Source organism: Homo sapiens, chromosome 20 (genome assembly GCF_000001405.40).
Source record: "Homo sapiens chromosome 20, GRCh38.p14 Primary Assembly".
NCBI classification, from domain to species: Eukaryota; Metazoa; Chordata; class Mammalia; order Primates; family Hominidae; genus Homo; species Homo sapiens.
The window spans coordinates 5526007-5638286 of NC_000020.11; the positions used below are offsets into that span (position 1 = coordinate 5526007).

General features: G+C 41.7%; 1 protein-coding gene and 2 pseudogenes across 1 annotated transcript, besides 9 other annotated features; 2 read left to right on the forward strand and 1 right to left on the reverse strand.

The window, feature by feature from the left end:
• Positions 2854-3395: an enhancer, noted in NCBI's record as "NANOG hESC enhancer chr20:5509506-5510047 (GRCh37/hg19 assembly coordinates)". NCBI's record gives its function as "activates a minimal SCP1, AML or CMV promoter by ChIP-STARR-seq in naive H9 embryonic stem cells {active_cell/tissue: H9 hESC(naive)}" and the evidence as "EXISTENCE:reporter gene assay evidence [ECO:0000049][PMID:30033119]".
• Positions 4035-4104: an enhancer, noted in NCBI's record as "active region_17519". NCBI's record gives its function as "activates an Ori minimal core promoter by ATAC-STARR-seq in GM12878 lymphoblastoid cells {active_cell/tissue: GM12878}" and the evidence as "EXISTENCE:reporter gene assay evidence [ECO:0000049][PMID:35858748]".
• RPS18P1 (ribosomal protein S18 pseudogene 1) lies at positions 6872-7329 on the forward strand (annotated as a pseudogene).
• Positions 15089-15358: an enhancer, noted in NCBI's record as "active region_17520". NCBI's record gives its function as "activates an Ori minimal core promoter by ATAC-STARR-seq in GM12878 lymphoblastoid cells {active_cell/tissue: GM12878}" and the evidence as "EXISTENCE:reporter gene assay evidence [ECO:0000049][PMID:35858748]".
• On the reverse strand, positions 18433-85000 carry GPCPD1 (glycerophosphocholine phosphodiesterase 1). The gene is made up of 20 exons (NM_019593.5): positions 84836-85000; positions 78358-78434; positions 72719-72815; positions 67321-67405; positions 60188-60263; positions 58275-58316; positions 54002-54125; positions 52374-52605; positions 49810-49972; positions 49407-49539; positions 47909-47963; positions 44141-44233; positions 41477-41554; positions 40727-40766; positions 39011-39072; positions 35459-35524; positions 33934-34070; positions 32678-32813; positions 31939-32099; positions 18433-21844 (listed from the first exon to the last, which is right to left on the reverse strand). Exons 2-20 carry the CDS (start codon positions 78404-78406, stop codon positions 21655-21657), a joined length of 2019 nt encoding a protein of 672 aa, NP_062539.1. The 5' UTR covers positions 78407-78434; positions 84836-85000; the 3' UTR covers positions 18433-21654.
• EIF4EP1 (eukaryotic translation initiation factor 4E pseudogene 1) lies at positions 22846-23639 on the forward strand (annotated as a pseudogene).
• Positions 27118-27847: an enhancer, noted in NCBI's record as "OCT4-NANOG hESC enhancer chr20:5533770-5534499 (GRCh37/hg19 assembly coordinates)". NCBI's record gives its function as "activates a minimal SCP1, AML or CMV promoter by ChIP-STARR-seq in naive H9 embryonic stem cells {active_cell/tissue: H9 hESC(naive)}" and the evidence as "EXISTENCE:reporter gene assay evidence [ECO:0000049][PMID:30033119]".
• Positions 67217-67511: a silencer, noted in NCBI's record as "tiled region #4324; K562 Repressive DNase matched - State 5:Enh". NCBI's record gives its function as "represses a minimal TATA promoter and a strong SV40 promoter by Sharpr-MPRA in K562 cells {active_cell/tissue: K562}" and the evidence as "EXISTENCE:reporter gene assay evidence [ECO:0000049][PMID:27701403]".
• Positions 80678-80727: a silencer, noted in NCBI's record as "silent region_12656". NCBI's record gives its function as "represses an Ori minimal core promoter by ATAC-STARR-seq in GM12878 lymphoblastoid cells {active_cell/tissue: GM12878}" and the evidence as "EXISTENCE:reporter gene assay evidence [ECO:0000049][PMID:35858748]".
• Positions 83834-84706: an enhancer, noted in NCBI's record as "H3K27ac hESC enhancer chr20:5590486-5591358 (GRCh37/hg19 assembly coordinates)". NCBI's record gives its function as "activates a minimal SCP1, AML or CMV promoter by ChIP-STARR-seq in primed H9 embryonic stem cells {active_cell/tissue: H9 hESC(primed)}" and the evidence as "EXISTENCE:reporter gene assay evidence [ECO:0000049][PMID:30033119]".
• Positions 84689-85308: a silencer, noted in NCBI's record as "silent region_12657". NCBI's record gives its function as "represses an Ori minimal core promoter by ATAC-STARR-seq in GM12878 lymphoblastoid cells {active_cell/tissue: GM12878}" and the evidence as "EXISTENCE:reporter gene assay evidence [ECO:0000049][PMID:35858748]".
• Positions 99509-100010: an enhancer, noted in NCBI's record as "H3K4me1 hESC enhancer chr20:5606161-5606662 (GRCh37/hg19 assembly coordinates)". NCBI's record gives its function as "activates a minimal SCP1, AML or CMV promoter by ChIP-STARR-seq in primed H9 embryonic stem cells {active_cell/tissue: H9 hESC(primed)}" and the evidence as "EXISTENCE:reporter gene assay evidence [ECO:0000049][PMID:30033119]".

The following is a 112280-nucleotide window of genomic DNA, read 5'->3' on the forward strand; positions in this document are numbered from 1 at the left end:
ACCTCTTAGAAGTTGACTGTTCAATTCATGCAAAATCTGAATAAGATATCAAAATGATAGAAAGGAACCTCTTTCCTGATCATCACCCAATGCCTGTCACACAGCACCCGGTACTGAGAGACGCTCCTCCCCCTTGTCCTGCTCCCTTCTAGGACACCCCACCAGCACAAAGTTTTCCATTGTCAAGGCCCATGTGTGTCTTCCTGGGGCTGATCCTAGTGTTAGAATCAAGGATACAGGAACGTTCTCAGCCCCCTTAGCCATGACTCCACCTGCTGTCCTCCCAGTGTCCTATATTCCTCAGGCTCAGAGCCCCAGGCCCCAGCACCTCACCTTTCTTTGTTGAAGTCCCCAAGGCCTGACCATTCACCTGGGGACTCTGCTCTCTCTGTTCCTGCTCATCACATCTGGGCTGTCAACCTGTGGCCGTGTTACCCAATCTGAGCCTCAGGTTTGTCTCTTGTGCAAACTTAGGACAGGGAATAGAATAGGCTCATGATGGACAGGCGGAGGTGAGATGGGGTGAGAGAAACGCAAGAGCCAAAAGGAGGAAAAAACTCAACGAAGGGGTTCCTCTGAGACTGAGAGGTAGGCAAAGGCAGGTTGAGAGTCAGTTCCCGGACTCAAGTACCTGAGGGAAGGGCAGTGAAGTCATGAAGATCCCTTTGTGACACCAACATACCAGGAGGTAAAGCCAGAGACTGGCCAGGCAGGCTCAGAAAGGAATAAAAGGCCAGTTGCTTGGCAACCAAACTAGAACAGCAACAGAAAGATCGGAGGAAAATCTCCAAAGCACTTAGAAACTAGCCAATGTATGCTAAATAATCCATGGATCAAAGAGGAAGTCTCAAAGGAAATTTTTAAAATAGAATAAAACGAATGAAACTGAAAACACAACATACCAAAATTTGTGAGAACAGTTAAAGCAAGGCTAAGAGGAAAATTTGTAGCACTAAATGCATACCTCAGAAAAGAGGAAAAGTCTCAAATGAAAAACTTAAACTCTCCTTCAAGAACTTAGAAAAACGACCAAATACAGTGGCTCATGCCTGTAATCCCAGAACTTTGGAAGGCTGAGGCAGGAGAATCACTTGAGCCCAGGAGTTTAAGACCAGCCTGGGCAACACAGTGAGATCTCATCAATATTTATGTTATTTAAAAAAAAGAAGAACTTAAAAAAAGAGAGCAAAATAAGCCTAAAACCAGCACAAGAAAGGAAATAATAAAGAGCAGAAATCAATGAAATGAAAAACAGAATAACATTAGAAAAAGTTGGTGGAGTCAAGAGTGTGTTCTTTGAAAAGATCTGTAAAACTGACCAAGCTCTGACAAGACTGACGAAGAAAAAAATTACTAATATCGCTTATAGATTTTAGAAATTATAGTACACAGTTACCAATATCAGGAGTGAAACAGAGGAAATCACTACAGACGCTGCGGACATCAAAAGGATAACGAAATGCTACAAACAACTCTGCATACATAAATTTGATAACTTAGATTAAATGGACCAATTCCTTGTAAAGTACAAACTACCGCAACTCACCTAATTGAAATAGGTAATTTGGATAGCTGCATAACTATTAGAAAATTGAATTTTTAGTTAACTTCCTGAAAAAGAAATCTCCAACCCAGATTGTTTCACTGGAGAATTCTATTAAAGATTTAAAGGGGAGTTAAGACCAACTCTACAGAAAATAGAAGGAAAAGGAACCCTTCCCAACTCATTCCAGAAAGCAGGTATTACCCTCATACCAAAGCCAGACAAAAACAGTGTAAAAAGACCGGGCACAGTGGCTCACGCCTGTAATCCCAGTACTTTGGGAGGCTGAGGCGGGTGGATCACCTGAGGTCAGGAGTTGGTGACCAGCTTTGCCAACATGGTGAAACCCTGTCTCTACTAAAAAGACAAAATTAGCTGGGCATGGTGGCACCTGCCTGTAATCCCATCTACTTGGGAGGCTGAGGCAGGAGAATCGCTTGAACTTGGGAGGAGGAGGTTGCAGTGAACTGAGCCGAGATTGTGCCACTGCTCTCCAGCCTGGGTGACAGAGCAAGACTCCATCTCAAAACAACAACAACAAAATTAAACATGCAGCCGAGCACAGTGGCTCATGCCTGTAATCCCAGCACTTTCGGAGGCCAAGGTGGGAGTATTGTTTAAGCCCAGGAGTTTGAGACCAGCCTGGGTAACATTGGGAGACCCCCTATCTCTACAAAAACTTTTAAAAATAAGCCAGGTGTGGTGGCCTCCCAGCTGCTCTGGAGGCTGAGGAAGGAGGATTACTTGAGCCCACGAATTAGAGACAACCGTGAGCTATGATCATGTCACTGCACTCCAGCCTGGGCAACAAAGCAAGAACCCATCTCAGAAAGAAAAAAAAAAAAATAAAAGCTAAACATGCAACTACCATATGACCTAATACTTAACTGTTCTCGGAATTAGCCAACAGAAATGAGAACTTAGTTCACACGAAAGCCCGTAGACAAGTGTTTATAGCTGATTTATGCATAATAGTCCCAAACTGGACACAACCCCAATGCCCTTCAGTGTGTGAATGTCCAGAGCAGCCTGGGGACTGACACTGCCACGCTCTTACTTGGAATGTGTGTAGCTTTCCAGAGAATGAGTTAAGGTGTGTGTTGAGGGGCTGGGAGCGAGCAGTGCTGGCACACCAGCAGAACTGAGGAGTTCAGTCTAGAGTTGGTACATCTTGAGCTGAATCTCTAAGGCCTTCAGTTTCCTAGATCTGCTTCCCTCGGAAGCACTTAGGAAACAGGGCCTCCCTCCACAGGACAGCCCCCCGGGTCTGCAAAGGGGCATGTGTTTCCTCCTTAGGCACGGATGTGCCTTGTCCTCTCTTCTCCCACACTTAGAGTAACCTGTGAATAATTTGATGGGTGAAATAACCCACTGTCTGGGACACCATTTTTGGTGTGGCTTTATGGGTGCCTATGTACCGTGTATATGTATGTAACATGTAACCCTGCTCAAAAAGGTTAGAACTCACCCAGTCAGCTAGCGACTCCAGAATAATCAGATACATGTTCCCCCAAGGTACCACAAGATGGCAGCACATGCACACAGCATTTCAAGCTCCTGCACACTGAGATGACAGCAATTAATCTGCCCTCTAATAATGCCTCTGCCATCCTGGAAAGCCCTACACTTAAACGGTCATGATGCCTGTTTCTATGATGATGTGTTGCAAACACACGCAGCATTTCTGAGGTAGATGAAGAGATTCAAAGGGTAACAGGAGATTATGTAGTTCAGAATTCTTCACCTTTTTTTAAAAAAAATATTTATTTATTTATTTATTTATTTTTAATAGAGACAGGGTCTCACTATGTTGCCCAGGCTAGTCTTGAATTCCTGGGCTCAAGCGATCCTCCCGCCTCGGCCTCCCAAAGGGCCGGGATCACAGGCGTGAGCCACTGAGTGTGGCCAGAATTCTTCACCTTTTGGTGCAGAGTGTGTATGTCGCACCTGAAGCCAGAAGTCAACGATACTCGATGAAAGGGTTTGTTCAGCGCAGATGACCTACTTGGGTTCATGGCTTGCATGTGTTATAATTGCTGCTGTTTATTTCCTGAAAACTTAGACGATTTGGGGCACATTATCGATGCCTTACAGGCATGGTCGCATTAAACTTTACTGCAGCCATCTGTCATAGTGATTATTATCCTCATTTTACAGATGGGGAAAGAAAGAATTAGACCTTCAGGCACCTTGGTAATGGCACGCACAGCGAGTAGAGGCAGAGAGAACCTGCTTCCCTGACGGCCCACACTCCCCCGGCACACAAGGCTCCCTCTAGGTGGCGCGCGCGTCTCAGCTTCTACTGCGGAAGTCTCGGTTATGTGATTATGTATACGCTCAATCCTACACCAATTGAGAATGGCCCTTAGCTTGGAATTAGTAAGAACAGTAATTAGCAATTTATTGTCAGAAAAAAGTTCATAAGATTATCGGCCGCAGTCTCTTTGCTGCACATCTTTCTCATCTTGACAGGACAGCCACAGGGAATCCAGGTCTTCTCCACCACCCCAGGCTCAGCAGTTCATGCTTACCCACCCAGCTCAGGCACAGATGCGACATTCAGCTTAGCAACATTCAGCTTAGGATCGGGTAAACAGGCAGAGCTTTCTCTCTCTCTTTTTTTTTTTTTTTTGAGGCAGAGTCTCTCTCTTATTGCCCAGGCTGGAGTGTAATGGTGCGATCTCGGCTCACCACAACCTCCATCTCCCGCGTTCAAGCGATTCTCCTGTCTCAGCCTCCCGAGTAGCTGGGATTACAGTTATGCACCACCACACCTGGCTAATTTTGTATTTTTAGTGGAGATGGGGTTTCTCCATGGTCAGGCTGGTCTCGAACTCCAGACCTCAGGTGATCCACCGGCCTCGGCCTCCCAAAGTGCTGGGATTACAAGCATGAGCCACTGCGCCTGGCCTTTTTTTCTTTCTTTCTTTTTAATGTGGAAAATTCCAAATCCTATCAGAGCATATTTGGCATGTGATTTTTTTTTTTTTTTTTTTTTTTTTTGAGACAGGGACTCACTCTGTCGCCCAGGCTGGAGTGCAGTGGCACAATCACGGATCACTGGAGCATCAAACTCCTGGGCTCAAGCGATCCTTCCACCTCAGCCTCCTGATTACCTAAGACTATAGGCAAGCACCACCACAGCCCCTAGTTTTTATTTTTATTTTTTATTTATTTATTTTTTTGTAGAGACAGAGTCTCGCTTTGTTGCCCAGACTGGTCTTGAACTTCTGGCCTCAGGTGACCCTCTGGGCCTCCCAAAGCACTGGGTTTACAAGCATGAGCCACCATGCCAGGCCTAACATCTCTAATTTTTTAAAATTGTTTTTAACATAATGAGACCGAGCTTCACCATGTTGTCTAGACTGTTCTCAAACTCCTGGGCTCAAATGATCCACCCACCTTGGCCTCCCAAAGTGCTAGGGTTACAGGTGTGAGCCACCGTGCCCAGCCAGCATCTCTAATTTTTGACAAGCAGACTTTTGATATGTGATTTACCTAAGTTGTGTAAAGTTATATTCAACGTTATCTGCCTTTTACAAATCAGGAAAACAGGGTATCATTAACTTTCCTAAGTGATATATTCAGGGGGAAAATGAATTTAGCAAAGTGGAGGTCTTTTGTGTCCTTTTACAGATAGTAAAATAGCATCTAGGAGAATGGGAGGTTGAAGGGAACTGTCATAGATTTGGGGTCAACTGAGGCCAGTTAGTGGCCATGACCATGAGGGACCTTAGGTGCTGCTTGCTTTCCCCAGCCAGGTTCAGCTGTGTGGGTGCAGATTCAGACTTGGAGGTGAGATGAAAATAATAAGAGGGATGTGATGGAGCAAGACAGGGCAAGGGCCTTGAGCACACACAAGGAAGAGATTCCAGCAGCTGACAGTCTCATTACAGCTGGCAGGGCAGTCAGTGAGAGCATGAGATTAGGTGGATCATGAGCAGAGAAGCTGGGATGGATGCACTGGTGGCCTCAGCACAGGGAGGGTGCCAGGGGGAGTGAACAGTGGAGGGGAATGGGACTCATGTCATTTCCGTTATGGAAAGGGTGTCGCTATTTGATAGGAGAGCTCTGGGATATGACCATGGGAATGAAAGGCTGGGGAGATGACAGGATCACTGGCAGGAAACTGAGAGGCCAGTATTTTGGAAATATTATTTACAAAGCTACTGATATCACCAAGGACAGGAAAGTGTTAGAGAAAGTGGCAATGATTCAGAAAGTGAAATCTCCAAGGAAGAATGTTTGTACCCAGGCTTTGGTAGATGAAGGTAACCACAGGGTGTGGGAGAAACAGTTTGTTATGGGAAGGAGGAAGAATGTTCCAGGAAAGCAGCAATGACTGGCAGAAAAGACACTCACCCCACCCACCCCACCCTCAAGCCCACAGATACTCAAAAAGCACAGGGAAGAAAACATTCCCGTTTTGAGAGAGCAGTAGGGGAAGTGTGGTTTCACACAGAGCTGCAAAGTCCATTGTGGCAGCCACCAACCACATGTGGCTACCAAGCTCTTGAAATGCGGCTCCTGTGATCAGGGACTGAATTTTTAATTGAATTTAATTCAAATTAACTAGAAACTGAGGCAGTAGAAAATATTTTTCTGTTAATCACAGCTTTATTGGTTTGGTAGGACTTCATTTCACTTTAACCATTGAAAAGCCAAACTGGCCAGGTGCAGTGGCTCACGCCTGTAATCCCAACACTTTGGGAAGCCAAGGCAGGAGGATCACTTGAGGCCAGGAGTTCAAGACCAGCCTGGACAACATAGCAAGATCCCATATCTTAAAAAAAAAAAATTAGGCCCGGTGCGGTGGCTCACACTTGTAATGTCAGCACTTTGGGAGGCCAAGTCAGGCGGATCAGAGTTCAAGACCAGCCTGGCCAACATGGTGAAACCCCATCTCTACTAAAAATACAAAAATTAGCCAGATGCAGTGGCACGTGCCTATAATCCCAGCTACCCGGGAGGCAGAGGTTGTGGTGAGCCAGCATGGCGCCACTGCACTCCAGACTGGGCTACATAGTGAGACCCCATCTCAAAAATAAATAAATAAATAAATAAAATAAAACTAATAATAATAAATAAATAATTAGTTGGGCATGGTGGCATGCTTCTGTAGTCCCAGCTACTCAGGAGGCCGAGGCAGAAGGATCCCTTGAGCCCAGTAGATCGAGGCTACAGTGAGCTATGACCATGCTACTGCACTCTTGCCTTGGTGACAGAGCAGACTCTGTCTCTAAAAAAAAAAAAAAAAAAAAGAAGGGGTCTTTTCCATTCTGTCTTCCTTCCACCAGAGACCTACACACCACCATTTGTGCTGCCACCATGTCTCTAGTGATCCCTGAGAAGTCCCAGCATATTTTGTGAGTACTCAACACCAACATTGATGGGCATCGGAAAATAGCTTTTGCCATCATTGCCATCAAGGGCGTGTGTTGAAGATACGCTCCTGTGGTGTTGAGGAAAGCTGACATTGACCTCACTGAGAGGCCAGGAGAACTCACTGAGCATAAGGTGGATGTGTGATCACCACTATGCAGAATCCATGCCAGCCCAAGATCCCAGACTGGTTCTCAAACAGACAGAAAGATATAAAGGACGGAAAATATAGCCAGGACCTGGCCAATGGTCTGGATAACAACCTCTGTGAGAACCTGGAGCAACTGAAGAAGATTTGAGCCCAGAGAGGGCTATGCCACTTCTGGGGCCTTCATGTCCCAGGCCAGCACAGCAAGACCACTGGCCGCTGTGGCCATACCATGGGTGTATCTAAGAAGAAATAAGTTTGTAGGCCTTGTTTGTTAATAGTTTATATACCTAAACAAAATAAAATAAAAATTTAAAAATTAAAAAAAAGTCAAACTATCATGTGCTCTACACATAAAATACACACCAGATTTTAAAGACAGTATGGAAGAAAAAAGATGTAAAATACCTTTTAACATTTCTATATTTTCTGCATGTTGCAGTGTTTTGGGTTATATAAAATATGTTTTTTTGTGTTGGATTTATTGGGCTACATAAAATATATAGTTGAAATTAATTTCACCTGGTTCTTTTTACTTATTTTAATAGGGCTACTAGAAAATTTAGCTGGGTGAGGTGGTTCACACCTGTAATCCCAGCACTTTGGGAGGCCAAGGTGAGTGGATTGTTTGAGCTCAGGAATTCGAGAGTACCGTGGGCAACATGGTGAGATCTTATTTCTACAAAAAAATACAAAATTAGCTGGGCATGATGGCAAGTACCTGTAGTCCCAGCTACTCAGGAGGCTGAAGTGGGAGAATCACCTGAGCCTGGGAAGTTGGGGCTACAGTGAGCTGTGATCGTGTCACTGCCACAAAACAAACAAACAAAAAGAAAAGTTAGAATACATCTAGGGTTGCATTATGTTTCTATTGGGCAGTGCTAGCCTAGAGAAAGAAGATGAAGGGAATGTGTAGAGAGGAGAGGTGGATGAGGACATTTAGCTGATAATTCACCAAGCAGCACAGAGGAAAAGCTGCAGGGGATGGTGAGAGCTGGAAGAAGGGCTCAGAGAGGCAGAAGCACAATTGTATGGGACAAGTGTCTCAGGGCTGAGGGATCTCCAGGGAGTCCTGGGGTTTTCGTGGTGCCTGGAATAAGCAGAGATCAGAGTTATAAAGAAGTTAAGTCCTGATTTTCTCCGTGGTGACCAAGTAGTGACCAGAAGCAGGGAGGAGGTCCAGTTCTGGCCAGAGATTCCAATTCATGCTGGAGAAAAGAAATATTTTGAAAGAAGCACCCTACAGGATTTGCTAATGAATCGGAGGTTGGGAATTAAAGTAAAAGAATCAAGGGTGGGCCGGGTGCAGTGGCTCATGCCTGTAATCCCAGCACTTTGGGAGGACGAGGCATGCAGATCACTTGAGGTCAGGAGTTCGAGGCCAGCCTGGCCAACATGACGAAACCCTGTCTTTACTAAATATACACAAATTAGCCAGGCGTGGTGGCACTCGCCTGTAATCCCAGCTACTCGGGAGGCTGAGGCAGGAGAATCGCTTGAATCCAGGAGGCGGAGGTTGCAGTGAGCCAAGATCGTGCCACTGCACTCCAGACTGGGTGACAGAGCAAGACTCTGTCTCAAAAAAAAAAAAAAAAAAAAAAAGAAGCAAAGGTGACTAAAGATTTGACCTGAGAAACTGGAAGGATGGAGCGCCTGTTATGTGGAAGACCGCAAGTAAAATGTTTGAGAAGAAGGGGTTGCACATGAGTTCATACTGGGATATGTTAAGTTTGAGAGACCTGCTAGACCACCTGCTAGATTCTGAGTAGGCAGTTGTCTAATAGGGATCTGCAGTTCACAGGAGAGATGAGGCTGCAGGTATAAATCTGAGGGTCTATACCACATAGATGGTATTTAAAGCTATGCAACTTGACTTCTGAAATTAAAAGAATTATAGATCAATCCACAGTCATCTCCCTGTCGCTTGCTGAATAACAAAGGCATAACTAACAGCTAATTGATTCTTAAGGGTGCATTTTTTTGCAGATGTATATTTCTATAGACATTTGGCTCAATCTAATATTACAGTCAATGTGTATGCCCTAGACAAATACCAGCTGACAGAGTATAAGAATTCAGAAGCCAGACTGGGGTTTCTACATTCCATAATGTGGAAATCCTATAGCAGCTACTCATCAAAAGCTTTCTACCCTCTGCTCACAAGTTGTTCTTGCCTCATTGCAGACATTTCCCTACATACCTAGAATTTTGTTTACGATGAACAGAATGTTGGGTAAGAGTCTCTTGAGCTGAAACAGTTACACCCCCGCAGCTGGGAAAAGCTATTCCCTCTGCATTAGGCCAACGGGTGAGTAAGCAATTCTCTCATCTAGACCCACAGCATAGAGAACCCTGTACAGAAATTACCCAACAACATACACTGAAAAAATAAAAAGGTAGTGGGGGGAAATTGTGTCAAATGAATCCTTCTTCTCCTTTGTAGCTCCTTGGTTAGCTAAGAAAACACGAATAAACTCTTCATTACCACTGTTTAACCCTGGACTGGTTCTGCTTTCCACTTCCCTCAGGAAGCCCACACCTCCTGATACAACCCATACCACGGTTGCCTTCCCCTCCTGGATGTCACAGAGAAGGATTTAAAAATGACTCCCGGCCAGCATGGTGTCTCATGCTCAGCACATTGGGAGGCCTAGACGGGAAGATTGCTTGAGGGCAGCAGTTCAAGGCAAGCCTGGGCAACATAGGGAGACCCTGTCCCTATTATTTTTTTTTTTGATGTTAAAAAAAATTTAATTTAATTAAATAAAAATGGTTCCCAAGTCAAAGAGAATAAAGAACCACAGAAGTTAGGTGTTAGATGGTCATCACTGAATTACTGATTTTACTGACAAGGAAATTGAAACCCAGAGAATTGAACTAACTTGCTCAAGCTCAAAACTGGTTAGGAGCAGATTCAGAACCAGTGCCCTGGCGCTCCCCTACTTTTTTTTTTTTTTTTTTTTGCTTTCTCTTTTAACTTTTTGTTAGGGAAAATTTTAAACACATGCAAAGGTAGGCAGAATAGATACTCATCACTCAGCTACAATTATAACAATTACCAACAAGTTGCCAGAATCCTTTTATCTATCCTCTCTTTTTTGTACCGGATTGTTTTAAAGCAAATCCAAGATACTTGAACTTCTATTAAATGGGATGGAAACAAATAAAAGGCAAACACTTTTTAAAATCCAAGATACTACATCATTTCTCTTGTAAATACTTTAGCATGCTTCTCTAACTGATAAGAATATTTTAAAAACACATGCCATCAAATACCCAATAAAGCTAACACCCAATAAAGCTAACAACAATCCCTTTAATATCACCTACTATCTGTCCATATATATATATTTTTTTTCTTTTTTGAGACGGAGTCTCGCTCTGTCGCCGAGGCTGGAGTGCCATGGTGCGATCTTAGCTAACTGCAACCTCTGCCTCCCGGGTTCAAGAGATTCTCCTGCCTCAGCCTCCTGGGTTCAAGCAATTCTCCTGCCTCAGCCTCCCAAGTAGCTGGAACTACAGGTGCATACCACCATGCCTGGCTAATTTTTTGTACTTTGAGTAGAGATGGGGTTTCACCGTGTTAGCCAGGATGCATATTTATTTATCTGATTATCTCAGGGTATCTTTTTACAATTGGCTTGTTTGAATCAGGATTAGAAAGGTCCGTAGGTTGCATTTGGTTATTGTATCTCTTAAGTCTCTTTTATTCCATAGCAGTCTTACATCTCTTTTTGTTTCAATGCCATTGCTTTTTTGGAGAGGATGAATCAATTACCTTCTAGAATATTCCGTGTTCTGAGTTTGGCTTTTTGCTCCCTATGGTGTCATCTGCATCCTATAGTACTCTGTCCCCTGTATTCCCTGTACATTGGAAAGTCAGATCTAAAGCCTTGTTCAGATTCAGCTTTCTAGGGAAGAAGAATTGATAAGAGATATTGTGCTTTTGCTATGGCTACCCATCTGGATGGCTCATTGCTATGTTTGGTGATGCTAGGGCCAAATGCTCAGCAGGTTCAGGTGTGGTGAGCCTGATCTCTTCATCATAAAGTTCCCTGTAAACCTTTCACATCGTGGTTCTAGCATCTCCTGATGATCATTATTTACATTCATTGTTTCATTCATGCCTGCAAGATGATTTTTTTTAAAAATTCTATCATTCCTTTTGCTTCTATTATAGAATTCTTCTATAAAGGAAAACTTTTCCTTATCACCGACTTGGTGTTTTTGAAATACAGCTGATGCGGGGCACAGTGGCTCATGCCTGTAATCCCAGTACTTTGGGAGGTCAAGGTGGGTGGATCGCTTTGAGTCCAGGAGTTCGAGATCAGCCTGGGCAATATGTCAAAACCCCATCTCTACAAAAAAATTACAAAAGGTAGCCAGGCCTGGTGGTGCATGCCTGTAATCCCAGTTAGTCAGGAGGCTGCGGTGGGAGGATCACCTGAGCCTGTGAAGTCAAGGCTGCAGTGAGCCATGATTGCACCACTGCACTCCAGGTTGGTCAACAGAATGCGTCCCTGAAGAAAGGAAAGAAAGAGAAGAAAGATGAAAGAAGGGAAGGGAAGGGGGAAGGAAGGAAGGAAAAAAGGGAAGGAAGGGAGAGAGAGGGAGGAAAGAAGCAAGGGAGCTAATATAGAAAGGTAGGATAAATGCTTGATTCTGTCCCTTTATTTCTCAATTGTCAAAGAACTGACCTATTCCCTGGAAAATTCTAGTGGTGACAAATGCGGGGGGTCTTGCTGTTGCTTCATTTTGTAATTTTGTCATTATGATATGTTTCAGTCTATTGTAAACATCTGTTTTGGTGCTAAAACTTGTCCCATCATAGGTGAGTCGGTTCTGGGTTCCTTTGACTTCATCCTATTAGTGTTTGATACCTTCCTTGCTTTCGACATGATAAGCGGTCCAGTGCTCACCTCATTCATGCCCTGCCCTAGACCTGTGAAAATCTATTTTCCTGCTGGTCCAGAGTGACTCATGTGCCATTCCACAGCCTCCCTGTTCGTTGGACTTATTTGGGTCACCGTTGCTGGCAAAGAGCTGTGGTCATTAGAAGTTGGTTTTATTAGGCCGGGCACAGTGGCTCACACCTGTAATCCCAGCACTTTGGGAGGCTGAGGCAGGTGGATCACAAGGTCAGGAGTTCAAGATCAGCCTGGCCAACATGATGAAACCCTGTCTCTACCAAAAAATACAAAAATTAGCCGGGTGTGGTGGCATGCGTCTATGATCCCAGCTACTCGGGAGGCTGAGGCAGGAGAACTGCTTGAACCCCAGAGGTGGAGGTTGCAGTGAGCTGAGATCGCGCCATTGCACTCCAACCTGGGGAACAAGAGCAAGAGCAAGACTCCATTTGAAAAAAAAAAAAAACTTGGTTTTATTGGCCATGCATGGTGACTCACGCCTGTAATCCCAGCACTTTGGGAGGCTGAGGCAGGAGGATCGCTTGAGCCCAGGAGTTCCAGACCAGACTGGGTAATATGGCAAAACTCCATCGCTACAAAAATTTTTCTAAAATCAGCTGGGCATGGTGGCATGCACCTGCAGTTGCAGCTACTTAGGAGGCTGAGGCAGGAGGATGGCTTGAGCCCCCGGCACCAAGGCTGCAGTGAACCGTGATCATGCCACTGCAGTCCAGCCTGGGTGACTGAGTGAGATCCTGTCTGAGAGAGAGAGAGAGATTGAGAGACTGATGCTCAAACAGAGATTCACACAGGTGGAGGCAGGATTCCAATGCATTGCATGTTGCGGCTGTTGAGCTTCATGAGGGGGTAACCACGTGCTCACCACTGAGCCTCCAGTGCCTAGCCATGACTTGGTGAAATTCTGTCTAGTAGGTATCTCTGCGTTATGTAAAATCATGAGCAATTCCTGTACCCCAAATAGTGCCCCACAGGGAAACTGGGAACTAAACAATACAAGCTATAGCACTTCCCTGCCCATACTTGAGCTAGTCCAGTACAGGATTCACTGCCAGAGTCACAGCAAAGGAGTCATAGCGTCTGCATTTTTGCCATCAATAGTCATTGGCTTCCTTATTTCCTAATGTTTCCCAAACTTAAAAATGATTAGTTACAAGAGGTATAAACATTTTGGGGACTCCTCTTTGAGCCAAAGTCATCTCACTAAGACTCTACCAATGTGCTAGTGGAGTTGTTGGTCCAGACTCCACACACTTTGGTGACAACCATGAAATGCTTTCAGAGGGGAAGGTGGGTGGCACGCACCTGTAGTCCCAGCTAGGCATGGTGGCATGCGCCGTAGTCCCAGCTACTTGCGGGGCTGAGGTGGGAGGACTGTCCAACACATGGACATTGGGGAATCTTCCAAGACGCACCTACAAATTCCCAGAAGGGACCAGCTGGGAATTTATGTGCCATGTGCATCTCTGGGATATTTCCTAAAAGAAGAGAGGCTGAGGCATGGTGCACAAATTCTGTATCTCTGGCAGAGTCCTCCACATGAAACTGCCTTTGCAAAATTAGACAGAGAAATCTAACATAGCTGACTTCATCCTTCCTCTAACCTCCAAGCTGTTCTTGGTCATTTCTGGGCATAAGCCAGACTAACTTTGGGAGACATTTAGTTTATAGTTTAACCTTAGACTACCATAGCCCTTCCCAAAACTAAATCACCTTTGTAAAACTAATGAAAGGCCGCAAGGTTAGGAGAATGAGAAGGGCCCGAATTCTGCTAGGATGGAGGCGTAAAGGAAAAACAGCCATTGTTCCGGAGGTCACAAGATTTGCAACTTCCCCAATCTCTCTTGTAGATAACATCACTATTGTAGAACCTAAGATTGGTCTTTTGAGGTGTCTATTCAGACTTCTGCACTTCTGACAATTGGCTAACTCCACCCAGACTCATGACTCATGACTAAGCAGTCCTCTGGGACCCCCACTCAGAGGCAAACCATTTTCCATGCCCCTGTGATAGCATCCCCAACCAATTAGTAGCATTCCCTAGTCCCCTGCCCACCAAACTATACTTGAAAACCGCTAAACTCAAAGCCTTCACAGGGATCAGTTTGAGTAATAACTCCATCTCCTGTGTGGTGGTGGGTCTTGCATCAATTAAACTCTTCACTGTAATGCCATGGTCTCAGTGAATTGATTTTGTCTGTGCAATGGGGAGGACAAGCCCATCAGGCAATTACAGAAACATGCTGGGAGCCTAGGCACCTCTGCGTCTGCTATCCACATGGCCACTTCCTTCTAACACCAAGCCTGGGATATCTTCATCACACTCATTCCCCAAACCTTGGCCCTTTTCTCATGGAACAACCTTGCTGAAAGTCAGTGGAGACAGACTCTCACTACTATCTCAACTAGAGACACTAGTTGACACAAGAAACTGTGCTTCTAAAGATCACTTATAAAGTTGGTTTCTAGGAACTTGGAGACCATTTACCCATTGGGTATGTTTTTTTTTTTTTTTTTTTTTTTTTTCCTGAGATGGAGTCTCACTGTATTGCTCAGGCTGGAGTGCAGTGGCATGATCTTGGCTCACTACAACATCTGCCTCCCAGGTTCAAGAGGTTCTCCTGTCTCAGCTTCCCGAGTAGCTGGGATTACAGGCATGTGCCACCACGCCTGGCTAATTTTGTATTTTAGTAGAGATGTTGACCAGACTGGTCTCAAACTCCTGACCTCAAGTCATCCACCCACCTTGGCTTCCCAAAGTGCTGAGATTACGGGTGTGAGCCACCAGGCCTGGCCTTCATCATGACTTTAATTTGCATTTCCTTAATGGCTAATGATGTTAAATGTCTTATCATGTGTTTGATATTCTTATATCATCTTTAATATGACATATCCTCATATCTTTTGCTCATTTTTAAACTGAATTTTCATTTTTTTTTCTTGGTTGTTGTTTTATGACAAGGTCTTGCTCTGTCACCCAGGCTGAAGTGCAGTGGCACAATCACAGCTCACTACAGCCTTGAACTCCTGGGCTCAAGTGATCCTCCCACTCAGCAGTAGTTGGAACTACAGGCATCACTGCACCTGGCTATTAACGTTGAATTTTCAGAGTTCGTTGTCAGAGATTTGTTTTGCAAATTTATCTCTCACTTTGTAAACTTGTCTTTTTATTCTTTTTTTTTTGAGACGGTGTTGCTCTGTTGCCCAGACTGGAGTGCATGGGCACAATCTCGGCTCATTGTAGCCTCAACCTTCAGGGCTGAAGTGATCCTCCCACCTCAGCCTCCTGAGTAGATGGGACTACAGGCATGTGCCATCACACCTAGCTAATTTTTGTATTTTTTGTAGAGATGAGGTTTCACCCTGTTGTGCAGGCTGGTCTTGAACTCCTGGACTCAAGCAATCTGCCCACCTCAGCCTCCCAAAGTGCTGGGATTACAGGCGTGAGCTACTATGCCTGGCCCTTTTTGTCCTTTTAATGGGTCTTTCATGGAGCAACAGTTTTACATTTTTACAAAGTCCAGTTTATTGATTTTTAAATTTTATGAATGGTACTTTTGGTGTCATGTCTGAGAGTTCTTTACCAAGCCCTAGGTCCTGAAGATTTTCTCCTACATTATCTTTTTTTTTTGGAGACAGGGTCTTGCTCTGTTACCCAGGCTGGAATGCAGTGGCACAATCATGGCTCACTGCAGCCTTAACCACCTGGGTTCAAGCAATCCTTCTGCCTCAGCCTCCGGAGTAGATGGGACCACAGGTGCATGCTACCATGCTGGGCTAATATTCTAAATTTTTGTAGCAATGAGATCTTGCTGTGTTGCTCAGACTAGTCTTCATCTCAAAGGTCTGGGATTACAAGTGTGAACCACCACACCCAGCCTGTTATCTGCTAAAAGATTTGGGGTTTTATATTTTAATCTATGATTCTGAGTTACTTCTTGTATAGGTGTAACGTTCACTCTCGTGGCATTGGATGTCCCATTGCTCCAGCATTTTTTTCTTTTTTTTTTTGAGACAGGGTCTCACTCTGTTGCCCAGGCTGGAGTACAATGGCACAATCTTGGCTCACTGCAACCTCCGCCTTCCAGGTTCAAGCGATTCTCATGCCTTAGCCTCCTAAGTAGCTGGGATTACAGACGCATGCCACCACTAATTTTTGTATTTTTAGTAGAGATGGGATTTTGCCATGTTGGCCAGGCTGGTCTCGAACCCCTGACCTCAAGTGATCCACCCACCTCGGCCTCCCAAAGTGCTGGGATTACAGGCGTGAGCCACCACGCCTGGCCGCTCCAGCATCATTTCTTAAAAAGACCATCCTTCTTTCAATCCTTCATTGAATTGCCTTTGCATGTTTGTCAAAAAGCATTTGGCTGTGCTTGTGTGGATTTTTCTATTCTAGGCCACTGATCTATGTATCTATCCTTCCGCCGGTACCAGTTTTGATTCCTGTAGTTACGTAAGTTTTAAAATCAGGTAGAGTGATTCCTCCCACTTGCTTCTTGCTCAAAATTGTTTTTAGCTATTCTAGTTCCTTTGCCTCTCCAAACAAATTTTAGTTTTTTCACCCAGGCTGGAGTGCAGTGACGTGATCTCGGCTCACTGCAACCTCCACCTTCCAGGATCAAGTGATTCTCCTGCCTCAGCCTCTCGAATAGCTGGGATTACAGGCTCCCGCCACCATGCCCGGCCAATTTTATATTTTTAGTAGAGATGGGGTTTGACCATGTTGGCCAGGCTGGTCTCGAACTCCTGACCTCAGGTGATCAGCCTCCCAAAGTGCTGGGATTACAGGCAGGAGCCACTGCGCCCGGCCCCTGCTATATTCTTAATGTAGCAAATTAGTCCAACACTGATCAGACTCTCAAGCGAACTCTTCTGGCATTTGATAAAGTATCAAGTTATTTTAAAATATTTAAAAGTTATTTTAAAAGTTATTTAAAAATATTGAGCAACTACCCTAACACACATAACATAAAGCTATACTAATCGCATGGATGACTCCCAGGTACCACACACTGAGACAGAACTTGGGAGGAGGTGGAATGGGAGCAGGTTTGGTAGAAGGAAGGAGGAAGGAAGAGCTCTGTTGAGGTATGTTAAGTGCGAGATGCTTATTAGACCTTAAAGTGGAGATGGGGACACAGTTGGATGTATGAATCTAGAACTTATTTGAGAGGTCTGGTCTGCAGAGAGATACATTTAAAACTGTGAGATGCCACCGAACTTTTGCTGAGCTTTTATAGCTTTCTTCCTGTTAAATTAAGTAGTTTGGCTTTGCAAGTAAGCTTCAGAAGTTCACCCATCCTACCCACATTTCTATTTTCATGTTTAAGTAAATTTAGTAGAGGACTAGATAAATTATAGTATCCCTCTTATTATTCCTATACTAATATTACTTTCCTCATTACTTTTAAACACTTGACTTTCATGTCATTTCCCTTCTTAACAGTCATTAACTTTTATCTCCTATACCATGCTAAGCTTCTCTCTGGCATTCACAATATATTCTCCATTGTCAAAATGGCTCCTTCATTCCTCCTGAACACACCACGAATATGACCCTGGCCTCTGACTTTATGCAGACTGCCACCCAAACTGGTTTCACAACTCCCTTGACCTGTACCTCTATCTGTAAGAGCTTGAGAACTCTATGAAGTCTCCACCTGTTCCAGCCTATCATCTCCCCTCCTCATCTCCACATACATTTGCATGGTAGTCTTCATCATATGGTCTCTTGCATTTTAAAAACCTCAAACCTACTTCTCAAGTTGTACAAGCTCACTAACAGGTCATGTTGGAATGAGTTTCCAATCATGAGTGCCAAAATCATGCAGTATTTCCAATACAAATACTTTGCTTTCTACCCCAAAAATACATGATCCAAAACTAAAATGCAAAGGAATAAATCAACTGTATCCAAATCTCAATTAATAGGACTCCATTATCAGCCTAGAGTACCAAGCCAGTAATAATGTGAGAGGCAGAATTTAGTCAGAGGCATAGAGAGCGAGCCTAGGCAGAAAGGGCAATGAGTGTCCACCAGGACTAATGAGGCGACCTGCCCCAGGCCACACAATTCCTATCCAAGGCAGCGCCCTTTTCACTACCAGTCCACCAACTGCGGGACTTAGGTGTGCTGTCCCAGGAAGAGGCAACCAGGCCTGGGGGAAAAACTGTACCTTCTTCTTCCACTTAAATGGAATAACTATCCCTGTATTTCTCCTCAGTCTGCATGGAGCAAAAAATTGGTTTTAGCATAATCCATCAAATACATGACTCCAAGCAACCAGGACAGAGAACTCCATTGGTAAACATACAAACCCATGCAAACACACACACGCATATGTGAGCACACACATACTCCAGACATTATGGCCAAGCATGCCATACAAAACTGTGTTTATCGTGAAACAATCTGAGTTAGGAAACTAGGATTGTTGCCACCACCATTTATTTATCTAGTTCATAACTAAGGATAGAACACTATAGCAGTGCTAGAGATGCAAAGACGTCCCTGCCCTTAAGGGGCTTACAATCTTACTGGAGAATATAACAGGCACATAAGAAGCTGGACTACAAGGAAGCATGAGCTAACAAATGCCAGACTTCGGAAGGCAGCGTAGTTTGAGAACATGGGATTCAGAGTCACAAAACCCACATCCTAGTCCCAACCCAGTATATCAGTTAACCTCTCTGGGTTTTTTCCCAGCTACAACATTAAATAGTAAGACTGAGAGGCTGTCTGCATGTTTCCATCATCATTCAGATCAAAAGCTGAGATGAGCTTTAGGGAGGAGGCTGCACCTGAGCGGGACACTGAAGGAAGGCAAAGGAGGTGTTTCAGACAAGCAAAGCAGTACTGAGGTAGCTGTAAGCTTGGAGTTTGGATGGGAGACGACAGACAAGTGTCACAAGGAGCAACGGCAGAGAGGTGGGTGGGTGGCAGGAAGCGCCACAACACTTTCCACACAGGGGTGGGTGGTGTGCCTCACATTTACAGCCGATCATTTACAGCACATAATTCCAGAGAGTAGAAAATACCAGAGGATAATGGCGGCATTTTTTCAAACATTTCACTTGATTTCCATAAAGTATAAAATAATTTAACATTATACCTCTACATTTCAAAATTCACATCAATAAACCATCCTAATTGTTAAAATGCAAACCAATTCAAAGTTTACATTCTTAGTAAACATAACTAAATCTCTTAATTCAAAAGGACATTTGATACAAATTATATTACTCCAATAATTCCAACATTCATTTTCCACCATGTTCCAAGCACTGTGAAAATAAAAATGACTATGACAAGGTCCCTGCCCTTGAAGAGCCTGCAGCCTGGCAGATGAGACAAAGATCAACTCTGCCTACCTAGAACAGAATTACTGTGATGCACAGCCTGATCAAGGTACGAGCCGTGGAGCACAAAGACGGATTCATCCTTCCTGAAGTTTCCACAAGGGCTCAGGAGAGAGGTCTTGGGCACAAGAAGAAATGAGTTTGGCAGAGAGAAAGTGACTATGGGAGGAGAGGGCTCCCAGGCAGAGGACACACGGGCACAGAGAGGAAGTCCAGGGCCAATGACAGGGACAGGGTGGCTGAAGCAGGGTGTAAAAGGCAACAGCTAGTGATACGAAGGCCCGGACTTAGTCCTGTGAAAATAAGGAGCCATTGCTTGTCATGTTTTAATCATCTACTAACACTGGTTCATAAGGTCAGGAAGAGATAGGACAGAAAGTGAGCAGGAAGGTTCTGTCTGTATTGTAGGCAGTGACTGTCTGCTCTCCCCAGCAACTAAACTGCTCAGAAGCCACACTCCCCATGACCTCCTTCCTTCATCCTTTCTTCTGTCTCCTTTTTCTCTTTATGATCTGCTTCCCCTCTGTCCTTGAGTCTTCAAAATGGAGCCAGCACTGGGAAGGCATAGGAGAGGAGCAAAGGAGCAGGACTAGAAACAAACATATATGGCTAATCGAGTTACTATAAAGAAATGGTAACCGTATTGGACAAAGGTCTGCAGATGAAGGAAACTAATTCTTTTTCAGGAGTTTTCCAAAAGTGCCCAATTCACACCAAAATTTTGGAAAATCTCATACAATGTGGGAAAAGTATACAGAACCCTTGCAGAAGACTCCATTTCCTAAACTATTTTGCATTAATATCAACGTTACAAACGCAATACCATAGGATTTCAGAGCCTATCTTCACACAAATAAGATCTGACCAAAATTGCATTGCTTAGCTTAAAAAATACTACACAATGTATAATTTCAAGTCTTAGGTTCTCAGCTACTACCAAAATATGTCAATATATGAATAAACTGCCTTGTGAAAAACATGCAGTAAAAGGTAGATGCAAATAAGCCATCCCTTTAGGGTAGACACTATATTAAAATTTCTTGTCATATTATAAAACCATTCTACAAAAGTAACACCTTCTTGAAATTTCATTTTGTAATGAAGAAAATAAATCTGTATCATTTTATTTAACATTCATTCTTTAAGTTACAGTTAACACAATCTGCTTCTAATCCAAGAAATCCTAGTATAATCTGAAATACATGCATATACATTTAGTAAGACCTACATTTCTAAATAAATTACATGCATGATATACAATAAAGAATACTAATATGAAAATTCAGGACATTTATTTTTCTGCATGGAAATTTAACTACTGTATAACACACGCACATACAAAACAAACCCACAAAGCAACAGTGTGTAATAGGTAGTGAGAGACACACAAAATAAGCATATTTAAAACGCCTACAAACAGCCTTTTTTTTTTAGGCAACAAAATACGTCCAGTCCTTGACATCTTCTCATACTCACCTAGCACCACAGATGCAAGGACCTAACAGTAAACATGTACAATCTCATGCTTAACACCTAAAGCATGCACTGAATTGAATTTGTATGTTGTGATCTATTCTACTAAGTATGCAATACATACTTTTTCTTACTAATATTTTATACATTAAATTACCCTGCAGCATTTTGAAATTTTAACATTGATGTAAAACAACTTTTGAAAGATTTATGAAACAAGTTTCGAGGTTCACCTTCAGGCTGGTTTGGTTAAGTGGAAAAATGGCAGCAGCCTCAAGGTTCATACTGAATGAAAATGGTGTTGTGTGCATGTCAACCCATGTAAAAAATACCTATATACAAGATGGCACAAAGATTTGTGCAGTTGGAATCACCAGTGCAAATGCATGCATTTGAGGTACTTATTTTTTTCATGGTCAGGTATAATTATGCATAGTCATTTTCCTTAAGTGCTAAAGATTTCAGACCTGATCAAATGAAAAGCTGTAAGTGTAAATATGAGCTATTTATATAGTTAATTTCAAAGTGCTATGCTTTTAATGAACATATGTTTAACATTATAGATTTATATATTTAGTTTAAAATATTTATATTACTAACCAATAAATTTTCTCACTATAAAGAGACTGACTGGCAATTATACCTGGCCAAGTAATTTAAATAGCATACTTGCAAGAACTGTAGTGAAAGAGTTAAATACTTCATTATTGCTTCATTGAACTGAGAAGCCCAAAAGGCATAGATCAACAATGCTCAGTGATGAAAAATGAATACCCAGAACAGCGGTGCACGCCCCCAAAATGACCTCTGTGCAATAAAAACTAAGCATTCTCCACGTTATCAATGCCGTTGGCATCCACATGGATATCAGACTCCCCACACAAAGATGAGGGAACAAAGCGGCTAACAGTGGGACACAAACAGCTCTTAAGCTCTGGCAATTCCTGCTTCAGGCGTTCCAATTGCTCCACTTGGAATATATTTGGTTGTTCAGGCATCCAATCATATATCCTATGATGAAACAAATACAAAACACATAAAATACTGTAATTTTATGGTTTACCTAAGACCTGCCTGACTCAACCTTTTCATAAGAATTCATTTACAGAATGCCTGGAACATCCACATCAGAGTTTTTGTTTTGTTTTAAAGATGAAAGTATCCATTCTCTTTTTTAAAATTTCTCTTCTTCCCAGTCTTTCCAATAATCCAGAATAGCAGCATTGCCCTTTTGTACCCCCGATGCAATGGAGCTCAACATAAAGCAGCTGAATCAGAAAATGAAATGTCTAGTTTACTTGTGATCTAGCTTAAAGTATTTGCCCTCCAACTTGCCTTTTTTTAACAAATGGAAATCTATAAAAAACTGACTGCTCTGACTTCAAAGTCACTAAAGATCGAGATAAGAAGACTGCTTACCAGCGTGGGAACTACTCTAAAGCTGCTCAATAACGTCAGACACGTCCAGAGTGGAGAACTCTGAAAGAGCCTCTGGTGACCTGACACTGGCACTACCCATCAGCAGAGAAAAGATGGCCTCCTGTGCCTGAATGTGACAGCCAGGCAACTATGTAAGGCAGTATCAGAGAATCTTTATGACATCACAGTAGGAAAGAATTTTTTCAACACGATAAAAAATATGGTGACTCTAATAAATATCTGACTGTATTAAAACAAAGAGTTTCTATTAATTATTAAAGACATATCTAAGAGAATGAAAAATGACCTCTGGGTCAAGGTATCAAGACAGAACAGAAGCATCTAACTTCGTTCTCTCCCTATATTCCATTAAAAATAAAACAAAGATTCTTTTCAATAAAATCCGTAAGTAAGAGAAAAACCCAAGAGACAAAGCTACAACATTTTGAAAGCTGGAAAACAGATGGATAAATAAGAACTGAAAGTTTGTCAGTGAGAGAACTGAAAAGGCTGGCTCCCAGGCCAGTGGTAGGAAACAAGAGCAGAGTTAAAAGCAGGAGCAGATCGATGTAAGACGGCGGACTGTCAAACCAGAAACCACCCCTACTCCTAATCCCCCTGTGAAGAGGAGAAAACAGAATCTAATCAGGAGGTTGCTAACCCAGAACACTATATTAAACATCCTCTACAGAACAGATGGGCACTCTGGTTTTTTTAAAAAAGATAAAAGCAAAACTTGACAAGCAAACCTGCCGCTGATCTCTAAGTTTGATCCTGTTGACTTTTGGGCTCTGTACAACCATATCCAGTTGTCTAGTAATTTAATGTCTGGCTGTGACTACTCACTTTTTAAGGATGGTGTTGAGCCCATGTGGGAAGATGAGAAAAACAAACAGGGAGGATGATGGCTAATTTACATTGAACAAACAGCAGAGATGAAGGGACCTCAATCACTTTTGGCTAGAGACTCTACTGTGTCTTATTGGAGAATCTTTTGATGACTCAGTGATGATATATGTGCAGCTGTTCTTAATGTTAGAGCTAAAGGTGATAAGATAGCAGTATGGACTACTGAATGTGAAAACAGAGAAGCTGTTACACATATAGAGAGGGTATACAAGGAAAGGTTAGGACTTCCTCCAAACATCGTGATTGGTTATCAGTCCCATGCAGACACAGCTACTAAAAACAGCTCCACCACTAAAAATAGGTTTGTTGTTTAAGAAGACACCTTCTGAGTATTCTTCTGAGTATTCTCATAAGAGACCAAGTCAAGCAATCGAGATTTTGGAGCTGAATCAAAGCCTCTTCAAAAACTACTAGAGTGGACTGGATTTAAATTTAATTTCCATCCAAATGTTGCTAAGATGTAAGAGAAGTCTCATTCACTGAGGTGGGAGGACTGGAACTCAGGAGGTCAAGGGAGCAGTGAGCTGAGATTGTGCCACTGCACTCCAACCTGGGCAGCAGAGTGAGAGAGAACCTGCCTCAAAAAAAAAAAAAAAAAAAAAAATCCTTAATGACTTCAGGGAAATAGCATGTTCATTAAATGAGAATAGGATGCTAAATATATGGAAAAAAATGCATTCAGAGAAAAAAAGATAGTTCTTGGAAATTAAAGACACAATAGCAGACATGAAAAACTCAACAGAGGCCAGGCACGGTGGCTCACACCAGTAATCCCAGCACTTTGGGAGGACAAGAAAGGCAAATTGCCTGAGCTCAGGAGTTCAAGACCAGCCTGGGCAACATGGCGAAACCCTGTCTCTACTAAAATACAAAAAATTAGCCAGGCATGGTGGCGTGCGCCTGTAGGCCCAGCTACTTGGGAGACTGAGGCATGAGAATTTGCTTGAACCCAGTAGACAGAGGTTGCAGTGAGCCCAGATCGCACCACTGAACCCCAGCCTGGATGATAGAGTGAGACTATCTCAAAAAAAAAACAAACAAAGCAAACAAACAAAAAACATAAAAGCTCAACAGAATGAGTAGAAAGTAAGATTGAGAAAACCTTTCAAATGAAGCAAAAAAAAAAAAAAAAAGACAAAATAGGAGGAAAAAAAAATCAAAAATCTGGTCCAAGAGCTATTTGATTCAAACAAAAAGACTTCTATAAAGAAAAAAATCAAGAAAATTGAAAGGGTCAAAAATCAAAAGAATTATTTTTGAAAAAATTTTCCTGTGTTTAAGAACATGTATTGACAGACTAAAAGGGTTACCAAGTGTCCAGCAAAGTGGGCAAAGCCAGACCCACAAGAAAACACATCTCTATAGAATTCCCAAACTCTGGTAATAAAAGGAAGACCCTCAAAGCTTCCAAACAGGAAACACAGATTACATGTGTGAGAACATAATCAAGGTGGCTTCACACTGAGCAACAACACTGGAATGGTAAAGATGATGGAGAATGTTTCTAAAATTCTAAAGTATTTCTAACATAGAGTTCTATACACAGCCATGATATTTCTGGACATATAAAACCTCAAAAACATTTACCTCCTGTGTCCACCTTTCTTAAGAAGATGCTGAAAGACATGTCCCATAAAACTCATTGAACCAAGAGAGGAAAAGATATGAGCTACAGGAAACAGGAGATCTAACACAGAGAATGGCAGGGCACAGGATGACAGCTGTGCACAATCAACCAATCAGTACTGGAGCAGCCCGGTGGAGAGGCAGACGTATTGAGGGCTATTACTCCGAGAGAGACACTGTCACTCTAGCAGCTATGTTAACCTAAGAACAGAGTGCCCTCATGAGCCTGAACTGGCATATTACTTAAATATGGTCTAACCATGTGCTGATTAAGTTTCCACATTACCTGCAGGATTATAATGCTTTGGCCTACTCCTGAGAACTGGTAACAGGCTACAGTGAGTGTAGAACCAGGAAATACAGGACAGCCCACTCCTGCTATACCTCCTATGCCTGACCCACAGGCAGATGTGCTGAGCTAGAGACCTAGCGGGTCACACAAACAGTTCGGAAAGTTAAGACTAGCATTTAAGCGCACACACACAAAGAAGTACACGCATGAACAGGAAGTATCTAAAGGACACTTGGAATTGTTTCAGGTGCATACTTGTAAATATACCTTATCTGTGTACTGGGTTGCCGCATAAAATAAGCTGGGTGCAAAAAGGTTTGAAAGTCATTGTACTATCAATAATGTTCACAGCAACACTATAAAATAGCAATTACTTGGCAGCAACCTAAATGTTCCTAAATAGCAGTCTAAGTTGTGGTAAAGACAACAATGGAATATTAACAAGACCACGAAAAGGAGTAAGGTATAGCTACATGCAACAATATGTTAATTTTAAGAACATAATTACAAGTTTTATGAAGTATATTTAAAGCTTGAAACTATACAAAACTACAGCTGGGGCAGGAGAATCACTTGAACCCAGGAGCTGGAGGGTAAGGCAGGAGAATCACTTGAACCCAGGTTGCAGTGAGCCGAGACAGTGCCACTGCACTCCAGCCTGGGTGACAAAGACTCTGTCTCAAAAAAATAAAAAGAACGGCCTCTTACTCATCATCCTAAGTGCAAATTTTCCAAACAAAATACCAGAAAATGATATGTAGCAGTTGAGTGTTTGATAATTGAAAACACACTCACACACTCTCACCACACCTCTCTCCAATCCAAAATGCCTCAAAGGCTCCAAGTCACTAATCATTCAAAACCTTCTATGTGATATCTAAATTTGATAATGGAAAAAATAGCATAAGCAGATTATTTAGAAATAGAGGTAACTGCCAGAAGAGCCAAATAAAGATTTGAGGGGACACGGTCTCAGCCAGAGACAATGGAAGAAATAGGTACAAGAAATTATTGGTATTTTATTATAAGACTTATCAAACTATTTGAATTTTAAAACTATATACACATGCTTTTTTGAATAAAATTAAAAAAAAATGTTGAGGGTAAAAACCAACTCAACATAACCCACCTTTCCCCTCCTCAGACCCTATTAGGAATCCAGTGCCTGGCCACCTCCCTGAAACCCTCAACAGTCATGCCCTGATTTACACTCTTGCCTCTGCCTAGAACACAAATCTTGTCAAAGTAAACATAACCACTCCCCAAATTCCAACTCAATTCTTCCTCTTTAAAGCTCCAAGCCAGGAAGAACTTTCTTGAGCACCTGTTATATCATGTATCTTCCTGTTCTCCATTAAATGTCAACATTTGATTTCAACCAAGTAAAGCCCTTGAGATGAAGAATCTGCCTGAAATTTGTATACTCTACAAAACCATAAATGATATAATCTCATAATATACTTCCTTGTCAGAAAATATTTGTAATCATTCCTTGTAACAAAAATACACATATAACCATATACATTCAAAAATTTGCTAAAGCCAGTACTTGTTCCAAATTATTTAAAATTTTAATTAAATTAGTTGGAAATGCTGAAGAGCGCTATGCGTCACTCATGCTATTTCATGCAAAATTAACCAAATAGTTTAAAAGGCAGGTAGGTAGGATTTACTTGGACTACAATTTTAAAACCAAACTAATTGAGACAAAATACTGGAAGGAAAACAAGCTTTATTCAGAAAGTAATATAACTTTATGGGAAGAATAGTAATATGAGCCAAATCCAAGGAATGTATTGTTTAAAGCAGGCCTAGTGAGATTTTATCACTTACTCTTTGTGTAACACTTCTCAAGCACAGGCAATCTTCGTCTTACTGCACTTCGTCTTTTTTTAAATTTCTTATAATTTAATTTTATTTTATATGAGATGGGGTCTTCTCCCAAAGTGCTGGGATTACAGGCATGAACCACCATGCCCCACCTGCGCTTTTCAGATACTGTGTTTCTTACAAATTGAAGCTTTGTGACCACCCTGCATCCAGCAAGTCTGTTGGTGCCATTTTCCCAACAGCATCTGCTCACTTCATATCTGCGTCACATTTTGATAATTCCCACAATATTTCAAAGTTCATTATGATTCTATCTGATATGGTGATCTATGATTAGTGATCTTTGATGTCACTATTGTAATTGTTTTGAGGTGCCACGAATCATACCCATAAATCAGTGTGTTCTGACTGCTCCACTGACCAGCCTCTCCCCTCCCTAACTTTCTACCTCTCCTCTGGCCTCCCTATTCTCAGAGACACATCCATACTGAAATCAGGCCAATTAACCTTACAATGGCCCCTAAGTGCTCAGGTGAAAGAAGAGTCTTAAATCTCTCAATTTAAATAAAAAACTAGAAATGATTAAGATTAGTGAGGAAGGCATGTTAAAAACTAAGATAGGCTGAAAGCTGGGCCTCTTGAACCAAACTGTTAACCAAGTTATGAATGCAAAGTCCTTGAAGGAAATTGAAAGTGCTACTACAGTGAACACAACAATGAAAAGAAAGCAAAGCAGCCTTATTGCTGATAAGGAGAAAGTTTTAATGGCCTGGATAGAAGATCAAACCAGCCAAAACATTTCCTTAAGCCAAAACCTAATTCAAAGGGCTTAACTCTCTTCAGTTCTATCAAGGCTGAGAGAGGTAAAGAAGCTGCAGAAGAAAAGTTGGAACCCAACAGAAGTTGGTTCATGAAGTTTAAGGAAAAAGAAGCTGTCTCCATAACGTAAAAGTGCAAAGTTAAGTATCAAGTGCTGATGGAGAAGCTGCAGTTAAGGTATCCAGAAGGTCTTGCTAAGATCACTTAACAAAGTGGCTACATTGAACAACAGATTTTCTTTTCTTTTTTTTTAAGACAGAGTCTCGCTCTGTCACCCAGGCTGCAGTGCAGTGGTGTGATCTCTGCTCACTGCAAGCTCCGACTCCTCGGTTCAGGCCATTCTCCTGCCTCAGCCTCCCGAGTAGCTGGGACTACAGGCGCCCGCCACCACGCCCGGCTAATTATTATTATTATTATTATTTTGTATTTTTAGTAGAGACGGGTTTTCACCGTGTTAGCCAGGATGGTCTCCATCTCCTGACCTTGTGATCCGCTCACCTCGGCCTCCCAGAGTGCTGGGATTACAGGCGTGAGCCATCAGGCCCGGCCGAACAACAGATTTTCAATGTAGACAAAACAGCCTTCTATTGGAAGATGCCCATCTAGACCTTTCACAGCTTGAGAGATGTCAATGCCTGGCTTCAAAGCTTCAAATAACAGGCTGCTTCTCTTGTTAGGGGCTAATACAACTGATGATGAGTTTAAGTTGAAGCCAATACTCATTTAACACTCTGGAAATTGTAGGGCCCTTCAGAATTACGCTAAATCTACTTTGTCTGTGCTCCAGAAATGCAACAAAGTCTGGATGACAACACATCTGTACACAGCATGGTTTACTGAATATTTTAAGCCCATAGTTGAGACGTACGGCTCAGGAAGAAAAAATATTACTGATCATTGACAATGCACCTGGTCACCCAAGAACTCTAACAGAGATTGCTGCTTTCATACCTGTTAACACAAAATCCATTCTGCAGCCCATGGATCAAGGAGTCACTTTGACTTTCAAGTCTTATTACCTTAGAAATACATTTCAAAGACTGTAGCTGCCACAGACAGTGATTCCTCTGAAGGATCTTGGCAAGGTAAACTGAAAACTTTTTATCATTCCAGATACCATTAAGAACATTTCTGATTCATGGGACAAGATCAAAATATCAACATTAACAGGCATTTGGAAGAAGCTGATATCAATCCTCATAGATGCCAGAGGGGTTCAAACCTTCAGTGGAAGAAGTCACTGCAGATGTGGTGGAAATAGAAAGAGACCTAGAAATAGAAGTGGAACCTAAAGATGTGACTGAATTGCTGCAATCTCATGATAAAACTTTAACAGACGAGGAGTTGCTTCTTATGGATGAGGAAAGAAAATGGTTTTTTGAGACAAATCCACCCAACAAAGATGCTCTGAACATTGTTTAAATGACAACAAGAGATTCAGAATATTACATAAACTTAGTGAATAAAGCAGCAGCAGGGTTTGAGAAGATGGACTCCAATTTAAAGATGTACTTACTACTGTGGGGCAGGGAGTGGTGGCCACCTGTAATCCCAGCACTTTGGGAGGTAAAGGCAGGCAGATCACCTGAGGTCAGCAATTCAAGAACAGCCTAGGCCAATATGGTGAAACCCTGTCTCTACCAAAAATACAAAAATTAGCTGGATGTGGTTGTGCATGCCTGCAGTCCCAGCTACTCGGGAGGCTGAGGCAGGAGAATCACTTGAACCTGGGAGGCGGAGGTTGCAGTGAGCCGAGATTGTGCCATTGCACTGCAGCCTGGGCGACAGAGCGAGACTCAATCTCAAAAAAATAATAATAAAATAAAAATAAAGATGTTTTGGCAGGGCGCGGTGGCTCACACCTGTAATCCCACAGCACTTTGGGAGGCCAAGGCGGGTGGATCACTTGGGGTCGGGAGTTCAAGAACCTGGCCAACATGGCAAAACCTCTTCTCTAGTAAAAATACAAAAATTAGCCAGGCATGGTGGCAGGCGTGCGCCTGTAATCCCAGCTACCCAGGAGGCAGAAGAATCGCTTGAACCCAGGAGATGGAGGTTGCAGTGAGCCAAGATCATGCCATTGCACTCCAGCCAGGGTATTAAGAGTGAGACTCTGTCTCAAAAAGCAAAAACAAATAAAAAAGATGTTTTACTGTGGGTGAAAAATGCTCTTAAACACCATCATGTGCAACAGAGAAATATTGTGTAAAAGGAAGAGTCCACGGGTACAGCAGACTTCATTTGTGTCTTATTTTAAGAAACTGCCACAGCCACCTCAACCTTCAGCAACCACCACCCTAATCAGTCAGCAGCCATCAACATCAAAGCAAGACCCTCCAGCAGCAAAATGATTATGATTTGCTGAAGGTAGATTGTTAGCATTTCCTAGTAATAACGTATTTTAAAATTAAGATATATACTGTGTTTTCTCAGACACAACGCTACTGTACACTTGGTAAACTACAATGTAGTATAAACATAACTTTTTTTTTAGACAGAGTCTCACTCTGTCACCCAGACTGGAGTGCAGTGGCGCGATCTCGGCTCACTGCAACCTCTGCCTCCTGGGTTCAAGTGATTCTCCTGCCTCAGCCCCGAGCAGCTAGGATTACAGGCATGTGCCACCACACCCGGCTAATTTTTGTATTTTTAGTAGAGACAGGGTTTCACCATGTTGGTCAGGCTGGTCTCAAACTCCTGATCTCATGATCTGCCCGCCTCAGCCTCCCAAGGTGCTGGGATTACAGGCGTGAGCCACTGCGCCCGGCCTAAACATAACATTTATATGCACTCGGAACCAAAAGATTTAGGACTTGCTTTGCTGTGGTGGTCTGGATCCCAGCCTTCACTATCGCTGAGGTACACCTGTATGAGCAAGTCTGCTAATCCCTCAGCAGAGTAAATGACATCCCTTCTAACCCCAAATATCTTTATACTAAAGAAACCTTTTTGACTCTCAGATTAGTGGCTGCCAAAGAAGCTGATGGAAAAAAAAATATTTGTTCAATAAATTATTTGACTCCCTACTGGATGCCCCACATTGTTCTAACCTCAATAGCAATGAACAAATCAGGCAAACAGCCTTGCCCTCCTCATGGAGCCTATATTCTCATTTGCATGTGTGCATTAGTGCCCAGGAGGATGGAGGAAAGGGGCTAGGGAGAAAAACAAGTAAAATGTAACACAGAATATGTGGTGTGTCAGATGATGATAAATGATATGGAGACAAGTCAGGGAGTGCACTGTGAATAGAAGTTGTTATTTGAAATCAGTTATTCAAGAAAGTCCTCACTGAGGTGACATTTAAATTGTTACGGAAGTCTTTCTCCAAAGAATGGGAAACAGCAGATGGGGGAATTTTGTGGAAGGTCAGAGAGGGAAAGAGGGTTGAAGGTGGTGGGGTGGCAGATTGGCTCATATAGGGCCCTCAGGCTTCAGCTTTTCCTTTAGGTGACACAGAAAACTGTGGGAGAGTTTTAAGTAGCAACATGATCAGACATAGGTCTTAAAAGCTTCCCTCTCACTACTGTACTAAGAATAAACAGCCTGACCGTTAAGGGTAGAGGCAGTCACCAGGGGGCAGGCTACCTCAACAATCCACACCAAAGATGAGCTGCTTTACTTGAGTGACAACAGTTAACTTGGTGAGTAGTCTGATTCAGGATATATTTTGAAGACAGAACAAAAAGATTTTCTATCTGACTGGATTTGGGGTATGAGATAAAGAACAGAGTCATGGAAGACTAAGAATATGGTCTGAATTGTCACTTATACTGAAATCAGGAAGACTGTAAGAGGAACAGGTGTCAGTACCTGGAAATAAAAGTCTACAGAGGTCTAGGGAAGGGTCTGAGTTGGAGATACGTAAGTGTGAGAACACAGAAAGTTATGAAAAGCCACAGAATTGGACAAGAGGAATGAAAAAGTTGGTATAGACAGAGAAGAGGTCTAAGGGCTGGCAGTCACCCTCACCCCCAGGGTGATTTAGTATATATATCTGAGTTAAGGCCCAGTCATTTGAATCCTTAACAAGCTTCCCAAGTGATTCTGCTATCCTTCAAACTTTGAAAACACCCACAGGCAAATGTCAAGATAACCTCAGGCTGAACTGCAGAATTTTAACTTAACTAAGTTTAATTTTATTTATAATTTCGTAAGATGAAATCTATACTTCTAAATTCCATGAAAATTTTTCATGAAAAACAAATACCTATCATAAATTAGACCATTAACTCCAAGTTCCTTCAATTTCCTTCTGTTTTCAGGATCATTGGTATCATCACCCCAGCAGAATATGACTAGTCCCTTAGCTTTTGCCTCTTGAATATAGGATGGGTTTCTGAGCAAGTCTTCAGTATGTACATTTATCCCCTAGAAGAAGAAAAATTAGTTGTGCATGAAAAAGAAACATTAACTGCAAAGCTAAATGCTCACACTCTAAATCAGTGCTCTCCAAAGTACAGCAGGCGGGAAAAGAAAATGGTAGATTTTTTTCTTCCAATTACTTTAACTTATTCTTTTTAATGGACACTTCATACATAAATATATTCACAATATATTAATATATACATAATGTATAAGCATACATATTGAATGTGCAGTCAAAAAATGTACTAATGGAATGCTCTACCAAAACAAGTTCACGTTCATCTGTAAAATGGGAATAATATTTTTAAAAGGCATACAGTCTGAACATTTTTAGATTATTCATAAAATCTATTCAGAAAGTTAAACTAAAAAATTTAACGTATGCCTATAACAAATTTTGTACTTAATGTAATTGTTTTTCATCCTGAGATCTAATATCCTCGTTTTTAAGTAGAGCCACTTGTTTGCTACAGTTTAGTCAAAACGTTAACATTAGATGGGTAAAGTAATATGAAATCTTTACTACTACTCCAAAATAGAAAACAGAACATTAAAAAGATAAAAATTCAAACATAACTTACCAGTAGATTTTCAAACTGTGCAAAGCTCATTGCAATGGGGGTTGTCCGAGATCTGAGGTCCATGAGTTCAGGATAAATCTCAGATTTTCCTTGAGTTAAAAATAGTATCGGATATTTGTTCTGCTTTTGCCGAACCCTGAAAAGAAACAATTTTAAAAATACCTTTCAATGGGGGGTAACTGTAATATTCCTTTTTGGAATTTTAGAAAACACTGAAAGTATAAAGAAAACAAACGAGGCCGGGCATGGTGGCTCACACCTGTAATCCCAACACTTTGGGAGGCCAAGGCGGGCAGAGCACTTGCGGTCATGAGTTCAAGACCAGCCTGGACAACATGGCGAAATCCCATCTCTACTAAAAATACAAAAATTAGCCGAGTATCATGCACAGGCTTGTAATCCCAGCTACCGAGGAGGCTGGGGCACCAGATCACTTGAAACCTGAAGGCAGAGGTTGCAGTGAGCCGAGATCACACCACTGCACTCCAGCCTGGGCAACAGAACAAGACTCTGTCTCAAATAAATAAATAGATTTAAAAAAAAAAGAAAGAAAGAAAACAAAGAAACATATTCCCATTTCTCAGCTAAAACCACCATTAACATGCGTTGCCTTTTCAGGCCAGGTACAGTGCAGTGGCTCATGCCTGTAATCCACACTTTGGAAAGCCAAGGCAGGAAGCTCACTTGAGCCTAAGAGTTTGACACCAGCCTGTGAAAGAGGAGGAGACCTCATTTCTACAAAAAATACAAAATTAGCCAGTCTTAATGGCACACACGTGCAGTCCCAGCTACTCAAGAGGCCAAGGCAGGAGGACTGCTTGTGCCCGAGAGGTCAGGGCTGCAGTGTCATCATCACACCACTGCAGCCTGGGTGACAGAGTGAGATCCTGTCTCAAAAACAATTTTTTTTAATAAAAGATAAATACAAATTTAAAATTTTTTCTATACAAGAGCTAAAATATTCTCAGATATCGGCAGTGATAAATCCCTAGGGAGCTTACAATATGGTAAGGAGTATATGACCTGCCTGTAAAATAAAGGGTGTAAGGCTCTAGGACCTAGTAGGTGTGGACTTCACAGGAGTAGCAGGCACCCTAGCAAACAGTCAAGAAAGGGCATGAGGAAACACACAACCTGACATGATTTCAGAGGACAGATCATGGGGGAAAGCTGGACAACTACCCCACCTCCAGACTGCTGCCTTAAGTCCTAGACACATTCTAAGAGTATAGGAAAAAATACAGAGTATTACTCACATTGTGCAAATATCTGCATCAAATGAAGAAAACACTATTCTCCTCTTCCCAGAATTTTCTAAAACAGTTTTTAAAATTATATCCAAAAACAGATTCATGTCAAAATATGTTGATAAGTTACCATCCCACATTCCATCCTAGTGAAAGAGAAAGCAAAATAAAAGTCACTGCACATCCTAAAATCAGTGCTAGCAACTCTGTTTTTATTCTGGCAAGCTATGATGAAAAAACCCCTGACAGTATCTAGTCCAACTACTATTTTATAGATGATGAAACCTGAAAAGATTAAGTGATCTGCCCAAGATCACAAAGCTATTTAGTGATGACACAGGTCATAATTCAGACATAGAGACTCTCATACAAAAAGCAAGTAACTATTAACTATATCATCAATACACTTTTGCATTAATAAAGTTAAAATAAAAGCTAAAACTCTAGAATTTTGCAGTCTGCTATGACTTTATTTCCATAAATTATAAGACACACACATCATCTGCTAACAAATTAATAAAATGTCCCTACTAATTATTAATTACCAGTTTAAAAGTCTCATTCTTTGGGTCTTGGGCATATCAAGTAACCAAAAATTAATTAAAGTAACTCAATAAATATAGCCAAGACACCAAGCCAGCTCTATTGACATTCAAATGTTAAATGTTTTAAGTATTAGTCACTGAAATAATTCTAGAAGCTCAGAAAACTAAAAATCACATTATTAGGGAAACCTTAGTCGAGAATTCACTACATTAATGAGGACCAGCTTGTCACAAACAGCATAATGAGGGCAATTACAGATTATTCTGACCAAAACAAATTCAAGGGTATTGCTCAATGCCCAATCATGACATCTGAATTAACTACTTTCAACACCCCACACTCTACTACCCCAAGCCCCTTGCAATGCATCCCATCAATCTGCACATATTCTCTCTGATATATTCAATAGTTAGCTAATTGTTTTCCACAACTGAAATATAAGTCCCAGGAAGACAAGGCCTTATTCTCTTTTGTGGACTACTTGTCCCGAGCACTTGGAAAATGCCTGGTCCATAGCAGCTTTTCAAAAAATATTTGTTGAACAAAAAAATGACTAAATTTGTAAGTGATTTAAAACAATTGCAGAAATTTTTTTCCTGAATAATTATTACTAGCTACTGTTAACAACAGAAAACTGCTTAGAAAATTATTTAAAACATTCTTATATGGGAATAAGAAAGTAAAAACTAAATCCAAGAGATGTGACTATCCACTTTATAAGTATCTCCCCAAAACCACCATATTGTTCACACAAGACACATGTAAACTGAAATTTCTACAATATTCATCATTAATTTGAAATACTCACATACTAGCATGAATGCAAGATATGTTTTATTTAAAGGGTCCAATAAGCATTGTGCTTGGTGGAGGAAGCCACAATGAGATTTCAATTTAGCTTATTCCATTAAAATACAAAGACAGGAATGAAAGAATTTTTTAGATAGGCATAGAGAGTATAGAATGTGCTGCATAGAGAATTACTTACCCTTTGCTGGCAGATCCATTTTATTTCAATGTTAAACCCTACATCTTCTGGCAAAGACTCTAAAACCTACAGTTTTGTTTGTTGGTAAATTTTGTTTTTGATGAGATGGATAGCAGAATAAGAAAACAAAAAAAATACAATTATTACTAAAAATAATAAGAATTTATCATTAGTAGCAATAAAATGTTTTGTGCATAATGCACAAACATATTTTGTCATACTCAAAGTGACAACCTGGTAGATGATTATGTTAAATAAGGTCAAAAGAAATTAAGCAGCAAAAGCAGGAGTCTCAGGCACTGTCTGTGATAACTGACAAACACAAAGATGGTCCTTAACCTCAAATCCTTTTCGCCATTACTAGTAAACATCCAAAGTGAACTCTAACACAATAGGCAACATCATGAATTCAAGACATTTGTCATGTATTCTACACTGCATTTGGGGATGTCAATCTACTTGCCTAAAATCTATGAAAAACCATGATGTTTAGATTGTTTTGAAGGTGATGATGCTAAACAAATCCCATAACTTCCTGAAAAGATGTATCCCCAAAATGAAAACATTATGCTACAGCTCATAAATCAAAAAAGTTATAATTTATATAAATGACAAATGCTATCAGTGTATCTAAACTAAATTATCTAGACACTTTGCCATCAGATTATTTTGGCAGTTTTAACTAGAAAATGACATTGAAAATATGAAACTTGGTTAGTAACCTCCAAAGAACGGACTTGTTCAGTCTTAAACAAACATGAAGCCCAGACATATACATAAATATGCTCAGGGCAAAATGAATTTGACAGAGATTATGTTATATTATTATTATTTTTGAGGCATAGTCTCACTCTGTCACCCAGGCTGGAGCACAGTGGCACAATCTCAGTTCACTGCAACCTCCACCTCTGGGGTTCAAGCAATTCTCCTGCCTCAGCCTCCCAAGTAGCTGGGATTACAGGTGCCTGCCACCACGCCTGGCTAATTTTTTGTATTTTAGTAGTGATGGGTTTCACCATGTTGACTAGGCCAGTCTGAAACTCCTGACCTCAGGTGATCCACCTGCCTTGGCCTCCAGAAGTGCTGGGATTACAGGCGTGAGCCACTGTGCCCGGCAGATTATTTTAGATACTTCAAAATTTTAGGTATCAAAGAACATGTATAGCACATATGGTATTTAATTTTTAACAGCAAATAAATGCATACAAACAGAATAATATAGTGGTAAGAACACAGCCCAGGAGTCTGGTGACCTGGCATCTAGCTCTGGGCCTACTCTTAACCAGCTGCATGTAAAGTACAGCATCTAAAACAGTTTGTATTCAATTTTGTGTGGGACTTTTTTAATTTTCTCCTATATCTAAAGACTTATTTAACGTATCTGTCATATTTTTGCTGGACTAATGCAAAATGAGAAAGACTAGGACAATATATTAGTGTTGAGATTGCTAAAAGGCAAATTTGCCAGAAAAGTGTCTATATAATGAGATTATATTTGGTATTATTTTGGCGTTAAAATTTCTTTTTTTTTTTTTTGAGACGGAGTCTCGCTCTGTCATCCAGGCTGGAGTGCAGTGGCGCGATCTCGGCTCACTGCAAGCTCCGCCTCCTGAGTTCACGCCATTCTGCTGCCTCAGCCTCCCGAGTAGCTGGGACTACAGGCACCCGCCACCACACCAGGCTAATTTTTTATTTTTAATAGAGACGGGGTTTCACATGTTAGCCAGGATGATCTTGATCCCCTGACCTCGTGATCCACCTGCCTCGGCCTCCCAAAGTGCTGGGATTACAGGCGTAAGCCACCACGCCTGGCCAAAATTTCTTTGTGATTGAATTATAATGGCAAAGTGAGTAAATGAGTTTGCGTGTGTGTTTTAACTTATTTGACTAAAAGGCTGTCAAACCTGTATCACAATTTAAAATTTTTTTCCTGGGAATCATGAGATTTCTAAAACACAAATGATTTTAGAAAATTGAATTAGAAGAAATGATCTTACTTAGATGGGCTTCATAAGTACCTTAAAAGTTATACAAATTACATTTTACTTATTTATTTATTTTTGAGACAGGATCTCTCTCTGTTGCCCAGGCTGGAGTGCAGTGGCACAATCACAGCTCACTGCAGCCTCAACCTCCTGAGCTTAAACTGTCTGCCTGCCCTGGCCTCCCAAAGTGCTGGGATTACAGGAATGAGCCACCATGTCCCGCCAAAAATGATGTTTTAAATGCACTAGGATAATGTTCATTGCAGGGGCTCTCTTTTAGCATCCTTTTTGCAGAATGAATAATCAATACTTAATTTACCTTTAACCACTGAGATTTTAATGATTTAGATTGTTTTATGAACCCCTCAAGAAATACATACCTAAATATTTTAACAAAATCTTCATTATGGTCACTTCTCTCCTTTCTAAATCACACACACATTTCCATGCACGTGTTAGCAAGTAGCTAATACAGTAGATAAAACCCATTAAGCTAATAAGCTCCACTCCCCAAATAAGAATTTCCACATAATAGTAAACTAAAACTACCTATTTTTGCCTAAGAAATCTACTATACCTGACACGAGCAGAAAAAGACAACGAGAAAGACCAGAATTTAGAAACTGGAGTCGGTGGAACAAAAGCAGAGCCAGCATCTCCTTGGCATCTGTGTGGGCTTTCCTGATGCTGTCAAGGGTGTTCCCGTATTAAATTGTATCTAGTTTTTAAGTCTTCATGCTAGTTTTTGTGTGAAGATCTATTTTTTCAGAGTGAATTTCTGAAATTTCAATATCATCTTAAGTAAGAGGGGCACTTATTTTCTTTGGTTGAAGAAACTCGCTTCCCTCTCAAAACTAAGGAACAGTTTAAAATATTGTTAAAAAAAAAAAACCAAAAACTGCCTCTCCCACCATCACCTTTCTCTAACTCCTATACCTGTGCCCTCTCCTTCCCATTTATAAACAGAAATATATGGATTTGCTACTCTTACCAAATTACCATACTGAGATGGGAATTTTTATTTATTTGAATAGAAGTTACTCTTGGGGAAAGAAAAAAAGTAGCACAAGTATACTACACAAGAATGAATCTTATTGGCTGGGTGTGTTGGCTCATGCCTGTATTCTCAACCCTTGGGGAGGCTGAGGCTGGGGGACAGCGTAAGTCCAGAGGTTTGAATTCCCTTGAGACCAGCCTGCGCAACAAGGTGAGACCATCTCTACAAAAAAATAAAAAAATTAGCCAGGCATGGTGGTGCACAACTGCAGTTCCAGCTATTTGAGAGACTGAGTGAGGTGGGAGGATCGCTTGAGCCAAGGAAGTTGAGGCTGCAGTGAGCCCTGATCACGCCACTGCACTCAGCCTAGATGTCAAAGTGGGATTGTCACTCACACACACACACACAAACACACAAAGTATCTTCTCTAAAAGGCACCAATGATGATAAATTCATATTAACATTGTCTTTAACACAGCCTTTTTAGGATCCTTTTAAGAAACAAAAGTAAATTATTCATACATGACAAAGTTAATGATAGCCTTGCCTTGGTTTTCCTCAATAACTTACCATCTTAAGAGAAGGAAATGGCTGATTTTCTGAAAAGGAATTTTCCTCCTGAACCACAGATTCTGAAATTTTAAAACACAAAATCTCAGTAAATAAAATGCCACTATATCACTAAGAGCTTTCTTAAATCCTTAGTGCCAAAAAAAACAGGGAAAGAGAGAGAGAGTGTGTGTGTGAGCAAGCGCGAGAGCATAAGTAACTCTGAGATCCCTTTTTTTTTTTTTAATAGAGGTAGGGTCTCACTCTGTCATCTAGGCTGGAACACAGTGGAATGATCATTGCTCAATGTAGCCTCAAACTCAAGCAGGCTCAAGCATTGATCCTCCAGCCTCAGACTCCCGAGTAGCTATGCCCATAGACATGCACTACCACATCCAGCTCATTTTAAAAATTTTTTTGTAGAAATGAGGTCTAGTTGCTCAGGCTGATCTTGAACTCCTGGCCTCAAGCAATTCTCCCAACTTGGCTTCCAAAACTGCTGGGATTACAGGAGTGAGCCACCGTGTCCAGCCCCTATATATAGTATTTTTTAAAGGCTCTTGTATGTATTAAACATCAAAAACCCATTTTCTAAATAAGCATCATGAAAACCAGTTTGCAACGATTAATAGACACCAGTCTGTAGACCCAAGAGTGATTATTTTCTTATAAAATTTGTACTAAAGTACTACTCTTTAAAAAGTAGTCACAAGCTGTGATTTTGCTATTTCTCCAGAGAATTAAGAGTTGTGTGATTTTGCTAAGACTACTATTTGAAATACTAAAATCAGCTCAGAAATTACAAATTAAGAGAATATACAGCAACTATTGTGCTTTTGTTATTATCAATTAATCAATATAGACTAAAAAAAAGAATTATTTTCCAAAAGTGGAAAAAATTAAAATATCAAGTTTTTCTTAAAAACACACATACAAAACCTGTATTACAAATTCAAAGACAAAATCATGTATAATTTTCCAGCAGAATAAACTAAAGGTAAAATTCATTTTATTACTAAGACTCATAAAATATCTATAAGCCTATATAGTTACGTTTATGCTCTGGGTGGGGATAATCTTTGGTCTTAAGCACTTCACAATCTTTATAAAGATATTAAAACTGTATGGTTATCACAATTACAGATAAACACCTATATCTATAGTACACCTACTATATGTACAGCACCATCAGTCTCTGGGAATATAAAAACATTTTCCTACCCCTGAGGGGCTAACACTCTAGTTGAAAAGACAGGACATATATGAAAATAAAGGATTTAAAATGAATACAATAAGCCTCATATGAATGGCACAGCCATTAATTTCTATGGGAGTAGAAAAGTGAAGTGAAATTATAAAGGGATGTGGTAGGCAGGACAAAGCTTGCCCACGGTCATAACAGGTAAATGAAGAGCTGGTTCAAATTGACCCTGTAGCCGGATTCTATAGTTGATTTACTTTCTACTTTGTAATGGTTAAGAATGTTTGGAAAGATTGATAAGTATTAACACTTTGATCATCAAGCTAAGAAAAGCAATGCAATGGTTACTATACACATGATATATATTTAGTAGAAAACAAATGCAAATTCATTTCCGAACTATAAAATTACATTTAGAAGGCCCAGTATTATACTCATAAAAATGACCAAGTATCAAGTATGTGCTAAAATCGATTTTAAAAATCCTATTAATGCTAACTACAAAAGGAAAACAGTGTTTCCATATTGGTACATACCTTTCCGATCCTTAGATTTCAGTGCAGTCACATGAGTGAGCTAGAAAGCACACAAACAAAATGAAATCAGAAAGGAAGCCTTAGCTTATGAAGAGATGGTTAACAGAAAATATCCTGAAAAACTAGCAAGATAAAAAAGCCTATAAAACGTAGAACTATCAGTTTAATAAGAATAAGCACTAGCCACTATATATATTTTATATGTGCATACACATTTAAGATAATGATCAAATACTCAATTAGGGAAGAATATAAAAATTCTTCACTAGATAACTGTTAATAGGGAATCATGCATTTATTTAGGTTCCTAATAGGGACAGGAAGAGGTACCATGTAAAATTACATGATACAAAATATTCAAAGGTATTGGAAATTAACATATATTTACCAACTATTGCATAAAAGGCCTATTGTAAAATAATGACCATTATATGAAGAAGGGCTACTGCAGAACAGAAGCAACCTAAAGATTATGAATGAGAAGGGCTAGCCACTATGGCCTACAAAAACTTATGGTCTAGTTCGTTCCTTCATAAATACAAAAACCAGTGGGGTCCATGGAAATGGTTGGAGAAGACAGCTGGATCGATACAGAACCCTTCTCCCAAACAGAACAGAATACCAAAGCACATAGTCTACACATTAAATTTAACAGTCATCCCCATGTGCAAAGAGAACATAACCATATACAAGCAAGTACAATAGTCCTAAAGCTAAGGGATAATTTACATTTCATGTTATTATTACTACCTTTAACAACTGGAGTTGGTCAAATGTTAATTCTTTTACTGGAATTTCAAATAATTCAACTGGATCAGCATCAAATTTCTAAAAAAAAAAAAAAAAGAAAGAAAGAAAAAGAAAGAATAAAGAAAATTAAGAGAAAAGTAAGCCCTAAATTATTACTGAATGCTTACACTAGACAGGCCTAGCAACTCTATTTACTCAACAATGAGAATAACTGTTAGTAGCCATACTGAGCCCATGCAGGACAGCCCTTCTAACCTAACACCACCTCCCAGCCCTTATATTCTGGCTTTCATTTTTATTGCAGTGTAGAATACCTGGAAGGAAAATGCAGCTGGCAGAAAGCTGTAGCGCTGAAGACAGCTGAGGATAGAACCAGAAGTCAGTCATCTCCCCTACTTCCTGTTATGCTGTCTATACATTTTCTTTGATACTTATCCATACTACGTGACTAGAAATCAATATGAAAGTACTATATAAAATTTATTTCTGTAAGTTTCTAATCTTTTCGAAGACTTTTAAACATCTGATTAAAAACAGCAGACACACCAAATGTCATGAAAAAATTGTCTGATTAGCTATAAACCATAATACTTAAGCACTCTGAGCTACCATGTTTCCCCCACAAGCAAATCTGTTGTATTAGGTTTTAATGTCTATCAAATGATCAATGTCACTCTGTTGAAGGCACTTCTACAGGAAATGAATTAAGGTATCACCAATAAATCATCTGTCCAACAAATATACTTAGTATATATATATATATACTTAGTATATATATATACTAAAATCCATCACATATATATTCATTCATATGCATTGGTATGAACCTGTACATGCATAAAGTTTTTCTGGAATACACAAGAAACTATTAAAAGTAAGACAGTAAGAACAAGGAAAAACAGGAAAGATTTATTTCTCATTTCATAATCTTCTGAAATACTTTTTTTTTTTCTAATGAAGATGAATTGTTTTTATAAGAAAAACACCAGCTTAAAAATCAAAATTCAGTATAAAAGTTCATTGCTTTCATTTCTCAATTAACTCATTCAGGTTCAACTTCAGATCAAGATATAGCCTGGTGAAAATGGGGCATTAGTAATATTTGAACTCTCATTGATTTTCAGAAGTAAACTGTAGCTTGGCCGGGTGCAGTGGCTCACATCTGTAATCCCAGCACTTTGGGAGGCTGAGATGGGCGGATCACCTGAGGTCAAGAGTTTGAGACCAGCCTGGCCAACATGGTGAAGCCCCGTCTCTACTAAAAAATACAAAAATTAGTTGGGCTTGGTCCAGCTACTTAGGAGTCTGCAGTCCTAGCTACTTAGGAGGCTGAGGCAGGAGAATCGCTTGAACCCAGGAGGTGGAGGTTGAGCCAAGATCACATCACTGCACTCCAGCCTAGGCAACAGAGCGAGACTCGGTCTCAAATAAATAAATAAATAAATTGCAGCTAGATCAATTAATCTCAATCTTGGCTAATAAGATCATTTATCACTTCACTCTTTCTCATTTATCTTTTCATTAATGTTCTTCCATGACTAAAACAACCTGTTCCATGTGTTTGGTCACTCTACTCATGTAATCTGAATAGATGCACCTCCTTCCTTTCCTCCCTTCCTCCCCTCCCCTCCCCTTCCTTCCTTTCTTCCTTCTTTCTCCTAATACCATTTCGCAGAAACAAAAGGGTCCTTTCCTATACATAATATATACATCATAATAATCCAACCCCTAGGAACTCTGATTAAAATTCACCAGCAGGTGGTGCCAGGGTCTTTGTCACACTCTTTAATACAACAGACAGTATCTGGTACAGTGATGCTAGCCAACTAGACTAACTTTAAATCAACTCAGTTGGAAATTAATACCCAACACAGTTTTAGAGTCTAAGTCCCCGAGAAATCACTTGGTTACATAGTATACTGACGTTTAGGGACTATATCATTATCATGATTATGTTTGTACAAAAACAATTACAGTTTTTTTACAGCTATGTAAGTTTTTAAATCTCATTCTGGATCCCCCCCCGCCATTATGCCCTCTTCTCCATTCTTCTGGTCCCCTACTCCAATTCAGGCTTACCTTTCCTGTAGCCCACATTGCTGCTCGCCCTGCCTGCAGTCTCTGTCCTCTGAAATTCCTATTTCATCAGCTACCAAAACATTAGTCTTGAACATTTCCCTTTTCAGCTAAAAAGTATTTCCTACCCCCCTAGTTCTTGAGTCTAAACCTCTTCACTGAGGCCCTCCACCATCTAACTCCAAACCTCTTTTTGAATTTTTCACTGTGGCTCACTAGCCTTATTAATTGAAGAAGCTTGAAGCAGAAACAGCTGGAATCCTAGAAAACAAACACTATGATATCTTCCTCTCTTGCCTCAATATAGTAGCATAGACAGACCGCTACAGAAACCACCTGGAATGTCCCTTTTTTGTAACATAATAAAGTATTTTCAGCAATAGAGACCCTACTCTAGGAAGGCAGTATTCCCAACTCATCACTGTCTCAATGTTGCAAGAGCATGAGAGGGAAGGACTGGCAGTAATTCACCAAGAAAATGAATTAACCAATTCTATTTAATAAGTAATTAAAAATATAAAAAAACTTCCTAGTTTTTAAACCTTTTACTTAACATTAAGAGTTTGAAATGAAGAAATTTCAACGTACCTTTTTCATAGTCAAACAACAGGTAAGATCATGATATACCACGGGCACAAAGTCCTTTGAAAGGTGTACGTCAAATTCTACAAAGGCTGCACCCTGACAGAAGGAAGCAAGTATTTGAAAAACATTGCCTGGTACACAGTACCTCTCAAACTGCAAGAACGTAAGAAATTTTTGTTCACTATAAAATTACAGACCTGTACAAACTTTTTCTAAAAAGTAATGTATTCTCTTAAAACAATGGGTTTTCTCTTTTGCAAAAGCACAGCTACTTTTTCCTGGCAAAAAAAAAAAAAAAAAAAAACGGACACAGATTCACTTCAAAACACTCAGAGGCACCGCAGTGGCAGTGAGACAGCCTTCGGGGCTGTTACTTCTGCAACTGCTATTGGCAGAAAAGGAACCCAACAAAAGCCCCAAGCTCAGGGATCCCACACATTGCTGCCCACTGCCCCTGCAAACCTTAGCTGCACAGCTAACATGAAAGATTCAGTGAGGGAAGGAATAAGCTGCAAAGTGCCTTAGCTCGGCTCCTTAGGGCACCTGAGCAGTCCACTGTACAGCCTTTCTCAGCAAAATGTCAGTACGGAATGAAAGAGGAAGCCATAACTGCTGATGAACAGACAGAGACAACAGAAACAGGAAAAAGATGATGCTCATGTCCGGTTTCCTAATGAAAGCCAAACAAATGAGGAAGACATGAATTATAGTTAAAGCCAAATTTCTAAAAAGCAGATCCACACAGAAGGAGCAGGACTGAAATTAATTTAAAGAAAAAAAGAAAGAAAGAAAGAAAAAGGCAGATCCACTCACCCCTATGAATTAATTCAGTTAAAGTCTGTATGTCATAAACTGACATACAAATATGTACCTTTTCTGAAAGGCCAGCTGCGATAGAAGGAAGCAAGGTTTGAAAATTCTGTAACACTACTTTACTGAAAAGATGGGTGCATTTCTACCCCTTACACTGGCTCTAAATTGTCAAGGGGTAGAACTCAACTTGGGAATACACATGGATCACAGACTAGAGTCAAAGGAGTTCAAGAGTCTGGCGAGGAAGCCTACTTCCTTGCAGACTTCCGAAGCGGGAAACTTAGCACCTCTTATTTTAAACAAGACAATACCAAAACCCTTTCTACCAAAGAGGACAAACCCTACCATTCCCAAGTAGTTCTAACTATTAAACATTTTAAGTTGTAGCTTTCTAATTTTTTTGGTTTTAGACAACCATAATCCTTATAGAAAATAATTTTAGTAGAAGACAAAACTTAATCCCAAAATTCATCATGAGGTTTAAGTAATAAGCCAATAACAGACCGAAACATCTTCATAGATATGTATTTAACATTAAAATAAGCCAATAATAATTAAAATAACACATCTGAAAATGTGATCCCTGTGAGTTATAAAGGATTTCATTAGAATATGGAAGAAAAAGGCTTAATGAAATCCTCTCTCAAAAAGCACATATCTAAAAATTATTGGCAGGGTGCAGTGGCTCACGCCTATAATGCCAGCACTTTGGGAGGCTGAGGCAGTCAGATCACCTGAGGTAAGAAGTTCAAGACCAGCCTGGCCAACATGGCGAAACCCCATCTCTACTAAAATTACAAAAATTAGCTGGGCATGGTGGCAAACGCCTGTAATCTCAGCTACTCGGGAGGCTGAAACTGGAGAATCGCTTGAACCTAGGAGGTGGAGGTTGCAGTGAACCAAGATCATGCCACTGCACTCCAGCCTGAGTGACAGAACAAAACTCCATCTCAAAAAAAAAAAAAATTTAACAGGGTCATCACACCGGCATGATGGTTCATGCCTGTAATCTTAGCACTTAGGGAGGCCAAGTGAGGGGATCGCTTGAGCCCACAAGTTCGAAACCAGTCTGAGCAACATAGTGAGATCCCGTCTCTACAAAAAATACAACAATTAGCCAGGTATGATGACACATGCCTGTGGTCCCAGCTACTTGAGAGGCCAAAGCAGGAGGATCATTTGAGCCCAGGAGGTTGAGGCTATAGTGAGCTATGATCCTGCCACTGCACTCCAGCCTGGGTGACGAAGCCATCACGTTTATAGCTAATGAAATGATGTTTAGACTAGCTATGACAGTAAAACTGGTTCCAAATTAATTATAAACTATAGCCTAATAATATTAATAAATATCATATTTTCAACAGAAAGATAAAACAATCTACTAACATTTTAAACATTAAAATTATGATCAATTCAAGATGTCATGAATTTTAAAATGCATTATTTTATATACCACTAAGAGGGGGAAATAAGCTGTCAATTAAATTATGACTCAAAGCTAAGTTGTAAACCCATTCCAATTTCCAAGAGGCTAAAATATTTTAAAAGTACACCTTAGAATAGATGTTAGTTCATATAAGTAATAAAGCTAAACACTGACTAACCAAGTTTACTTCCCGAACTATTTTTTACAAGGCAAAGTTGAGGGCATATGGAGTACACTGTGGAAAAAGTGGAAATTAAAAAATGAGATGTTCCTCCATTTTCCCCCTAGTTTCACTTTGGAATGTGAGGCGGTCCAGACAAGTACAGAGGAATAGGGGAGAAAAATCTCAGGTTATTGATTAAAAATGTCCAAGTTGCAGTTGCTGAAAATACTAACAGCTAAAAAACAGACTCTAACTGGATTAAAAAAAAAAATAAGGAGTTAAGGAAGACAAGTTGGTATGCAAGGGTGGAAACTGATACTTTTTTATTTATTTATTTTTTAAAAGAGATAGAGTCCAATTCTGTCACCCAGGCTGGAGTGCACTGGACGGATCATAGCTCATTGTAGCCTCAAACTCCTGGGCTCCAGCAAAGCTCCAGCCTCAGACTCCCAAGTAGGTGGGACTATAGGTATGAGCCACCACACTCAGCTGATACACTTCTTTCAAGTGTTACATAAAATCACCATCAAATCTTTCCTTCTTTTTTTTTTTTTGAGACTGAGTCTCACTCTGTCATCCAGGCTGGAAAACGGTGGCATGATCTCAGCTCACAGCAACCTCCACCTCCCAGATTCAAGCAATTCTTGAATTGCCTCAGTCTCCCAAGTAGCTGGGATAACAGGCGCGGGCCACCATGCCAGGTTAATTTTTTGTATTTTTAGTACAGGCTGGGTTTCACCATGTTGGCCAGGCTGGTCTTGAACTCCCAACCTCAGGTGATCTGCCCATCTCGGCCTCCCAAAGTGCTGGGATTACAGGCATCAGCCACTGTGCCCAGCCAGCATTCTTTTTTGAGATAATAAATTTTGAGTAATTGAGACAAAAGAAAGTTCCCACTAAGCATTGGTTTTCACTACCTGAATAATGTGCTTATTCAGATACTCACTTTGGAAAAAATGCCTTTAGAAAGATTTGAGCCCAGGAGTTTGAAACAAGCCTGAGCAACATAGTGAGACCCTGAATCTACAAAAGAGAAAAAAATTTAAAAATTAGCCAGGCATGGTGGCACATGCCTCTAGTCCCACTACTACGGAGGCTGAGGTGGGAGGAATGCCTGAGCCCAGGAGGTTGAGGCTGCAGTGAGCCATGTTCGCACCACTGCATTCCAGGCCCAGGTGACAGAACAAGACCCTGTCTCAAAAAAAAAGAAAAGATGCTTATGGTTCTATTGTCTTCATTCCGATCTTCACCATGGATCTGAATATAAATGCCAAGAGATATTCCCCTAACTATTAATAAAAACTGGAGGAGACTCCCTGATCCATATTTCTCTACCTCAGCAGTCTAAAGTTGTTTAAAGGTTACTTACATGACTAGCAGCATTTCTTAAAGAAGCAATAGTATTTTCTTGAACTTTAGCCAGCCTGAAAAGAAGAAATACAGTTAACATAGACTATAGAGAAGATAAAGAAACAAATGTAATAAAGAAGCAAAGTGTACTTTCAACAATGGGAAATGGTACTTATTCTGTATTCTGAGGCCAGTTTTGACATCCCCAAAATATGACTATGGCTGTGACTAGGAATTTATTCCTTAAATGCAAGCTCTGACAATGATAGATATTTACAAGCTGAATACCGACATGGCCAACACAACATGCACTTGCCTTGTACCATGGACTTTTTTCTTGGAGACATGTAAAGTGATCAATAAAAACAATCCTTTTCAATGGCAGAAGAAATAGAGACATAGAAACCTGCTCCTTGCAATACAGCCTCCAAAGGACTTAATACTGGCAGACTGTGGGGGAATGAGAAACAACTGACACACACACAGGATAGAAGTATGGAAACTCTATTCATAATAAGAACAGAAAGGGGGAAAATGTATTGTTTAAGATGGGGCCTGAGAAGTTGCGGTGGCTCACGCCTGTAACCCCAGCACTTTGGGAGGCTGAGGCAGGCAGATCACTTGAGCTCAGGAGTTCAAGACTGGCCTGGGCAACAAGGTGAGACCCGGTCTCTACAGAAAAATACCAAAAAAATAGCTGGGCATGGTACCACGTGCCTGTGGTTCCAGACACTGGGGAGACTGAGGTGGGAGAATGGCTTGAGCTCCGGAAATTAAGGCTGCAGTGAGCCAAGAATGTGCCACTGCACTCCAGCCTGAACGACAGAGACTCTGTCTCAAAAACAAACAAATAAAAAAGGTGGGGGCAGGTGAGGGTGCTTCTTCCTTAAATAGTTATTTTTTTATAGACCTTAAAATTAAAAAATCCTAATGATCTCCACAGCATCACTTTAAAATAAAATGGGGAGGGATTAAAATTTACAGTAGAAAATCTGTGGCATGAGCTATCGCACTGGTAATTAAATAAACTTACAAAAGTAGAAGGGGAAGACAACTATTCCAGGCTACAATCTAATGTCTGTTGAGAAGACAGAGCATCTTTCGTTGAGGTCCAAGTTAACTAATATTCCTTGAGTTTAGTCACACTTTTCTAGACTTGGGATAATGTTGTCCAAATCTTTGCATTTTATAGATGCGGAAACTCAGACTCAGAGAGGGCAACACGTCAAAAGTAAGGACCATGACACAGACACACACACTGATGCTCCCAAAGCTTTCTGCACCAAGCTTTCCTTCCTGCCTTTCTACTTTTAATGTCTTCCTCCTTATCAATTCAGTAGATATATTAAAAAACTGACCAGAATCTTAAGGTTGGTCTCTAACCCCAATTACCAAATTACACTAAATTCCCTTGGTAAATAATAAAAACATCATTTGACCTTTGCTGAGAAAACCAGTGTAACTCTACCGAACATAAGCTACACCAAATGCTAATCCTACTCAAATATTCAACTTACTGGGCAGTTGTTGTAGAGTTTCCTGCACCTCGATGGCCAACATCCAATGGTATTCTTGGCTTCCAATACTTGGAAAATGAAGATTTCATGTCACAACTGTATCCTGGTAATGGCTTAATAATTATATAGTCAACTTTCATAGGAAAAAAGAGGGAGGAACAAAAATAAAAATGATTAAAAGGGCCATTATGAGCTACATTATATTTAAATACCACTCAAGTCAGCTTTATCAGTTTCTGTCAAACGGAAAAAAAAACAAGATTCAAAATGTAACAGACATGCTCCTTAAATTGATACTAAAGCAAATTATTAATTTCATCTTTATCATTATCAAATACTTAATTTGAAACTAATTAAAATTCTAACTTAACCTTGGGTTATTTGGCAGTGTCTTCAACCTTACCTCTCACTTTGCCTATTGTTTTCCGGGAATTTCTGCTCATGATGGGAAGAGTAAGAATTCCAGCACTCTTTCCACTCTCAGCAATGGTGGATGATAAGAGACAAGCTGTACCCACATGTCCAGGAAGGGCATCACCCTGAACTACGTGCTCACTGAGATCTTCCTGAAAAAATGAGATTTAAAATAATCTTAATTTTTAAACTTCTACATTACATACATACATATACACACACACACACACACACAGACACACACACACATATCTCCTATATATGAAATGTGTATATATATATTTTTTTTTTCATAAAAACTTCAGTATTTTCGGCCGGGGTCAGTGGCTCACGTCTGTAATCCCAGCACTTTGGGATGCTGACGCAGGCAGATCACAAGGTCAGGAGTTTGATACTAGTCTGGCTAACATAGTGAAACCCCGTTTCTACTAAAAATACAAAAAATTAGCCGGGGATGGTGGCGCATGCCAGTAGTCCCAGCTACTCGGGAGGCTAATGCAGGAGAAACACTTGAACCCGGGAGGTGGAGGCTGTGGTAAGCTGAGATCGTACCACTGCACTCCAGCCTGGACAACAGAGCAACACTCCATCTCAAAAAAAAAAAAAAAAAAAAATTCAACATTTTCAATTTAAAGATCAAAAAGCTCACAAAGTCAACTGAGAATCTCTGGGGTAGAACTGATAAGAGATACAATCAAATTTATATTCATGTGACTTGATGGCTTCTCTATGATTAAATACATTTTCTTTGTACATTTTAAAATATATATTTTTTTGAGAGAGTCTCATTCAGTATAAGCACTGCTCGAAAATTTCTAATCACTTTTATGTTGTTGTAAGACTAAGATATATTTGTAGTGAATTTTTAACATATTCTCTAAAAATGTTTCTACACAAGTGTCACATGGGATAGGAACTCTCTAGGAAACCAAATACTATACTCACTTTGAGATTACACTGGATATTTTATCAGCCTAGTCTATGAACAAAACACTATTACAAAAAATGTTAAACAAAGTAAAGGGAAGGTAGGACATTCAAGATATAATTTATTAAAAGGTAGGTTTATTAAAAGGAAGCAACAAGAAAATGTTCAGGCCAGGAGCAGAGGCTCACACCTGCAATCTCAGCACTTTGAGGGGCCGAGGCAGGAGGATCGCTTGAGCCCAGGAGTTCAAGACCAGCCTGGGCAACAAAGACCCCATCTCAACAACAAAAAAAAAGTTGTTTTTTTTTTTGTTTTTTTTTTTTTTTCTGAGATGGAGTCTTGCTCTGTCACTCAGGCTGGAGTGCAGTGGTGTGATCTTGGCTCACTGCAACCTCCGCCTCCCAGGTTCAAGCAATTCTCCTGCCTCAGCCTCTCGAGTAGCTGGGATTACAGTCACGCGCCAACACGCCTGGCTAATTTTTGTATTCTTACTCTTGACCTCGTGATCCGCCTGCTTTGGCCTCCCAAAGTGCTGGGATTACAAGCATGAGCCACCGCGCCCGGCCAAAAACGTTTTTTTTAAATTAGCTGGGTGTGGTGGTACACACCTGTAGTCCCAGCTACTTGAGAGGCTGAGGCATGAGGATCACTTGCACCCAGGAGATTGAGGCTGCAGTGAGCCCTGATCATGTCACTATACTCCAGACTGCGCAACAGAGCAAGACCCTCTCTCCAGAAAAAAAAAAAAAAGGAAAAGAAGAAAGGAAAGAAAAAGAAAGAAAGAAGTCATCAAAATTTCATACTTTTATAATAGAGTCCCACAGATCTTACTGCTTACTGGATTAGATTTTTTTAAATCCATTCTGAATTCTGTTGTTCTCAAGAAACTGGCTGGGGGCTACTGGTGGTCAAGACATATTCCCTACCCTCCAAGATTTAAACTCTAATCTAGTATAAATGGGTGTGGAGGTGGAGCTAGAGGGTAAGGAAACCACTACATACCACTACCGAGCCAGGCCCACAGCAGTAAGGACCTTAGGGGATGTACCAAGTATTATGTGTTGGGGAAATATGAACAGCCAGTGGTCTACAAGCACTAGTGTAAGTATCACATGTAGCTCCAGAAAGTTAGCAGCACAGATTGTCAATAACCTGGCACAAGCTTTATAATTTCATTACATATTTACAATATCAAGTTGCAAGTCAGTCCCATCAACAAATCCTAATAAAGTACCTCAATAAATGACAGGCTTCCATCATAGTGAGAACTCAATCACGCTTGTTACATCGGGATGCCCGCCAAGAGGTACAAAGCCTGCCCTGGTCTCTATTTACCACTGATGTTTCCTTTGGATACAATTCATTTACATTTAGATTATTTAGCATACAGGCATCAAAGACATCTGGTCTTGATTGGAAACATCAATACTGCTGTTCTCTTAATTATATTCTTAATAGTACTTGAAGATGACAACTCTAAGTTTTTTAAGCTTAACTGTACAGAAGAGCATACCTCTAAAAAGTTAGCTTTACACAAATTAGATTAAAATGAAAATCAAAACCAACGTTAAAATAAGCTTGTCCCTGCATTCTTTCTCAATCCCCTCACTGCAGTAACTACTCACTTCGAAAAAATCAAAGATTAGTTCCAGGTTATCTGGTTCCATCGTCTGTATGCTGTACTCTGTCCAACGATCAGGCTGCAAGCCATAACCACACTCCGGCTGTGAATGCCTGCACTTGAACTCATTGTCGCTTATTAAGGATATCTCCAAGCTATTGGACATTTTGTGGAGTACAGTGGGAGATACCCTATCATCGTCATCTTCCTCCAGGCCTTCTAGTGTCAGCTTCACCCTACGTAATAAACAAAATAATGAGATGCAAGAAGTGGCAGAAAAGAAAAACTCATACAAATGTTGCCTAAATTCTACATTTTAAAGTGCCCCCAAATATGCTAAATCTTCGAATAACAAAAATAATGTATTATGCAAAGATTACACATACTACAGGTTAAGGAATTAGGTGTGTTTTATAAAATACTGATGTTATTATCTACACATATTTTTGCAAAGTATTAAAATGGGATAAATGACCATTATGCCTACTAAGGTTGTTGATTCTTTCATTAAAAAAAAATAAATAAATCTAGGGCTGGGCCAGTGGCTCACGCCTGTAATCCCAGAACTTTGGGAAGCTGACGCGGGAGGATTGCTTGAGCTCAGAAGTCTGAGACCAGCCTAGGCAACATGGTGAAACCCCATCTGCAAAAAATATAAAAATTATTCAGGCATGTGTCACATGCCTGTAGTCCCAGCTACTCGGGAGGCTGAGGTGGGAGGATCACTTGAGCGTGAGAGGTGGAGGTTGCAGTGAGCCGAGATTGCACCACTGTACTCCAACCTGGGTGACACGGCCAGACCCTCTCTCAAAAGAAAAAATATATATATTATTAAACACATATAATATTCAAAAATTTTTTCCTGTGTGGAAAATTTTTCATTTTCAAGACACAATAAAATTTAGAACACTGAAGAATACTTCCAAAAAATATTTTCTCTTTATGGCATTCTTATGTAGCAGACAATCATTTCCATTATATCAATTTTTTCTTTTTTTGAGACAGAGTCTCGCTCTGCCTGGAATGCAGTGGTGCGATCTCGGCTCACTGCAACTTCCGCCTTCCGGGTTCAAGCGATTCTCCTGCCTCAGCCTCCCAAGCAGCTGGGATTACAGGCGCCCAACAGCATGCCCAGCTAAGTTTTGTATTTTTAGTAGAGACGTGGTTTCACCATGTTGGCCAGTCTGGTCTTGAACTCCCGACCTCAGGTGATCTGCCCACCTCGGCCTCCCAAAGTGCTGGGACTACAGTTGTGAGCCACTGCACCCATTGGCCTCCCAAAGTGCTGGGATTACAGGCGTGAGCCAACACGCCCGACACATTATATCAATTTTACAACAAACTATTGCTACACTATGAAAATTTAAATAGAAACTATAAAAATACATAAGCTTAGAAAACCACTTATCTATATAAACAAATGTTTTCTGGTTCTACATGTAGAAATTAAGACTAACTGCAACAGTAGCAATCTGAGCGGGGATAAGTAGTTCACTATTACAAAGCCCTGTAGTTACTAGAATATGTAACATTATCCCAAACTGTACACTTAAAGGCTAAAACCAATTGAGTCTGAAATCTACAGCACTAGTGAAAACAAATAGCCTAAGTAACACATAAACATGGTCATACCTAAATCTAGATTTTTTTAATTTTTTCTTGGTTATTGACACAGGAGGTTTTTCAGAATAATGCAAACGTAATCTTATTTCAGTCTGACATGTCAGCCATCCAGAATCCAGAGTTTCAACACCATCTGACAGAATAAATATGAAGAACAGTAATTATTATACATGTTTTTTTAAACAACACAATAAGTACCTATAGGCATTGATAATTCTAGTTCACATTCACTTTTTTTTTTTAACCTCCAAAGGAAATACATTTTTTAATGAGATCTAATCCATGATTTGTTTCCTAAACCCCTGCCTAAACCGTTGTTCATATTGCAAACCAAGGGTGACAAAGGTAAAAATCTGAAGGAAAACAATCCTTTCAGCAAATAAGTATTTTTAGAATAACAATAAAAAAAGAATTAACTTTTCCTTTCTAAATATGAAAATAGGCCGGGCGGGCATGGTGGCTCACGCCTGTAATCCCAGCACTTTGGGAGGCCGAGGCAGGCGGATTACGAAGTCAGGAGATTGAGACCATCCTGGCTAACACGGTGAAGCCCCGTCTCTACTACAAATACAAAAAAAATAGCCGGGCGTGGTGGCGGGCGCCTGTAGTCCCAGCTGCTTGGGAGGCTGAGGCAGGAGAATGGCGTGAACCCAGGAGGCAGAGCTTGCAGTGAGCCGAGATCGCACCACTGCACTCCAGCCTGGGCGGCAGAGCGAGACTCCATCTCACAAAAAAAAAAAAAAAGAAAAAGAAAATAATCCCAAAATAATGAATCATTGTGAACAGGCAGATTTAGAATACATATCCCAAAGACCTTCAGAAAAGATCCTGGTTCTATCAATATCATCTTTGAAAAAAATCTAAAAGGAATCAATTCCATTTTTTTTTTTTTTGAGATAGAGTCTTGCTCTGTTGCCCAGGCTAGAGTGCAGTGGCACGATCTCAACTCACTGCAGACTCCACTTCCCAGGTTCAAGAGATTCTCATGCCTCAGCCTCCCAAGTAGCTGGGATTATAGGCGCCCACCATGCCCAGCTGACTTGTATTTTTAGTAGAGACAGGGTGTCACCATGCTGGCCAAGCTGGTCTCAAACTCCTAAACTCCTGACGTCAAGTGATCTGCCTTCCTCAGGCCTCCCAAAGTGCTGGTATTACAGGCATGAGCCACCTCACCCTGCCCACATTCACACTGTAATAATACATTGAGGTTACATAACACTGGTACTCTTCTCCCCAAAGCAAATATACAGGTAGTCTTAAATTCTTCATTAAAATATAACTTTTATATGAAGTAGGGGGAAAAATTAAATGAATATTAATAATTAGCTATACTGTCACAACACAAATAAATTAAAATATTCATATTGAATCCATGACTAAAATAATACAAATCTATTTCAGAAAGAGCACATGGTACAAGATAGCATCTAACCTAGCAATTGTTCTACTAGGGATCACTGTTACACTTCCAAAGCGTCACTTTAGATATTCAGCTGCAACTAGTTATGCCACTAGTGCCGGGGGTGTGAGATATCAGAAGGTAAGAACAGAACTGTGAGTCAGAGCCATATTCTCAAATTTATATATTCTGCCATAAATAAACTGCATGATCGTGACAACACTGTTGGCATTAACTTGAAGCTACTCACCTACTTAACATAGGTAATAAAATGTTCATAAATACCAGAGAAGCTGTCAACTGTTTTGGATCTAAGCTTTTTCATCAACAGAGTCAAAATAAATAAATACCAAGAAACTTCTCTCCTTAGAAATTCTCTCCTAACTTAAGAATGCTTAATAATTGTGGGACTTTAACTTTTTTTTTTTTTTTTTTTTTTTTTTTTTTTTTGCAGAAAAGACAAGTGAGACCATGCATTACAGCTCAAGCAAAAACTACTACTCCAGGCCGGGCGCGGTGGCTCACGCCTGTAATCCCAGCACTTTGGGAGGCCGAGGCGGGCGGATCACGAGGTCAGGAGATCGAGACCATCCTGGCTAACACGGTGAAACCCCGTCTCTACTAAAAATACAAAAAAAATTAGCCGGGCGTGGTAGCGGGCGCCTGTAGTCCCAGCTACTCGGGAGGCTGAGGCAGGAGAATGGCGTGAACCCGGGAGGCGGAGCTTGCAGTGAGCCGAGATCGCGCCACTGCACTCCAGCCTGGGCGACAGAGCGAGACTCCCGTCTCAAAAAAAAAAAAAAAAAAAAAAAAAAAAAAAAACTACTACTCCATAAAGCACTCCAAAACATGTAGTGTAAATATTACTTATGAAGTACTAAAGACTCCAAAACACTTAACACTAAAGCTATTCAAGTACTGTACACTGTTTTCTGATGTAATATAAACAATCCCAAACAAAATCAAGGAAAAGATGTCAAATTCCTATCTAAATACTGCCAGAGCATGTTCATTTCTACCATACATAAACATATATACCTAATAAAAACCACAACCAAAACATTCAGGCCTGTTCTTTCCTGTGCTTAGCAGGAAAGCAAACTGGTTATCAGCAATTTATCTCTGATTCAGAGTCAGTACAAACACAATTCCGCCCACCCGCTTTCCACCTTTTGACTCCTACAGTACAGCATCCAAAATGAGGATGCAGGCTGGGCATGGTGGCTTACGCCTGTAATCCCAACACTTTGGGAGGCCAAGGCAGGCAGATCACTTGAGGTCAGGAGTTTGAGACCAGCCTGACCAATATAGCAAAACCCCATCTCTACTAAAAATACAAAAATTAGCCAGGCGTGATGACACTCACCTATAGTCCCAGCTACTCAGCAGACTGAGGCAGGAGAATTGCTTGAACCCAGCAGGTGGAGGCTGCAGCAAGCGGAGATTGCGCCACTGCATTCCAGCCTGGGTGACAGAGCAAGACTCCATCTCAAAAGAAAAAAAAAAAAAAAGAATGCAGTTTAGTATAATAGCCCTGATACACTGTAAGAATTCCAGCCAGGTGCGGTGGCACACGCCTGTAATCCCAGCACTTTGAGAGGCTGAGGCAGGAGGATCACCTGAAGTCGGGAGTTCAAGACCAGCCTGACCAACATGGAGAAACCCCGTCTCTACTAAAAATACAAAATTAGCTGGGCATGCCTGTAATCCAAGCTACTCAGGAGGCTGAGACAGGAGAATCGCTTGAACCTGGGAGGCAGAGAGTGCGGTGAGCCAAGGTTGTGCCATCGCACTCCAGCCTGGGCAACAGGTGCAAAAACTCCATCTCAAAAAAAAAAAAAAAAAAAAAAAGAATTCCAGTCACCCAGCTGGGCAGTGGCTCACACCTGTAATCCTAGCACTTTGGGAGGCTGAGGTGGGTGGATCACTTGAGGTCAGGAGTTTGACACCAGTCTGGCCAACATGGCAAAACCTCATCTATACTAAAAAAAAATACAAAAATTAGCTGGGCATGGTAGCAGGCGCCTATAATCCCAGCTACTCAGGAGCCTGAGGCAGGAGTATCACTTGAACCTCAGGGTCGGAGGCTGCAGTGAGCCGAGACTGCACCACTGCACTCCAGCCTGGGCGGGTGGGGGTAAGAATTCCAGTCACTGAAGAAAATTAGAATTCTCAGGATATAGTATTTACTAAAACAGAAAGTACACAAATAACATTTTCAACATATTCAGAAGTTAAAGCATTTTCTACTCTATCTCAAACTAACTTTTAAACATTCAGCCAGAATTACTAGAACTCTTTGGTTAGTCTGAATTTTACTGTATATGCAGATATACAAACACACAAAATACACAAACTTAGCCTAAGTGTAACATTTCACACTTTAGATATTTAGAAACATTAATGTAATTTCAAACATAAAAGAGGTAAAAGGCTACATTAGCAGTTCAGTATACTACACACTTTTAATTATATAACATCATATACCTGAAATTGCTAGTCAAATAAAAACCAAAAGGATAACATTTTAAAGTGCAACAATTATATTAGAAACTAATTATTTAACAGTAGGGATTTGTTTTTTGGATCCAGTCTCTATTTTCAAAATCATACTACAGTCATGCATTGCTTAACAATGAAGATAAGTTCTGAGAAATGCACATTAGACGATTTCATTGTTGTTTGTGTAAGTACAGGGAATTTTTCAGCTTCATTATAATCATATGAGACTGCTGCTGCACGTGTGGCCTGTCTTTGACCAAAATATCGTTATGCAGCACATGACTGTATGTTCTATTTTCCTGTGCTATATAACTCCAGTGAAATGTAAAGTAACAATCTCAATCATTTCAGTAAACATTTAAGTAAGTCAGTCTCACTTACTGTGGATTCCAAATTGTCCATCGTCAATAATAATTTCGCTTTCTAGAATTTAAGGAAAATAGAAAATTTAGTTAAAACTCTTGATGCATACCCAGTGAACAACTGAGAAATTACCCACCTTAAAGATCGTTTATAATATTAAATCTACAGCTTAAAAGCAGCCCAAGGTGAATAAGCATATTTATTGTAGCCCTCAATAAAGAATTCCCTTTAAAGGAGGCTAGCAAACAGTAATGGTTCTTACATACTTCGTTGATTGTCCATTATGTTAAAAAGAAGAAAAAGAAAACTCTTCAGAAAGGTGCTCTAGAGGCACTGGGATTAACTTCTACACTAACCAATGTACAAGACTCACAGGTTGCTGGACAACGATAACTCCTTCTTGATTTTCAAACCAAAGGTCTTGGCACAATTAAAATGCTTATTCTTATGTAGTGCATATTCTGAACTTGTCTCAAATGTAATTCTCCTCATATCCCAACTATTCACTACTGCCAGTTAAAAGCTTTACGAACAGCGTGAACTTACCTGTATGTACAGAGCTGTGAGGAACTACCAAAAGAATAAACGCTAGCACAACCCCTTCTCCTAACAGAAATTTCAACTCAATGAGAAAAGCTGTAAAACCCCACCCTTTGAGTAAAATACAATTTATCTTCCTGGCCTACTTCCCTTCCCAGTTTACTTTAAACGTTAGTCTGAAATACTTGCAAAATGGATGTGACAGTTCCTAGTAAAGATTCTCTGGTAAGTTTCACACAGCTTTTAAGTTCAAAAGTTATATTTCTCAAAAGTATACATTCCTTTCTAAAAGATAGAAACAAAATCATCCCACTTCTCATAATAAAATATATTTAACTGCAAGATGCTTTAAAATACAATTTTTTAAAACATTCAATACCTAGTAAGTTCCAACCTCAGTATGGGAATATTATAATTTTAAGTATACTCTCATAAAAATCCTAAATACACTATCAAAAATGTATTAAAACATACAAAAAGAAAATCCAATAAAGAGGATGGAATGAGATACTGTTTAAATGAGATGTGTCCTTACTCCAGGATAAAGCAGAAACTCCCACTGCTTTCTAATTTAAACCAGAAAACTGGCATCCAGTTATCTTTCAATTTTAACTTTACCTAGAAACTAAAAGATACATTTCTCAGCACTGAGTCAATTTACAGATGAATACATGTGGGTAATTTAATGTATGTGAAGTGAACTTCAAATTCGATTTTCAATATGGACTAAGAAATTCAAAAATACTTGTATGAAGAGAAATGCCATATTTAAGCATAAGAAAAGTTAATGTGTTTAAAAGAAAACAACTTACAAAAAAAAAAAGACAAAAAAAAAAAAGAAAACTTTCCAAGTAGCAATTCTAGCATAGCCAATAGGGAATTTAAGAAATTTGAATTCATTCATACAAGTTTATTCAAGTATTTACCAATTTCTCTTAAAAAAATTAAGAAGAAAAGAAAAAATAGAATAACTTACTCTATTAATATTCAAAGTTAAAAATTTAAGAATCTTTGTTTTGGATTAATTTTTTCTTCAAATGTTCGTTAAGCCTGAGCAAGTAAACAAATAGAGCTATGGATGCTCAGTCAAGAAGAATGGTATCTTATAAACTTCCTAACCATTCCAAATGAAAGTGAATATTTCATAATAAACTAATCTAACCCAAGAAAACAAAAATATCTAGGTAAATATTTCTAATAAAGTTTATTTTAAGAGGCAATTAAAAACTGTTGTTTTGAAAGATCCATGAAATGCTCAGTGAAATTTGTAGCACTGACAATGCATTGACCTTAACTTTAGAATAAAAATTTATTAAATCCCACTAAGCCATTGTGCAGCATATTAGTAACTTTATGCATATGCCTCAAACAGATGCAGTTAATGCCCATACCTAAAGGGGTTATTGATCGTGGTTGTAGATGAGTCTCCCACTTGTGAACTATCACTTGACATGGACCACCGATAGTCTGCAATTTAAAAGTTAAACGTCTGCAATAATTTCTTATATCTTATTTTCTACCCATGACTCCATTAGATGTTTGTGGCCTAAATCTTATACTAAATATGAGACCAAAAGATTCATCTTATTATCAATATTATATGCCAAAAGCCTGGAATGTACCAGATCACAAAACAAGATGAAATGCTGGAAGAAAATTAGAGTGAGGCAGTAAACAAAGAAAAATGAGATGAACTGGCACACAGAACTGTCTCAAACCCATTCCTAAATCTGCCTACAATACTCAATTGTTTCAAAGAAATTTTCATTTTTAACTGATATTAATTCTTAAGATAAATATCATATATACTTTCTTTGGTATGTCAGCCATCAATGAGGTATTGCTAGATAAAGTATGTACCTCCTGCTCTATGCATTTAGAAAAAGCCTAAACAAGCCTACAATAGTAAAAATAGTAGGAACAAGTACTCAAGAACAATTATCGCAAGCTACTCAAGGAACTAAAGAACCATAATAAAGTTATTTATTACATATATTTAAGAATACTAAGTGAAAAACAGGAAGATTTCTCATATCATAGGAACCAGTGTTTCTAAAGAACACGGGAAATTCTAGAAGGGACATGTGGCCAGGTAAACTTGAAGAGCAAGTGTGATAAAAGAGGAACTAACATCCGGTTTCATTCTTATGCCTTAGTTTAAAATCTCATACAGTGTGACAATTCCTCATACTGTTTTCCATTATCAAGCTCCCCTACTAAAAAAGAACATAAAGCTATGTGTTGATAACATATGCGGTAGTGAGTAACCATGAAAGATTCCCTGAGTATACCTAAAAGACTAAAATTTAAGTGTTCTAATTTTCCTTTAATTTTTAAAAAGAAACTCACTAGTTATTATGCTGAAATAAAACCCTTAAATACACATTTTGGAAGCACATTTTCAAACTATAATCTTACAAGGTATTTTATTTGTTACATAAATGTAATTAAATACAGAGAAGCAAAAAGAAAATACAAAACTCACCCATATCATACCATTTAGGGATAATCACCATCAAGATTTTCACATATAATCTTTGAGCCCTTTTCTAGGCATTATATTACACATACTCTTTTTTTTTTTTAGACAGAGTCTCACTCTGTCACCCAGGCTAAAGTGCAATGGCACAATCTCGGCTCACTGCACCCTTGCCTCCTGGGTTCAAGTGATTCCCCTGCCTCGGCCTCCTGAGTAGCTGGAATTAAAGGCACGTGCCACCACACCCAGGTAATTTTTGTATTTTTAGTAGAGATGGGGCTTCACCATGTTGGCCAGGCTAGTCTCGAACTCCTAACCTCGTGATCCACCCACCTCAGCCTCCCAATGTGCTGGGATTACAGGTGTGAGCCACTGTGCCCAGCCTATACATACTCTTAAAAAGCCTAGGCATAAAAGCTTCTCTATTATCTTTAGAAGGCATTAATAATGGATTAAAATATTCTCCTACACTTTCTATAGGATTTTAATATTGATTAAATTTGACGATAAGCCAAACAATAACAAATATGTAACAAATTAGGCACATTATTAATTATTAAATGCAATAAATAATCCTGTCACTTAAAATAACCAGGCTAAATTCTTTTCTGAAATCCTCAAACTTCTGAAGTTTAAAAACTAAAATAGCACGATATATTTCTTCAAATCATTACTCCTGGGATACTAAATAAAATTCTCTTTTTCTCTAGCTAAACACTTCCCTGCTATAATAGTTCACCTTAATTGGTAGACTGGGTAGATTTTTTAAAAATGTAATGTGAAATTGCTCTTTTAAAAATATGGTGACTTTCGTATCCATTATACTAAAAAGAAAATCAAATTAATTCTAGATGATGTTTACTATAACATTTTTCCTGAAATATTTTTTAAATGTGTTTTTTAAATATCAAACTTTCTAAACCTCAAAAGTTGCAAATATAGGACAGGCATGGTGGCTCATGCCTATAATCCCAGCGCTTTGGGAGGCCAAGGCAGGTGGATCACTTGAGGTCAGCAGTTTGAGACAAGCCTGGCCAACATAGTGAAACCCCATCTCTACTAAAAATACAAAAATTAGCTAGGTGTGGTGGCACACAACTGTAGTCCCAGCTACATGTGAGGCTGAGGCACGAGAATTGCTTGACCGTGGGAGGCAGAGGTTGCAGTGAGCCAAGATCACACCACTGCACTTCAGCGTGGGCGACAGAGTGAGACTCCTTCTCAAAAAAAAGTCGCAAATACATACATAAAAATAGAAACAGCCTGGGCACAGTGGCTCATGCCTGTAATCCCAGCACTTAGGGAGGCCAAGGCAGGCAGATCACTTGAGGTCAGGAGTTCGAGACCAACCTGGCCAACATGGTGAAACCCCATCTCTACCAAAAATACAAAAATTAGCCAGGCATGGTGGCACACGCCTGTAATCCTAGGTACTTGGGAGGCCAAGGCAGGGGAATCCCATGAATCTGGGAGGCGGAGGCTGCAGTGAGCTGAGATTGCGCCACTGCACTCCAGCCTGGGCGATAGAGCGAGACTATGTCTCAAAAAAGAAAAAGAAAAAAAAAAGAAAAAGAAAAGGGTGCTATGAATATAATATTAAATGTCAAAAAGAGGTAACGGCATAGCAGACTGTTTGTTTTGTTTTAATTCAGATGTCAGGGGAACTTTATAGACTGTTGATAGCAGTATCTTTACTTAATCAAGTAAGAATAATCCTTTGGATTAAATTTGATAGGGAACATATTTCAGTAGCAATTTTAACAACTCCAGTCTCATCTGCCCACTACCCCACTGCATAAAACCACCTAGACTTGAATAGAATAGCATATTTGAGGAACAGTCCAAAGGGCCAGGTAAACTGATGACAGAACTATGTCTATCATCATTCAGACTAGAAATGTACATTGGTTGGTAAACTGTTATAATATAGAAAAAAAAGAACCTAGTTTTAAAATACACTGAATTTCCAAAATTGTTAAGCCTACTTTATTAAACTTTAGAAGGCAATCTTAAATTTTCAGCTTTACTTCTTTAAAAAAAAATTAACAGGCCAGGCGTGGTGGCTCACGCCTGTAATCCCAGCACTTTGGGAGGTCAAAGCGGGTGGATCACCTGAGGTCGGGAGTTAGAGAACAGCCTGACCAACATAGAGAAACCTCATCTCTACTAAAAATACAAAAATTAGCCGGGCATAGTGGTGCATGCCTGTAATCCCAACTACTCGGAAGGCTGATGCAGGAGACTCACTTGAACCTGGGAGGCGGAGGTTGCAATGAGCCATTACACTCCAGCCTGGGCAACAAGAGCGAAACTCCATCTCAAAAAAATAAATAAAAACTAACAACTGAGCACTGGGAAATTCAAAATCTCAGTGATAACCCCAAAACATGCAATCCTTTCATTTATTTTTTAATCCTGGTCTCATTGTACATGCAATACTTTCTAATACATTATCTGTAATAACTTATTCTTTAAGATCTAAGAAAAGGAAACAGTTCTGAAACAAAACATTCTGGAAAAGTCTGCCAAAATTTTAAGCTTTTTGGAGTAACATGGGAGATAGATCTTTGGAGAAAAAAGTAATGATGTCAATCTAAGACAATATTCCATTAACAGTACTGGTAGAGCTATTTCACAATTTAGCATACATAATGTCACACGACTGTAGAAATGTTTCCAAACATGTATATTAACAAAAATATTTTTAAAAATTTCTTCCCACAAGAATAAGTCTTAATGATTGTTTTCTTAAACAGTTACTGACATCACTCAGTTATACCAAGCACTGAAATTTAAATAAGACTATCCAATATGTAGATTGGAAGTTTGTTTTTTAACAAATCACCAAGCAAAATTATTAGCTAGCCATGTAATATCACTGCTTGCATATATCACAAATTTTTAAAACTTTTACTGATTGTTTTTCTTCCACAATTTTGAAAACAAACTGAATGTAAAAGGGGGTCTGAGGAATCAAGGCCACGTGCGGTGGCTCCTGCTTGTAATCCCAGCACTCTGGGAGGCTGTGGCGGGTGGATCACCTGAGGTCAGGAGTTTGAGACCAGCCTGGCTAACACGGCAAAACCCTGTCTCTACTAAAACAATATAAAAATTAGCCAGGCATAGTGGTTGCATGCCTGTAATCTCAGCTACTTGGAGGCTGAGGCAGAAGAATCACTTGAACCCAGGAGGCGGAGGTTGCAGTGAGCCGAGATCGTGCCACTGCACTCCAGCCTGGGCGACAGAACAAGACTCTGTCTCAAAAAAAAAAATCTCTATTTTTAGTACAACCAGTAAAAGAAACAGTCACCTAGGCATGAGTAAAGCAAAGGAAGCTAGGCCAACAGACTCTCTGAGAGTATTCAAATCTCAAGTTAACACCTGACAGTATTTACTATTCAGAAGAATTTTAGATACTAATAAACTATTGTACAAAATGACAAACTAGACTATTCTGAAAATAATTATCTATCGCAGGTGACTGATTGTCTTGTTAAAGGAAGGACTTAAAACTCAAGGGAGATCGAGGTCAAAATAAGATAGTTTGTAATGAATCTAATTATGAGTGAATGTTAGCAGCTATGAAAGTTAGAAACATAGATATGTGCTGAAAAATAAAGATGTATTTCTACAAAAATGAAGGAAAAATTTCAAAGGATACAATGAAAAACTGGCTAACATTTGACTATGAGGAAACATCCCTAATTCTACCCACAAGCAAAGAGGGGTGGATACAGAAAAAAAAAAGTTGAAATTACATGTTAATTCAGAAAGTATCTTTGGTGAAGATGTGACATCAGTGGACTACCTGCAGATTCATACCAATGTTTTCATTCCAGGAATACTCACTACTTTTGTGTGCTATGTTCAAATAAGATACTATTTTGTTTTGTCATCTGTGAAATTATTTTAAAATGTAACACATTAACACCTTATCTTAATTCACAAAGAGAACACGTCATTGTGAAAAACTGAGAAAAACGATTTCAGGACTCTTCTAAACTAAAAGGAATATGCCAGAAAAAGCAGTGCATGGAAGAAAAATGAATGGTAAAATTTCATTTACTCAATAAAATTTTGCAATGAAAGGATCTAAAAATCTGTAGTTCAAACCTTTTGTTTTATAGATGAGGAGGCTAAAGCCTAAAGGTCAACTGGCTTGTCCATAATCGCAAAACTTTTAGCTTTGGTTCCAAAACTGCCTGGGTAGATTACCTCCTAAAACTTTCAACACAGTAAAATTAACCTTTCTCCCATTTCAGCTTTTTAATGCTTTCATTATTTGTTTTCCTATCATTCTTTATATTCGTAACATTATGTATTCCAATAATTTACATCATTTCACAATTTAAGATGCCTTGCACATTACTTCTATTATTTGACAATGTACAACTAGACAAAGTTTCATAATACTTCTATTAAAAATGTTTTATTTAAAAAGCGCCACCAACTTTTTTAAAGTGTCACATTAAGCTGGCATGTGGAGAAAAAAACTGTAGCCATATGCATGGGATTTTATGTAGCTATTTACTCGATTCCATGAAAAACATACTTACCATGGCAGCCCCTGCATCACACGGTACATGTGTACACGATACAGAGCACCTACTTAAAGAAACACACTCACCAACACATACTGTAAACTTTTGCAAGTATTACAAGGAGAAAAACTTGTTTTTACTGTTAAGCAGACTTCTTGCCAATTTTTTCAAAAGGTATTTTGGACTGATCTGCTGCTTTTGGTAACATTTTCAATGAAGAGGATAAATACTTAGGTTGGCTTAATTTGACCTGTGTTGACAATAGTCTTACTTTAGAAAACTATGCCCAAAGAACTCATTATCATCTTTCTCATCCAAACTCCCCTAAGTAAAATTTAGTTGGTTTCACATATTACAAAGCTAAATTTCATATACCAGGATCCTCAGGTAAACTTTCCATATCTATGACCTATGTATCTACACACAATTGCTTAAGTTATACTAAAGAACTTTACCATGATGCATAACCCCATGCCAAATAAATGAGATGCCCTTTTCTTAAGTTAAAGTGAAACTATTGTCAAGAAAAGCCAACACAATGATCAACCACAATGTAATTTAAGTTCAATTACTGTGTATTCACAAAATATTCTTGGAACAAGAAACGTAATAGGTGCAAAAGACAGCTAAAGTGGGTTTGTCATTTTTTGTCATTTTGTCTCTTTTCTTTGTATAATGGTGGCTAAGAGCACGAGGTAACAGTGGCTGCTTGCATTTTTCACACGTAACAAAAACACTTAATGACTCCCAAAGGAAATACATTTTTTAACAAGAGCTAATCCATGATTTGTATCCTAGACCCCTGCCTAAACCCTTGTTCATATGCAGCCCAAGGGTGTCAAATGTAAAAGTCTGAAGGAAAAGAATCCTTTCAGCAAATAAGTATCTTTAGAATAAAAGGAAAATGATTAACTTTTTTTCTTTTCTGAATATGAAAACAATCCCAAAATAATGAATTGTGAACAGGCAAATTTAGAATAGATATGCCAAAGGCCTCCAGAAAAGATAGGGGTCTTATCAATAACATCTTTGAAAAAATCTAAAAGGAATCAATTAAATTTTGATCAGAGTTAACACAGCCACTAAGAGATGGCTGCTGTGAAATAATTTTTTTAATTACTCACTTAAAACAGGCTATATACTTCTCTAAATGTATTTACATCACATAAGGATTAAAAAACAAAACCAAAAGTAAAAGCTCTGCAAGTGGTTCCTAACTAGTTTACAAAAGTTACCGAAAATGCACACTTACAGAGAACACATTAAAACCAATTTCATAAGAATACTGCAGAACATACTTACTATGTCTTTTTAAAATTCCATGGCAGACATCATCTGCCTCTGAAGTGGCTACTTCCTTGGTTTTGGTAAATTTTATTAATCAAGAGTTCTATTCCTTATTTGACCAAAGCAAATGCATTTTACTTTGAACGTGTTCAAACTTAAGTGAGTTGCTTTTGAAGGAAGTGCTAAAGGAATTGGAAACTAGATAAAGAAAACATACCTTTGGTTCTAAAAAGTACCCTTTGAAGTAGCGATACTGAACTGATACTCCTCTACTGAGTACAATGGTTGCTTTCCATAGCATGCTGTGAAGAAAGAAAATTAAAAGCAGCAGCATCAATATCAAACTACAGTGCATAAAGACTTCTTAATTCACAAAACTCCTCAAATAAAACGTATGACCAATATCACTTATTTATTCCTACACAAAATTTTACAGGCCTACTCTGTAGCAGGCAATGGGAACACAGGGGTATATACTGCAGAAAGAGCCTTATCTTCAAAGAGCTTCCTTTGCTGTGTGGGTAGACAGAAAAATAACCAAAGAAGATAGACAGAACGAAGTTCTGGAGGAGGCTTTTAAAAGGAAGGAAGGTTTTAATGAGGAAGCGCTGTCTGAGCTCAGGTCTAAATGATGAGAAGGAACCAGCCATATAAAGAGCCAGGATAAGTTTCCAAACAGAAAATTCAAGTTGTACAAAAGTGGAAGCCAGAGTCAGAATCTTCTGTGACTTCCCACTTAGCGAGGGATGTTACATGGCTGATAAGAGACTTTGGGTCGCAGCTTTTGTGTCACAAATGAGAGATAAACATGAGTTACACTCCTATTCTTGACTATCCGTTATTCTAAGCTGTCCTACCCAGGCTCTGGCTATTCCTCAGACAAGCAGTCAGAACCTGTATCTTGTTTCAGGCCAATGTCTTTCTCTGAACTATGTTATTCTAACAGAAACTAAAGATTTGACTCAACAGCTGCCTTAAGGTCAAGAATTCACTACAATTCATTACTGTAACTGAGTTTTAGCTTCAAATAATAAACTAGTGCTATCCACAGCATGGTCCCAGACCATCATTAGTAGCTGGGAGCTTCTTAGAAATGCAAATTCTCAGGCCCTACCCAGACTTATTGAATTAGGAACTCTGGGGGTGGGGGCCCAGTAACCTGTATTTTAACAAGCCTCCAGGTAACTTTTTTTTTTTTGAGACGGAGTCTTGCTCTGTCACCCAGAGTGAAGTGCAGTGGCGCGATCTCAGCTCACTGCAAGCTCCGCCTCCCGGGTTCATGCTATTCTCCCACCTCAGCGTCCCCAGTAGCTGGGACTACAGGCACCCGCCACCACGCCTGGCTAACTTTGTTTTTTTATTTTTAGTAGAGACGGGTTTCACCGCATTAGCCAGGATGGTTTCGATCTCCTGACCTCATGATCCAACCGCCTCGGCCTCCCAAAGTGCTGGGATTACAGGCATGAGCCACCAGGCCCGGCCGCCTCCAGGTAACTTTTATAAACACTTTGAGAACCCCTGTCATAGACCATTAACCAAACGTTAATTCAGCATGAGTAGTTTAGCCCTACCTGGCTCTGCTAAGACAGGTTTTAGGGCATTGTCCTTACTCTGATACAAGCTTAGCTCCTAAAATAAATACAGATATAGCTCATTGTATTGCACTTTATTATACTTCACAGATACTGTGTTTTTTACAAATTGAAGGTCTGTGGCAAACTTGAGTCGAGCAAGTCTATCAGTGCCATTTTCCCAACAACATGTGCTTACTTCGTGTCTATGTCACAGTTTGGCAAATCTCATAATGTTTCAAACTTTTTTGTTATTATTATATCTGTTATGGTGATTGCATGCTACAGAAAAATCTTTCATGAAAGGAACAGTTAATCAATGTAGTAAACTTCACTGTCTTATTTTAAGAAATTGACACTGTCCTTCAACCTTCAGCAACCACGACTCTGATCAGTTAGCAGCCATCAACATTGAGACAAAACTCTCCACCAGCAAAAAGATTGCAATTCACTAAAGGCTCAAATGATTGTATCATTTTTTAGCAATAAAGTATTTTTTAATTAAGGTATGTACATTTTTAAAAATCACTGCTTTAAACAAACCAACATGGAACATGTATATATATGTAACAAACCTGCACGTTCTGCACATGTACCCTAGAACTTAAAGTATAATAATAAAAAATAAATAAATAATAAATAAGTAAAAATCACTGCTTTAAAGCAAGAATAGCAAATGCTGCCAGGCGTGGTGGCTCACGCCTGTAATCCCAACTCTTTGGGAGGCTGAGGTGGGCGGATCATGAGGTCAGGAGTTCAAGACCAGCCTGACCAACATTATGAAACCACATTTCTACAAAAAATATAAAAATTAGCCAGGCGAGATGGCACAAGCCTGTAATCCCAGCTACTCAGGAGGCTGAGGCAGGCGAATCACTTGAACCTGGGAGGCTGAGGTTGCAGTGAGCCCAGATCGCGCCACTGTACTCCAGCCTGGGTGACAGAGTGAGATTCCATCTCAAAACAAAAACAAAAACAAAAACAAAAAAAGAATAGCAAATGCTTGACACATGTTCCCTATTTTTCCCCAATAAGCCTCAGAATCCTTTTCAACAGAGGTTTCCAGGTGGACTCTTCCAATTAAGAATAGAAAGTTGCCATTTCTGCTACCCCAAAAAGAAAAAAAGGGGGGGGGACAAATTCCCAGTACTACCTCATCTCCAAAACAGCCAGTTGGAGCATGTGAAACTAGCCCCACTAGTGCAGAGTAGAATTACTAATAAGCTGTGAAAAACGTGCTGCCGCCTCTCCCTCAGCCATTATTTCTCAATCTCCAGGAGCAGGATCTAGGTATGTGTATTTTTTTTCAAGTCCTCCCAAGTGATTCTAATGCGATCCCTGGTAAAGAACCACTAAATGAAAACAAGAGATGAAGAAGGCAAAGCAGTGAGTCTTTTTACTCCACTTGTCTAAGCAAATGTGGCAAATTTAAGAATGAACCAGAACCCAGGCATAGTGGCTTATACCCAGCACGCTGGGAGGCTGAGGCGGGAGGGCAGCTTGAGCCAGGAGTTCACAAACAGCCTAGGTCTCAACACAGTGAAACCTCATCTCTATAAAAAAATTTTAATGAGCTGGGCATGATGGTGTACACCTAGCTACTCGAGAGGCTGAGGCAGGAAGATCACCGGAGCCCAGGAGTTTGAGGTTAGAGTGAACCGAAATCGTGTCATCGCACTCCAGCCTGTGTGACAGAATGAGACCCTGTCTAAAAAATTTTAAAAAAAGAATCAGAACTATTTGGTGAACTAAAGACAAAATAATCTGATGAAATTAAATCAAAACCAGGAAAGACGGGTAGTCATATGGTGGTTTAGTGCAGCTGCCTAATTCTGAATTGCCCTTATATCCTTTCCCAAAATACCATAAAATCTACAAGGAGGGCAAATGAAACCACAAGTGACCCACATCTTCAGCAGTATTAGGAAACAATACCATGACCTTCAAGTTTTCTCTAAGCAGAAAAAAATTCCAGGAGAGCTCTAGCTGCCATGAGCCTGTGGGTAGGGAGAGCTGGTAAGAGAAAGCTTAAGACGCTCCCTGAAAGACAGGGGCACAGCAGACTTAGATGCAGAGCACATTAAAATTCCAAAGAAACACAATTTTAAAACTCACGAATATTGTCTAAAGGCACATGGATTCCTGTGTATCTACTCCCTTCTCCCTGTGAAACACTGTTTATCTGCTACCTGTGAATCAATTCTATTTCATTGTACATGCACAACATATGAACAACTGGTCCTCTTAAAATTGTTAAGTGTCTTATCCTGTTCACATCTTTTTGACCAAGTTGGCTGAAACTGACTTAGGACAGGCAGGGGTGTGTTTTAGAGACAAGTTCAGAAAGATATGAGGTTTCACTTCAGACCAGAGTGGCTGATCTGAAAATCGAAGAAAAAATAGCCACTTGAAGGAAATACTAGTCTGTGAAAGACTAGTAAAGAATATATACTATTAAAGTAATACTATTTACCAACAGAACTCTTATAAGGAGAGCTGAGAATTGGCTGAGAAAATATGTCATACTAGTGACAAACTAGAAAAAAGGGAGTTCTGTGTTTTTTAATTTTCTTTCTCCTAGCTTACATTACTGTTATTTTTTTACTTTCCTTTGTTATTTTCCGTTGCTTTACCACCAGTGCTCCTCAAACTATTTGCTGTGAATGACCAGCATTTTTTGTTTGCTTTACTCAACCTGTCTGGTGACCAATATTCTGATCTACATACCCAGTTCAATGAGATGTGTCCACAGTGACATGCATGGAGTCAAACTGCTATACACATTTCTAAATGCTTGCTCTCAGTTTTTGTATTTCTCACATCATGGATTGATTTTTTTAAAAGTCTTTTGGACTGGTACTGGTGCACAGGCCACATTTTAAGACATGCTGCTCTACAGGAAAATAGAGCCTTAGCAATCACCTAATCGGGCACTGGATATACTTGTATGCTATTTAGGAAAACCTATAACACTTCCAACTATCCACAGTGGGGTAAGTGCCACCTCTGCTGACATCCACTCATCTATGCTAACCCCTTTTTATCATGCAGATGAGGTAACTGAGGCCTACAGACATCAGCCGCCCAAGTTCACACTTAACTGCAGAAGAGTGGCTGACACCCAGATTTACCTTTCTCCATCCACTGTGCCCATACTAAGTTTACTGATGGATTCAATGCCACTAGTGAATACATTTCTTCATATTAGCTAAGCTATCTAAGTATGTGTTCCACTCTCTGCTCCTTTTAACACCACATACTTCAAGGAAATACTTTTATAGGCAAATACAAAAATTAGATCTCTTATCAAGAATATGTACTTACCATTAAAAAAAGAAATCAGAAAAAATTAAAAAGAAGAAAATAATATATAGTGACCAGACAAATGTTAATGCCTTAAAATGTTTCTTCAAATAAGAAAGCAAGGTGGGAGGATCTCAAGTCCAGGAATTTGAGATCAGCCTGGGCAACATAACCAGACACCACCTTTGTGCCAAAAAAAACCCCAAAAAACAAACAAACAAAAAAGTAATGCCATCTCCACACCAAAAACAAAAAACAAAAAAACAACCACAATTAACAAGGCATGGTCATGGGTGCCTATAGTCACAGCTACTCAGGAGGCTGAGGCGCAAGGATCGCTTCAGCCCAGGAGTTCAAGGCTGCATTGAGCTAGGATCACACCACTGTACTCCAGCCTGGGTAACAGAGTGAGACCCTGTCTAACTAATTATGGTGGTAAGTACCTAAAGAACCAGTCAAGAATTAAAAGTATATTCAATTATCCTGAGTTGTAAAAATAAAAAATACATCTAAAAAAAAAAAAAGAAATGAAAGTGGTTGAGAGGCAGGGATTAACAGTAAGAGAGGAACCTGTTTTTCCCACACAAATTTTGTAAAATTATTTCACTCATAAAACTATGCAACGTGATAATGTTGATAAAAATTATAACTAAAAGAAAAAATACCAAGATATCTTAAAAGCCCCTAACATCATAAGGTTAATGTCACAGTTATTCTGTAACCTCACATTTCCATACTCACCTTTCACCTGTGTCATTCTCTGGAAGAAGAGCCACAGCATTTTGAGGATTCCAGTTTCCCAAAGCATCACAGCTTCCACATATCGCAAAAACTTCTCCTAAAGAAACAGAACAATCAGTCACAGAGAAACAGAACAATCAGTCACAGTGGGATAAGCAGGGAAGTTTGCATTAGTTCAACCAGATATGCTGCCCCCTTTAGCAGAGATGAAAGAGCCTCACTAGATATAGGTTTGGGCCCAGGTACCTACCACTCACTAACACCTGCCAATTAACTCGACTCACCTTTCTAGAACCAAAGCCAGAGAAAAGGGGGAAGGCATACGGATGAAGTTTTCTTCATCTGTTCAACTACTCATTGAGCCAGTAACAAGAACCCAAGAGTACAAAAGGGATAAAACCACAGTCTCTGCTTTCAAGACAGCTTCCAATTTTAACAGACAAACACTAAATGCCTATCAGTACTCTAAAGGGTTATTAATCAATATTTTCTAGAAAGTCAAACAGTAGCTACTAATAAGTTTCACATCAAGAACATTATTAAGGCCAGGCGTGGTGGCTCACACCTGTAATCCCAGCACTCTGGGAAGCTGAGGTGGGCGTGTGGGGGCAGATGCCTGTAATCCCAGCTACTCAGGAGGCTGAGGCAGGAGAATTCACTTGAACCCAGGAGGCAGAGGTTGCAGTGAGCCGAAATCACACCACTATACTCCAGCCTGGGCAACAGGGCAAGACTCCATCTCAAAAACAACAGAAACAAAACTGTCAATGAGAGAGCAGAAATGTAATTAAAAACCCATCAAAACAAAGACTTATATAGTTGGAAAATCTAGTACTTCTTGGTTTTTGGAGATGGAGTTTTTCTCTGTTGCCTGGGCTGGAGTGCAGTGTCATGATCTGGGCTCACTGCAACCTCCACCTCCCAGGTTCAAGCAATTCTCCTGCCTCAGCCTCCCTAGTAGCTGGGATTACAAGTGCGCACCATCACAACCGGCTAATTTTTGTATTTTTAATAAAGATGGGGTAACCATATTGGCTAGGTTGGTCTTGAACTCCTGACCTCAGGTGATCTGCCCGCCTTGGCCTCCCAAAGTGCTGGGTTTACAGGCATGAGCCGCCGCGCCCAGCCAAAATCTAGTACTTCTTAACTAAGGTAATGTATCATTTCTTTTGAACACTTATCAATAGACTTTAAAAGCCAACATAAAGCTACCACCTCTTCTTGCTAAATTTTATATATTTAGCAGAACACACTTGGATAAAAGTACGTAGAAGTCTCTGACTTAAATATCAACACATTCTGAATACAATTAAAATTCATAAAGAAAAAGATAATGAACTGAGTCCAACTGCCAATTTGGCTCAAGACAGACTCCTCCACATTCTGAGAACAGCTGGGATTCCAAGCTTGAGGCACTGCTCTAGTAAGACTAGAATTGTACTCAGCTTTAGCCACCTGCATGAGCATTTTATTAGCTTGGACTATCTAAAAATTAACTAAAATTCCAAGTGTGACAGTCATTCAGATTTCAGGGCTCTAAATACATGTGGGCCGGGCGCAGTGGCCCATGCCTGTAATCCCAGCACTTTGGGAGGCCAAGGCAGGGAGATCACTTGAGGCCAGGAGTTTGAGAACAGCTTGGCCAACTAGCAAAACCCTGTCTCTACTAAAAATACAAAAAGGCCAGGTGAGATTGGCTCATGCCTGTAATCCCAGCACTCTGGGGGACTGAAGTGGGTGGATCACTTGAGGTCAGGAGTTCAAGACCAGCCTGGACAACATGGTGAAACCTCATCTCTACTGAAAATAAAAAATTAGCTGGGTGCAAGCCGGGTGCGGTGGCTCATGCCTATAATCCCAGCACTTTGGGAGGCCAAGGCAGGCAGATCACTAGGTCAGGAGTTCAAGACCAGCCTGGCCAACATAGTGAAACCCCATCTCTACTAAAAATACAAAAATTAGCTGGGTGTGGTAGCAGGCACCTGTAATCCCAGTTACTCAGGAGGCTGAGGCAGGAGAATCAATTGAACCCAGGAGGCTGAGGCTGCAGTGAGCCAAGATCACACCAGTGCACTCCAGCCTGGGCGACAGAGCGAGACTCTTAAAAAAAAAAAAATTAGCCGGGTATGGTGGCAAGCACCTGTAATCGCAACTACTCAGGAGGATGAAGCAGGAGAATCGCTTGAACCTGGCAGGTGGAGGGTGCAGTGAGCCAAGATCATGCCACTGCACTTCAGCTTGGGTGACAGGGCAAGACTCTGTCTCGAAAAAAATTTTTTTTAAATAAAATAGATAAAAACACAAAGTTAGCTGGGCATGGCAGCACACACCTGTAATTCCAGCTACTCGGGAGGCTGAGGAATGAGAATCACTTAAACCTGGGGGGAGGTAGAGGTTGCAGTGAGCCAAGATTGCATCACTGCGCTCCAGCCTGGGCAATATAGTGAGACCCTGTCTGTACAAAAAAAAATTTTAAGTAAGAATAATTTTAAAATTAGCCAGGCACTGTGTTGTGCACCTATAGTCCCAGTTCCTCATGAGGTTGAGTCAGGAGGATCACCAGAGTCCAGGAGTTTGAGGAGCTATGACTGCACCACTGCACTTCAACCTGGGCAATAGAGGGAGACCCTGTTAATCTTTTTTTTTTTTTTTTTTTTTTTTTGAGATGGAGTCTTGCTCCATCGCCCAGGCTGGAGTACAGTGGCGCAATCTCAGCTCACTGCAACTTCTACCTCCAGGGTTCAAGCAATTCTCCTGTCTCAGCCTCCCGAGTAGCTGGGACTACAGGCACGCACCATCATGCCCGGCTAATTTTTGTATTTTTAGTAGAGACGGAGTTTCACCTTGTTGGTCCAGTTGGTCTCAAACTCCTGACCTCAGATGATCCACCCACCTCGGCCTCCTAAAGTGCTGGGATTACAGGCATGAGCCACCATGCCCAGCCAACCCTGTCTCTTAACAACAAAAAAAACTTCTTCATGGACTCGTTATTTCTCATCCCCCACATAAAACAGCAGGCTACTTTTTGCTATGAAAAGAACAAACTCCAATTGGAAAAAGTAAAATGGGGACTCAGTGGTTCACTTGCCTCTTATAGGTGCTCCTGCATTTTACCAATTCCCCCTGCAATGTTACTTTCTCTTTCTGCTGATTCCAGGGGAATATGGCTGCTGAAAATGAGGAAATTTTTCACTAAAACAAACAGACCTTTCTTTAATTGGCTCTCAGTTATAAAAGATTATGAAGACTTGAATGCTTACTAAAGAAATCTGCAAACAGCACCTCCACATACTCTATTTGTATCCTCTCCTGGTTGTACTTGTTTCCCCCAAGGTCAGTCCTCTCTGCACTACCATTCTCGCCACATTTAGCAGAGGGTCCTTCCTCCTGTGCAGTGAGGAAATCAAGGTGATGGGGGAATTGAGGTGGGGTCTCCCCCAGTATCCCCTTGCTGTCCCTCAGCCTCCTCCTTGGCACGTACAGAGTCATCTATATCCACATCCACCATTATCTCCTTCCCTCTAATCCCTGACCCCAATCAAGCTGACACTTCTGTGGCCAGTTCTGCGGTCAGTCCATTTGCCCGACATGGCCAGCTCCTTCTAGCTTCAACTGCCTGCCTACAACTCCCCAGAAAGAGAAAATTCCGTCTTCTCTCCACGGAAGTGGCCACACACTAAACCAGAGGTGAGCACTTGGCTCAAGGGAGCCAACCCATCAGCTGACTAGCAATCTTCAATCTGCTCAATTCTGCCCAGGGGTAGAACTATACCAGATCATCTTGGCTAAGAATTTGAACTTAGACTCACACATACTCTGCCAATTGCTGTGATGAATGCTAGAATAAAGAAGCTAGATGTAGTGTGAGTCATTCACTCATTCTTTGAATACAGATATACTATGCCCCTGCTCTGATCCAGGCTCTCTGCTAGGCGCAGGAATTCAGCATAAACAAGACAAGGTCATATTTTGACCAGGCACGGTCTGTAATCTCACACCTGTAATCTCAGCACTTTGCGGGGCCAAGGTAGGCAGATGACCTTAGGTCAGGAGTTTGAGACTGGCCTGGCCAACATGGCAAAACCCCATCTCTACAAAAAATACAAAAATTAGCCAGGTGTGGTGTCAGGCATCTGTAATCCCAGCTACTCAGGAGCCCAAAACAGAAGAATCGCTTGAATTCGAGGAGCAGAGGTTGCAGTGAGCCGAGATCGCGTCATTGCACTCCAGCCTAGGCAACAGAGTGAGACTCCATCTCAATTAAAAAAAAAAAAAAAAAAAAGAGGGGGCTGGGCACGGTGGCTCCTACCTGTAATCCAGCACTTTGGGAGGCCGAGAGGCAGGTGGATCACGAGGTCAGAAGTTTGAGACCAGACTGGACAAGATAGTGAAACCCTGTCTCTACTAAAAATACAAAAATTAGCCAGGCACGGTGATGGACACCTGTAATCCCAGCTACTTGGGAGGCTGAGGCAGGAGAATTGCTTAAACCCGGGAGGCGGAGGTTGCAGTGAGCTGGGATCGCATCACTGCACTCTAGCCTGGGCGACAGAGCAACACTCCATCTCAAAAAAAAAGTAATGTTTTCAACAGAGTTTACAATCTGTCACTCAAATAATTCTATAAAATCTCCAAGAGGTGCTATAAAATAGGGCCAGAACCTAGTGGAATCTGGAGGCTGGCAGTGGGGACAGGGGAGAGAAGAGAAGGAACAGGGGGAGTATGAGAGTGGGCAAAGATCTAGGCAGAGGAAACAGCATTTGAGAACGTCCTAAAAGAGGAAGAAAGGAGGAAGGAATGGAGCACATTTAAGGAACTGAAAGGCCAGTATAGCCAGAGTACATAAAACCGAGAGGTACCTCAGTTTTATGAGAGCCCAGGTGTGATACGGCTTTGACATGCTATCTCACACTAAAATTATCTCACAGCACTTTAAGGGACAGCAAAAAATACAATGAGGCTAAAAACATATTCACACATAGGAACAAGGTTATCCCAGCCAATTGTTTCACCAACTTATTCTTTTTTTTTTTTTTTTTTGAGACGGATTCTGGCTCTGTCACCCAGGGTGGAGTGCAATGGCACGATCTCAGGTCACTGCAACCTCTGCCTCCTGGGTTCAAGCAATTCTCCTGCCTCAGCCTCCCAAGTAGCTGGGATTACAGGCACATGCCACCATATCCGGCTAATTTTTGTATTTTTAGTAGAGATGGGGTTTCACCATGTTGGCCAGGCTGGTCTTGAACTCCTGACCTCAAGTGATCTACCCGCCTCAGCCTCCCAAAGTGCTGGGATTACAGGCATAAGCCACTGCGCCCGGCCTACCAACTTCTTGCACTAGCAAAGTTTCCTTCATTTTCATACTGCCTAGAAACCACAGCCCAACCATCTCTGCCCTGTGCAAAATTAGGTATAAATTCATAGCTTTCTTGGGAAAACATGAGAACAAGACAGAGTTTGAGGAGGTTTTTGGTGTGTTTACTATGCTCCAAGCACATTTCTGCTGTCAGGCAAGACCTATAGATATTTTCATCTAAAAAATCAGGCCCACTCTAATAGCAACTCCATATTTAAGGTAATCCAGATAAGAAACATGCTAATTTAATTTTAATTGTTTTAAAGTAAAACTTTTACAATACCTGGTAAAAGAGTTCCTCTTATTTCAAAGGCAACCTGAGAAGGTGTCATTCTGATGGATTTATTTTATGATGTCGTGCTAGGAAAAAAAAGAAAAGTAACTTATAGTATAAAAATATATGCCTTAGCTAGCCACCATCAAGAAACAACTTCAACCAAGAGCTATTTATATTTTTAAAAGCAATATTTAATGTCTTTGCAGTTTTATGGTGGGATTGTTTTTGTTTTTGTTTTAAAGTAACTTTAGTGCGGGGGGGGGGGGGCGGGAAAGAAACAAGTGAAAAAGCAAAAAAATAAACCAGGCACAGTGCCTCATGCCTGTAATACAAACACTTAAGGAGGCTGAGGCAGGAGGATGACTTGAGCCCAGGAGTTTGAGACCAATTTGGGCAATATAGTGAGGCCTCATGTCTACACACACACACACACACACACACACACACACGCCAGGCATGGGGAGCATGCCTGTAGTTCCAGCTACAGATTGAGACTGAGCTGGGAGGATCACTTTAGCACAGGATGTTGAGGCTGTAGTGAGCTGTGACTGTGCCACTGTACTCTAGCCTGAGCCACAGAGCAAGACCCTGTCTCGAAAAAAACAAAACACAAAGTCTCAATAAAGTTTTTTTAAAAAAAGCAAAAAATGAAAATGAATCTCAATTATGAGCAAAAAAAAAGATTAATTTCAGAGTCCTTATATAAACAGTGACTCAATTACTTGGGAAGTATCTAGCAAGTTTGAAGCCTAGTGCTACAAAGCTATTCTTTCAGAATATATGTTCAAAAAGAAAACAAAACAAGACAGAATACATGCCCGAAATACACACTGTAAAACAAAGTATCCAAACTTGTTATTTTTTAAGTCGTCAAGATTCTTTTGCTACATACTTTCTCTTCTGATAAGCAGCTGTTCTGAATTCAAGGTATCTTTCCTGACCAGGGTAATACTGTGGTAGAGAAGAAAAACAACTATAGAGAGAAAAAAGCTTCACTTAATGAATTTCTACTTTAACACAAAGGAAACAACCAAAGTATCACCCACTAAAACAAACTACTTGTTATGTTGTGGAACAAGTTTGAGAATCTGCTTCTAAGACACAATGTAACTTATCATTAAAAGAAAAAGAAAAGAAGGAGTCCAGGCAAGTGGCTCACACCTGTAATCCCAGCACTTTGGGAGGCCGAGGAGGGCAGATCACTTGAGGTCAGGAGTTCAAGACCAGCCTGACCAACATGGAGAAACCCCGTCTCTACTAAAAATACAAAATTAGCCGGGCGTGGTGGCACATGTCTGTAATCTCAGCTACTCAGGAGGCTGAGGCAGGAGAATTGCTTGAACCTGGGAGGTGGAGGTTGAGGTGAGCCCCCCCACCTGCCTCCCCCTCCAAAAAAAAAGAAAAAACTTTCTACACAAATAACTTTTCAGATTTTCTCTTTATTAACCCTAGGACCATCATTACTCAGGTTCTACAGGCTCAAATTTACAGTCTCAACTCTACCTACAACCTATTATCAAATCCTGATGATTCTATCTAATTGACCTTATATCCATTTTGTCAATTAGGATTCTTCCTCACATCCCTGGCTTGGAATCACTTTGATTATTTATAGAAATCTGAACTCCATAGTAAAAGGAATTTAAGGAGATTAAAAAAAGAATAAGAAAGAAGTCTAAACTCCAAGCCTTTGAAGTTCTTTTCCACTTATCCACATTTTGTCTAGCTAATTTTTTCATTTCTTCCCTGTCAGTCAAAGGAATCTGTTTCCCATCCACTAACTTAAGTACCTAAAGGAATATAAAAAATAGCTTAATACACACATGTACATATAATATACTTCGAGATACTTACATAATTTAAATGGAGAAAGAACATACTCCATCCAAAGACACACCATATTCTACATCATAACTTCTCCAACACCCCTCAAAAAAACCTTTGCCCCCCCCACCAATGTTACAAGAATTCCAATCACATCTTTATTCTGCATCATGTACATTACTCTACCAGCTTAAATTTCATTTGCATTTATATATTACCTTATGAAACAATTCTAAAGTACCTTTCATAGCTACCTTACATAGTCATTTTTCTAGTTCTGCTTTGCTCCCTTCCCCTCCCCCTGAATCATTTAATGAACACTGCTACACACAATTAACCACACTTCCCAGTCAAGGTAGATAGATCTATACCAGCAGTTCTCACCAAAGGCAATTCTTCCCTCCAGGGGATTATTTGGTAATGCCAGGAGGCATTTTTGGTTGTCACAACTGGGAGTGGCACTCCTAGCATCTAGGGGTAAAGGCCCTGCTGAACACCATACAATACGCAGAACAGCCCTCCACAAATGATTAATTGTCCAGCTCCAAACATCAACAGGGCTCAGGTTGAGATGAGGGTCAAGAGTCCAGGCTCTATGTTAGCTATAAACTATGTATCATCACATTTACATCAATTATAAAATGTAACACTGAATACATACACATATATATATTTATAAATGTACACTGTCAAATATTCATCTCACAGAGTGCAAGACCACCAATGTGCAGTCATGTCACATTTGGATATGAAATTCCCTATTTGGCAACTCTACCATTTTGGTTAGAATACCCAATACTACACTAGTGCAAACCTTCCCTTTGGCCAGGCACAGTGGCTCATGCCTGTAATCCCAGCACTTTAGGAAGCCGAGGCGGGTGGATCACCTGAGGTCAGGAGTTCAAGACCAGTCTGGCCAACATGGTGAAACTTTGTCTCTACTAAAAATACAAAAATTGGCTGGGCATGGTGGTGGGCACCGGTAATCCCAGCTACCCAGGAGGTTGAGGCGGGAGAATCACTTGAACCTGGGAGGCAGAAGTTGCAGTGAGCAAAGATAGTGCCACTGCACTCCAACCTGGGCAACACAGCGAGACTCTATCTCAAAAGAAAAGAAAGAAAGAAAAAAGGCCGGGCATGGTGGCTCATGCCTGTAATCCCAGCACTTTGGGAGGCTCAGGAGGGCAGATCATGAGGTCAGGAATTCAAGACCAGCCTGGCCAACATCTCTACTAAAACTACAAAAATTAGCTGGGCATGATGGCACGTGCCTGTAGTCCCAGCTACTCGGGAAGCTGAGGCAGGAGAATCACTTGAACCCAGGAGGTGGAGGTTGTGGTAAGCCGAGATCATGCCACTGCACTCCAGCCTGGGCAACAGAGGGAGACTCCATCTCAAAAAAGAAAAAGAAAAAAAAAAGGCTTCCCTTCATCAAAATAATTTCTAAAATAAATAATTTCTTATTCTACTTTCTGCATCTAAGAGTAAACATGGCGGCCAGGTGTGGTGGCTCACGCCTATAATCCGAGCACTTTGGGAGGCATGAGAATCACTTGAACCCAGAAGGTGGAGGTTGCAGTGAGCTGAGATTGTGCCACCACACTCCTGCCTGTGTGACAGAATGAGACTCTGTCTCAAATAAAAAAAAAAAAAAAAAGCCTGACATTTAAATTACTGAATTAATTTTAAGAGAGCAAATACTCTATCACCCATCAAAAGAGCTGAATGACCACTTCAGTCTTAACCTTAACCAAATAAGGTGCCCTTTCATTTGGTGTTTACTGCTGCGGTTCTCAACTAAAGACAACCTCATATACATGATTAAATAGTTTGTATTTTGCTATTTGTTGACTAACTTTAAATAACTATTTTAATCAACTTAAGGGAAATCAGATATTATTCCTATGTACTAAAATCAACAGCTAGTACAAAATTATCTCTAGATTTCTACTGCATGAAAGCAAATGGAAAACTTAAGTAAATATAATAAAAGGGAAATGAACTGATTATAGAAATTGAGTCTTTTATTCTCAAAGATGTTTGGAAGAGTGACTACAGTAACTTAGCGGTAAACAGCTGCAGTAAATGTACTATACAAAGCTATATACACAAGCACAAAAACACCTCCCAGAAAACCTCTCCAAAAGTCAACAAAGCATCATCTTCCACTTGATTTACCAAAGTCAAGCAATCTGGTTTGATTTCCACCCTGAGCGCCCCCCTCCCCAAATTTGATACCATACCAAATAAAAGCCTCAGGAGCTGTTCCAAATGCAATTCACTTGATTATGGACAGAGGCCAAAAGTCTGGTGCAGTGTTGTAGTATACAATTTTGGCATCCAGTTACCACCAAAACAGCAGTGACCAAGTAAAAAAATGACTGTGTTGTGAAACAAAAAATGTATGCACCCACCCATACACCTTCTTCTAAACAAGGAAGAAAAAAAAAAATCACAACTTGGAAAGGGAAGGTCAGTTCTGGATATACATAAAAACAAGAGTAAGATGAAAAATGTTAGTCATTGTATGCACATGAGCTGACCAGATAATTTAACCAACTCGCCTATTACCTCACATACAGACTACACTTCCTGAAACAGGCTTTTGCTTTTTGGTTTTTGAAAACGTAACATCTATTCTGTACTTTTTGAAGAGAAACACTAAATGGCATTCTCATCTGAGATTCTGGGTAGTATTTAAATAACCCTTTTTAAAAGACTCAAGCAATCAGCAAAATACAACATGGTAATTAATCCACATTTTAAAAAATTTCAGAGTTCACACTACCTGCCAAAATAAATTTTACTCTATTCTTTTCCTCAAATAAACTTTCCCGACACGTGACACTACTGATTTACCAGGCTGGGAAACCAAAGGGATATGAAGTAAACCAAGGTAAAGGGACATTCACTTTAGAGCTAAATTGAAGTCAGATATTTTTAGCTAAAGTGTTTTTTTGGCTACAAGGAACATGTCAGTCTTCCTTCGAATTTTTTCAAGGAAAAAAGCTGTTTCCAATTCTTCTTGCCCTTTCCCAGGCCTTGGCAGCTTTGATCCTCCTAACTAGCTAAATAAAGTAATATATAAAATGCCTAACTTTCCCTGAGTTAATTTTTGCTCATCTTGGTGAAGGATCATTACGACCCTTGCTACATTTCTGACAAGTTGTGACTGTCATTCTGATTCCCATATACTTGAAGCCAATATCTTAATCAAATATGTTAAGACGTTAATGGATCTTTATTTAAAAAGTGTTTCTGGAATAAGTTTCTTTACGCCAAGTTAATTCCTTGATCAACTTTCTAAACAATGCAGTAACATTTTCCCAAATGTTTTCCATTCATTTTACCGTGATATTATTCTCTTGTGTATGTTTCATACCTTTTTTCCTGTTTTAACTCATACGTAAAGATTCGATTCATCAACGTACTTTATGTACGTATCAAATTTTACTCACTTTGCTACGATGAGTTTTCTTTTGTGGTCATTATTTCTCAAGAGTCCAGCTTTCCCACGTCGTTATTTTGCAGATTTAAATTTTGTCTAGAATACTGGTTTTCTCTAGCTCTTGGTTCTTCCTAGTTCTTAAATCAGGAATGGATTGCACCATGTGCAGTTTTGCTTGTTTGCTTGGTGTTATTTGTATCCACGACATTAGGAATTTTGAAAAAAAAAAAAAAAGACTGATACCTTGTATTTATTTCTTAGTTAAGTCACAGCTCGTCAGCAACGTAGCAAGGGGAAGCATGACGGGGTAGAGTAGTGGGTGAGAACTGTGCAGAAATGGGAGGAGGCGACAGAAGAGTATGAAGAAAAAACATCGGGTCCAAACATCCTGCTCAGTTCCATCAGTTCCTCTATGCAGGTCTACATCAGACTAACAGCTGCCTTAAGGTGGAAGAATCCTCTACAATTCATGCCCGATTTCTTTTCCAGCCAGCCAGTGGAGTCTGGGGAGAGGGCTGATGAGGACACCTAAGTGATTGAGGCTCTCTCTCCTACCTCAGCAAGGCAGTCTGAAGAGCTTTGGGAAAAGTAGAGCTTTGGAGAGAAGGGGCAGCAGACCTAAAAAATTGTATCGAGGGCACTCATGACTATTCCTGGAACCTTTTCCTAGGAAAGGCACTTTAGTTTCTTGGAATAACTGAATTATACAAGCATGCCCTAGACTACGTGTCCGGGCAATTTCAGAAAATAAGCAGTTGTCAAAACACGGTGAGTAACTTAGGGACAGAGAGCGGCGGTGAGCCGGGGGCCGCTGTGGGGCAGGGGATGTCCCCAGAGGACCTCATCTGCATTTTTGGTGTCTTTGTTCCCCGACTCAGTACTCTGCATATTTGCGGTAGTCCTATGCTCCACGCACCCTGCTACTCCTCAAATGCTCCACGTATTTTTTAGAAGGGAACTAAGCCCCAGGCAGCCCAGCAGAAGCGCGGCAGTGAACAATAAAAGTCGAAGAGTGCGTCCCAGCCACCGATTTAGCGCAGCGAACGCCCGGCCGCCGTTCCCCTGCGGGCAGTGGCCGGCCCGGCCCGGCCCGAGGACCCCGCCCGCGCCTCGGCCCCGACGCCCCAGGCCCGCCGCGTCCCGGGCCGCCCTGACAGCTCAGCCCGCCACGTGAGTGGCCGCCCGGCCCCCGCACCCGGCTCGCTGCCTCACCTCCGGGTTCGCTAGTCCGCAGGTCCGCGTCGCCGCCGCCCCGCCCGAGAGCGAGGACCGCGGGCAGAGGTACCGGGCGCCCGCCGTCCGTGCCTCGCCAGCGCTCCCCCCAGGCGGCCTGCCGCGGCGTCGAGCGGCAGGAAGCAGCCACGCTCAAACCGGTTTCAGCTGCTCCAGACCAAACTGCCAGGCCACCCCGCGGGGCGGGGCCGGAGGGCGGTGGGGCGGGCCCTGACGTCACGCCCGGCGCCGTCCCAGCCAATCGGCAGCCGCGTGCGGGGGGTGCGGGCCCGCGCGTTCCTGGAAAGGGCTGACGTACGCGGCCGAGGGCGGCCGGGCATCCCCCGTGTCCCCGCTGCCCTTCTCAGCCGACCCCGGCGCCCGCACGTTGGAGAGCTGCCCTGGGGTCATAGGCTTGTACTGTGGTCCACCAAAGCCGCCTTAGAAATAACCCACGTGGGCCGGGCGCGGTGGCTCACGCCTGTAATCCCAGCACTTTGGGAGGCCGAGGCGGGCGGATCACCTAAGATCAGAGTTCGAGACCAGCCTGGCCAACATGGTGAAACCCTGTGTCTACTAAAAATACAAAATTAGCCGGGTGTGGTGGTGCACGCCTGTAATCCCAGCTATTCGGGAGGCTGAGACAAGGAGAATCGCTTGAACCCGGGAGGCGGAGGTTGCAGTGAGCTGAGATCGCACCATTGCACTCCAACCTGGACGAGAGCAAAACTCCGTCTCAAAAAAAAAAAAAAACCGACTATGGATCCTGGAGCTACAATTCAGAGTTGTATTTTTTTTCCCCATTTGAAAACGGGGGAAATTACCAGTACTGATGTTTTCTAGAAACTTTCTTTCGTTGCAAAACAGCAATCACACTTGGATCAAATCATTAGTTGAAAACTATTAAGTCACCTAAGCTGGATGAGAGTTTATACCCTTGCTACGCAAAGTATGGTCGACAAGCCAGTAGCACCTGCCAGAACTCAGAATTGCACACTCCCAGGACCATCCCAGACCTACCCTATCAAATCTGCCTCTAGCAACATCCCCACGTTAACAAGTATGCAAATTAAAGTTTGAAGGAACTTTTTTGAAAGCTGACTCTCCCTGCCAGAGTTGTAGTTTATTTTCTAAAAAATGAACCGTATCAAAAAAAAAAATTTTTTTTTCCTCTCCTTTGGTGGTCTCCAGAAAGTTAATCAGCATTTGCCACTTGAAGTTCTCTTACGAAACTTTGCAACTTGCGGGGCGTGGTGGCTCACGCCTGTAATCCCAACACTTTGGGAGGCCGAGGCGGGCGGATCACGAGGTCAAGAGATGAAGACCATCCTGGCCAACATGGTGAAACCCCGTCTCTACTAAAAATACAACAATTAGCCAGGCATGGTGGCGCACGCCTGTAGTCCCAGCTACTTGGGAGGGTGATGCAAGAGAATTGCTTGAACCTGGGAGGTGGAGGTTACAGTGAGCTGAGATCGCACCACTGCACTCCAGCATGGCAACAGAGAGAGACTCTGTCTCAAAAAACAAAACAAAACAAAACAAAAACTTTGCAACTCATCTAACTTACACTGTTACCTTACCAGTATCAAAGTTACCCTCTGGTTAGTGTCCAATATAAAATTATATCAGCAGCTTTTACTTAAATCAAGTGAGATATTGAAAAGTAAAAAGAGGCCTGGTGCGGTGGCTCATGCCAGTAATCCCAGTACTTTGGGACCCCGAGGCGGGCAGATCATCTGAGGTCAGGAGTTTGAGACCAGCCTGGGCATCATGGCGAAACCCCGTTTCTACTAAAAATACAAAAATTAGCCGGGTGTGGTCGAGCGCCTGTAATTCCAGCTACTCGGGAGGCGGAGGAACTAGAATAACTTAAGCCTGGGAGGTGGAGGTTGCTGTGAGCCAAGACTGCACCACTGCTCTCCTACTTGGGTGACAGCTAGACTCTCGCAAAAACAACAACAAAACAAAACAAAAAACCGACTAAAAAGAACCACCTTTCAGGAGATGTCGAAGTTCTCTTACAACAAGACATAGAGAAATAGCTCGAGTTGCACGCTAGTTCAAAATGGGCCTACTGAAAATGTGTTTGGATTAGATGAGCTCTAGCTTTAGGCAGAATTTCTGGTTTTATAAATCGGATTGTCCTCTACCACATTTGATATTTAGCTTGGATTCAATCCCAGAAAATTTCTGACAATGTCATCCATTCAGTTAAATAATTAAGTGCCTGCTTTATGCTAGGCTCAGGATGCAATAGTTTTTTGATAGTACTCATTTTAATCCCAGATTTCTTAAAGAATTAAAATTCCTTCTGGTTATGTGCCATTACCCATTAAACTCTGCTGTCTTACATTTGCTACGTAGTTTGGAGTGAATTTCCTCTGTTAGTCATACTTCAGTGACGAATTTTTTCATAAGAGTTTGCTTCCTTAAAATGTTTATAGATCTTTATTTTTCTTTTTTTTGAAATGGAGTTTTTGTTGTTGTTTTTGAGACAGAGTTTAGCTCTTGTTGCCCAGGCTGGATTGCAATGGCGTTATCTCGGCTCACCGCAACCTCCACCTCCCAGGTTCAAGCGACTCTCCTGCCTCAGCCTCCTGAGTAGCTGGGATTACAGGCACCTGCCACCATGCCTGGCTAATTTTTTATTTTTAGTAGAGATGGGGTTTCAGCATGTTGGCCAGGCTGGTCTCGAACTCCTGACCTCAGATGATCCACCCACCTCGGCTTCCCAAAGTGCTGGGACTACAGGCGTGAGCCACCACACCCAGCCAGATATTTATTTTTCTATAACCACCATTTAGTCAAGATATTTGCCTAGTGTTTATAGTTCCAGTTAATAGACCTAATCCATGCTCCTTCCCTAAATCCTTTTGAAATGACAGAAGAATTATACATATTCAAAGGATGCCATCAATGGCCAGAGACTGAGAAATGTCTATAATAGGGGTTCTTTTGGCTCCCCTGGGTCACATTGGAAGAAGAAGAATTGTCTTGAGCCACACGTAAAATCCACTAACACTAAAGATAGCTGATGACCTTTTTAAAAATCGCAAAAATTTTATAAAGTTTTAAGAAAGTTTACGAATTTGTGTTGGGCTGCATTCAAAGCCGTCCTGGGCCACATGTAGCCCCCGGGCCATGGGTTGGACGAGCTTGCTCTAAAAGATATGGAACAAGCCAGTAACATTAGAAGACCGGCAGAGAGGCTGGGTGCGGTGGCTCACTCCTGTAATCCCAACACTTTGGGAGGTGAAGGAGGGCGGATCACGAGGTCAGGAGATTGAGACCATCCTGGCTAGCATGGTGAAATCCTGTCTCTACTGAAAACACAAAACATTAACCGGGCATGGTGGCACACGCCTGTAGTCCTAGCTACTCAGGAGGCTGAGTCAGGAGAATCGCTTGAACCCAGAAGACAGAGGTTGCAGTGAGCCGAGATCGTGCCACTGCCGTCCAGCCTGGGTGACAAAGCCAGACTCCATCTCAAAATGAATAAATAAGAAGACTGGCAGAGAAACTATACTCATCCAAGAGAAGAAGGAATTCCTACAGATGCCATTTTACACAGCCTTGCTTAGAAACTCTTTGATAATGCAATGTATTTTAGATTACTCCATAATCGCACTGTTCTGATTGGGATACTGAAGTAGAATATAGATAATTAGAATATAGGTAATGCATTCCCACATTCCTTTCTCCCAACACTCTGTGAAATGTTAACTTTTCTTTTTTCTTTTTTTTTTTTTTTGAGGCGGGGTCTTGCTCTGTCACCGAGGCTGGAGTGCATGATCACAGCTCACTGCAACCCTGACCTCCTGAGCTCAAAGGCTCCTCCCACCTCCACCTCCCTGGTAGCTAGGATCACAGGTGTGTGCCACCATGCCATTATGCCTGACTAATTGTTTCTTATTTTTTGTATAGATGGGGTTTCATCATGTTGCCCAGGCTGAATTTGAACTCTTAGGCTCAAGAGACCCTCCCACCTCAGCCTCCCAATGTGTTGGGGTTACAGGCATGAGCCATGGCTCCCAGCCATAACTTTTCAAACATATGGTTAATGAGATCAATTTAGGTCTTAACTGATTACTTCCAGAAGAGCTCCATATGTTTTGAATTGTATAAAATATTTAACATTCATTATTGTACTTGATTAAATAATGAAATACGTTACCTCATTTGTCTGAAATCAGGACCACAGGATCTCACCTTATGCAATCATTTTTTGAAAAACATTAGTAGGGAGTCTGAGCCTACTCTGGCTAAGGAGGCTGCCTGATTTAAAAAAAAGAAAGAAAGAAAAATGGTAGCAGTCCAGCCTGGGCAACAAAAAAGTGATTCTAGCTCAAAAAAAAAAAAAATATATATATATATATATATATATATATCCATGTCAGATATATGGCAGAATATGGTGGCACCAGCCAGTAGCACTAGCTACTCCAGAGGCTTAGAGGGGTGGATCTCTTGAGTCTGGGAGGTCCAGGCTGCAATGAACCATGATTGCACCTCTGCACTCCAGCCTGGGTGACAAAGGGAGGCTGTGTCTCTTTAATAAAAAAAAAAAAATTAGCAGTATTGATGCAAAAAACTCTAGACATAGAAGCCAGACATGGGCTTGAATCCTACCCTTTACAAGTGACAAGTGGCTTTTTTTTGGACACAGAGACTCACTCTGTGACCCAGGCTGCAGTGCAGTGGTGTAATCTTGGCCCACTGCAGCCTCCACCTCCTGGGTTCAAGCGATTCTCATGCCTCAGCCACCCAAATAGCTGGGATTACGGGTGTGTGCTATTACGCCCAGCTAATTTTTGTATTTTTATTAGAGACAGGGTTTCGCCATGTTGGCCAGGCTGGTCTTGAACTCCTGACCTTAAGTTATCCTCCAGCCTCGGCCTCCTAAAGTGTTGGGATCACAGGCATGACCCACTGCACCCAGCCTGTGACATTGTGAACATTAATCTTTGGTGAAAATTTTGCTGCTACTGGTTTATGTATGTATGTATGTATGTATGTATGTATGTATGTATGTATGTATTTATTTATTTATTTTGACACAGAGTCTTGCTCTGTCCCCCATGCTAAAGTGCAACGGTGTGATCTTGGGTCACTGCAGCCTTCATCTCCTGGGTTCAAGTGATTCTCCTTCCTCAGCGTCCCAAGTAGCTAGGATTACAGGTGTGCACTATTATGCCCAGCTAATTTTTGTATTTTTAGTAGAAACGGGGTTTTGTCATGTTGGCCCAGCTGGTCTCAAGCTCCTGACCTCAGGTGATCTGCTGCTTCAGCCTCCCAAAGTGTTGGGATTACAGGAGTGAGCCACTGGGCCTGGCCAAGACAAGATCTTGTTCGGTTGCTGAGACTATGGGTGGACATCACCATGCCTGGCTAATTTGGGGTATGTGTGTGTGTGTGTGTGTGTGTGTGTGTGTGTGTGTTAGAGATGTAGTCTCACTATGTTGCCCAGGATCATAGAGTGATTTTTTTTTTTTTTGAGACGAGATCTTACTCTGTCACCCAGGCTGAAGTGCAAGTGATGCAATCTCAGCTCACTGCAGCCTCCACCTCCCAGGCTCAAGCAATCCTCCCACCTCAGCCTCCCAAGTAGCTGAGACCACAGGTGCATGCCACCATTTTTGGTGGAGGGGAGCTTCTCCATGTTGCCCAGGCTGGTCTCAAACTCCTGAGCTCAAGCGATCCTCCCACATCCACCTCCCAAAGTGCTGGGATTACAGGCATGAGCCACCGTGCCCAGCCAATACAGGGATTTTTTTAAACCAGCCACCAACTATAGCTTCTACCATTATGAGTTGGCTTTTGTGACCATTATTTCATGAGTCCAATTTTGCAAGTCTATATTTTGTTACAAAGTATTGATTCTTCCAACAATGTTTAGGTAATAGCACAGCTTACCTTGGCAGTTTTGCTATTATCAGCTTCGTTTTGCACTGATTCTTCTCCCAGAAATATTAATTATGAGTTGGATAAAAGAATAATCACTTATAGGCCGGGCGCAGTGGCTCACGCCTGTAATCCCAGCACTTTGGGAGGCCGAGGCAGGTGGATCACCTGAGGTCGGGAGTTCGAGACCAGCCTGACCAACATGGAGAAACACCGTCTCTACTAAAAATACAAAATTAGCCAGGCATGGTGGCACATGCCTATAATCCCAGCAACTAGGGAGGCTGAGGCAGGAGAATCACTTGAACCTGGGAGGCAGAGGTTGCAGTGAGCCAAGATCGTGCCATTGCACTCCAGCCTGGGCAACAAGAGTGAAACTCTGTCTCAAAAAAAAAAAGAATAATCACTTATATTTATCTCTTGGCCAATTCATGAAAATATTTTGATTATTCTCAGATATTCCACAATTGCTCTACTATGAGAATCTTTTTTTTTTTTTTTTGAGACGGAGTCTCGCCCTGTCACCTAGGCTGGAGTGCAATGGCAAGATCTCAGCTCACCGCAATCTCCACCTTCCAGGTTCAAACAATTCTGCCTCAGCCTCCCAAGTAGCTGGGATTACAGGTGCCCGCCACCACACCCAGCTAATTGTTGTATTTTTAGTAGAGACAGCGTTTCACCATGTTGGGAGGCTGGTCTCAAACTCCTGACCTTGTGATCCACCTGCCTCGGCCTCCCAAAGTGCTGGGATTACAGGCGTGAGCCATCGCACCCAGCCAATACAGTGATTTTTTTAAACCAACCACCAACTATAGCTTCTACCATTGTGAGTTTCCTTCTGTGGCCACATTATTTCATGAGTCCAATTTTGCAAGTCTATATTTTGTTACAAAGTATTGATTCTTCCAGCAATGTTTGGGTAATAGCACAGCTTACCTTGGCAGTTTCAGCTATTATCAGCTTCATTTTGCACTGATTCTTCTCCCAGAAATATTCTTTATGAGTTGGATAAAAGAGTAATCACATATACTTATCTCTTGGCCAATTCATGAAAATATTTTGACTATTCTCCTCAGATATTCCACAACTGATCTACTGTGAGAATCTTTTACCAGACTCAAACACTATCAATTTTATGTGTTTTATGCACCTCATTGGTGGCCCTGCTACTCAAAGAAACTTTCCATGCCTTTTACTCCCTTGGCTTGAGTCCATGCGGCAGTTTCCCAAACTATAGTATGCACTACCTAGGCTTCATGTAGGTGATAAAATTGTTAGTGTTTGCTATTGATTGTTCTTTTAGATAAAGATCAATCCTAAAGGCTGGGCGCGGTGGCTCACACCTGTAATCCCAGCACTTTGGGAGGCCGAGGCGGGCAGATCACCTGAGGTCAGCAGGTCGAGACCAGCCTGGCCAACATGGAGAAACCCTGCCTCTACTAAAAATACAAAATTAGCAGGGCGTGGTGGCACATGCCTGTAATCCCAGCTACTCGGGAGGCTGAGGCAGGAGAATTGCTTGAATCCAGGAGGTGGAGGTTGCAGTGAGCCGAGATGGCGCCATTGCATTCCAGCCTGGGCAACAAGAGCGAAACTCTGTCTCAAAAAAAAAAAAAGAAAAGAAAAGAAACAAAACAAAGATAAAGATTAATTCTATATGGAGAAGACCAAGGAATTGCTGATTTCTGAAGCAATTTAAGTGCCTCAAATATGAGCCTTTAAACCAATTTTAAATTGGCTGCAGTTTTTTGGGTATATTGCTTTCCAACTTCTTGAATCCATCATAAGATCCAAATGTCTGGAGCAAGAAAGGTTCACATGGTAAGGTCAAAAGGTCTTCCTTGACCCATTTCTTCCTTTATGAAATGAGAATTTAACACTATAGGACGGCCTGGTGTGGTAGCTCATGCCTGTAATCCTAATGCTTTGGGAGGCTGACGGGGGAGGATTGCTGGAGACCAGGAATGTGAGACCAGTTGGGCAACATAGCAAGACCCCATCTCTAAAAAATAAAAATAAAAAATTAGCCAGCCATGGTGGCTTACGCCTGTAATCCTAGTTACTTGGAAGGCTGAGGTAGGAAAATTGCATGAACCTGGGAGGCAGAGGTTGCAGTGAGCCAAGATTTCACTGCTGCACTCCAGCCTGAGTGATAGAGCAAGACTCTGTCTCAAAAATAAATAATAAATAAATAAATAAGGGCCAGGCATGGTGGCTCACACCTGTAATCCTAGCACTTTGGGAGGCCCTAGCAGGTGGATTGCTTGTGCCCAGAAGTTTGAGGCCAGCCTGGGCAATGTGGCAAAACTCTGTCCCTACAAAAATACAAAAATCAGCCAGACCTGATGGCATGTCCCAGTGGTTTAAGCTACCTGGGAGGCTGAGGTGGCAGGATTGCTTGAGCCTGAGAGGTTGCGGCTACAGTGAGCTCTGATCACACCACTGCACTACAACCCAGGCAACAGAGGGGAGACCTTGTCTCCAAAAGAAAGAAAAAAAAAAATTCAAAAGCCATCTCAAAAGTCTAGTCTTAGGTTCTACAACAGTGATGTTAATTACAGGAGTAATTGGAGAAGTCGCAAATCTTGTGATTTCCAGAATAAAGATTTGTAATACATCTGCATCTTAGTCAAATTTTAACCCCTTCCATCCTCCTAACCTGTGGCCTTTCATTAGTTTTACAAAGGCAGTTTAGTTTTGGGAAAGGCTGTTACCATTTTTTAATTTTTCAAATCTTTTTCTTTTTCAGGGTGGGTGAGGGGGCCAGACCCTGCCTCAAAGAAAAAAAAAAGAAAAGAAATGAAAAAATCTTTTTCTTTTTTATTTCTTTTCTTTGTTTGTTTTTTGAGATGGAGTCTCACTCTGTCGCCCAGGCTGGAGTGAGTGCAGTGGTGCGATCTCAGCTCACTGCAACCTCCACCTCCTGGGTTTAAGTGATTCTCCTGCCACAGCCTCCCGAGTAGCTTGGATTACAGGCACCTGCCACCACGCCTGGCTAATTTTTGTATTTTTAGTAGAGACAGGGTTTCACCGTGTTGGCCAGGCTGGTCTCGAACTCTTGACCTGAGTGATACACCCGCCTCTTCCTCCCAAAGTGTTGGAATTACAGGCGTGAGCCACCATGCCCGGCTTTTCTTTTTTCCCTTTTTTTCTTTTTGAGAAGAAGCCTCACTCTGTCGCCCAGGCTGGAGTGCAATGGCGCAATCTTGGCTCACTGCAACATTCGCCTCCCAGGTTCAAGTGATTCTCGTGCCTCAGCCTCCCGAGTAGCTGGGATTACAGGCATGTGCCACCATGCCTGGCAAATTTTGTATTTTTAGTAGAGGTGGGGTTTCACCATGTTGGTCAGGCTGGCCTCGAACTCCTGACCTTAGGTGATCCGCCTACCTCTGCCTCCCAAAGTGCTGGGGTTACAGGCGTGAGCCACCACTCTTGGCCGGCTTTTCTTTTTCATTAAGAAACATATTACTGCTTTTTTCTCCCCCACCTTTTTTGAGATGGAGTCTTACTCTGTCACCCAGGCTGGAGTGAAGTGGCGTGATCTCGGCTCACTGCAACCTCTGCCTCCTAGGTCCAAGCGATTCTCCTGCCTTAGCCCCTGAAGTAGCTGGGATTACAGGCATGCACCACCATGCCCAGCTAATTTTGTATTTTCAGTAGAGACGGAATTTCGCCATGTTGGCCGGGCTGATTTTGAACCTGTGACCTCAGGTGATCCACCTGCCTTGGCCCCCCAAAGTGCTGGGATTACAGGCATGAGCCACCGCCCCCGGCCCAATGAAGCTTTAAAGAAAAATTACCACCTTTAACACAATGTAACATAATTGCAGCCTTTTTTTGTTGTTGTTTTTTGTTTTTTGTTTTTTGAGACAGAGTCTCGCTCTGTCGCCCAGGCTGGAGTGCAGTGGTGTGATCTCGGCTCAATGCAAGCTCTGCCTCCCGGGTTCACGCCATTCTTCTCCCTCAGCCTCCCAATTGCAGCTCTTTAAGGCATGTGTAATATAGACTCTTTAGAAATCAAAACCTTATAAAACTGCCAGGCATGGTGACTCACACCTGTAATCTCAGCACTTTGGGAGGCCGAGGCGGGTGGATTGCCTGAGCTCGAGAGTTCGAGACCAGCCTGGCCAACATAGCGAAACCCCGTCTCTACTAAAAATACAAAAAATTAGCCGGGCGTGGTGGCGGGCACCTGTAGTCCCAGCTACTTGGGAGGCTGAGGCAGGAGAATCGCTTGAACTCGGGAGGCGGAGGTTGTGGTGAGCCAATATTGTGCCACTGCACTCCAGCCTGGGTGACAGAGTGAAACTCCATCTCAAAAAAAAAAAAAAAAAAAAAACCTTATGAAACTAAGAAGCCAAAGTTACTTCAGAAAACATTGAACTGAGCCATTTTGTTTCCTCCCTGGTCCATTTATTATGATGATGAAAAATAATGTTATTATGATTAATTTTTTGTATCTTTCCAAATGCCTCTCAGTCTTGTGCATTCGGCATTAAAATGGATTCCCCAAGGGAATTCTTTCTACTGCTTAAATGTTTCAGCAATTCACTGGCTATCATTTTATCATTTTAGTGAAAATATTGATGACTGTCCACAGAATGAGCTGCTGTTTGCAGGGTATATCCTTACTGTGAACAAAAGAGCTTTAACAGCGCGGTTACCACACACCAGGCTCAAAAACCCAGCTGCCAACTCCAGGCTGGAAGCCAGCCAAAGTGAGCTAGGACTGGAGTCAGGAAGACAGGGGTTCTTGGCAATGACACCCAATTAATTATGTGCATGATTTAGATGGGGGAAGATTAGAGGCCATGCTTTTGCTCTCTGTTCTACTCCTGACTTGCTGGCTCATACCCTACCTTTGTTATTTACTTATAACATGAAAACGAGAGTGACGACTAACACTTCCTTGCCTTTATCTGTTATATCTCTATTTTGCTTTCCTATAAGCAGGCTTTCAAGGCAAGGAGGTCTTTTTTATTTTATTTTATTTTATTTATTTATTCATTTATTTTTTGAGATAGAGTTTCGCTCTTGTTGCCCATGCTGGAGTGCAGTGGCACAATCTCAGCTCACCACAACCTCCACCTCCAGATTCAAGCAATTCTCCTGCCTCAGCCTCCCGAGTAGCTGGGATTACAGGCATGCACCACCACACCTGGCTAATTTTGTATTTTTAGTAGAGACGAGGTTTCTCCATATTGGCCAGGCCGGTCTCGAACTCCTGACCTCAAGTGATCTGCCTGCCTCGGCCTCCCAAAGTGCTGGGATTACAGGCATGAGTTACTGCACCTGGCCCTGGCGAGGACTATGTCTTATTGATCATACCAGTTGTTATGTGCACAGTTGCTGGCACATAACAGTGCAAATATACTCACAGACAGCACTGAAAATTTCAGGAAAAAGTACTAGGTTTGTCAACCCTCGATGTCAATATTTTATTTATTAATCATATAACAATGCTGGGCTTAGCCACTGGAGAGGTTTTTTTTAAAAATGTATTGACTTTGGGCCAGGAGTGGTGGCTCACGCCTGTAATCCCAGCACTTTGGGAGGCCGAGGCGGGCGGATCACGAGGTCAGGAGATCGAGACCATCCTGGCTAACACAGTGAAACCCCGTCTCTACTAAAAATACAAAAAATTAGCCAGGCGTGGTGGCGGGCGCCTGATGTCCCAGCTACTCGGGAGGCTGAGGCAGGAGAATGGCGTGAACCTGGGAGGCAGAGCTTGCAGCGAGCCAAGATTGCGCCACTGCACTCCAGCCTGGGCGACAGAGCGAGACTCCGTCACAAAAAAAAAAAAAAAAATGTATTGACTTTGGAATGCATACCCCAACCCAGCACAGGCCCCCACCATGCCCTGTTGCTCACTCACTCTCCTAATCATGCATTTCATATTTCCAGCCTGGCCCAGGATTCCAGGCTTTGGATTTCAGGGTAAAGAACAAACTCCTGATTATCTCAATCCTGTTGGGTAAAGGGAACTTTATCCTCTTTCATGAAAATAGTTGGGCATCCTGGCTATGTCCCTTGCTATATTTTCCTGCTAAAAGAGCAAATTAAATCCAAACCCAATGTGCATGGAGAGAAGGTGGAAATCATCCAAACCACTTGGAATTAACCAATGCTATCATACAATCAATTAATATGACTAGATATAAACAGGCTAAGAGATCAAAAATGAAATAATAAAAATATTTTCCTAAAGAAAAAGGAAGACAGACTAGGTGGGGTGGTTCATGCCTATAATACCAGCACTTTGGAAGGCTGAGGAAGGCCAATCACTTGAGCCCAGGAGCTTGAGACCAGCCTGGGCAACATGGCGAAACCCCATCTCTACTAAAAATACAAAAATTAGCAGGGTGTGGTGGGGTGCACCTGTAGTCCCAGCTACTCAGGAAGCTGAGGTGGAAGGAACACTTGAGCCCAGGAGGGTAAGGTTGCATTGAACCAAAATAGCACCACTGCACTCCAGCCTGTGTGGCAGGAGGGAGACTCTGTCTCAAAAAAAAATGAGTAAATAAAATAAAAATAAATAAAAAAGAAAAGAAAAAAATACCAAGGGAATATGAAAGTAATGATTAGCATTCTAAGACTTTTTTTTTTTTTTTTGAAATGGGGTATTGCTCTGTCACCCAGTAGCAGGGACTCCAGGGGCATGCCACCATGCCTGGCCAATTTTTGTATTTTTTTGTAGAGATGGGGTTTCGCTATATTACCCAGGCTGATCTTGAACTCCCGAGCTCAATGAATGCACCTACCTTGGCCTCCCAAAGTGCTGGGATTACAGGTGTGGGATTACCCTAGCTGGTACTTTTTAAAATCAGAATAAATGGTCTTTACTTATTTAATACAAACATTATACCTATAACTCATGACTGGAAAACTGAATTAGGGCCGGGTACAGTGGTTCATGTCTGTAATCCCAGGACTTTGGTAGGCTGAGGTGGGCAGATCACTTGAGGTCAGGAGTTCAAGATCGGCCTGGGCAACATGATGAAACCCGGTTCCCACTAAAAATACAAAAACTAGCCAGGCACGGTGGCACACACCTGTAATCCCAGCCACTTGGGAGGCTGAGGCAGAAGAATCGCTTGAACCGAGGAGGCAGAGGTTGAAGTCAGCAGAGACTGCACCGCTGCACTCCAGCCTGGGTGACAGAGCAAGACTCTGTCTCAAAAAAAAAAAAAAAAAAAAAAAACTAAATTATAGTGTGTGCAGTCAACCAATGCCCATCAGAAATGAAAACTATCTCCTAAGTTACTTTATTACTCAGCCAGGTATGGAAAATAGCATTTGCGTGGGCATGGTGGCTCATATCTGTAATCCCAGCAGTTTGCAAGGCTGAGGTGGGAGGATCCCTTGAGGCCAAGAGTTTGAGATCAGCCTGGGCAACATAGTGAGATACCATCTCTGAAAAAAAAAATTAATAGGGATTAATAAATTCTAATATTAGTTGAGGCTGAGCCCTGGTGGCTTACACTTGTAATCCCAGCACTTTGGGAGGCCGAGGCAGGTGGATCACTTGAGGTCGGGAGTTTGAGACCAGCCTGGCCAATATGATTGAGTTGTATGTTTTACCTCATGGCATGAGTAAAACATACTCATCTTTTAGTAGAGATGGCGAAACCCCATCTTTACTAAAAATACAAAAACTAGCCGGGCGTGGTGGTGAGTGCCTGTAATCCCAGCTACTCAAGAGGCTGAGACAGGAGAATCGCTTGAACCTGGGAGGTTAAAGTTGCAGTGAGCCAAGATCACGCCATTGCACTCTAGCCTGGGCGGCGGAGTGAGACTCCGTCTCAATCAATCAATCAATCAATAATATTAGTTGATTTTAGAGAATTTGTAACCACCCAGTGGGTTCACCTTGCCTGCTATCTAGATAGAGCTGATTTCTCAAGACAGGGGAATTGCAATAGAGACAGTAATTAACACAGAGCTGGTACAGGAGACTGGAGTTTTATTATTACTCAAATCAGTCTTCCCGAGCATTTGGGGATCAGAGGTTTTTCTTTTTTTTTTGTGAGAGAGTCTTGCTTGTTGCCCAGGCTGGAATCCAGTGGCTCAATGCTCAATCTCGGCTCACTGCAACCTCCGCCTCCCAGGTTGAAGCAATCCTCCTGCCTCAGCCTCCCAACTAGCGGGGATTACAGGCACACACCACCAGACCCGGCTAATTTTTGTATTTTTAGTAGAGATGGGATTTTACCATGTTGGCCAGGCTGGTCTTGAACTCCTGACCTCAGATGATTTGCCCACCTCGGCTTCCCAAAGTGCTGGGATTACAGGTGTGAGCCACTACGCCTGGCCAGGGGATCAGAGTTTTTAAGGACAACTTAGTGGGTGGGAGGAAGCTGGTAAGCCGAGAATGTGGATGGGCCATGTCAGAGATGAAATTATAGGGAGTTGAAGCTGTCTTCTTGCACTGAGTCAGTTCCTGAGTGGGGCCACAAGGTCAGATGAACCAGGTTATCTTTCTGGGTGTTGCCAGCTGATCCATCAAGGGCAGAGTTTGCAAAATATCTCAAGCACTAATCTTAGGAGCAGTTTAGGGTGGGTCAGCATCTTGTAGCCTCCAGCTGCATGACTCCTAAACCATGATTTCTAATCTTGTGGCTAATTTGTTAATCCTACAAAGGCAGTCTAGTCCCCAGGCAAGAAGGAGGGTTTTTTTGGGAAAGGACTGTTATTGTCTTTGTTTTAAACTATAAACTAAGTTTCTCCCAAAGTTAGTTCAGCCTATGCCCAAGAATGAACAAGGACAGCTTGGAAGTTAGAAGCAAGATGGAGTTGGTTAGGTCAGCTCAGTTATAATTTTGCAATGGTGGCTTCAACATTTTTCTGGGTTTGGGGAGAGAAGTTCCAGGCAGGGAATTGACCACAGAAGGGTTCTATAGAAAAATGGCCTCAGGTGGCGGGGCGCGGTGGCTCACGCCTGTAATCCCAACTCTTTAGGAGGCCAAGGCGGGTGGGTCACCTGAGGTCAGCAGTTCGAGACCAGCCTGGCCAACATGGTGAAACCCCATCTCTACTAAAAATACAAAAAGTAGCCGGGCGTGGTGGCAGGCACCTGTAATCCCAGCTACTCAGGAGGCTGAGGCAGGAGAATCACTTGAACCTGAGAGGCCGAGGTTGCAGTGAGCCGAGATCGTGCCATTGCACTCCAGCCTGGGGGACAAGAGTGAGACTTCATCTCAAAAAAAAAAAGAAAAGAAAAACAGCCTCAGGTTGGGTGCAGTGGCTTATGCCTGTAATCCCAGCACTTTGGGAGGCCAAGGTGGGAGGATCACTTAAACCCAGGAGTTCAAGACCAGCCTGGGCAATATGGCGAGACCCTGTCTCTACAAAAACTAAAAAATTTAGCCAAGTGTAGTGGCCTGTGCCTGTGGTCTCAGCTTCTTGGGAGGCTGAGGTGGGAGGATTGCTTGGGCCTGAAAAGGCCATAGTGAGCCACGATCACGTCACCATACTCCAAGACACTGAGACAGTATGACCCTGTCTCAAAAAAAAAAAAAAAAAAAAAAAGGAAAATAAAAGAAAATGGTATCACTGTCTAATAAAGTATCAAAACATCATTAAAATCAGTGATTATGTCCTTAGGTCCCAGATCAAACTCCAGAGAAGCCATTTTCAAATCACCAATTCATGATTCAAATTATAGAATTATAACCAAAGTGAGGACCCATAGTATAAGGCAAACAGCCAAAATTCTTTCCCTAGAAGATCAAAACATCTTTTGAAAATTTTTAAGGAACTCAGAGCTCTAAGATTCCCGTGTTACCCAAAAATCTCTTTTTGTCTTCAAAATAATGCTGATCTGTAGTATGCCAGTGATAGGGACAGGAGTCAGAGAAATTGTAGGCAGAAAAGGGCAGAGTCCCTGGTAAAGCCCTACCCTCAAGCCTGGAACCTTCGCCCAAAATGAGAACATGCATTCCTGTTTTCCCACTTGAAAGTTGCCTTTTCCAAAACCACCCATGACCCACCCTGCCACTCATCCTGTACCCATGGAAACCCCTGACCTGACTGGCAGAGGGCAGAGAAGGGGAGAAGAGAAGCAGCTGGACATCAGAGAGTGCAGTTTGATGTCAGAGAGAAGCAGCTTGACTTCAGAGGGATGGCTTGACAACCTTGCTTCCGTCCCCAGCTGGACTCCAGGGGAAGATCACCTTCCCACTCCATCCCCCTTCTGGCTCCCCTTCCTGCTGAGAGCCACTTTCATCAGCAATAAAATCCTCTGTATTCACCACTCTTCAGTTCATTTGTGTGACCTGATTTTTCCTGGATGCTAATCAAGAGCTCGAGTGCCACGGGTGCGGATGCTAAAGGCTGTCACACTGACCTTCTGCCCTCGCTGGCAGAGAGCAACCACCTCACGAAAAAAGAGAGGGCCCACTGAGCTGTTTAACATAGATGGCAAAGCTAAAAGAGCACTATAACACACACCCTCTGGGGCCTTGGGGGTCGTGGGTACTCCCCGCTAGACACTGCCAGGGGCCCACATGGAATTTTGCTCCTGTTGTCACCCAAAAGCACTCACTCTGGCACCTGCACCTGCTCACCTGCATCCTCCCCCTTCTGTGAGGGGTTGAGAGCTGTGAGCTGAGTAAGCGAGGCATCCCTGTCATGAGGCCCATGATGGGATCAAGGAAAATTTCCTGTTTCACCAGGTTCAGCCAAACCAAGATGCCCACATCTCTTTATATAGTATGCAGTTTTCTTTTCATCTCTGTTTTTTTTTTATGATGTCTCTTTTCATCTCTCTTTTTAAATACTATTGGTGCATGTTCTCTGTGTTCTGTATACCAAAGTCATATCATAAACTATATTATGAATCTATAGTTTCAGAAGGCTTCCCTTTGCTTGCTTCAAGTAATTCTCTACCTTTTGGCCTCAGTGCAATATGAGGAAGAGGAGGAGGCAGATGTGATGAACACGAAGCCCTGTTGCACCTCTGCAGAAGAGGCCCCACAGTCATTTTCAACACAAGGCTCCAAGGAGAACCCACTAGCACAGTAGGCTGGAAAGAAACATATTTGCTCCCCTGTCTAGCTGTGAATGTGTTCAACTCAGTTCTGTCTTCCTGTCTCTCTTACAACACTCATGAGAAATATCGTTTACAGACACCACTGTGTACCCATGGGTGTCTCATCCAACTGTTATTAAATGCCCTGGGGCCTTGGCTGCATCTCCTTTCTTGGTACTCCCACCCCAGACAGAATATCATAACATCCATGAGTGGCAATGACATTATTATTCCTGCTCTAATTTATTTTTTAAAATAATTTGCATGCATCAGTATACAACCCAATCTCGCTTACTTGCTTGCTTTTCTTTTCTTTTTCTTTTTTCTTTTTTTGAGTCATTCTTGCTCTGTCGCCCAGGCTAGAGTACAGTGGTGCCATCTGGCTCACTGCAGCCTCCTCTGCCCGGGTTCAAGCAATTCTCGTGCCTTGGCCACCAAAGTAGCTGGGACTACACATATGCACCACAACTCCTGCCTAACTTTTGTATTTTTTCTAGTAGAGATGTGGTTTCGCCATGTTGGTCAGGCTGGTCTTGAACTCCTGACCTGAAGTGATCTGCCCGGCTTGGCCTCCCAAAGTGCTGGGATTACAGGCCTGAGCTACCCTGCCCTGCCTCTAAACTTTTATTATAATCCAAACAGAATTGCATTCAACAATTGCTCAAGGCCGGGTGTGGTGGCTCACACCTGTAATTCCAACACTCTGGGAGCCTGAGGTGGAAGGATTGCCTGAGGCCAGGAGTTCAAGACTAGCCTGGACAAAATAGAGAGACTCCATGTGTCCCAAAAAAAAAAAAAAAAAAAAAATAGGCCTATAATCTCAGCACTTTGGGATGCCAAGGTGGGTGGATCACCTGAGGTCAGGAGTTCAAGACCAGCCTGGCCAACATGGCGAAATCCCGTCACTACTAAAATTACAAAAGTAGCTGGGTATGGTGGTGCATGCCTGTAGTCCCAGCTACTGGGGAGGCTGAGGCAGGAGAATCACTTGAACCCAGAAGGGGGAGGTTTCAGGGAGCCAAGGTCATGCCACTGCACTCCAGCCTGGGTGACAAAGCAAGGCTCCCTCCGTCTCAAAAAAAAAAAAAAAAAAAAAAAAGCCAGGCGTGATGGTACATGCTATAGTCCCAGCTACTCAGGAGGCTTAGGCAAAAGGATGGCATAAGCTGAGGAGTCTGAGGCTGCAGTGAGCTGTGATAATGCCACTGCACTCCAGCCTGGGTGACAGAGCAAGACCCTGACTCTAAAAAAGAAAGAAAAAAAAAATTGCTCAAATGCTTCATCATTGAAAAAAGCATTTCATATGTTGGGACTGCCTTTCATAAGTCATAATTAAGCCAGAACTGAATTCTCCATCAAGACTGTTGGCAGTTAATGGCATTTTAAATTTTCTTCTTTTGGTATATTGGCATTTTCTAATTTTCTATCATGAACACTTGTTACCATTTCAAGTAGAGAATAACTGCATACTAGGCAATGTGCTAAGAATTTTACATGCATTATCTTACTAACTGCTCCCAACCATCTTTGTTTTTTTTGTTTTGTTTTGTTTTTGTTGTTGTTTTTTTTTTTTTTTTTGAGATGGAGTCTTGTTTTGTCGCCCAGGCTGGAGTGCAGTGTCACAATCTCAGCTCACTGCAACCTCTGCCTCCAGGGTTCAAGTGATTCTCCTGCCTCAGTCTCCCGAGTAGCTGGGATTACAGGCCCCAGCCACCACACCTGGCTAATTTTTGTATCTTTAGTAGAGACGGGATTTCACCATGTTGGCCAGGCTGGTCTCAAACTCCTGACCTCAAGTGATCCACCCGCCTCGGCCTCCCAAAGTGCTGGGATTACAGGCGTGAGCCACCACGCCTGGCCCATCTTTGAAATACTATTGTTAGTACATTTTACAGCAAAGGAAACAAAAGCCATAAAGGTTAAATAACGTACCTAGTTCAGCTTGGCTGTGCGGCTTTATACAAACCACTAATTCTCTTAGGCCCTTAGTTTTATGGCCTATAAAACTGAGATAGTATCTCCCTCATTAAATGTAAGGATTAAAAAAGAATGCCAACTGTGAAGGAGTTCTTATGTGAGATACCTGGCCTACGGAAAACAATACTCTTCCTTTATGTTCTCTGCAGATGTCGAGTACTACTATTAAAACAGACTCCTTAGCAATACAGTTCGGAAGATAGCTCAAATGCTTGGTACACGTATCTCCTCTCAACTTCAAGTTCACTGTCCTCAGCCTGGGGACTTGAAATTGGCCATCATGGGAATCAGAAGCCAGCAGAAAACACCATTCATCAGGGCTATCCTCCTTGGAGAGCCGGTTGTTCGATATTTACCTGCATGTACAATTCCTAAATTGAAAGATGATTGATGAACTTACTAATGTGGCTCTAATTCAGGCTTCATTTATTTATTTAGGTAGAATGCTTCAGAACTGGGCTCTGCATGTCATGAGGGCTATCTTCCCAACTGTAACATGAAGGAATTCCAAGAATGGCAAAAAAAAAAAAAAAAAAAGTCTCCCAAAGATTTTTCCCATTTCAGCTGTTTCAATCTGATTAGGGAAACACAATACACTATACATAACATCTTTGAGTGTTGATGTGAGTTTTTTTTTCTTTTTTTTTTTTGGATCTCTATGCTGCCTGTTGCTTCCATAAAAGGCCCCGATTAATGATATTTATGAATAGCCCAATTTGGTTTTTTTTTGAGGCAGAGTCTCGCTCTGTCACCCAGGCTGGAGTGCAGTGGCGCGATCTGAGCTCACTGCAACCTTTGCCTCCTGGGTTCAAGCAATTCTCCTGCCTCAGCCTCCCATGTAGCTGGGATTACAGGCAATTGCCACGCCTGGCTAATTTTAGTAGAGATGGGGATTCACCATGTTGGACAGGCTGGTCTCAAACTCCTGACCTTAAGTGATCCGCCAGCCTTGGCCTCCCAAAGTGCTGAGATTACAGGTGTAAGCCACCACTCTCAGCCATGATAGCCCAATTTGTTTGGCATACCTGCATCTTGGAGTAACTATTTTACTAACCAGACAGTGTTTCTTCTCCTAAGGGACCATATCTTGTACAAATGCTTGGCATAGAGAAATTATGATACTTTATTAAGGCCAGGTGAAGTGGCTTATGCCTGTAATGCCAGCACTTTGGGTAGCCAAGGAGGGCAGATCATTGGAGCCCAGGAGTGTGAGACCAGCCTGTGGAACATGGTGAAACCCTGTCTCTACCAACAATTTAAAAACAAAAAAATTAACCAGGTATGCTGGTGCGTGCCTGTAATCCCAGCTACTCGGGAGGCTGAGGTGGGAGGATCACTGGAGCCCAGGATATAACCACTCAACAGGTTCACCTTGCCAGCTGCCTAGACAGAGCCAATTTATCAAGACAGGAGAATTGCAACAGAGAAAGAGTAATTCACACAGAGCTGGCCACTGTTGTATTATTCAAATGAGTCTCTCTGAGCATTTGGGGATCAGTTTTTAAACATAATTTGGCCCAGGTGTGGTGGCGTACACCTATAATTCCAGCACTTTGGGAGGCTGAGGTGGGCAGATTCCTTGAGGTCAGGAGTTCTACACCAGCATGAACAAGATGGTGAAACCCCATCTCTACATTTCAACAACATGGTGAAACCCCATCTCTATAAAATACAAAAAATTAGCTGGGTATGGTGGAGTACACCTGTAGTCCCAGCTAGCCACTGCACCTGGCCAACCCACTGATTTAGAGTGAAATAAATTTATACTATCACAGTTCTGAAGGTCAGAGGTCCAAAATCAAGGTGACAGCAGAACCATGATCTCTCTGAAGGCTGTAGGGGAGAATCTATTCCATGCCTTTCTCTGAGCTCCTGGTGCTCCCAGCAATGCTTGGCACTTATTGGCTTGTAGAGGCATCACTTGAATCTCTGCCTGTGTTGTTGCACAGTGTTCTCCTGTGTATCTCGCTTCCTGTTGTCTTCCCTGTGTGTCTCTGTGTTTCTTCTCCTTTTCTTAGAAAAGGAGACCAATTAGGGCTCACCCTAATTACTTTATCTTTTTTATTTATTCATTTATTTTTGAGACAGAGTCTTGCTCTGACACCCATGCTGGAGTGCAGTGGCACCATCTCAGCTCGCTGCAACCTCTGCCTCCTGGGTTCAAGCAAGTCTCCCACCTCAGCCTCCTGAGTAGCTGGGATTACAGGTGCCTGCCACCATGCCCAGCTAATTTTTGTATTTTTTTGTGGGGGGGGGGGGGCGGGGACAGATGTTTGCTCTTGTTGACCAGGCTGGAGTGCAATGGCGCAATCTCAGCTGACCACAACCTCTGCCTCCCAGGTTCAAGCAATTCTCCTGCCTTAGCCTCCCGAGTAGCTGGGATTACAGGCGTGCACCACCATGCCCGGCTAGTTTTGTATTTTCAGTAGAGACGGGATTTCTCCATATTGGTCAGGCTGGTCTCGAACTCCCCACCTCAGGTGATCTGCCTGCCTTGGCCTCCCAAAGTGCTGGGATTACAGGTGTGAGCCACCACGCCTGGCCTAATTTTTGTATTTTCAGTAGAGACGGAGTTTCACCATTTAGGCCAGACTGGTCTCAAATGCCTGACCTCAAGTGATCTACCTGCCTCAGCCTCCCAAAGTGCTGGGATTACAGGCGTGAGCCACCACACCTGGCCTAATGACTTAATCTTAATTTGATTACATCTGCAAAGACCCTCTTTCCCAATAAGGTTGCATTCACAGATATGGGGGTTGGGACTTGAACATGTGTTTTTGAGGAACATGAGTCAACCCATAATAGATACTGAGAAGGTTGTTCTCAGAAAATGCTAGATATTTGGCGCAGGAGGTTGTAACTAATCAGGCCAAGTTCAAGAGGATCAATCAAGGGACAGAGGGGCAGAACAGATGTGTAGAGGGAAGCAGAGAGAGAACATCCCAGAAAGTTGAAGACTGTGGTCTCCACGACATCCCTTGTGTCAACTCACCATTCCATTCTTTATTTTTATTCACCTGAGTAACTTTTTCTTCTCTCTTTTTTTTTTTTTTTTTTTTGACAGAGGGTCTTGTTTTATCACCCAGGCTGGAGTGCAGTGGTGTGATCATGGCTCACTGCAGCCTTGACCTTCTGGGCTCAAGCAATCTTCTGGTCTCAGCCCCCCAAGTAGCAGAGACTACAGGCTTTTGTCAGAGATGGAGTTTTGCCACGTTACTCAGGCTGGTCTGGAACTCCTGAGCTCAAGCAATCCTCCCACCTCTGCCTCCCAATGTGCTGGGATTACAGGCGTGAGCCCAGCCTGGCTTTCTCTTTCTATACTCTAAAATCATTAGAACCCTGAGCAGAAGAGTAATTTTCCCAAAGTCAGTGTGGAACGGGTCATGATTTCTGAAAACAAGCTCACCAGCCAGAAGAAAACTGATAAATACAAAGGAAACGTGATAGGTTCTTCCTAAAGCAAAATTTGGCCGGGCGCAGTGGCTCACACCTGTAATCCCAGCACTTTGGGAGGATGAGGTGGATGGATCACGAGGTCAGGAGTTCAAGACCAGCCTGGCCAAGATGGTGAAACTTCATCTCTACTAAAAATACAAAAAATTAGCTGGGTGTGGTGGCACACACCTGTAATCCCAGCTATTCAGGAGGCCGAAGCAGAGAATTCCTTAAACCCCGAAGGCGGAGGTTGCAGTGAGCCGAGATCGCGCCACTGCCCTCCAGCCTGGGTGACAGAGCAAGATTCTGTCTCAAAAAAAAAAAAAAAATGCAAAATTTATCCCATAAAAAGGTATCCTTCTATAAATGTCTTTTGTTTCTACTTTTTTTTTTCTTTTTTTTTTAGACAGGTCTCACTCTCGTTGCCCAGGTTGGAGTGCAATGGTGTGATCCTCCCACTTCAGCCTCCTGAGTAGTTGGGACCACAAGTGAAAGCTACTACACCCAGTTAGGTTTTGTTGTTGTTGTATTTTTAGTAGAGACGGGGTTTCGCCATGTTGCCCAGGCTGGTCTCAAACTCCTAGACTCAAGCAATCCTCCCAACTTGGCCTCCCAAAATGCAGGGATTACAGGTGTGAGCCACTGTGCCCAGACAGTTTCTACTTTTTATGGATCAAAATATCCATTAAAATGGAAGTGACGGCAGGGTGCGCTGGCTCACACGTGTAATCTTAGCACTTTGGGAGGCTGAGGGGGGCGGATCGCCTGAGGTCAGGAGTCTGAGACCAGCCTGACCGACATGGAGAAACTCCATCTCTACCAATAATACAAAAATTAGCCAGGCGTGGTGGTCCATGCATGTAATCCCAGCTACTCGGGAGGCTGAGGTAGGAGAATCGCTTGAACCTGGGAGGCGGAGGTTGCAGTAAACCGAGATCTTGCCATTGCACTCTAGCCTGGGCAACAAGAGTGAAACTGCGTCTCAAAAACAAAAACAAAAAATCCCGGAAGTGACAGGAGTGTGTTTTGTTTTACAGTGTTCCCTGTGGCAAAATTAAAACTGGCAATCCTATGTCTAGACCTAGAATTTTTAAAAATTTACTTTCTTGGATCGAAAATGATCTAAAGCAGGCTGAAACCAGTGTTCTGCCTGCAGAACACCTGCAAACTTTGCTGAGTAGGAGATCTCTCCTGGATCCCACCTCTGCTTCTTTTCCCCCAGATATCTCCTGTCATATTTGTTTTTTACCAGGCTGAGTGTTCCTAAAGGCTTCCCTTGCATTGACTATGGAGCTCACAGCAATTTTTTTGTTGCTTGGAAATGGCTACTCCTCTGTAAGGGTGTGTTTCAGGAAAAACTCTCCCAAACTGTGCTTTTCCACTGTGCTCACACCACCACAACGATCGTCAACACAGAAGAACACTTCTGTGGCCAAATATGTGGGAGTTTTTCCCCATACACCAAGCAGCCGACACCAGGTGGGGGCCCTACAATTTCATTCTGACATTATCTACTTGGAGATAGCATCAGATCCCATGGGTTGAGGTCTCAGTCCCCAACACTGCCTCCCTTGCAGAAGACATCAGTTGCAAGTCTCTGCCACTGGAATTTCGGACCTACCAACAACAAGTTGAAGTCTCCACGACCCCCAATTTGGGTTCCTTTAATTTGCTAGAGAGGCTCACAGGACCCAGGGAAACAGCGATGTTTACCAGTTTATTATTATAAAGGATACAGATGAAGGGATGCACAGATATGAAGAAAGGGGTGCGGAGCTTCCATGCCCTCCCTGGGTGCACCACCCTCTAGAAATCTCCACACGTTCAGCCATCCCGAAGCTCTCCAAACCAATCCTCTGTGTTTCTATGAAAGCTTCATGGCCTCAGCATTCCTTCTGTCAGAGGCATTTGAACCAGAGCAACTCCATCTTGAATATGAGCTGGGTAAAAAAGGCTGACACCTACTGGGCTGCATTCCCAGATGGTTAGGCATTCTAAGTCACGGGATGAGATGGGAGATCAGCACAAGATACAGGTCATAAAGACCTTTCTGATAAAACAGTTTGTCGTAAAGAAGCCAGCTTAAACTCACCAAAACCAAGATGGCAATGAGAGTGACCTCTGGTCATCCTCACTGCTACACTCCCATCAGTGCCACGACAGTTTACAAATGCCATGGCAACATCAGGAAGTAACCCTATATGGCCTAAGAAGGGGAGGAATGAAGAACCACATTCATGCTTTTGTTTAGCATATATTCATATACATGTTTAGCATATATGCTTTTGTTTAGCATATATTCAAGAAATAACCATAAAAATGGGCAACCAGGGCTGGGCGCGGTGGATCGTGCCTGTGATCCCAGCACTTTGGGAGGCCGAGGCGGGTGGATCACGAGGTCAGCAGAGGTGGAGCTTGCAGTGAGCCAAGATTGCAGCACTGCACTCCAGCCTGGGCAACAGAGCCAGACTCTGTCTCTAAAAAAAAAAAAAAAAAAAAAAAAAAAAAAAAAAAAAGGGCAACTAGCCAGGCGTGGTGGCTCATGCCTGTAATTCCAGCACTTTGGGAGGCCAAGGCAAGTGGATCACCTGAGGTCAGGAGTTCGAGACCAGCCTGATCAATATGGAGAAACCCGTCTCTACTAAAAATACAGAATTAGCTGGGTGTGGTGGCACATGCCTGTAATCCCAGCTACTCGGGAGGCTGAGGCAGGAGAATTGCTTGAAACCGCGAGGCGGAGGTTGCGGTAAGCCGAGATCACGCCATTGCACTCTAGCCTGGGCAACAAGAGCAAAACTCCACCTCAGAAAAGGCAACCAGCAGACCAGCAGACCTTGGGGCTGCTCTGCCTATGGAGTAGCCATTCTTTCGTTCCTGCTTTCACTTTATTCTGTGGACTTGCTTCAAATTCTTTCTTGCCCGAGATCAACCCCCTCTTGGGGTCTGGATCCGGACCCTTTACCAGTAACACTCGAGTGTATAGGGCAGGACTGACCCTGGGGAGGGTCCTAAGGCCCACTGCACCCGGCCTCCATGGGTTTTAAAAGCTTCCAGCACTCTAGGCTGGGCACAGTGGCGAGCACCTGTAGTCTCAGCTATTCCGGAGGCGGAGGCACAAGAATGGCTGAACCCAGGAGGCGGAGGTTGCAGTGAGTCGAGATAGCAGCACTACATTCCAGCCTGGGCCACATAGCAAGACTCATCTCAAGAAAAAAACAAACAAAAAAAAAAACAAAAAAAAACCCTCCAGCATTCTAAGAAAAATGTTAACAATAAAGATAATGTGGGGCTTTACTTTGGGAGGCTGAGTTGAGAGGATTACTTGAAATCAGGAATTCAAGACCAGCTGGGCAACAAAATGAAACCCCATGTCAACAACAACAATCAAAAATCAAAAAATTAGCCAGGCCTGATGGCACATGCCTGTGGTCCCAGCTACATGGGAGGTTGAGGCAGGAGAATTGCTGGAGCCTGGGAGATCGAGACTGCACTGAGCCGTGATAGTGCCACTGTGCTCCAGCCTGGGTGACAGAGCAAGACTCTGTCTTAAACAAACAAATGAAGAAGATGTGGATGTTCCTGCAGGGGCCAAGGCCCTCGGCCCCCTGGAGATTTGAAAACCACTGACAGGCAGATTAATTGGAGAAAGGCATACAAATTTATTTGACATGTATACACGGGAGCCTTCAGAATGAAAACTCAAAGATACAGGAAAAAATGTCGATTTTTATGCTTGGGTTCAACAAAGTATGGACAGCCAGGTAACTGGAAAAAAAGGGCAAGATCTAATGTTAATAGACTGAATGAGGAGCCCAGCAAGGCCTGTCTGTCTAGATTCCTGGCCTCTCCGAGTAGCACTACTTCCTTCTGGGTGTGGGGCAAGACCCTCTCTGGAATAGGGGTCTTATGGCCTACAGTCAAACAAGGTAGGCCAGATAATTAGAATTTTTTCTTTTCTTTCTTTCTTTTTTTTTTTTTTTTTTTTTTTGAGATAGGATCTCTCTCTGTCTCTCTGCCATGTCTGGTAACTTTTTTTTTTTTTTTTTTTTTGAGACAGAGTCTTGCTCTGTCACCAGGCTGGAGTGCAGTGGCACGATCTTGGCTCACTGCAACCTCTGCCCCCCAGGTTCAAGCCATTCTTCTGCTTCAGCCTCCCAAGTAGCTAGGCTTACAGGTGCCCATCACCACGCCCAGCTAATTTTTGTATTTTTAGTAGAGACGGGGTTTCATCTTGTTGGCCAGGATGGTCTCGATCTCCTGACCTCATGATCCGCCTGCCTCGGCCTTCCAAATTGCTGGGATTACAGGCATGAGCCACCGTGCCTGGCCAACATGTCTGGCAACTTTTTAAATTGTGTTCACTGCAACTTCCATCTTCTGAGTTCAAGCAATTTTCTTGCTTCAGCCTTCTAAGTATCTAGGACTACAGGTGTGCATCACCATGCCTGGCTAATTTTTATATTTTAGTGAAGACAGAGTTTCGCCATGTTGGCCAGGCTAGTCTCGAACTCCTGACTTCAAGTGATCTGCTTGCCTTGGCCTCCCAAAGTGCTGTGATTACAGGCTTGAGCCACTGTGCCTGGCCAACTTTTAAAATTTTTTTGCAGAGATGATGTTTCACTATGTTGCCCAGGCTGGTCTCAAACTCCTGGCTTCAAACAATCCTCCCACCTCAGCCTCCCAAAGTGGGATTACAGGCTTGAGCCACCACACTTGGCCCCAATTTTATTAAATGCCCATTTATCATGCCTAGGGTGTTTGATGTCACTTCATGTGCCATGGTAAAATGAAAATCTTGCATAAGCACTACTGTTTATTACCTCTCCTCCTGAACCTGAGAAGCTGAGCTGGAGGAGGTCATACAGCCAGACAAATGGTTCCGTTACAAAACAAGGATTCCTAGTGTTTCCCTGATTAATTCCTTCTTTCATTGTTCTGATTATTTTTGCTACAGAACAAATCACTCCAAAACTTAGCAGCTTAAAACCACCATTTTATTATCTTTTTCAGTTCTATAGGCTGACTGGGCTCAGCAGGAAGGTTCTTGTTCAGGATTTCTATGCAGTTGGAGTAAGATGGCAGCTGGGGCTGGAGTGGGCC

Coding starts and splice junctions, on each gene's coding strand:
- GPCPD1 (NM_019593.5), bottom strand. CDS start 78,406: ATGACACCTTCTCAGGTTGCCTTTGAAATAAGAGGAACTCTTTTACCA. Junction 67,406..72,718: donor GAGAATGACACAGGTGAAAG/GTGAGTATGGAA, acceptor CTTTCTTCACAG/CATGCTATGGAAAGCAACCA. Junction 47,964..49,406: donor AACTCTACAACAACTGCCCA/GTAAGTTGAATA, acceptor TCTTCTTTTCAG/GCTGGCTAAAGTTCAAGAAA.